The 144,179-nt window shown below is 39.6% G+C and overlaps 1 protein-coding gene across 1 annotated transcript; it reads left to right on the top strand.

Annotated features, from left to right (window-relative positions):
• Nucleotides 1-7,116: 7,116 nt before the first annotated feature.
• Nucleotides 7,117-110,278, top strand: LOC139741734 (short transient receptor potential channel 4-like). The gene is made up of 10 exons (XM_071652318.1): nt 7,117-7,342; nt 98,651-98,775; nt 99,489-99,980; nt 101,190-101,538; nt 102,342-102,478; nt 103,519-104,237; nt 104,884-105,082; nt 106,328-106,504; nt 107,295-107,339; nt 109,622-110,278. Exons 1-10 carry the CDS (start codon nt 7,159-7,161, stop codon nt 110,276-110,278), a joined length of 3,084 nt encoding a protein of 1,027 aa, XP_071508419.1. The 5' UTR covers nt 7,117-7,158.
• The last annotated feature ends 33,901 nt before the right edge of the window (nt 110,279-144,179 follow it).

Consider the following 144,179-nt stretch of genomic DNA (forward strand, 5'->3'; position numbering starts at 1 on the left):
GTGAGATTTATTTTTCATTTATTTACAAATCATTGTTATTGTGAAAGTACATCCGACATGAGTAATAAATCATGGGATACACGAGTTTGATATTCTGTCACAAGGATGATTTGATATTTCAATCACCCATACTCGTATTTGTTCAAATAAAAATTAATATTTGCGTCATGAAACATCATTTTGTCTCGAGTCCTAGCTACTCCTATAATTCCCATGGCCTTGCTGGTGCCATTATATCTAATTATTTATGTAATGAAGAGAGCACTTGCGCCTGATGAAAATATCTGACGTGAAAGCAGTTAGCTATGTGATATCCTATTATCTTACCTGGCGAAAAAAAAAAATATGTGCTTATTATTGTTTAGAGTTAACTTGGGCTTAATTTCACGGAGCTACTGCATACCACCCGATAGCAGTTTTCACACAAACAAGCAAATACAAACACACTCTTTATTTCTCTCTCTCTCTCTCTCTCTCTCTCTCTCTCTCTCTCGCACACACACACACACACACACACACACACACACACACAAAAGTCACACACACACACTCACTCTCTCACGCATAAAAACACAAAACATATCAAATTTGCATTCGTTACATTTTACTGACCCAATGCGCTACTGCGCATGCACCGGGGGATCACACCACACGCGTTTAGGGATTCTCCTGGGTAAGATCACACGGTCCAATCAAAATCACTCGCGTCAAGAGCAAAACCAACAGGGATCCACTCTGGGGTACGAAATTTCACCCCTGGAGCAACACCTCTCTCCGTCTCCTTTCAGTGGAGATCAAATTATAGGATTGCATCTTTTATACCACACATCTTCTCACGTTCATATGCCATTCATCAGAAGTAGACGATACCTCGACCTCCTCACCATGTGGTTGTACGTGGAAGGTGATTGATAACAAAAAAGGATATCCAGAATTCACCTCGTCCTTGCGTCATGATGCGTGGTGCAACAATAAAATACCACTTTGATGATTCCTGTCACTTATACGCCCTGGAAATTCTTCCAGAATCAAAGAAAATGGCGAGGTTTTGGCAAACAATTTCGTGTCTTTTCGCGAACAGAGTTGATCTTATTCGAAGTTACAGCTTTTTCCCATCATGCCCTTGTCGAATTTGGCTTCCCGCCATGACTTCAGAGAACATTCTGAGAATGTTTGCTTACTGAAACATTCGAAGGTTTAAGAGTTTATTGTTGTAATGACTAGGTCTATTGTAATTCAAACGTACGACATCTTTGTCAATAATTGATGTGTAAGTAACATAATAGGGGCTTACCAGCAAATATATAAATATATACATATATATATACATATATATATATATATGTATATATCTGTATACAAAATATATGTCTGTCTATATTATTATGTACATACACAACATATGCACGCTCATACTTTGTTCCGTATTCTACAGGCTATATTCAGAAATGTCTTGTATTCATATCAAAACTTTGCAACAATGGCGAAATTAAAAATAATTCCAAATTAAGATGCGCGATATGATGCAAGTTCTGGACCGTATAGGAATGGTTCAAATGAAATTGCACGTAGACCAACATGTGTACAAAAGTGAACGTCCAACGGAGAACATTATCAAGTCTGTTAGTCAAAATGGCGGTGTTCGTGGTATACAGGTAAGATCGAAATGACAACACCAGGGCAGTTTGTCATTTTGATTAATTCAGACGCATGCGCAGAAACACCTATAGGTGGCAGGATCAAATGAATCCACCCACGCAGAGGGGAACGATCAAAGCGGTAAAGATGAGGGTAATGTAAAGGGCAAAGTGGTAGCTGGGTGGACCCTGTAAGGGGTGTTTCGGCGTGTTCTGCTTCGGCATGACGAAAAATAAGGCGAAGCTGTCCATTTCTATTCCATTTTTTCTGTTATTCTTGAAAATAATCAATGTGATCATGTAGGATATCTTTAAGTCTTAAATGAATAGTATTATCTTATCTAATAATTCCCATTGTCTGTCTAGAAATTGACGGAATCTATTGGTTAGCTATGTATATAATAATTCATGTATATGAACATGAGATATAATATGAAAAACATTAATATGACACGTCATTCCGTTTGAAATTTTGAATATGCCTTTGACTCTGATGCAAAATATGATCCGGAAGAGCTTATCTTTTCCATTTGAAAGCTTCCGACAAACAAAATTGATGACGGGTCGTTAATAAAAGGTGACGGCCTTGCGTTGGGCTGTATACACTGTTCTACATTTTGCTTACCACGATTAGGGTGCAATTTGTAATTTTTGAAAGGAACATTTCCGCTAGACCATAACGTTTTTATTATTTATGATTAAAACGTATTTCTGGAACCGATTCTGCCCGTGCGCAAATTGGTGCAGCAAACAACAGAACAGGTTCATTACCAGCGATTATACACTTAGATTCAAATATCATATCCTGTATTGTGACGCATTCAGCCGGCTTACCGAGAATGTTAATGCAGTACGTATGTTCGTCACATTCATACTTAATTCGTCGACAACGGTTCCAATAACGACTCCATTTGAACGCGCATGCCCACACTGATGCCCATATCGTACGCGCACGCCTGTGTTTGTTTGTCAGATTGAGTGGTTCGTTATTACTGGCTGACATTAACTTATAAAGCAAGACGGTCTTGGGGAAGAAGAAAAAAAGAAGGTGACGACTATTTTATAGGCAAGGTTCTCCTCAGGTTTCATTTCGCTGCGCGGTGAGAAATCCCTATTACGTTGCCCATGATTGATGTATTGTCAAAATTGAGGGATGGCGAAACGGACACAACACGGACAACGCGCTCTCAAGAGCGGGTTAAATCTGTTTCATGTTTCATTCAATGAGGCTGTTCTACTTTTCAGGTAGAGTCTAGCGCGAATATCCCAGTAATCTGTTCTTCTTATTCTTTTTTTTTCTCCGACCAGGTATTCTCGAGGTTTTGGGGGTCATGATCTTTCGACAGAATGGAAGATTATTATCTTCCAGTAGATTTGCCTCACTGTTTCATAATATATTCCATGCGAGAATGATCACAGGACAGACCATACTTACCCCTGCTTCCAAAATATAACACACGAGCTCAATTTCTTCCTCTGCCTGTCTCTCTACGTCTGTAACCTCAACTGTTCTTGTGGTCACAGTTGAGGTGGTGACACAGACGGTATTTCTTCTGCACTTACGAGCTCCATCACAGTCTTCAAGAAATACACAATTTTGTTCGGTGACCCCAATGATTTTTTCCCTATAAAATGCAGCCTTGTTTTACTTCTTCTTTTGCCTTTCGTTTTTATTTTATTCTCCTGCTACTCCCTGATGTCAGTTTTCCTCAAAGACATATAACATAATGGAATGTAAGAATGTAGGGAAAAAGCCACGTGATTTTGGTGTTTGATTTGAAAACATTCATTAGTAAAACAATTTGATTCCGCCCATCCTAGTCTTAATTCATTTTCAGTTCAATCGTCATTGTGCATATATATTTACCATCAAGATATCTGGGTACAGATACATATGCCCTAACCCTATATTTACTTACATGTATATTTTTTTTTCGCGTCTATTGACACAATCGACTGCGTGATATGCTGACGTACAGTCATGGTATAGGAAACTATTCCTTTTCACAATCTCTCACACTCGTCATATATTGAATGTCAATACATTGTATATGAAATGTCCACTTGACCAGCGTAAAAAAAAAAGATTTCCCCGTGACAGATACAAATCTCACTTTTTTTACTCGTACTTGTGATTCTAAACGTTTTGAAATCGTTACGGAGAATAGATAAATTTCTACTCGAGGGCAATTCGACACTTTTACTGTGAAACATTATACATTCTCTTTACCAGTCCATGATTGCCTAGAGCTGTCTATCTATCTATCTATCTATCTATCTATCTATCTATCTATCTATCGATCTTCCTATCTATCCATCTATCTATCCATAAGTCTATCTATCTAGCTATCTTCCTATCTATCTATAAGTCTATCTATCCAACTATCAATCTATATCTATCTATCTAACTATCTATCTATCTATCTATCTATCTATCTATCTATCTATCTAACTATCTATCTATGTTTACCTACATCCATGTGCATGTATTTGTTTCTTTATCGTTGTATTCATCTATTCCTACATTTTTCATTTCATCTTGTTGATGGCCTATTAATTTGTCTACTAAATGTAACAATTCGTTAATATTCAACAATGAATTGTCTAGTGTCAATATATTCGCGGTCACCAGTCCGTTCTTACAATGAGTGTCCGATCATTATTCTGGAAATTAGGTAACAAGGAGCTGTGTCGCATGGACGTTAGAAATGACTGGTATACAACATCTATAGATAAGCCGATACTATCTGATCTATCTGATATACGTATAGGTCTGAAATGGATTTTCGGTACGATCCCATCTTTATGTTTTTATCACCTCTATATCTTGCCCACAGTTGTATGCATCTGGGAGTCCTGCCTTTTTTCGGCATGCTTACAATGTCCCAGCATGGCTTTCGAGACAATTTTTCTTCTTTTATTTGAGAGAGGGTGGGCAAATTTGTTTCGAAATTAAGGTTTTGCTTATTTGTTTTTGTTTGTTTGTTTATTTGTTTGTTTGTTTTCATAAGATAGTATTACAACGTGCTGCTGATTCTCAGGCTAGAAACGCCCATGTTGTTTCCTATAATTATAAACTATATAGTTTTACTCTTTATGATTTTCTTGCGTGCATATGTGTGTGTGTTTGTGTGTGTGTGTGTGTGTGTGTGTGTGTGCGCGCGTATGTTCGTGTGTGTTTTAGTGTGTAATATACACTTATATTTGCTTCTTTGTATGTGACTGTGTGTATGTGAGAGAAAGAATGAATGAGAGGACACGGTAATGCCAACTATTTAAAGCACATCAACGGGGAAACACGATGTTGAGACGAAAATGAAGACGAGGTCAGAGCTCCCAGTCCTACCAGCTCTCGCCCCTAAATGGAAGGCATCAAGCAATAATTTGTTCCTCCGAGTATAGTGTCCATCGGAGAAGTTAGTTATTGCGCAAATGACATTATAGAGCATTTAACTTACACCCTTTTCGACGTTATAGCTATATCCGCGAGAGCAGGAGAAACAAAAACAAAAGAGGGATAAGAGCGCGCCAGAAAACCTACTCGTCCCCAATGAAAGCCAGCCAAGGTCCCTGCGCGCTATTGATTACTCGGCTCTCGTGGATTCGTTTCATTAGCGCGGAGAAGATTCTCATTATATACATTATACATCAGGGCTGTGCATTATTCATAATAATTATCTCTGCATTTATTGTGTGAGTGCATTGGTAGATTGACGTATCATTTGATATGCATCGTAAATAGTTAATTGATATTTATATGTTCAAATACATATGGCGTTTATTAATATGGTACATCATTATCTATCTATATAAGTGAATAACTTTTCTGACAATGGTAAATTTTGAAAGGCTTGTATGAGGTGTAAAACGCTTTTATTGCTGGTGTTTTTATGCACACTTAGGTATGATTTTTTAATTTTTTTTTTTTTGTGTGTGCTACCGATAATTTGGTGGAGAAGAATGCCCTAAGATTTTTCACCTGAAGTCATGTAGGTTGGTCCATAGATTATCACAGATCTCTAAACCAAGATTACATTCATCCGAAAATTCATGCTGACAAGGGGCTGACTGTAAATCCGGAAAATTAATCCGAAAGTTTGTTTCTGCGGTGGATATCACGAGTTTTGTTAAATCGCGTATAGAGTTAGTTTAGTATCAGGTTTCTTTTTAATTCTGCGCTCCAATCTTGCATTCAATCCTGATACAGAAACCATTACTTTGATTCAAACACCTTGTCTTACGCTTTACAGATGACCGATTTCATCTCTGAAAGATGAAATCTTTCAAACTGTGCTTCAGCAATGCTGTAGTCCTTTAAAAGACTTTCCGATGTTTCTTTCGATCGTGTTTTAATCATGCGCGTCGTAGATAGGCCAGTTCCACTGCAAAGGGCTTTTGTTATTGACGAAAATAATACAGACTCATTTTGAAGATATGGGGACAAGGGGAGGGAAGGGCGAACGACTCCGAGCGGATTGTTATATTGGGACAGTATATTGCACAATATAGGATAGAGTATCTCTGGCAGTGACGAGTAATGTTCCAAAGTTGACAGACGCTCATTTACCCCGTCGTTTTTCGTCTTCCACAGAGCGTACATAATTCCATCGGCGGGGGATAGAATTGCAAGACACAAACACTTCCACATCATGCAAATTAGAAGCTTACGGGGGAATCTTTCGTCGCATCATCGCATACATGTACCAAGCAACCTGGCGCATGCGCCCGGCCCCGCTTTATTACCTTACCCGAGTCTCCGCGGTATTTCGCTGAGAGAAAAGAGAGCGCACATCTCCTATGTGTGGCGTGTGCACGCACTGCATGCGGTTTAACATCTGGGCCGTACATAGCTCCCAGATTTGGTTTTCCCCCTATTTCATTGCGCCAAAGCGCATTACCATTTTTGCCCTTTCCTCCCATTTCACTCACTACGGAGACACATGGCAGCAACAGCGGCACTTGTTTAGACATTAAAGAAAACAAAAATACCAAAGAAAAACCACCTGCAACAGCTTTCGACAATCCCCCAGGATTAATACACACAGATATTTGCTCCGCAAGTATGGACCAGTTTTATTGGAAATTAACATCTGCATACCCTATGGATTTTAAATGGCTCTACGGTCACCGCCGAACTAATTTGGAACTATAACGGAACGCTCATTTCTTTGTGTTTTTTTTTTTTTTTTTTCCTTGGGCCATGTGTGTGTGCTTTTCTTCTCGCCTGAGAATCTTCGCGAAGTGCTGATTTGTTTCTTTGTCAACAGCGGATTGTAGTGGGTACTTTTATTTTGTTTTAGTTCTTTTTATGTTTTTGCCCTTACCCTTGGTGCGTTTGTCGTCTGACCCATTGAGCAGATGTGTTTGTCATCTTCTGAGAAAGTTTTCAGAAACTGAGCAGCAGTAAGACTCATTCGGCTGCGACCATCTCCAATGATTTTCACTCACACTCTCCCGCCCTTTCTGTTTTTTCCCGCCTTCCTGATCGTCTGCGACCGACTGGCAGGTTTCCGTAGCCGGGATGGAGCTAGACATCGGGCCGGGGCGGTTCGACTCCATGGAGAAACTCTTTCTCGCCGCCGCCGAGAAGGGAGACAAGAAGGCCATTTTGTACGCGTTGGATAACGCCCCGGATTTAAATATTAACGCCACGGATAAGGACGGAAGAGGGGCGCTGGTCATCGCGATTCAGAACGGAAACTCGGGTAAGTTATCGTGCAACATTTATTAGCCCGTCTACTTTATCTAAAATCTCTCCAAAGCATGGAAAACCCCAGAAATACACTTAATCAAACATGCTTGACATAATGTGATTAATGTCTTCCTCCCACTGGTTCTAAGTTTCTTTAAAAAAGAAAATCACGTAGCGTCTCTGTCACTTGTATAAAAACATCCAGCAATACACTCTTCCCTCAGTCGATCCAGAAACAGATAAATCATTGAAGTGATTAAAGTGTAGGATGAGGCAATATTGTTTCTCCTCTTAAGGGGGTTGAAGAAGTGACTTGAATTTTAAATTAGACTGGAAGATCTTTTTTTTTCATTCTTTTTCCTTTGCGAAGCTAGATAACGTATGCATTGACGCACTGAAAAGAAGCGAGAATGCTGCGTGATGTAATGTTTCCTTGAAGCTACAATTGATGTAAAACGTGAACATAAAAGACAAGCTGCTCCCTAGTAACTTTAAGGGCAGCTTATTTCTCTTATCCCTGTAACAATAATTGAGAAGTGTCAGAAGGGTGAATAGAGGGACAGATGAAAACCATGCACACAGAAGAAAACCAGAAGGAGGATTGCTTTGACACATCTATCACTCTATTAACGAATATGAATGATATGTAGAAGAGGTGATTTGGGGTGAGAGAGCAGATGGGAGACTCGTAGAGAGATGACAAGAGGCAGAGAAAGAGAGAGAGAGAGAGAGAGAGAGAGAGAGAGGGGGGGGGGGCTGAGAGGGAGTACCACTGTGACCCGTTCATTACGTCTACAATCCTGTGTTACGTAATCTAAATCTACGGTAATTAAAGGCAGTCATCGCTAGGCAATTACTAGTTGGTTAAGGTTGAGGGCGTGTGCGCGTCGTCATATAAAACTATTAATTGTTATGTGCCCAACCAATGTGTCGAAAACTGCCAAGGAAATGAGCGCAAAATGGTTTGACGCCATGTCAGAGCCAGGCACACCAGGGAAGCGCTTCTTCCAAACGGAAAAAGTGCCAAGTCAAAAAGAGATGCGTGACAGTCACTGGCAGGTTGGAATCCATCAAGACTCCGTGCGCTCGCAGCACACCACACTACATGTCATCCAGCGAGATAATCAATCGAGCTCGAACGTCATATTTAGCCAATTTCTGGAAGATTAGAAAGCGACGCTTAGGGCAAAGAGAGGCTCTCAGAGCCCCCCTCCATCAGAACACCCCCCCCCCCCCTCTCCATCACCATCACCACCACTTGACGGTCGTACTACAACCATACACCTTCCTATCTTTGGATATGTGGACATTCTCGTCCGGTGCCCTGTCAAACTGATAAAGATAAAAGGGAGTAGAGATATTAAGGGATATCACCGATGTGAGATTAAAGAGAGAGAGAGAGAGAGAGATTAACTAGATATTGATAATAATACTAATAAAAACAACAAAAACAACAACACAAATGCCTGGAGCAAGAAAAAGACCATGTCCGTTTAGTAAACCGTGCAGCCGCGCAAAATGTCATCCAAACAAACCGTTTTGGCGCACATTGATTTTTTTTTCCCCGCGTGGCGATCTCCTGAAGTACTACTACATACGTTCATGTATACTTGCGTCCGCATGCTATATACTTAGTTGAATAGAGAGGGAGGGGCTGAAAGAGAAAGAGAGAGAGAGAGAGAGAGAGAGATAGGGAGAGATATGAAGAGGAAGAGATGGAGAAGAAGCAGATAGTGACCGGGTCTTATGACGTGAATTTGACAGCATAAATAGGCTTCGATGAGTTTTTGGCGCTCTTATAATCTCATGACCCAGCCTGATTAAGAGTCATATGCGAAGGGGGTCATAAGATGCTCCCAGAACAGGTGTTTAAGCCATGATGAGCGCTTGCTTACAGAGCATGGAGACCAAATTGCCTTGTATATATTTATGTTAGCCTTATAACCTGCAGGAGCATATACCGCATTCCATAGTAATTGTACATTGCTATTCCAACAATCTGTAACGAGAGAGAGAGAGAGAGAGGGGGGGGGGGGGGGGACAGAGAGATAGATGAGAGAGAATTTGTCCAAACAGCCATGATTTAAGACCTTAACACGACGAGGGCACTGACCCCTTGTCATGTAAGAAGGTCGATGAGTGCATGCAAGGTTTGCCATTGTTCTTTTCAATCACAGAACATCTTTAATTTTACGCGATTGCCACACACAGACACTAACACACGCACACGCACACTCAGGCACAAATCATATTCATATTTAATCACATCTGTATGTTTCTTTATGATCATAATAAACATAATGAAAATAAGTCAGCTTGTGTTTATGTGTATGTATGTATCTAATCTCGTTTGTGTGTGTATCACTGTCATTATTGATATTGATTTCACTGTTATTCATCATTATCATTATTGACATTATACAGACAACATGTGTCCACGCATCTATTTTCATTTTGGCCTGTTTCTTCACACAATTATTTTTCTGCGAATTTCTTCTTTTTTTTATAGCTAAAAGAATAATCCCCACCCATTTCGTAGATTGCATGAATTCCACTTGATTTGACACAGTCATTATAGACATGCAACATATTTATTCCTTTAACTAATAGTACACAGCAACATGAATATGTAGTACAGTGCACCCTCACAAACGAGATTAGATACATACATACACACACACACAAACAGAAGCTGACTTTTCCAAATGAACTCAATACATTTATCTCCTTCTCTCTTTGATGAACTTATTTATCACAGATTTGTACGTCTCTGTTTACTCCCTAGTGATGAATTGGAAGTCCGAGTAACAACGAAACCATTAAAACAAAACAAACAAACAAAAAAGGACTCGTTTAAAGGAGCATTAGGTATTTCTGCCTCGGAAACAAAGCGTGATGTATGGATCGCTTTCATTCAGACAGTCGTACACTGCTGGAGCAAGATGGATTTCCCTTTTAAGGAAGATCCGTGCCGTTCGCTTGCTAATGAATTCTGGTTATGCCCCTGTGTGCACCACCAATTACGTAATGAAAGGCATTGTCATATGCACCCCAATCTTCCCTGCATCACTCTGATCTGGGGTCCATTATGGTCTTCCGATCATTCATCGTTTGGTTATCGCATGAACAATGATATCTTTTCTTTTTTGTTTGAAAAGACAGCAGACCTGTTAGTAGCAATATCGGCAGCTTCATGAACCAATGCCGACAGCACAGTATATACTGCAAGAGATGGAGACTATTAGAGCATCTAATCAGAATTTATACCCGCCGACTGACCCCGTTGACTTAAAACCCTAATCCCCTGTGACATCACGAGGAGTTACGTGATTATTCAGTGAAAATACAAGAAACGCAAATATGTCAAAAGTATACCCAGAAGGGAATTTGATAGATGCTCACTTACAAGATATCTAAATAATTATAGTCGATAGCGATTAAAACAAGTACGATTCGAAGTGTGCTTATAACATTTGCCCTCTGACTTGTAAGTATCACTTTGAAATAATTTCAGTTAATTTGACAATACGCTGTTCATACGAAACAATTGAATGTTTCTTTTTAAAGACGTTTGAGATAATTGGAAGTGTATAAAGAGAATGATACGGAGAGATATGAACAGAGACGTATAGAAACAGGAAGAAATATAGGTAGATAGGTAGAAAGAGAGATATATACTAATAAACACGTAGATAGATAGAAAGAGGAAAAGAGGGTTGTGAGGTGCATCTGGTCTATCATATATTCAGCACACCTGACACCAAATTATTGATATAATTCAACTTGACATTCACTTTTTTTTTTGGTCTAAATCAACATCTATGCAGAATGAGTTTTGCAAACGAGGAAAAAATGGGACCCCCCTACAATTGCTGACACTATGACACCAAATTATTATAAGGTTACAGTGCCGATCATCTTTAAAAGAGAGAAAAAATGCAAGAAAAACATAGAAAAACAAATCACTCACAAGAAAAAACAAAATCAGCTTAAAATACGAATGAGCAATGGCCATAATTATCGTAAAGTCTGGCATCCATTTTTCAATTGTTTGAAAGAAAAATGTACATGAATAGAAAAAGGTTCAATTTAGCCAACCATGACAAAGAAAGAAAGAAAGAAAGAAAGAAAGAAAGAAAGAAAGAAAGAAAAAGAGAGAGTCGCACAGAGAATTGGATGGAATCCAATCATTCATTTTTATAATGTCCTGCATAGCAACAGTTTTGCTTCTATAATGTCTTCTAGACTGAGTTGTCTTCTCCAATTCCTTAAATTCTTATTGGCCTATCGGTGCTTTATCAAAACCGTGCACTGCAGGAAGATTCATATCCGCATTGTAACAATTCATTCAACCCACATTCTATACTGATTTCTTTATGAAAATAGTCGTAATTCATCCTAAATCATGGTTCTCAACTCAGAGTGAGGATGAAATAGTTTGTTGGCTCTGGGGGGTAAATTGCTCTTTTCTTCAATTTGCGCCATTCCCCATTTGGATTTGGGAAGTCTTTGGAAGTCTTTAAGAACGTGTCTGGTGTTGTCAATGGGGGAGTCAATTTCATCACGACCTGGTTGTGATTTTGTCGTGTTTTTCCTCTAAACTCTTATCAACGTCATGGCGCCTTTTACCACCCTCGTCTGATAGAAGCTGATCAGACGCATTTTGCGCGCCTTTTTGTGACATGTGCGACGATGTGTATATACTTGTGTGTGTGTTTGTGTGTGTGACAGCATTCGCACGACATGTTGAATTAAAACATTGGTATGAATGGTGTACACGGGATGCGGGAACATCGAATTGGCTTTGCCACCAGTTCAGTAGCGGTGCACCTCATCCATAAGCAGCAACAACAACAGCAACAACAACAACAACAACAACAACAACAACAACAACTATTCTATTGGAAGAAGAGTTTAGGAGTACAGCCATGAAAAATAAAAAATAGACTATAATTGTGTCGTGCTCCTTATTTGACAGCAATTGTGCATGTCCTTCAGTTGTTCAGATTTTAATTCTTTCTAGCTGACGATGATATTACGATGTAGACTACCGCATTGTGGACATGTAATCATAAAAATAAAAAAATGTCTTGGCAGCTTTGTTCTAACGTTTTTCCTAATTCACGTCTTTCAACAAACTGAGTTGAAAAGGCCAAGAGGGTGTGGTCATATTCGTAGCGTCATGTTTCTTGTTTGTTCGTTTTTTGTTTTTGTTTTTGTTTTGGGGATTGGAGAGAAACAGAATATGAGTCGCGTTTACATCTTTGATAAGTTTTTGCCACTTCAGCAACAACAATTATCATCGTTAACAAGAGCAACAGCAGCAGCAGAAACAACAACAACAGCAACAACAGCAACAATACTAGAAATTATACTTTGATTTATATATTTCTTCACGCCGTCCTGTAACTCGGATGGTGGAGCCTTTGTTGCCTTTTTAGGAGGGGAAAGGGGAAAAAAGACACAGCTAGGACCCAATTTAGAGATAACGAATCAAATAAGTGCTTTCCGCATGGCTCTATGCGAGCATAACTTGTGATCATATACCGCGCTCAGCGGCGTCGCTAAGGTAAATGGCACGGGGGTAGCGAGTTGATTGGTCGGAATCCTTGCAGAAATGACGCTGCAAATTCGGCGTAGAGTAACAACAAATTGAGGGAATTGTTCGGAGCGATTTGAGCCAAAGTGAACACCAATTGGTGTTTAGTGTGCTGCCTGGGTTGCGCGCATCCTCTTTCAATTTTACACGGTGTAAACGCATGACCTTTACATTAACCAAAAGCACTTCCTTGTATGAGAGTAACGGGGTTGATGGGCGTTTAATGATATGTGCATTTCCTTTCTTGATTGTTTACGCTGGCCGCCGCAGGGCACGGCAGGTATAAAGCAGGTATACTGTAGAAAACGAAGAGACAAACATACAAGAACAGTGTGCTCTGATATGTAGAATTTTGTTTTAAATCGAAGATTGAGACAGTGATTGCCCATTTTCTGTGTTGTGTTTTTGTTTTATTCGTACAGTTACAATGAACTAAACTGGAAATGAGTAAGTGCTATCTACATGTATTCGAGTTGTTTTGTCTTTTCATTAAATAGAACAAATTAACTCGTATAACACATATAATAGGATGAGCTTGTCTAAGCTGGAGATATACCAACAATTTTGTCAAATGCACAAATATCTAGAGTCTCGTATCCGAAAGAACAACAATTTTTAAGTAGAAGATATTTCTCTTGTTTCGCAGTTAACTAGGTGAAAATTGTCAAATGAAGTTAAGATTTAGATATAAATATTTTGAATAACCAACAAAAAGTCAGAACTTAGAGACTTCAGATATGTATTGCGAAAAAAGTTCTTCTGCTACGAAAATCATAAATGATATCTGTAACCGGGGTGCCACATGGCGACTTTAGAATGACTTTTGATGCCCGAAAGACATTGTAATCTGGAAGGTCTAATTTTATGGAAGCCGTCCCTTTAAAAGTGCTACAATTAAGATCTCTCCAATGAACGGATAGCCAAATGATGATGAAAAGATATGCTATAAACCTCAAAATAGACAGAGATGAAAATTGAACTCGGCTGAGCATCTGTTAAATAGCAACAAAGAGAAAATAAAAAAAATTAAATGTAGACCTGATGATGGAAGAGAAATATATGCAAACAAACAAACAAACAAACAAACAAACAAACAGGATATCGATAATGGCTTTAAAAAACCAACAAAAGCAACAAAAAAAAAGAAGAAGAAAAAGCAGAGAAAGTGACGAAGATCTTAACGATTGCAAAAAGGGGAGGAGAACGAGGAGGACACCATTTAGTGTCGCTTATATCTCGGCCTCTCCAGCTCTCCATGTCCGTAAATCTGAGGACAGCCCACAACCCGCTGGGCTGATGACCACTTTGCCTCCTGGCTACATCGTGGTGGGTGCGTCATACGCGCAATCACTCACGATTAATTGATTGTAAAGATGCCTTGAATAGCTCGGCCCGATTCGACAAGAGCTTCTGATGCTGCTCCTTGGCAGCACCGAGCTAGGAATATAGCTACTTTCATACAGGGTTGCGCATCAAGAGATGGGAGCTATCTAACTTAGATGTGAATACAACCTTCCAAAAACATGACACCTTGTCATCGGACAAAAACGGCCTGATATCCTCTCTTAAAAAATTGTTTAATTTTCACTGTACAATGCTAACCATACACACACACTCACTCACTCACACACACACACGCACACACACGCACACACACACTCACACACACACACACACACACACACACACACACACACACACACACTAACTTGACCAACAGACAATTTATTCATTTAAAGAATACTGTGATTCCTCTTGTAACAGAGAAGTTTGTTTTTGAATAACTATATAGTCTTAAAATGAAGAAAACTTGAGAAGTAAGGGGGTGATGATCTGTTTTTGCTTTTGAAAAATGTAAAGCATTAAAAATATTACTCTGAGGCGAAATTCTACTTTTTCTGCTGCAGTGCTACGAACAATCGCAGTATGGTGCTGCGATCTGAATCCTCCTGTCTATTTTGAGGTGCATTCAGGAGCCCACCAATCATACAAAAAAACACTCGGATGACTGTTTCTTTCATCATGTTAGACACGAAGCACATTCAAATAAAAAAAAGAGGAAGAACAGAGAACAAATCTCAATAATGAAAGTTGACCTGGATAACGTCTCGTTCTCACAAATTTCCAGGGTTGAGATATTTTGAGCAGGGTTTAAAACTCGTTCAAGACGGAAGACGGAACACTAGAGTGATTACAGTTGTGTGTTTGGGTTAAAAATATTCTGAAATCAAATCCCAAACCGTTGAGTGTGAGTGTATCTTAGTATAATTTTTTTTTTCGCTTGACACAAATGTTTTACTGTATGGGTACCAATGCTGTGGTAAATGTTACTGCAATTTAGGCCAACTTGTACAAGGGCAGTGGTAACACCTAAGAGGCCACTCTAAGAAAGACCATCAAATTCTACATGTGTTTTCAGAGTTCATGATTGCATATAGTTCTGAGAACAATATCTCGATGCTAAAGTAGCATAATGTAAGAACAACTATATAGCAGTAACTACACATTACACGGCAGCTTGTATTACACTGCTGCGTGTTTGCGTGTTTTTCTTTTTCTGGCGCAAGAATGGTGGTGGGATGACACAAAAACAGTCAGTATTATCTCTTTATCTGTGAATATTAAGCTCGGTTAATTGAATCTGGTCTGATTTATGGATTTGTGAGTCCAGGTAGCATGTTGGTCTTCCCGGCTGCTTGTTCAGACCTTCTCACTCTCTCCTCACTATCGTTATTCCAATAAAATTTCATAAGCATCCAAACACACTCGAAAAAGGGAGTGCAGGTTTCGCCAATATCTACCCGCTCAAGGGATACATATACAACCCGCACCCCGGCTAAGCCGAAAGTCAGTCCTCACCCAACACTCCTGTCTGCGACGATTAGAAAAGCAAAGAGGGATGGTCGCGTTTCTCTATCTTGACATTTTCGAAACGAGAATATGATGCAGTCCAGCAACGACCATGCGTGTGGGAAGTCCGTGGACGAATCTATTTTCATCGTCCAGAAAAGAGAAGGGAGGGCGAGCGAAAAAAAGAAGAAGAAGGAGATAAGGGAAAAGAAAAGCGAAGATAGAGGGAACGACTCAACGTGGCATTTGGCTCGTCTTTCGTTGCTATCCTATTATAAGATTGGCTTGATCCGCGCCGAAGAATTCGTATCATATCAAACGACTTTGGAAATGCCCAGGCCCAACGTGATCTGGATTGAGACGCGGGGTGCGATAATTTTTGCCATCCCAAGACAAATCGAGGCGATATACGGAGATCATTCTGCATACACATATTAATACATAGATTATAGACATAAGCACACACACACGCACACACACACACACACACACACACACACACACACACACAATGTATATGTGTATTTTATATATTTATGTGTATGTTATATTCATACATACAAATGTTCAATCATAATATATTAGAGAGACAGAAGAGAGGAGAAAAAATAACGTAAAAGTAACGTGCTGAATTGTGCTGAATTAGAAGTTTAAAGAAACATCTAGATGTAATTGTAAAAATCATGTATTGCGCTAACAATTCCTTTGTTCACTGAGCTGTAAGAGGAAAAAGATAAGAATATGCAACTGGTTATAGTCAGCTATTCTACATGAGTGTTTTGTACTAACACAGATGCAATACCTTACGTAGGACTAGGGTGATAAATTTGTGCAATTTCGGTAACAAATCATCGTATCAAAATGTAATTTGAAAAAATAAAAACACCACATGTATTCAACTCTTTCATTGCATTCATCCCTTTGAGTAGTTTTCAATATTTTCTATGAACTGGACCATTATGAATTTTTCACTGATGATTGTCACGCGCGTTTGCGCTTGAGCAACTGCCTGACAGCGCCCTTCGCCAAATCGTGCGTATACTTAATATGGCCGCCCTAAAAATAATTAGAAGTCATCATCTGAACATGGGCAACATTGCCTGCTTTTTAACGAATTGTGGGGATTGAAACGTTTTCCGTGCCGAACGAATGTGACACGTGTTATGGCTATGACGCTTGGTCATTAAATGTTAATCAAAAATCTGGACAGCAAAGGCTACAGCCACATCAGGTTTGTTATCACTATCTCTTTTTCTTTTGTTTTTGTTTTTTTGTATGTTTTCCTTTACCGGCTATCATGAAAGGGCTTTCCTAATGTGGATTTCGGCTCCACACGGATTGGTATTATCAGGGGAGTGGCATTTTCCACTAATCGGCTCATTTTGATCGCGTTCGTTTTCAAAACAACCAGGAGTATATCATTTTTGTCGCTGTTCTCACAACTGTGGCACATAGGATATACAGTTCATCATATGGGCAAGAGAACAGACGGAATTAGAGAGACAAAGAAAAGCAGAGAGAGAGAGAGATAGAAAGAGAGATAGAGAGGGGGAGGGGATGTGATAAAATTTTTGTGTGTGGGAGTAAGAGAGAGAGACTGCGTATGTTTGTATATGTCTCTATAATGATAAGAATGCATATGTTTATTGGAGAATATATCTGTTCATACGTATGCATTTTTTGAAAGGATTTCACTTGTGTGTATGAGAGTGTATAATAGACGGTGTGTGTATCGTGTGATGAGAAGGAGAGAAAGAGAGAGAGAGAGAGAGAGAGAGAGAGGTTAACAATACTTTACTGAATGGATTATCCGTTCCTCTCAATAATGTGTGTCAATGATCTGGAAAAATCGTACAGGCGTTCATTGAATCAAATGAAAGGGGCTATGTGAGTATTCCCTCATAGCTGCTATTATGATTGTTTATTGATGAATCAATTCATGAAAAACCCATCTTGGCAGTCAGAACTCACATTAAATATGCAGACTTGCCTTTTTCCCCCTCACAAATAAATGTATCACCATACTCAAGTAGATCGATTCATCAAGCATCCAAATACCGCGTTATTTCGCCGAATCTTGTGTACCGTAATAACGTCAAACGGCAGCAATCAGGTACAGCCACAAAGATTTATTGCACTGAGGGGAAAAAAAAGGACAATTACGGCCCAGTTTGGACCAATAAGAAAGTATTTAACCTCTTCAATTTTTGATATCATACTGGGATTGGCCTTTTGCGAATGGGAACCGACTTGCCTCGATCTACGTTACACAAAAGTGTGCTGTGTCTGTCGTTGCTGTATGTGTATCTAAACTGAACATTCTTCTTACCAATCGGGATATCACAGTATGGAGATAGAAACGCAGAGTCAAAAAGATAACGAAAAGCACAATCATACTTGTATGTATATATGTATATAAAAATACATATATATATATGTATAAAAACATATATATTTGGAAACATACGTAAGCTTTTTATAATCTACTGCCATTCAAAATCATTGCCTGCAAGCATAGACACACACATAAACACACTAACTTATATACATATATACATATATACATATATGTATACATATATATATATATATATACATATATATATATATATACATAAAATTACACACACACACACATATATATATACACATATAATATATATTTACACACATATCATAGATACATGCATGTTCTGTATATAATACATATATTCTAGATATAAAAAGCCAAAATCATTGACAATTGCCTTCAATGTAGCATTATTGTAGCTTCGATGATCTTGCTTACCTCATTTAGCAGGATCATTGGATTTTTTTCTCTTTCTGACTGCGTTCGTGACTGTATACGTGAAGCCTGTTTCTGGTAGTCTGGTACATCAATCAAGATTATCAAATTACAGGTGATATCGCTAAAACGCCGCTTCATTGATCGAATAATTATGTGCAGAACGGCAGAACAAGAAGAACAGAAATGGATAGCGTGTAGCAACAGCACAAACACAAAGGAAAAGCACCGTAACAGATGCCACAGTGTGAAATAAGAATCATGAAAAGTTTTGTTATGTCTGAGCACTATAAATTATAGATAATTTTCTTGTCCTCAATATCAAAGATCCAATTCCCCATGTGGACATTTACTACGCATTCAGAAGTAAAATACGCTTCCCAGCTTTATTGGATAATTCCTTTGCTACACTTCAGTTTACCTTATTTTTTGGTGCATTGGCAAATGCAAATGCACCCAAACATAAAACATACCAGGCTTTTAGCAACTTTCTTTTGATACTCCCAGTCTTTTGTCTTCATCCGCAGCACTAGGTTATTTAATGGTAACGATATATCAAACATGTAGCATTCTTTTTCAAACATGGCGAGATTCATACAGTCTGGCTTAAGCAATATTCATGTGGTCTATTAGTTCATCTTTTTATATCGATTTTTGTTCCGGCATAATTTAGTTGGTCAGGATAAACATATATCTGTATAACATAATTCCACGCCTATGAATTTGGGAAACTATAGTTTTACAAGCGTTATAGCTTATATGCAGGCCCCATCATATTTCTTTAATTTCCTTGTGGCACCTTCATATCATCATAGCGTTTATGACCATATACATTAATTTTGTGTTCAGTATCTTTTTTTCTTCAATCAAAAGACGTGGTTGTATATATTTTGTATTCTTACTTGTTGTATTACTGTCAGTCATTTTGAAGTTCCATCGAGAAAGTGGAAATATGAAATGAATTTGAACTGAACTGAATAATAGCAGGCATGCTAGCGACATGTATGACAGAGGAGAATTTATATGCATGTATGTACGTATGGACGTGTATGTGTTTGTGTATGTGTGTGTGTGTTGTGTGTGCGTGCGTGCGTGTGTGTGTGTGTTTGTGTGCGTATGTGTGTGTGTAAAGAATATGAAAGTGAAAGGCACCCAAAGAAAGAGAGTGAGAGAGCCGAAAGTATAGCTATTCCCTAGAGACTTAATAGCGAGCTCGAATCGCTATTAGCACTAGGCGTATGAATGGAAACAGAAAAAAATAATAAATTGGAATTATATCCCCCCTTTTTCCTTTTTTTTTTTACTATTATGGTGAGAGCTATTCTTATGTTCGCCGATGAAGGGGCCTAATGAAAAGTCAATGTCAGAATGTGCACACAAATTAGCCTTTATTGTTTACCCGCGCTCCGCGGCGCGATTTGTATTGATGCAATAAATCGAGATCTAAGTTAAAAACCCTAGACAGCCACAGAAGGCACATGACATTATCATTATAATTTCTTCCCTCTCTCTTATACCTTCTCTCTCTCCAACCTCTCCCCCCCTCATCACCCATCTCTCTTTTACCATCTCTGTTGCGTTTAGATTTCCTCGAGGATGACGTCTTTTCTTCCTAAAGAAAGATACAAAGAGAACATATAGGGAAGACCCGATTCAACAGACTCCCTTTGCCCTAAAATGGCGTATGGCAGTGACGCCAAACGTTTCTCTCAACTCCTTTAACGTGTCTTTACTCCACATAACCTGGACTCCGATTAGCATTTATTAAAGGTAACCGAAGCCCATCTATGGAATTTGGATTGATTGAAAGCAGTAATATTAGTAGAGCGCATCATTCAAAGTTCAAGGAAAATCAGGCAATCGATTCCATACTATGTATGAATTCTGTTAAGCTTCGGTGCTGCCGTTGCTGGGTAAGAATACTACTACAGTTTGTGACGTCATTTGGACAGCAATATAAAGACAATATAAGGGTGATTCCACAAAATGTTATTTTCATGAAATTTGCATATCCCGTCGACTTGTTTCTAACATTATGTTAAAGGTGATATAATTCCCTCTGATCTTTGAAAGAGGTTAGTCAGGTGCTTTTTACATTATACTTTTAAAAATGTTTCATACTTTTTTTTAACATTCTTCATCGAAACTTTAAAAATCTATAAAATTTGAATCGATTGCCCGATTTTCCTCAAACTGTCATTGATGTATTAAGTAATATTATAGCACTCACGCAATATACATTTATATTTGGACTTTGGTTTCCTTTAGGTGAAAATTGTTTATTGAATACAAGACATCTTTTTTTTTTTGAGGAGATGAAGTAGTTTACTTTGAGTAATGGCCACTTTGGTGTTTATTTTAGTCTTTTGTTCTTTGCGGTATGGTAAAATATTCCGTTCGAGACCAGTCGCTAAAATTGAAGTTCAAAGACGATTGGTGTTTACCCGCCGAGGAAGTGTTCACGGCGTTTGATTTCCAGTGGTCCGATATGATTACTGAGTTTGACGTCAACGACTTGCATTCTATGGACCTGATAACTATTTTGTGAGACATGTTCTGAACTCTTTTCTTAATGAACTTCTGTTTTTATCCCTCATTGTCTCTAAACCTCCATAGAGAAAATAAAAAAAGGTGAATTTCAATCTTTGTAAGAAGACTGTAGCAATGCTTTGAAAATGCCACAAAATCCCTCATTTTGAACCATACAGGAGTCCTTTTCTACTTCTTTTTTTCTAAAATGAAATGCATTCAGCATCTGTTACGAGGTTTTGCAAAAAAAAAAGCGGAATGGTATATATTTATATTGTATGGCTGACTCCGTATTTTCAGGGAGGTGTTTTCGTCTCACTTCCCTAGTATTTTTAACCATGTACAAACATAATTATTTAGTATGTATTTTTAAATACATGCGTGCAAACATATATGGGGGGGGGAGGGGGTCCTACATGTTGTTACGTTCAAGTTGTCATTTTTTCCTTCAACCTAGAAAATAGAACATCATTTGCCAACTTAACGATCGGTCTTGCTTTGAGCTCTAAGCGGCCGTTGGTAGTCGGGTATTAATACCATGCCTAATAATGGTGAAATATCAATTTATGCAGAGACGTTAACATTGCCACGAGCTCATAGGATGCTTGTACACGGGTACTGCAACACCAAGTGGCATTTGAAGATGATAATATGCGAACGTGATGAAAGTGGTAAAGTAGCGGTGGTGTTGGCGGTGGTGGAGAAGGGGGGGGGGGTAGGAGCTAGCCAGGACGATTAATAAAGAGAGCAATTGATTGACGCGTCCCTAGCTCGTTGGTGATGGCGTTAATGATCCTAGTTGAACGTATTGACGGAAGCGCTCAATAAGTTCAAAATCAACAGCACCCCCTTGTTTAGTACACATAGAGTGCTATACTGCAGGCACGTATAGAAAATACTTCAAGGTTCACTCAAACTATGCTTAATTATGATTACCTGTCACACACACACATACACACACACACGCACACAGATAGACAGACACACACACGCACAAACAAGCAAACAAAAATATATTACTGGATCGTCTAATTCAAAGATTATGTCATCGAAAGAGATCCCCTTTAATATCGACGTTATCTTATAGATGTTGGTTCCAAAGTCGTTACCACCACGAAAGAGATCGGTGATTATGGAGGCAGCCACGAACGATACCAACAAGACGAATTTTGGTCGTAAAGTTGGCAACATTTACCAGAGAAGGGAAACTGCTGACCGTCTCTCCTCCGCCGATCTCCGGCTTGGCGGCAGCCACATGACACTAATCGGAAGAACTTTTCTTACTCCACTCGGGAATCGGTAAAATAGACAATGATTGGTCAAAGATTTGGCCTGCTTTTTTTTTAAAGTTAATCAAGTAAAAAGACTCAATTTCGTTATATTGGCACGCATGACTCACCAAAAAAGTTCATTCTATCAACTCACTGAATTATTTTTTTTTTGTGGCTTTAAGCAGTTATCTGATTCGTGCTAGATGCTTTTGGTGTTGTAATGCACGTAGTCAAAGATCCAAGAATTCAAACACTAAAAGAAAAAAAAAAGATCCAAAGAACTTGGAGGAGAAGCAATCCTCGCATCCAAGTTGACATGGGTCCAAATAAAAGAATGATAATGTTTGCTACTGCGACGTTGTAGTTGATCTACATGACAGTGAGAGATAGATAGATAGATAGATAGATAGATAGATAGATAGATAGATAGATAGATAGAGAGCGAGAGCGAGAGAGAGAGAGAGAGTGAGAGAGAGAGAAAGGGAGTGAGAAATGAATGGAAAAGGAGGGAAAAACACAAACCTAGGGGAATTGAGAATATTGCCAAGCGTAACGAAGAAATAGATACACTGTATGTGTGTGGGTGTGTGTGTGTGTGTGTGTGTGTGTGTGTGTGTGCGTGTGCGTATGTGTGTGTGTGTTTGTGTGTGTGTGTGTGTTGCATGTGTGCCTGTGTAGAGAGAGAGAGAGAGAGGAGTTTGCAAGTGAGGTTTGAGGGAAAAAAAAGGAGGGAAGGAAGCATTTAGGAAGGCTAGAATGTACAAATATTGACACCGGCTTCCTCCTCGCGTTACAATATTACAGCTTCCCAGTCACAAAGTGGGCTCATTCGGGCTCCAAGTGGTACTGGTGGTGTGTACTCTAGCCCGATCGCATATCTGCCAGGGCTATTGCTGTCACCAAGCTGACATTTTTTAGCCACCAAGAGTGCGGCTCGAGAAGGGCAAGCAGCGGGTAAGAAAGAAAGAGAAAAAAACCCCACTTGACAAAACAGTCTATATCATTATGCTTACTAGCGCAGCCATGTAGACGATGAAATGAATAACAATAAAATGGTAAAAGGTATCGATACAGTTCTCAGTGGACGAAATTCTAGTGCAGCATACTTATTTAGAGTGTGTGCTAGATACATTCTCAACATATTTTGTCGATACATTTATCAGCTTACTTTTTTCTTCTTCTTTTTTTTTGCGCGTTGAAGTCAAGAAAAGATAAAGCAACAGCAAGTGTTGCTTGACATGTAATTTCCTCTTTTGCGAAAATACTTTCCATATACTTAACTGCTATTTCGGTTTTGTTCAAGGTCGCCGAAAAAAATAACCTTTCAACCAACTATGACCAAGGTTGTGGGTTTAAAGTGCGTTAAATGTATGTGCACTCATTCACTTCACTTCGTCAACGATAACGCGAGAACCTACTCAGTCGTTGTAGATACTGCATACCATTGATATTTCAAGGAATTTGTGTACCATAAGATTTTTTTTTCTCGTAGAACTGCGGTATCAAAACAAAACTGAACCCAAGACAAGCAAAGCCGGTAAACGGATGAAGTGTGGAGAAATGTATGCACTGACCGCGCGAATATCATAACAAGGCCGATAGCGTGTGTTACCATTGCGAAAAGCAATATACTGCATTTTCAAGTTCACGCGAGCACAATATACGCATTTCCAAGTTCACACACACACACACAACCACTTTATACATATTTTGTATATTCATATATAATACGTATACAATGTTTCTCTGTCTCTCTATGTCTTTCTAAGTCTTTTTATATCCATCTCTGTCTATCTATCTGTCTGTTTGTCTGCCTGTCTGCCAGTCTCTTTTTTTCCCTCTCTCTCTCTCTTCTGGTATCCACGCCCTGTCTGATACCATTAGAAGTTCTTATCCCCATGTTCCTTCGCACACATGATTTCTCCCAGACAAGTTCACAATATCTGGTTCACGCTTGATGCGATCCGCAGGGCCACGCACACTTATAGATCCCGTGCGATTAGATTGGCGCTGGGACTTGCTTTCAAGGTCTCGTGTCGCGCGCGTGAACTTGAAAATGCTGAAACGATCCCGTCGATCGTGGAAATGACTGTATAGAAGCTGCACTCCCGCTTAGCTAGACCAGGCACCCCCCTCCCCTTCTCCGATACGTTTTTTTCTTTTTATAGATATATTAAACCAACTTGAAAGGGGTATGAATAATATAAGCTTAGGCTGTGCAATGATTTATACTATCTTTTTTTTTAGGGGAGGGGACGGCACTTTTTGTGTGTTTTTTGGCGTTATTATGGTGTGTGTATTTAGTATAAATACGTTCAGGAATTAAGTATTTTTGTTATTGGATATTCAGTGGTGAAACGAGAGATTTGAAATTCTGGTAAATAAGTACAGCAGAGTTTATTTTGATTCGGCATTTTTGTAAAAAAAAAAGTACAACATATTTCGGATTCATAGTACGAAATAATGTCGTAAAGTGAGTGTGTGTGTATGTATGCGTGCGTGTGGGTGTGTGTGTGTGCGTGTGTGTGTGTGTATGTGAGTGTTGTATGAACTGATATCTTTGTTGAGCACTGAGGTGCCGCGTGAGTACTGTGTGTGTGTTAGAACGTGTGTGTGTGTGTGTTGCATGCTTCTGTATAAAAGAGGCGAAGGACCAGGAGATCCGTGCTGGAATTTGCCTCGCATAATCGTAGCCCGTGGCGCCGGTCATGGTTCTGTCATCAAACTTCTCTTTCTTTCTTTTTTTCATTCTCTCTATCCCTTTCTCCCCAACCGCCCTCTCTATCTCTCTTTCTCCTGTTATTTTTCCATCTATCTCTCTTACCTTACCAAAGATTATTTTCAAAATCTGTCCACCTTTGCTCCCAAATGAAATGTTATCCTTTGTAAGCAATTACACACGTCTTGATACTGTGACAGAAAGGTATGGTCTCATCTTTTCCCCCAACAAAGAGGATACCATCATGTTCCTTTCAAAGAGCTTTTGGCTGTCCATTGTATCTTGTTATTTAGAGTCGAAGGGTGCTTCCTGATGTTTTTTTTTTTGTTGTTTTTTGTTTTTGTTTCTAGTGAAGGTTTTCAATAGACTGTTAAATGATTGGATCGATCCCGCATATCCCGCATGCGGGATGAATATACTTCTCACAAAAGTAATATTACTTTCATTGATATTAAGTCTGATAATAATCAAATGGTAACGGATGCATGAACTAGCAATTATTCTTACTTACAGTATCTACCTATGTCGCATACTTACGCATTACAAAATTTGTATGTACGCATATATAAACGTAAGTACACATACAAACACACATATTAATGTTTACATATGTATTCATATAATTATATACATGTATATACATATGTTATAACATACTCAGGACGAATATTAGTATTTGTGTATTTATATCACACGAAGAGATAATGCCATAGATTACCATTGGACTTTAAAGGGAATAGGATTTCAAACTGTTGTCGCCACCCTTTCCTATACCGTCAGTAAAAATGTGCAACGTAATTCATTCAGGTCGACGCACTCAAGCCGCTTGGGGTGAATGAAAAATGAATGTCGATTACCAGTATTAGTGTTCTCACGGTTCTCCTGAGTCATGTTACACATGCTCCCTCTTCGGGATCAAACGATCAGTTGAAGACGTCCAGGAAGAAAAAAACCCCGATAGCAACAACAGAAAACAAGGAAAAGGAGGCGAAAAAATCGCCCAGCTCTGTGACGTCTCAATTTAACAAGTGGCTATCAGCTCTCCCGATTTGGGCACGTTTCGAAATGCTAAAATTGGCTAGGGTGAAGAAGAGGAAGAAAAAGATAGAGAGGGAGAGGGAGAGAGATAGAGGGAGAGAGGGAAGGAATGAACACCAGCTTCTCGAAACATTGTGGAAAGTTTAGCGACCTTTCGCTAACGAGCCTCTGAATTTCTGACGACTTTCGTGAAAATTGCATTTAAATTGGAATGTCAGTGCAGTTTGGATCCAACCCTATTTTCGCCGGGTTGAATGGGGCACTTGAGTTTGCAATTACACGGATAAGCTTGGCAAGTTATTGGAAAGCGAGGTACTAGAATGTGACCACTTCACGACTTGCGTCTCTCAATGCTGGAAGAGGGGAAGTGCTCACTACACAGACCTTATAGCCTTCTTGCAGGACGCTCAATAATTTTTCACTGCCAACTCTAGCGCCAAAATGCTCTACAATATCAGAATCTTTTGTGACATAGCTTTAAGCTGCATAACAATTGACTGTCAAAACGATGATAAAAAACCTCCACAACGTATCAACGAGATACAGTACGTGAGGGAAATGGGTATGGATTAAGTTGTGAAAACACAGTTTTCCCAGCGCGACTTGAGATGAGGCTAAGAGTGGTCTTGTGTAGGCGCTGTAGCGGAAGGTGGCAGAAATGAGCGGCTAGGTAGCCCGAAGGCAACATTTAATTGAATGTGAGAAGGCGAATTTAGCCGGCAGATGCAGCCGCCCCGGTATGACGTACGCCTGACCGCGTATTCACATGGGCAGATTCACAGGCCAAGCATACCGCTATGGATACAGAGTGGGGAAAGAGCCTTCACCGCCAGCCGCGTTTGTGCAACCAAGACTGTGCTTTTTTTGTAAGGTGGTGGTAAGAATGAAAAGGGGATAGAAAAAAAAAACAGAACGAGGGAAGGAGCGCGGAAGAAAGATGGCGTGCTGAGCTGCAGAGAACGTTGGATAGACACACGTGAAGAGAGACGGAGAGACAAACAGACAAACAGACAGATAGAGAAGAGAGAGAGATAAGGAAGGGGGAAGCAATGCTTTACTTTCTTACTTCTGTTTTAAGCAGATTAGTACTCAATGTTTACTCAGAAAAAAAAAGAAAAACAAACCTCCATCTTTTACATTTAAAGATACGAACGTCTCATTAAGCGACGTTGGCATATCTTTGCGAAAAAAGAAATGATGAAATCTAATTAGAAGAAAAAATATTCGAACATGGATACTTACTCACTTCTTTATGATATTTCTTATTCGAATTCCGTTAGATGTCACCATCGTTTCCTTAAGGAAAAGAATACAAACAATGATTTCGCACAAATTCATACAAAAGACAAACAATTCAATTCAATTCAATTCATTTATTTTCATTCTTCTTTTTCCAACAAAACGTAACATAAGATAAATTAGGAATTGCATCATAAACACAACATTTGCCTTTGCAATAGATAAATGATTCCGATGAACATAAGAGCGCATACTGACAAAAAATAATACAAAGTCATGCTTCAGTTGAAGCATGACAAACAAACAGAAAGACTGTACAATCAAGCACACACACACACACAAAGCACATACAAATTCCACCACCTCAGAAACAAACATAAACACACTTAGTGCACAAATACCTTAAAACAATGACAATGTTGTACAGTTTATGTCGCATATACACATTATTCTGTGCGTTGTTTTGGTTTTTTTTTTTGGCTCCAAACATTTGTGTTTTAATTTTCCTCAAGTTACATGTAGGTGTTTATTTGATGTTTACACTTAATGGACCTATTTGCACAATATGAATGGTTATCATGTTACTTGACCTGGTTTGAGTAGATATACGAAGTCAAAGAAGGCCGCCACAGACGAAAAGAGGTAACTTTATTGGCAACTTGTTTATCCATACAAAGAATAACACTGAATCACAAAATCACAATAAATGACTACTGATATGATACAAAGATATCATCTGAATGTGCAGCATAAAGGGATAGGATGTCTTTTGTCATGTTATCGCTTGTAATATAGACCAACCATATATCAGTTATGGAAATATAATGGTCGGGGTTTCTGCTCCGCGCCCGCCTTGTCTGCGCAGCTAGCGCCAGTGTTCTTCCACGGTCAACGGCGGGGCATCTTCCCGCCGCTTTTTTCTTGAATAACGCTCTTGTCTAATCCTAACCACCACCCCCTCCCCTTGATCGATTAGATCCCATTGATCAATCCCGGCTATGATATTGCATTCCGCTCCTATAAAAAAGAGAGACAAACTGTACGACAAACCATACAAGTTTATGGACAAGGAAAAAAATGGACAGGGAAAAAATGTATGTCGCGAACCTTCATTCATAGCTGCTTAAAGAGAAAGGTATCTGAGTTAAAAGCGTTGAATGGAGTTTGACAATTGTGGACATTATATCGGGTCACAGTTTATCTATAATTGTGAGCGTGAAAACATAAATCCGTTGACTTTGCTCACAGTCATTCATGTGCCTTTGGACTGGATCGATACTCAATTTGTCGAAAGTGTGAATACTTGTTGTAATTGTCTTTAAAGGATAATGCTGGTGTTCCTGAATATATACAAATCAACTTTTCACGTGAAAGGAGCATCCAGTGTTACTGATGCGACTGGTGTCGCCAGTTCTACTTCTCCTCTTCCTACTACTACTATACTACTACTACTACCACTACTACTACTACTACTACTAGTACTACTACTACTACTACTACTACTACTACTACTACTACTACTACTACTTTTACTACTACTATTACTACTACAACAACTACTGCTACTACTACACCACTAACTACTACTTCTTCTTCTACTACTACTACTACTACTACTACTACTACTACTACTACTACTACTTCTACTACTACTATTACTACTACAACTACCACTACTACTACTACTTCTACTACTACTACTACTACTACTACTACTACTTGTACTACTACTTCTACTACTACTATTACTACAACAACAACAACAGCAACAACAACTACTACTATTACTATTACTACTACTACTACTACTTCTACTAGTACTACTACTTCTACTACTACTACTACTACTACTACTACTTCTACTACTACTACTACCACTACTACTACTACTACTTCTACTACTACTACTACTTCTACTACTACTTCTACTACTACTACTACTACTCATTCTACTCAATCTACTGCTGCTGCAGCTGCTATATTGCTGCTGTCACTACTACTACTACTACTACTACTATTGCTACTACTCTTACTCATATTACTAGTTCGTACATCCATTTTGTGGCAATCATAAATAAACATGATAAAAACCTTCCCACTACTATGGCCGTCCTACACAATTTCTACTAAATATTTCCTCATTGGCTTATCATTGCTACTATTACTCCCACATCCAGTACGTATGTTACATCTTTTACCACCATTAGCAATGGTACTTTCATTATTATTACTATGTATTACTTATACAGCTACCTATGCCACTCTTAGCACGAGTACTACCATGGTGTTGAACCATGATACTTTTCCAATGTTTAATGCTGCAATGTCGGAATGTGAGTTTATGTGGGCATGGAGTATGTGTACCTTTCTTATTACCTGTCGACCTACTTGCGTCTTTCTCTATTTGCACTCTATCTGACTACTTATTTATCCTTCTTTTTCCTCCTCTTCTTCTTCCCGAGTGTTCTATTTGATACACACCGTGGCAAAGAAAGCGTGTGTGCGTGTGTGCGTGTGTGTGTGTGTGTGTGTGTGTGTGTATGTGTGCGTGTGTCTGTATACTGATTCAGACGTCCCTTTTCTTTCTTTCGTAGTTATCTATTTCTCCAACCTGAAGGACACACGGTGCGTAGGTTTATTTACATTTCATTTTGCGGACTATTGTTGCTCATTCACTACAATTTGCCAAAAATGTGATATGTCTAATTGGCTACGTCATGATTCCATAATATTGCGTCTACCCCATGTTTTGTTTTGTTTTGCTTTTTAATTTTAACGGAATATGCCGTGAAAATGAATGTTTTACACTACGTATGTAAAAGCACTGATATCTTTTCTTCCCATTTACCCCCCCCCCCCACACACACACATACAAAAAACACATACTCAAGAACTGTCTCATTTTCCCACAAATTGTTCGAGAAAAAAAAAAAGCATCCGAAAACAAAAATATGAGCAAAGCAAAAGAGGATCTGCGAATCTCGTTGAGGCAAATTTTGGCAGGATACTTAGCTGCGATTAGGCGTGTTACATGTTTCATCACTGCGCCGCATTTCCGACACTTAATTGAGCGTGCCCGCTCTTGGTGCCAAACCACACCAGGGCGTGTGGGTAGCCTTAATGTGGCGTCGCGTTCTAGCACGAAGAGAGAGAGGGGAAGGGGAAAAAATACCTAGCTGCGAAATACACCAAATCTGTGTAAATCGTTTGGGCGCAGATTGTAGCGCGAGGGGGATTTAAGGTAATATAAACTGATCACGGGTTTCTGTGGCAACGGATGGAAGTGAACGGAGATGGGGAAAAAGGGGGGGATAGAGTATTTCATGAATTACGGCAGCTGCGCTAAAAATATAGGCAATAATTGAACAGCACCAGCACTTTGTGACGAAAAGCAAAAAGTAGGTGAAGGACGGTGCTGTTTATTGTGTGTGTATGCGTGTGCGTGTGTGTGTGTGTGTTTGTGTGTGTGTGTGTGTGTGCGCGGGCGCGATAAGGTCCACACTTTTGACGAAGAAGTTGTAATTCTAGCAGGCAAAATGTAATTGAAAACATGCTCACAAAAATTGTTGTTGGACCCATCCCCTTTCGAAAGAACCGTACTGTATATCCTAGAGTTTAATCTAGGGGTCGGTCCAGTCTCATTTCATGTGCTGCGACATTGCAAGGAGCCGCAGTCTTCACAGACGATGATGTGGGCATTGAAATCGTGTGTCAGCAGTCGGTGGGAAAGAGGCGGGCGAGCTCAGAAATGATTGAATTTGGGGATACACAATTGCATCTCTTCTGGAATCTACTCCCGTGCATTCCATGTTGTTATGAATATGAATGTGACGCTGTGTGTTTGTGTGTGTGTGTGTGTGTGTGTGTGTGTGTGTGTGTGTGTATGTGTGTGCGTGTGTGTGTGCGTGTGTGTGTGTGCGTGTGTGTGTGTATGTGTGTACAAAGTCTAAATGCTTTAGAGCTTGAAGACCACAATCAAATGGCTTCCTTGACAATGTTGTGTTTATGTGACACAAGACGCTCTGGGCGTCTGCTACCAGTAATTACTTAAAGGGACAGTACAGTATTGGTGGAGATGAGAATTGGGTTTTAACTTTTTGTGAGATACCAAGAAAACACTTATGATATAGTACAGAGCATACCATTTTAAGAGGAATTCAAAGTTTATTTGATGAAAATCAGGTTTGGAATGACTGAAACATCCAAAAACAAAGTAAAACAAAGCAATTGCAATGAAGTGTGGGTCCCACACTTTATTAGAATTGCTCTTTTTTGGATATCTCAGCCATTTCAAAACCAGTTTTCATCAAATAATCGTTGAATTCCTCATAGAATTACATGCTCTTTCATATTTCATAAGAGGTTTCTCATTATTTCACCAAAAAATGTTAGAAACCTGAAATTAGGTCTCAATCAAAACTGTACGATCCCTTTAACATTTTTAGGACATACTTATATTGGTGTTTGGTTTGTGCCTGCGAGTAAAAAGTAAGATTCATGTTTCCCCAAAGGAGGGTATGCAATGTGCAGGACCTTTTTTGTTCTCGATTATTAACAAATGAGGTATTTCATTCTCTCATCTCTTATCTCTTCCTCCCCCCCCCCATTCTGTCCATTCTTCTCTCTCTCTCTCTCTTTCTCTTTCTATCTGTCAGTCCATGTCTAATTGAGCCTGCGTGTGTTTTATAGCATTTTAATAATAATAATATCATAATAATTATGAACTTTTATCATTGTACATGGATTTTAATCAGATGAAAGGTCAAGCTGCACGATTACTTCTCTTTCGCTATGAATAAAGCTGCTTGTTAGAGAGGATTTTATGTATTCCGCCATCCCCTCATTTTTTTTTCATACTTGGTGATAACAGACTACGATTTTAACGTGAAAATGATCCTGACGGCATAACGAGAATAATTGCGGATTATTTACAAATAGAAGCAAAGAAAGAGTGTGAGAGAGAGAGAGAGAGAGAGGGGGGGGGGGGGATAAAGGGACTTTAATAGAAGAGCCGGTCGAAATGCATTTCTTACGGTCATGTAATTTCAAAGGCCAAAAAATGCAGCCCTTCGCCGTCCTACTTTTATCCGGCTGGCATTGACGAGTATAGGGTTGTTGTTTTATTTCTTCTTCTTTTTCAGGGACTATTTTATGTTCCGCTCTCCCAGTCATTCTCACTCACCATTAAAGGTACAGGGTGCTCTGATTACTGTCTCGCACAACATGTTGACGCTCAAACACCCGTTAATACACCAAGGACGGACGGGTTTCCAGTATAACTTTTAATGTTCTTTTTTTTTCATTTTCAGAGGCAGCTTGATTGACTTAATTTCTTGGTTGGTGCAACAACAACAAAATCACGAAGATGAAAATGCATCACAGCGATCAATGCTGGCGTTTTACATAGTAATGGTCCTTAATTGCTGTTTCGTGGAGTGGTGGATCTAGCGCTTCAGATATAAAGTTTTACTTATCACTGATGCATCATCCATTTCGGAAACAATCAATTATAGATGGTAATTTGTTGTGGTATCATGGGACTAGAAAGCGCTTTCGTTAATTGCTGGTTTTCCCCCACTGTGGCATAGCATCATTGGGAATAACCAAACCACTAGTTTCGAGTTTCCATACTTACGAATTAAATGGAGGAAGATCGAGACTTGCATGTAACATAGAGACAGTTACCAGCTAGTGAAATCGACCCCAGTTCCCTGAGATAACGCTGTAATGAATACAATCGTGTCTTGTTTTTCATTTAATATGTGACCTGCTGTATTTGTTTCGTTATTCTTGTCCGATATACTTTCTTTTGTTTACATTTTAAATTATATCTGATATTAATGATGAAAAATCAAAAGCTATCAATGATGATCGTTTTCTTTTAGGTTTATCATTGCCGAATATATTGTGACTCATATTCGACATCATCTGACAAAGTATTTGTGGGTCGGGAACACAATTTTTTTTTTTATTTGAAGTTTGCATCGCGACTGTTTCATGCTGTTCTCGATATGATTTCTTACGATTAACAGAGCAATTCACGAATACTATCTTAAGAAATCACTTAGGATAAAAATCCCACACGAAGTTTTTCGTTGATTTATACATGTCCATTGTTGTCTTCAGTCATTGTCAGTTGGAAAGTTGTAAAAAAAAAATGGTAGGGTGGCAAAGGAGATTGGCCATTAAAGAAGGATCATTTCTAACTTGTTTTCGGGTGAGAGGGTAGTGAAAGTGGCTGAAATCTGTAACCCAGTACCACTCTCCGCGGCACTTTCACCCCTCGTTTTCATCCGACAATCTCTATCTTTTTTCTTCTTTTTTTGTCAAACACGATGATGATGATGATTTGGTGGCAAATTGGCGGTGAATAATTGCGATGGCCGACTAGTTTTGATGGACAATGCGGATGGTAAGGTAGCAGGGGAAAGATGAAGGGAAGGCGATACGATATGGCGTTATTCCTCCTCAGGGAGTACGGATCTGGAACACGTTGATGTTTATCTTTGAGATGGAGCGGTGGTTGCTGAAGATGATGCGGAGCGGCGAGACAAGTGACCGGTGATTGCGAAAGGTTACGCGTGTCGTGGCAGGGCCGACGGGACTGCGTTGAATTTTAAACCACAGCTCTTCCGAGATCATGGCATTCCCATAGATTTTACACACGCCCTTCAGGTTCAAATAGGTCATTTGTCAAAGTTTAGTACCTTTCTATTTTTTTTTTTTTCGGGGGATGGTTGGGACGCGTCTTACGTTCGTGTCAGGTTGAATTTGTGTGTATGTAGATAAGTGCATTTGAAAACGGGAGTCGTTTTTCTTTTAACTATTCTAGCATTATGTACACCTCCTTTAATCAAGCAAAGCCTAATTTCAGATCATTTAAAATTTTGCTATGATAGTTTGTCTTAAGAGTTGTTCTGGGTGATTAGTATGAATATAACAGAAAACATAATACATACGATAACGTATACAAATATGACCTTCTTCCTTTTTTACGTTAACAAAATACGGATTAAGTGTTAGTGCGCCTGAATGCATTGAGTAGTACGTTTTCTGTGCTGTACTTTGAGGTACTGTTAAATAATGTTTCCAGTAAAGGAAAAAATCTGACCTGCATGGTCCCTTTACGCTATGATGAGAGTAACTCATAATCTAAATGTACATTAGCCATAAAAATTAAGGACTAAAAATAAACCTAAATCCATTTTAAGAAAAGTTCGACATCTTTTAAAACAACCAGTCACAATTGTTCAATACAGTTTCATTGTTGATGTTTCTGTGGATACATAACACTTCGTTTACAAGGGTACGCATACCTTGTGTGTGTGTGTGTGTGTGTGTGTGCAGTGTATTTTCCCCTTTGGTTAAAGTTGGCTGCTGGGTCAATACATCTATCCTTACTGAAAGTTGCTGTAGACAACATCTGTCGGTTCACGGAGTGTTGGCTTCCCTCCATATCATTATACGTTCTTCTATAAACGGAACTGTCATGGCCGTTTTATCTCGATTATGTCACATTTGGGTTTCGAATGCATCTATATCCGCGCGTTGAACACCCGTATGGGACAAACATGTGTTTTCAGAGCACACTCGCGACCGCCGGCGAGGTGTGTGGTATGTGCATCCTGATCGCACGCACACTTGGGTCATACGCAGGCAAGAGTCCCTTTAAGATGTGTATTGATGCGTCGATGCGTTATGTATAGTTTTATGTCTATTGAACTGAAGCATATAATATCAAAAATATTATGTAGCTATCTATGTCTGTACATGTTATATATTATGTGTATATATATACATATATATATATATATATATATATATATAGAGAGAGAGAGAGAGAGAGAGAGAGAGAGAAAGAGAGAGGTTAGACATGTATCACATATACACAAAGGGATTACAAACCCATACTCTTTATAGATATAAAGTAATTATATTTGTATATATTACATAGTTTCACGTGTATTTAATAGGTGGTTACGTGCTCATCTTGAAATCATACAATACTATGTAAAGTTTACTTAGTACTTCTAGGTAAGTCCTAAGATATAGTGTCTGTCAGGTTGTGTAACATGTGCACGCGGAGCTCAAACAGCAGTTATTATCATTGTGTCGAGCGGTGCTTGCTTGAAAAGATATTTTACTATCTTCGGTAGATGTGTAAGGACCAGGTGCATGTTAACAGGCGCCAAGAATGGCGCCACTAGAATTCATCGCGCTCTGTGTGATATACGTGCCCTGAGCCATATCACAGAAATGTGTCACTATGTCTACGTATGTATGTATGTATGTATGTATGTATATATGTGTGTGTATATATGTATTGTAATGTCTGTATTGAAAGTGTGCATGTGTGTATGTGTATATGCATGTACGCATGAACGTGCGTGTATTTGTGTGTTTGAGCGCATTTTTGTATGTGTGTGTGTTTGTCCATCCGACTAAAGCATAGGACCTACATCCGATTAAAGCATACTCATGTTTGTGCGTGTGTTTGTGTATGAATGCATTTCTACGTATGTGTCTGGTTATGTAAGCTATTTATTTATTGTCGAGTGGACTCAATCGCACAGCCCCTCTCATCAAAGACTAAAGCTTCCTCAGTTAAAGAGTCTGTTTGTTTTGCTGTGTATCATAATTATAACTACGTATGCACATACACACACCACTAACATAATATAGCTCTGTCGTGTATGTGTGTGTGTGTGTGTGAGAGAGAGAGAGAGAGAGAGAGAAAGATAGAGAGAGAAAGTATTTGACGCTTTGCCGCCACTGTCACATGTTGTTTGTTTTTACCTATAATATATATTTTTTTCTCTCAACGCACCAACAAATTAATGAAACCATATCCGTGGAGAAAAAGAAAAAGATCAAAAAAAAAAATGCTCAAAAACGTTTAATTGACCTACCACCATTCATCTCAGTAAAAGTGCAAAAACAAAACCATTTCAAGCTCTACTTAATCCACAGATAAGGGGAATTTCATCGTGTACGCAACGAGGATTTGTACAAATGATTTGATGATACTGGCTCATACAACGAGGCGTAAAGATACTATGAGAAAATAGGTCAATCTTGATTCCTCGAGAGAACAATATGGCAGTTTTTGACTGACGATGGTTTGCTAAATAGTTCTCGATGTATCATGCTTTCTAATCAGCAAATGTAAATGCTGCATGTTCTATAAATATCAGGAATGTAATTAGTTTTGTTGGTTGTATTCCTGCTGGCATTGTTACATTCATCCCTGCTACTAAAAATCGCTCTAGACAATCTATAGCCGGACATTACAGCGGCTCCTACCTACACAACAGCGCAATAGGTATCTTACTTTGGCGTAATTGCAATTTTCGTAATTACGCTCAAATATTCGATTCTAAGCGGACTGTGGTATCAGGAACGGATTAAACTTGGGCTTCGTACGCCGGGCCGCATCTCGGCCATTGTAATACGAGCCACTACATCCATTGCTGGGGACATTTTATCATTATTATCATATTTAAAGCCGCGGTAGAAAGCGGTGGCCTATTGGTTATACTTCGCGCTTCAGTGAATGAATTAAGTGCTCGATATTACATTGGAATCATTACGCCTTATTTCCTCCGGTTCCCGCCGAGGAATCGGGAGTTAAAAGAGAATGCTCGGAAGTGCTCACATTACATATTACAAACTCATGATCGTGCAGGTTTCGAAGGCGTCTTCTTATCAACGAACAGTAACTGGAACCATTGTTGGTAATGGCAGTGAATTACCGTCCCCGGACGGTTTATTTTCCTTGGTGCATTAACCCCACCACACATTGCCAGGACATCGACAAGACGCGAGAGAAACGATGAAACCCAAATTGTCCACCCTTGAAACAGAATGACATAAATATATTCTGCTGATCGCATAGAAATGTGATCTAGATTTTTTTTTCATACCAGCAGGACAACGTTCACGTTTTAGTTGAAATACACTTGGTCTGATGAATGCACTGTTAGTGACGTTGTAAAAAGTTCGTTACTTGCGGTCCACCCAATACTGTGTTAAAATACCATCGAAATATTTCATGTACTCGAATGCATAGACATGACCCAATTCCTGTTGTATGCAAAAATAGAATGCAGTGTTGTTGTTGTTTTTTCTTTTACAAGATATATATCTAACACTGTGACTGTTCGCCATAATTTAGACATGTCTGCCTTTCGCTCGTATTCCAGAAAGGAGTTTATGTTTATATCCTGTTCAGGCTACACTCGTTAACCGATATCTTTGGAGCGGGTCGTAATTCAATTCAGATCAAGGTCTCCAATACAGCCGCAGACTTAAAATCATTTCAGTAGATGTGTAGGTCTTCTCAAATCTCCAATATATGATAGTACCTAGTTTGCAACCACACGGTTTTGAGTTCAGAACACCTTGGGAGTACACGGTTTTCTATGAAAAGAGGGGGGAGGGGGCAAAGGGCCGGTTGATAAACTGCTGTCAAGAAATATCGAAGCCGTATCCACCCCATCCCCAGACTCAGTCCTTCTCTCTCTTCCCCTCCATGTACCCTTGACAAAGCTTTGACAGAGACGGGGGAATAAGCAAAATTGAGATGTAGACGAGATCGCTGGAATGCAGGGGGACCTCATTTTGGAGACTGCGTTCTGCGCGTCACCGCTGACTGGCGCCCGTATTGATTCAGAACGAATCGCTCTTAAACGATCTCTTTAGTTTTCAGCTCACTGCATGCTAGTCTCGCCTCCAGTCTCAACGAAATGCGTTCTCAATCAAAAAAAAAAGAAAGAAAACAAACAAACAAAACAAACATTCAAACAATGAATATCCGCAATCCATTAATCTAAACTAGGAATTAAAAGTAGCGATTTAATCTTTAACGTGTAGAGTCGGGTGTTGTTTGAAAATATCTATTTCAAATAGAAAGGAATCAATGTCAAACTAAAGGATGTAGGCCTACTGCCTTAACACTGCCAAGACGTCTGCTTGTCCATTAAGAATTGGTACTGTTCTACATTACTCCCTATTCCCGCGAACAATAATGAACACCCTCTTTATTGCTTTGAGGATATCTCTCGTAAAAAAAGAAGAAGAAAAGGAATATAAAATAGTGCATTCTTCATCATGCAGAAAAAAAAAAACGTTGTGCACGTGATGTGGCGAGAGAAGGGTGCATTTCCCCTGTACCAAAAACGTTATTATGTGGATGTGAGGGGGGATAAAGGTATGGTTGGGTCAATACTAGAGCACCTCCCATCAGTGTTCCGATGCTGACACGGGGGAGAAGGGAAAGCGTTTGAGATTAGGCTAGATCCCGTCATCCAGATCGAACGTAATAAAAACTTGCTTGATGTAGACATTCATCATTCTTGACAGGAAGACCCCCCCCCCCCCCTTCAGCCAAGGGGGGAAAAAGAGAAAAGATTGTGATTGCGAGAAAGAGAACGATGAATGCGTGGTCGAAGATGCATGAGGAACCAGGATTTGTTGAAGAAATAAACGTATGTGTGTGAGTGCGTGTTTGTGTGTGTGCGCACGTGTGTGCGCGTACACACTTGTGCTTTTTTATGTGTGACCGACTTCACGAAGCCTAATGGTTGGACTCACTACAATATGTGTTATCTATTTAGATGATATTTAAGTGTAGATATACGAGCAGAGGGTAGCAAAATAGAGAACAAAACTGAGCGCCTTCAGAATGAACGCACAAAAAAAAACTTCTGCATACCTGTGCACGCACACATACTCACGTAAGCGCGCATACATACATTCATCATACCTACTTATACTAGATTGCAGTTTACATATCGCCGACTGCTTTGCTCCTGCCTGTGCGTGAGTGCGCGGGATGGATGGGATGCACAATATCCAGTTTACACAAATTCTCGTGTCAGATTTCATCAAAAACGAGAGATGCTAGAGAATGTTTGATAATTGCGGCCATCTGTACGAGCTGCCATCAGAAATCACTATCACCGTGTGATTTCGGGGATGCAGCCCCCCTATACACGCGTCTCAATCAATACCCGCCATGCTTTTGAGCAGCGGTGGAAGGAACAAAGGGGTTGTTGCATTGGCTGTTCTCTCTTTTTTTTTGCGTATCAAATATTTGGAATCCCAGACACCAATGTATTCCGTCATAGCATTACAATGGCAAATAACAATAGCTTACCCCCCCCCCCCACACCATTCTCCTTCCTTGTAGGAATATAGCTTGACAAATGCACGTATCAAATATTAAATCATCGTTGAGTAGGAAAATGATATCCAAGCGTAGAAAATCTCGTTGATAGAGTTTTGGACAATTTTTCTTTAATAATATTGAGAAAGAGAAGAACGAAACCACACAGTAAGGGAAGGGGACATTGAATGAGCAAGTGCGAGAAAGAGATGGGCGGGGGGGGGGAGGGGGAGATGGCTTTGAAAGGAAAGAAGAAGGAAGAGAAAGTACACACATGAGCGTGGTTATTGTTTTAGTTTGAACTTGGAATAAAAACAAGAAAAAGAATGGACAAAATAGAACAATAAGCAAATGAGAAGGGAGAGTGTAATTTTTTCTGTCTATACCATAATCACACTTACACGCATACATGTATGTAATATAGATAAATGAAAATATAATATACTATTTGTCTATATATTCCATAAACACAATACCTATCATATAAGTATTACATATATTACATAACGTATAAATCTAATTACAATATATATATATATATATATATATATATATATATATATATATACATATATATATATATACATATATATATATACACACACACACACACACACACACATATATATATATATATATATATATATATATATTCATTTATTATGTACATATGTCATAGATATAAAGATAGATGAATAAATAAATAGCTGGATATAATCATATGAAATATTATATACATATACATGTGTGTATCATGATAGATGGAGAGGGTAAAGAAAGAAAACTCATAAAACGAGAGCACATGCCACGAATATCAGCAATCAGATACATATTCAGGAAGTGACAGAGATATGGCTGACTTGAAGTTGGAAGGAAGAGGGGATAAACGGGGAGAGATTGAGAGTGAGAGAGAGTATTATTACAAGGAGCTCATCGTAATGCCATCCAACGTCAAGTATTTTCCGGACGGAAATCAGCACCACTGATTACAGGGGGTTTCGGCCTCAGATCCCAATAGCCCGTGACATGCACATCTGTTCCTTGTGAACCTGCAGCGAGTATGTGTGTGTGTGTTCGTGTGTGTGCCCGCAAGGTTCTGGACAGTGCTATAATGTTGCTTCGGCGTGCGTGAGTGCGTGAGTGCGTGTGTGTGTGTGTGTGTGTGTGGAGGGTACTCCCACAAGTACCTATAGCTAGTTTGTGTGCGTGTGTCTGTGTATTATGATATGTGTACGTACGTGCAGAAATGTATGTTTGCATTTTTGTGTATGTGTGTACCAGGATATGTGTGTAATATGTATGTAGTTCATGCCCCCTATTTGATCCAAAGGTCGTGGCCCCTTCATGCATACTTACATTTTATTCAGATTAACTTGTGTTGTTAAATTAAAAAAAAAAACCAGTCATTTAAAAAAAGAGTGGATAGAAATGCATGATATTGCACGGAAAGGACCTTTGGGCTCTCACTTTGTTAACTACTTGTTTAATTCAGAATCAATATGTTTTAGATATCTATGATTTAAATCATTTATACCCAATGTGAACAGCAATTGCCATCAGCATCGCGTTTAAACAACAGTCGCTATGATATTGAAAAAAATACACAGTTTGGAAAAAAAAATGTTTAGAAAACTCAATGTGATTGTGACACATCTGAATAAGAGTAACGGGCAGCATGTTGTAATATGATTATTACCAGCAGTGTTTACATCTTTAGCGTTTTGGTATCATTAGTTACGGTAAAAGTAGAGTCGCCGCTATAGTATCGATAACATTATTAGAAGTTTATGATGCGTTACTGTCAAAATCAAATCACAAGATTGAATTACATCGCGGTATGAATTATGCACGTCGGCATTAAATGGAGTGGCAGCTGCAAAACACGTTCACTTACATGTTGCTATAACCAAAGAACGAAAGAAAGAACAAAAATGGTGAAAACCGGGTCTGCGTTCGTAATGGTACTACCCGTTTAATCTCAGGACGGGTTATTGTGGACTACTGCGCATGTCTTTCATAATTGCTCAGCCGCGCGTGCTGGACCGTGGGTACAATGATGGATCATACTTTGGGATAGCCGCACGTCACACGTGAAAGCAGATAACGTCAAGATTGTTGCGATAGTGAGACAGAAGATAGAGACACAACACCATATGGTTCCGGACTGTTAAGAAGACAGGCGGCAAGGGGTGACAAGCAGACTTCGTGTAACACGATCCATTATTCACACGCCGTTTGCAACCAGGTTTATGCCCATTAATCTGCCGTGTGCGCGCGATTGGTCCCCTCCCCCCGAAAAAAAAGGGTGAATGTATGGGATGTGCTTGGGTTGTTCATGTTGGGCTTATCTCATTAGTGTTGTAAAATATTGCGAAAGTCTGTGTGCTTGACACCACCAAAATATCTCTCCGGTTACCATCAAAATGGGGAAATTGACTTGATTTGTGCCGAAAAATTTTAATACTCGTCGTCGACATTCCCTATAGGGGCGAGATGTACCCTGTTCCAAACATGTTCCACGATTAATGATGTACATACTGGTGTAAACGTTGTATAGCAAAAAAAATACTTTGAAAGAAAAACAAAGTAGATTCCGTAGAGAATTACCTTACAAGAAAAAAAAAATCACACACACTTTAAAGCGATGATAGTTTCAAAGGTAAGCAAGAATTCTCCATAGCACGTGATTAGGCATCATGCTCATTTGAGTTGTTATTGTGGTTACAGTACTTATGCATTTGGGCTGGTAACTCCCCGAAATACTATCTTTCCTTTAACCCGCAACACAAGTACAATGTCGTCTTTGGAAATTTGGTTTTATACGGGTGTCCCTTCTCCCGTCCAACCAAGCCCATTTTAAAGTTAAAAAAAAAATACAGTGGTAGTAAAGAGGGGTATACTTTTAGAAGGTGTGTAGGCTCTACTCTGAACAGTGCGACACAAAGGAGGAATAGTTATAATGAGCGTAGCTCGATAAGGAGAGAAAAAATAAACGTATAGAATGACACAATGTACTTGGTCATCAATTTAATTTTCACTAATTTGCATGAAAAAGTTTATGTTTTCCATCAAGAGAAGGGAACTGAGCAAAGCAACAACAACAACAACAACAACAACAACAACAACAACAACAACAACAACAACAACTACAAAACACTACAGTGATAATCGACTTCTGAACTCTTAGCTTGCCACAGTCACAATTTTGCACCATCAATACACGCATATTCAATTATTATAGAGCAACAATTTGTTTGGCGTGTTTAAAGAGTTGACCCATTCCGTACGGGAACCTGGTGACCTGCCTATTAAGTCTATGGGCATTTCAGAATTCAGTATGGAACGGGTTAATAAATCCCACTCGTAGAGGGCGGAAGAATGAACCAGATTCGTGGGAAATAGGTGGAAAGAGCACACCTTCAAGGAACGCCGTTGATCCCAGTGGTCTCCTGTGGTCTGAGACTGATATTCCCCCCTTGTTCCTGCTTGATGATCCATTCAGTTACTCGAGAGGGAAGGAAAATTCCTCGCTTTGGACGAGAATAGGTCCTTGCTTTAAAAAATGGAGAAAGTAGCTATTGGATTGAAAGAGACACCAAACAATAGATTGCGCGCTATTTCATAGGCTCAATGTTCTTTTGAGCCTCACCAATCTCCGTGGCACCATCACCCGAGTGAATGGATAAAATGTGATGTAAGCTCGTGTTGATAAGCCTTCCTTGGGTGCAAGGAACTTTAACATTTGTCTTTGTGTGTGGTGGTTGTGTTATACTGCTAGTCGGTACGCGGCGATCTTGGGTAAGTTCCGCAACATGCGGTGTCTGCCGATATCTAGCGAGGACGCTTGTATTGATCTGTTAATTAACGAGCAAAAAAGTTTTATCATTAGTCACCACCGTTTAAGAGACAGATACATCATACTGCTCTTGATTGTAAGATTATTTTGTTGAAATAATCTGAGGTATTGTGATTACTCTACATTCAATGACTGATACATCAGGTTACCGTTTACAACACATATATGCTGAAGGAAGAGAAAACTTGTATGCATACGTAATTAAACAGGATTTATCATAATTTCTAATATCAGAAGTATGGGCCTCATCAGTGAGTTAAGATAAGATTTTTCATATCAGCATCTAATCATTACACTGGTAAACATCAAGCGAGATGATAATGTTCTACTACCGTTAGAAAGAGGCTGTATATACTTGATATAGCTGGGCATCTTGTCAACATCGAGCGTTATTTGGTAACGTGCTCGAGCAGCGAGCCTGCAGGAGCCGTTGTATTACACGGGCTACTTCGAAATTCATAACCGTTACAGAGTCATAGTACAACGAACGAGGACGCTGATAGACTCTGACACGACATCGTTGACGAAGTGATACACGTCCGCCGAGCACTCGGTTAGTGATTACAACCGACCATCGTCGGGCATTGAGCCCCCCCCCCCCCCTCCCCCCCCCCCTCCTGCAATCGCCCGTCGTCGAGTTCAAATTGGATGTCTCCATGCATTCTTATGTCCCTTCTCTCTTTTTTTTTCCACACTGGTACTGAAACGACAGCGGTAATTCACGCTGTCATTTAAAGCTGAATTTGTGAAAGATCCTCGGATGAATGTCAATCGCCGAGTTCCAATTGTCGGGCCATGGCCACAGTTTGCACTTGGTCAGGCGTGGTAGATCGCAGTTTGGGGACTCCTAAAAAATGTTTGTATCTATAACCATCTCCCCCATGTGATAGCATTTTCCTCTCTCTCGTATTCTGTTTTGATTTTTCTTCCTTTTGATTTTCTTTTCTTACAGTTATCTCACTTGTCATCTAACTCCCTCAGTATTACAGTATCATATACTTCTTATATTAATGTGAATAAAGTAGATATTATCCTTTGATATGCGTGTGTGTACAAGGTATGATATTTTCCCTTCCACTTAAGTTGATCTCTGTCAACCTTTTCATCTCATCGTTTCATTCTGTCAAAATTAAGAGCATAGTTTAGTCTTTGCTTCAGACGTCAGGAGTGTTCATATTGTGTTATCCCATGAGGCATCAGATTATACAGAAGGTAACGGGTTAAGGTTAATGCACTTTTCTTTACAGCGCCTGATGGATATCTTATATATCAATGTTGACTTTTAGATGGGTACCGTTTATCAAGTCCTATCCGTCAAATTGCCTTGCTCTGAGGTTGTAGTCATCCTGTTCCAACTCTACCTACAGTCATTTCTAGTTGGTAGTTGCTAAAAAATCAGGTGATGAAAAGAAATGATCTCGCCTATACATGTAGTTCATCGATATGCTTCAGTGTTTCTGGCGCCCTTCAGTTTTGTGCAAATGAGGCAGGGAAAGGAAATAACACATTTCCAACTTTTTATCCCCTACAAAGGTAATGTTTGTCATCTTGTGTCTTGACAGGATTTAGGTTTATCAGAGATTGGAAGAGAGAGAAGGAGTGTATTTCTAGTTATTTGTGCTGTAGGTTTTTTTTCTTCTCGACCTGCAAAAGACTTTACTCATAATTATAATATCACACAGGAGTATAATAACGTATGATATATTATGATTATCTATTGTATGATACATGTATGCATGTGTAAGTTGAATAACATGATATACTATACAATAAATGCTGCTATTTTCTTCTTTGTCACATTAACATAATTAGTTGAAGTTGTTATTATCTCATTTACTCAGAAAATTGGTAACGACATATAAATGACATATGAATGTCACTCTCATTCTGCCTTTCTCAGAAGGAAAAAAAAAAGTGACAACATTAAAAAAAAAGTTCGCCCTCTGTTGCCCTGGCGGGAGAGTAACATTATTCCAGAGAAAATTGCCACCGTTCGTGCCGCGATTGATTTATTGATTCAGACACGAAACCGACTCATACAAGTCAGACCATACAGACACACGAAATGAGAGTCAATGTGAGTAATATGAAAAGAATGAGAATGGAGAGAAAAAAAAAAAAACCTATACACAAAAGATTGTGCAAACTGTGCTGCACGAAGCGCAGAATATCAAATCTTAATTTCATTTTCCCCGGGGGACATGTTGGTTTATCGAGGTTATTTGCCGAAGTGGAAGGTCACGCAAAAATGGCGATCTCTTTTCAGTCGAGTATAGAGAATGTGCAGTGCTGCAGTTCCCTTTTAGAAATGCCAATATCATATTTTGTTGTTGTTATTGTTGTTTATCATTCCTGCGAGGTTTCTAATTCAGGGGAAGAAAAAATGTAGGTTAATGTGCCTTCTTACTCCAGGTTGCTTTGCTCGTGCATGGATCCATTATCCATTCTTTGGCGGTAGTTACCTCATACTGGAATACAAATGTGCAATACAATACTGGACCTTGCATGCCTTAACTATGCGTACGTGGACGTTGTGTGTATGTTTTGTATTGGAGGGGGGAAAATGGGTTATGGATATGAATGACAGACTCATGATTCAATGCGACGAGCCGGAAGAAAAACGCGAGGCATATGAGAACGAGAATACAGTATACAGCTTTAATACCACACAACGTTTACTCTTCATACTCTGAGCCCCCCCCCCTTTTTTTTTCTTTCGGGGGGGGGGGGGGACGGGAGAATTAAATTACCTTTACCTTTTTACCTTTACCTTTAAAGTTTTACTTTCACGTATTAGAACAAGATGCACTAGGTAAGCATGACTATAGTTGCTGACGAGTTTTTGCCGTGGAAATATATCTTTACAAGTTGAAACTATTAGCAAAATGGAGTAAAATCGGTTGCTTGTGTGTGGTGGTGGTGGGAGGGGGGGGGGGGTGGAGGTGAGCCGATGGGGGTCAGAGTTTAATGGATGAATAAATTATGCTAAAGGCATATTCAGTATCACATAATATAGAGTATAATATTCAGCCACGAAGTCTCGAACCCATCGATGGATGTGATTGTATTCAAATAGAAAGGGACACGTGACAATTTGCATTCATTGACGGGAAGAGTAGACGATACTTCATTTTTAATAAGACGTCACCTCGTAACATCACCAAATAACTCTTTTCGCATGTAAATGAATAGTGTAACTTTGTGGGGGCTTTTTCCAACAAAGAGTATCTCGCACAGGTTAATCTGAAATTGCACTGTGTTTGTCTTCGTCTTTCCTTGGTGTATCTCTGCTCTTCTGTTTTCAGGGGAGTACATTTCCTTCTTTTTTTCTTCATTTTCCTCTTTACGAGGTATTGCTAAGATACCAGTCGAGTCTCCATGGGCACGCATCCAGACAATTCGTTCAATAAATATGTGTCCGCAAACAGGAGATTTCCCCCAATACCTTCCCCTCCCCTCCTCCTCCAACCAATCTGGCCCGGGGTTCTCCCAGGGAGAGGCGGTGAACATGCGCACCAGATTAAATCAAACAGCAGGGAGATATTACCTGGGTGTAACCGCCAATTCCTTCCTCTTTAAAGTAGGGCCATTTGGCCTCAAGGTGAGTCAAAGCGAAAGAAAGAAAACGAAATTCTAACATGACCTCGCTATCCCCATTACACTGATATAATTGTGTTTTGTAGCCCTATACCTGATATTCGTATTAATCGTTGAATAGCAGATATCATCAACATCAACAACAGCAGCAGCAGCAGCAATAACAACAACAACAACATCATCATCATCATCATAATCATCATGAACAACAATAATAATAATAATAACAATGATAAAAATAACAACAACAACAACAAACCAATACGAAAACAAGAGGAGACCAAAGAAAATCTAAACAGTATAGTTGTGATTCATTGGCTTGTTTCTCCTGCGTGACTTGACCAGGCTAACCATTACAATACACTACTTATTCACGTACCTTATTTTGACATAGGTTGTAAGTGTTGATGATTAGTGGATTACGGTGAATTCATTATAACACTCATCGAAAAATCAAACAAAACAGAACGAGTAAAGCAGAGTTAAATGACATTGGGCTTTTGTAGGTGACACACTTTTATCTCATGCTTTCAGTCGGGTATTGTCGTTCTCAATTCTAGGGTTAAGTTCAGCGCATCAGTCATGCACGAGCCGGTGTAGCAAGTCGAACAATGACCCCTGCAACCATGGAAACAGTGGTTTAATTCATTAGCACATGTATACATCGTCGTGTCATCACAACTTACCCATTATTTTCTGAAGCTCTATGTCTTTTTATTTTTAGTTTTCTTCTTCTTCTTCTTGTCTCTATCTCTCTCTCTGTTTTTCCCAAGTAGGCAGGCCAAATGTTGAAAAAATCGAGAAAGAAACAAAAAAGAATATAAACGAAGAAATTTTAAAGCCCAATGACATTCAAGTCAGTACCACGGCCTTTAGACAACGAAGACGAGACCGAAAGCTTTGAGAGGTTTTGTGCCTGGTTCATGGACCAGAGCACGTGTGTAGCATCTTTTGTGAAAAAAAAAAGTCTTGTCGATGTTCGTATTTGGCTCACATTTATTACATTTACATGGTACTCTATCTGAAGGATAAATCCAACTCGGGTGTGCCGATCATGCAATCATGTCGAATGAGCTGCGAGAGGCTTCAGATAAATCACAATATTGTCTTATTCCCTCGTACATTCTGATTCTTTTCCCCCCAGTGTATACGTTCGAAAACCCCTCTGTTGAGACTGTGTCGAATTGCGATTTGTACGCAATGTTGATTATATACAACGCGTTGTCACGCTTATGTGTCAGCTGTTGTACAGCGGTCATGTTGTGGTACAGTGGTATGTATGCATTTGTATACCATCCATAGGCTGTAGCATTTTCATAAAATCCACATAGCTCCTGTTAGTTTGAAAGTTTGAATAGTGGATTTGATTAGTCTACTCCAACAGTTTTGTGGCTTACGGCGATTGATGTGATTGCTCCATGATATCTCACAATCAAAAGAAATATGTTGCTTTCATTCTTACCAAGCAACGCCTGATCACGGATAGGTACCAATAGATCAAAGTTATGCTGAGAAAAACAAACAAACACAAAATCACTTCATAAAAGTTGTGCCTATGCGGTTTCCTTTCAAGTTAAAACGTATCACATTCATAGAGTCATAGCATCTGCCTTGGGGGAAAAAGGTGTTTTCATTTGTTTATAATGATTTTGTTGTTGTTTTTGTCGTGTGTGTGTGTATGTGTGTGTTGATATAGGTCTCGGAATGACTCAGGGTGCGGCCACAATGTAAGATCAGTATTATAGTTATATTGGGGCAGATGTGTCTATTCATCAAATGGCATGATTGTGGTTGAAAAATGTGTTGGGGACATCCAATTCATCTCAAATGTTCGCTATCTTCAGGCGACGTTCAACCAACACGTCCGTGTTAATTTATGAGTGAACAGAGAAAACCGCAGCGAACGCGTTACGAATGGGGTTGCTTGCTCAATGAATTCGACACACACACACACGCACGCACACACACTTGTACATACCACTGTATTGGAAATGAAGTCGGGAAATGAAAGGATCCAAAAAAAAAAATGTTCGCTCTTCTGCCCACATTACTTGAAAGCGTGTACAAACCACGCACATCGTATAAGCATGCTTGTTTATGATTGATTTTTGTCATTTGATTGACATAGAAATAGAAATAAAAATATTGGAATTTGCATGATAGAGTCTGCAGGATGAAAAAAGAACCCAACTATAAACATGATACATAATAATCATAATGTAAAAAGTATAATGTGTCTAAAGTGTCTGAAGATGTGAATTCGGTCTTATTGTGTTTGAGGTAATAGACAATGACATAAGGCATGCAAACATGGGGCGACGGGTCGATTATTAAAAGAACTCTCTGATACTGGGAAGAATGTAAAGTCACTAGACAGACGTAGAAGGACGAATATTGGCAATGTGGTCTTGGAGCCCTGCTGATAATGTGCTGACGAAAGAAGAAGAAGAAGAAAAAAAAGAAAAGAAATGGTACTGGACGGGAAAAATAGAACAAGGAATTCAATATGTTCACGTCTTAGCATTATAATGTAAATATAGACAGACCGCGCGTTTGGTGACCTCGAGAATCAAGCTTTCTATCCTGGGTCTGAGTTGTGTCACACATAGTACAAGCTAATCAGCCCCAGCTCAGCTCTCTTGCCTATCTATGCGCCGCACGTTTGCGTTACTGCGAATTAATACCTTAAATGAACGGGACATTAAAGCTAATTACATCGGAGAAGAGGCTCGGGTCTTTATGACGCTGATTCGCGGCGAAAGGGCACGGCAAATTTTCGGCGGCTCCGCCGGCGCGCTGTTTGGCGTATATGGGCATGCGTTATGGCGCTTTCGCGCTAGATTACTATGATTACACAACGTATTCCGACATCTAAGCGGTGGTGTATCCATTTTTCTACTTTTTTCCCCCGCTCACTGTAAGTTCAGGCGTCGCAGTGCTGCGCCTTGCCTATCCTAGGCACGCTCGCCCTTGTAGTTTGCTTAATTACAGCTCCCTCCACGTAATTTCCCCCTAACCCGTGCTGTCATTGCATATGTGTATTGCGGCCAAGATGAATATTGCATCGGTCCCTTAACGAAGTCCACTATGGGAAGATACCCATCGGTATGGTTGTTGTTGTTGTTGTTATTGTTGTTGTTTTCACTTTAAACTTCCCCCTTTTCGGGCAATTCAAGCCCTGCATAGGAATGAAAAATCCACCTGAAATAATACTTCAGCATTTTAAAAAAGAAACTGGCAGTTTATTCCTACCAAATCTTCAACAAATATACCAAAAAATGCGAATTAGAGATGCAGAGGACAAAAAATTATAGAAATGTCTTACATTCTATGTAGTAATTGTGATACATTTCTTATCTACACAAACAGGTTGGAATATTAAAGGGATTGTACAGTTATGGTTGAGACCTAATTTCAGGTTTCTAACATTTTTGGGTGAGATAATGAGAAACCTCTTATAAAATGTGAAAGAGCATGTAATTCTATGAGGAATTCAACGTTTATTTGATGAAAATTGGTTTTGAAATATCTGAGATATCAAAAAAGAGCGATTCTAATAAAGTGCGGGACCCACACTTTATTACGATTGCTTTGTTTTACTCTTTTTTTTTTGATGTTTCAGTCATTCCAAACCCGATCTTCGTCAAATAAACTTTGAATTCCTCTTAAAATGGTATGTTCTGTACTATATCATAAGTGTTTTCTTGGTATCTCGCAAAAAGTTAAAAACCCAATTCTCATCTCCACCAAAACTGTACTATCCCTTTAACCATCTCTGTGCCAGTAAGTCAAATGTGCACAAATTTCATACACATGCCTACGGACAGCAAATTGATGTTGCACCCTGAAGGTTACGGGACACACACGTTATATTCACACATATTTAAGTTTGAACACAGATGTTTCTGGAGTCCGTAGTAGGACACTGGAAGCTTGATTGCGTCCTACTTCTAATTCATGTTCTTATATTTCATTTGCTTTGTTGTGTTCTTGTTCCGTGGCGAGCATGGGGTTATCCATAATGATATAGAATGATAGATGATATTCTGCATTTTTCTTCGTCCTGCTTAGTGATCGTGAATAACAAAAAATGGATCATCTCCATTTCTTCATGCATCACAAGATATGTCCTTGCTCACAGAGCGCTTGCAGATCAATTTGATCGTTGAGGGGAAATGAAGCCAGTTTTTGAGATTTCAACAGAAGCAGCAACAACAACAAAAGTAGACAAATGTCCGACATCGGCGGCCAACAGAACAATCACGTGACAATGACGTCAGCCGGTCGTGTCAGCATGAATCACTGTCCGTGCCAGATGTTGGCGTCTTCTCTTGGCGAGAAGTATTTTCGGAAGATCAATAAGGATATTGAAACTGCGATTGCTCCCTGCGTCCGCAGGATTCTAGCCATTGGACACGGCAGGCCCACGGGCCCGGGCTGAAAAAGACCAAGGGATGTCCATGGGAGTGGGGGCGGTGCGCGAGCAGTGTGCGTAACGAAGAGTTGTTTGCTCGACGTAATCCCGCTACCTCCACAGCGCGGACTACAACAAACAAAGTAACTCCAATAATCATTGTAGGACGTAGGAGGAGGAAGAAGGAAAGAGAGGGGGGGGGGGGGGTCTCAACAGTCTGGAAATATTGGTCCGTTCTCTTACAATACGGATGACTTGTTTAAGCGTGTAAAGATGCAGCATCATCTTAGTGAAGATGTGTTCGTATCTGCTCTAGATCGTCTGCGCCAACAATTGAGAACTTTATTGAACTTACTGTCATTACTGTCACAATATAGTCATTGTCTTTTGTCTTCTTAGTAATCGATTCAGTCCAATTCATTGACTGTTACTGTAGTCTTCTCAGTAATCGATTAAATCAGATTGATCGCATCTGCTTGAACACTGAAATATAACGGCTATCCTCAGCCTGAATCATAAGGATGCGTCTAACCAGGATTCGTTGAAATTACAGTGATTAGCAATGATAAATAATGATTTCAAGTCCACTACCACTACATGTATAACTAAATTATCAAATTTGTATCACTAGTACGCATAGTGCATAGCCATCGACCACAGAAAACGAGAACAGCAACATGAGCAAAGACAAGCTATTAGACAACGATCAAGTTGCTATTACGTCTTTATCTGACGGACCGTCGATTAAGAAAACTAAGCCAACAAAAAGTACATCAACTATAGTAACAATTAGATACAGCGTTAAAGATCGGATGCGGCGGAGAGTCCAATAATGTTGCAGTCTGTGCATACAGTCTTCCGGCTAATGGAACCCCTATACAGAGCATTGCACGGGTCGTTTCTGATAGGTGCACTTTTAATTGAGCGACAATCGGAACCCATTAGGGCGCATTATCTCTTCGAAGCGGATCCAGCCGTCAGGGGACCGGGCCTTCACCCGTCATACATCTGCCATAAACACAGGTTCAAATTCCGCCTCTTTTTCCCCCGTTTTTTTCCTCAGGTAGTTTTTCGTTGACTCGTAAAGCTCAAACTTGAGCTAAAATAGGGAGAGGAAATTTCAGCTCCGATGCGGGTGGGGGGGGGGGGGGGGGGAGGGGTTGCAGTCTTTTCAATACGCAGGTGGCACCCATTCAATCCTAGAAACTTCTTCACAACTCCTGGTCATCTGCCATTTTATCGGCTCTGTGTGTATACGCAATTGCAATAATCACGAAGCTGTCTCGTGCATTACACAGTGCTTTACGTAATGAATAATGTTTGTATTATTGAACCTAGAATGTGTGTGTTTGTTTGTTCGTTAGTGTGTGTTTGTTTTAATATTTGAATTGAAGAAAAGACTAGCCATACTTCATACAGGTTCTCAGTCATTTGATGGATGAAAGATGGAGTAATTATATTAGGTGCGCGTTTTGTTTCATCGTTTGCAAAGAGATAGCAATAGGTGCCTTCATGACTTTGAGCTCAGTGTTAATTCATCAATTTCTTTTTACATCCTTCATTCACGTTGTGTACATGATGTAGCCATGACTGTCATCTGATGGTAACATATCGTATGTATTCTTACGTACTATGATCAAACGCACCAGGCAAACGTATCAGGATTGTACGGATCATTTCCAAGACTCTAGAATGAAAACATATAAAGGGGCAAAGCTGTGACAGAAATGTCGCCTTCTCCGGCTTCATTCTCAGATCCTCCCTTATTTCGCTGCCAATCTTGGCAACTTTCATCCTGGAATGTCACATTTCTTTGCTCAGGGGGTGTGCTTCTTGAGATCAATTTCTCCCTATCCGTTTCTTTTTTATCAGCTGTCACTTTTCTCAGATTCAAAGGCTCAATTAGATTTCGACGTCCATCTATCTATCTATCTATCTATCTATCTATCTATCTATCTAATTGTCTATCTATCTATCTATCTATCTATCTATCTGTCTAATTGTCTATCTATCTATCTATCTATCTATCTATCTATCTATCCGTCTATCTATTTCTATCTATCTATCTATCTATCTATCTATCTATCTATCTATCTATCTATCTATCTATCTACCTATCTATCTATCTATCTCTATCCATCTATCTATCTATCTATCTATCTATCTATCTATCTATCTCTATCCATCTATCTATCTTTCTATTCATCTATCTATCTATTTATTTATTTATTTATTTATCTATCTATCTATCCAGCTATCTATCTATCTATCTATCTATCTATCTATCTATCTATCTATCTATCTATCTATCTATCTATTATTTTGTCTGTCTATCTATATCCATATAACAAACACGAACTCCTCTGTCCGAGATGCCTGGGTTAGTTTTGCTCAGAATTGTACATGATTGAAAGCAAATACAAACAACTATTTCATAGATTTAGGATTAAGGATCCTATGAACTCGGGATTTTCGTCCATTTTCAGTGTTTAATATACATGTCATAGAGATCCATACAGATTTTTTTTCTTTCCTCGGAAATACGAATAAACAAGTAAGTTGTTGTGTGAATAAACATTATAAAATGTCATTGACTACAAAAAGAGGAAACAAGGAGGGAGAAAAAAAGGGGAGTCGGTTGTAGCAAAGCAACTCCGCATGGTATTCAGACGTCACGTATCATCTTTAGACGATAAATGAGACGAGAATCGGGAATGATTGTAATGTAAAGGGCTAGTACCTTAATGAGTGGATCTCGAGGGACAAGATTCGTTTTTTACCAAGAAAGATGGAAGGAAGATAGGGAAGGAGGGTGACGAAGGGGGGGGGGGGGGGTGTGAGGGAGATACCGTCGTGTTCGTTGGGGCTCCCCTGGTAGACACGTCATTAGCAGGCTTGATCCCGCTGGTACCTAATCGCTGCTATTGAACCCCCTGTTCCGCCACGGATCACTTTCCCAGCAAGAGAGAAATGAGCTCTGAAGAGCCCGCCATTGATTAGACAGATGCTGGCCTCCAGGTCCTCCTTGAGACCTCTTAACACCCTCGCTGCCGTCGGCAACTCCTGACTGCATGGGGTGTGAGAAGTCAAGAGCATTTCATAGAGCAGTGGTCTTGAGAAGGTTAAAGACTCTATAGTTATAACCGTATACTCGGGAGTAGGACTGAGTCTCGCTATTTTTTTGTTTCTAACGGAAAGATGAAGAAGGTTTCCAGAACAACAACAACAACAACAACAAAAAAAAAGAAAATAGGGAAGACTATGAATGCTAAATACTATCAAGCTGCCTGTATTTATGCATTAAAAAATATAGGGCAATTTAAACAAGCTGTAACATCGTACTTACACGCACCTGGGGACTGAAAAAAAATTATGACTGAATAGAATGAATAGATAAATGAATGACAATATTTGAATGTCTAAAACAAATTTGGCAATTCGGACAGGAGATATATGCAGTTCAGATTTAGCAGATTTGATGATTGAAGAAACACTGAAAGTTTTGAATTCCACCAAATCACCTTGCTTTTGCAGTTTTTCATAATATTAAGAGAAATATACATTAATTTACATGCATAACAAATTTACCAGTAGTGTATTCTGCGCGTGTTTGTGGTCATCAAAATGTGACTCATTTCAGCTACGAGGGAAAACGAACACACACACACACACACACACAGACACACACCACCCATATATATATACATAACAGACATATATAATACAATATACAATATAATGTAGTACCGTTCTTGTGTGCATAAAGAAATATATATATATAAATATATATGTATATATATATATATATATATATATATATATATATATATATATATATATATATATATATATACATATACAATACGCAATATAATGTATTACCGTTCTTGGGTGCATAAAGAAGTATGGGGAATACTTATTAGCTCGGCCACTGACAGGCGCAGTAAAACATCAAGTTTCCTTGTCGCTTTTAACGTTGCTTACCCACCGAGCCAGTCACTTAGGGCATATACACTGACTGGGGGAATAAAAAAAATGCAGCGCGATGTATATACGGATGCACTCTGCGCGTCGGCACAGCACAAAGGAACCCCCTGCATATATCAAATGCGAAGGAAATGGACAGGGAGGCTAAAACATAAAGTTATCTCAGCGAACCCTTGATGTATTTAGGGAAGCCACACGCTTTTTTACGTAGACGTCCGTCTTGGCATTGCCTATCTCTGGCTTCGTCGATGCAACAGTCTAACGGCTGTTGACATCTCATATTGGTTCCGTTGAACTTTACCTCGTATTACGGCTCAATTAAGTGGCCAGAAAACACCCCCAGTTGGGCAACACAGTAATTAATACCTAACGTGACGTGGATAAGAAGTTGTTTCCGCGCATTTCGTTTAGAAAAAGATAAAACATATTTTATTACTCCTTTCAGTCCATATGGTTTGGCTGTTATTTCATGCTCTTCTTTTTTTTTTCTACAAGAGATAATAATATGTTAGCAGTCCTCGATACATTATGGATTTTATAGTGGGGCAACTTATATTCATGCTAATGCTTTTCCTGCGATCCATCTTATTTTTTTTCTTTTCTTTTTTTTCGAGAGAGAATGGAACATGGTATAGGTAGAAGGCGCTTACACGCCGACCCAAACTGTGTTTTGTTGGTCCTCCAGCGGTTGCTGATAGCGACGTACGCTGCCACAATGGCGGCACCGCCGTGAGCGTGATAACACTACGGTAACATATCACCCGCCTTGTTCAATCGATCGTCCGTTCATGTCTGGCAAATTAATAATCTGCTCCTTGTTAAGGAATGCGCAGTGAAGAAGAAGAAGAAGCAGGAAAAAACAGCAACCGGGACATAACAAATGCCAGACTTATCTTTGGGCTATAGTACGTCAAATGCATCATCCTGTTCTTCCGTTCAGTGTGATTATCGCGAAAGAAAAGGCAGGACGCAACTGTGAAATGTACTTTCTCTTGCAGTTGATTAAAAATGCAAGGCCCACGCAATCCGACATCCATGTGTTAGACGTTTTGCATTTAACTTTTACAACCCCCCTCTCATTTCCCACAGCCATTCGAGGCCCACGACTACTGTATCATAGCCACCACTTACTGCGACTTTTTATAGCACTGCTTATGCACTTGTTTTTCTCTGGAGCCACACGTTTTCAGGCTGGCTTCATCCGAGGGGAATTTTTGCCCCCTGGTGTCATTATCATAAAGTGTGTGTGTGTGTTTGTAAGTGTGTGCGTTTGTGTGTGTGTATGTGTGTTTGTATTATGTGTATGTGTGTGTTTTCTGCGTGTGTTTATAGAATGTGCACTTGTATTTCAATAAAAAAGACAAGGATACCTATACAAACCTGCTTACATAAACTTGTTGGGGAAAAAATTAAAATGCACACCTCACGAAAACAAATGCTTGAACAAAGCAGCTGTGTCGACAGCAATGTTCCGTAATATGTTCCACGTATACCCTTTTTACTTGCATGGTACAATAGATATTTCCACAACAGTCTAAAAACGTAAAGGAACAACCTCAACTTCAAAAGATTAAATAGTCAATTTGGTTCATTTTTTTTTTACTTAGCAGAAACATTTCCAAAATTTCCATTCTGAAGCTCCAATGTTCGGCATTCTTCTCAATTTACATGTATTCCAGAGTCATTTAGAGGGTCAAAGGGTCATACAGTGCATTGAAGTTTGGCTGATACTGAAGAGAAAATAGGTAAGGGACAAAGAACAAAAAAGTGAATGTGAATATATGCAAAAAAGAGAGTGTAAATATACCTAATATGAACTATACACTGTATTCTAAATGATTACTATTATCACGAATATAAGATATTACTTTCCTATTGCATCCATTGTCATAATAACACTTAACGAAACTTTTCCGTCGAAGCTCGTTTAATCTAGCACGGCGTAGCTGACAAAACTTGACCTGTCAATTATCGTTTCACCATCGCTGCCAGCATTCCTTGCATAGGATGCTCAAGAAAGAAAGATAGAAAAATGGCATGTTCCTGTCATTGCTAGTTCGTCATTCTTTTCAAGCCCAACATTATGGAGGAGCATAACGTTATGAAATGTAAGGATGAAATCCTATATTTAGCATACAAAAAATGCTGCCGTGTTTGATGTGAATATCATTTAAAAAAGACATATATCACCAAACGTGTTCATCACGAATGTATCAAAGCAGACGACGAATTATTATGACACTTCGTTTTCTGTTTTCTGTTCGAAATTACTTCGATTGTTGATAAATGAATAACGACTAGGTAATAAAGAGAAGTGCATATACTGTATACTCGTGAGATTTCCAGTCAAGGCTAGAATTTATCACGGCATGAATTATTTGTTTGCCGGAGATATTTTTGCCCGATTCAATTATTGATATGGTTATGACTCTATAATCTAGACGAAGATATAGTCAGTACTGACATTAAAAAAAAATCTGATCTGAAAACACAGTACATGTGTCCAACACGAGATGCTATAAAAAGGCAACCCAAACTTGGGCCAGGCTTTTATAATTACCACACGTTCCAACAGGAACAAACACTAAAGCAAGGCCATTTTTATAGACTGTAGATTTGAGCTGGTATAAAAAAAATAGTGCACACAGCAAATGTAAACGTATATATATAAAACACATGCATGTGCATGTGTACATACGACCGTCATGAATAATCACGTTTTTAATCTGTAAACCTAATACGAACGTATCTTAAGTGGTTGTGAAGATAAACAAAGATGGATGAGATTGAGAACAATACCGAAGAGAGAGCGTTATCACAAGAAGATATGAGAGTGTGCTTATCTGGTGATGTGTTTGCTCACTGACAGGAGTATTCTCAGCGTCATAGAAAATAGGGCACGCCCTAAATATTCAGGAGTCAATCCTATACACTTAACCCTGCTTACCAGGGTTCGGGGTCTCAATCCGGCACCTGTGTATCTTTTCTTCCCCCTTTTCTCCCCTTTCTACCTCAGTGGTAGCCCTTTGTGTACCGGAGCTCTCTCCATGGAGGTGCAGACGTGTACCCCTCTCCGCGGAGTGATGGAAGATCGGGGGCGCATGATGACGTCACTGTTATCGGGTACAACCGATTACTCGTGTAATAAGTATTTGACTTGATCTTGCTCATACGCACCCTACTCAAACAACGGCTAGGCGATGTTTGACTAAAAGGCATTAAAGGTTGTATTCATCCGTCCTCTTGCAAGAAGAAAGTCATAACAGGGTTTGACAGGTGGTCATACAGCAGATAGGTAGACAGTTTGGATCAGCGTATATGCAGGTGCATGAGAACATCAGTCACCAATGCTTATTGTATGTTATGACTATGAATATAATTATGTGTCTTTATACTGATTCTCTCTAAGCTGCTGTGAACAGCTTTATGCCGTAATGGCTTCAACGGGTTTTTTTTTCATATAAAAATGAATCAAGTCATGCATCACTGGAAATCTTAAATCATTGAATATTTGATAGTAAAGTCCCAATATCTTTTCCAGCAACTTTGTGGGAGCCGGGCGCCTTTGAATGTTTCTGCAGATAAATGGCGCCATATAAATGCTATTTCATCATCATCAATCTGAAAATATTGACGTTATGAGTGTTTACATAGATTTCGTGGTGACTTGTCATACACAGACACAAGCAATCAAACATATATAATCATGTTTCAAATCAATTCAAATTTATTTCATTTTTCAACAAAGGCATAGATATCACTTTCTCTCATACATGGAACAAGGTAAACGAAATGATCTGACCTATTAAAAGACTGTACAACAACAGTAAAACCTCATAGCAATGATACATTATAATGAATCCTATGGATAGTGATCAAAGTGAAGTAGACAATAATTGATTATGCAATGTGCGAAAAAGTGATTATTATATAATATATTATCATGCTCTACGCTATATTTGAATATTATGATATATTTCATATTTGTCTATGTATAGTATATATGTTTATAAAGATACATGTGATGTATTACTCACTCTTATTCTCCTATTGAATATACGTACGGAGTCATGCAACCCACATCCGGATGGTATGCATGGATACACTGTACGTGTCAGGGATACAAATTCAGATGGTACCATAAATCGAGAACCTTTTCTGCTTGTTCTCTGTCTCTCTCCGTCGAGGACCGATGTTTTAAGAATTCCTCGTGTAACGTATTCCAAGAGGATATGCGCGTTAGTAAGAAACAAGATTAACAAAAAACAAGAAACAAAAAACGTAGAAAACATTGTGGAAGTGGAGGCAAAGAAGCATATGTTATTGTGTATATGTAATTGTGTTTGTGTTTGTGTGTGTGTTTGTGTGTGTAAGAGAGTGAGTGAGTGAGTGAATTAGATAGCCGGGTGTGTGCGCGTGGGTATGTGTTTGTGTATTTGTTCGTCTGTTCATGTCTGTCTGCGTGTGTGCAAAGAGAATTAAGGTTACGCGGGAGCAGGAGTATATGGATATGGAATAACCTTGACCTAGACCGCGTGTGGTGGTTACAGTATCAGTCGCAGGGTGGGGAAAGAGTGCATTAAACAAGCCTAGAATAATTTTCCATACCTGCGGTAGACTCGCGATAGATGGCTCCGAGCTATTTTTGTTTTGGGTCGTAGCTTTTTTTTCCCTCTCTCAAACCGAAGAAGAAGTGCTTCTTCTTAATTCTTTCTCTCTAAGCAAAGGGAAGATCATTGCTTGACGATAAAGTGGCCTCTTCAAGGACTTAGAGATACGGTGATCCTCCCCCACACACGCCTAACATCCAACTGGACCCCATGGAAGACCAGCTATTGCAGCTGAATATGGGACATCCAGCCATCTTCTCAGATGGAAATGAAAGAAAGAAAGAAACAAACAAACGCAGTTTGTTTTTTTCTCAGTTGTTGTTTACATTTACACTTTCCGATCTTGTAGGAATAGTAACGAAGTAGCGATTAATGAACATTATGACGATTGTATTTCACCCCATTACCTCAGATATAGAATCATAAATATTCTTCCATCACTTAGGCCGTTAAACCTGCTATTAAAACTGAAACTTCAGACCCGATACTGACATGACTGACAAATGTATATGTGAAGCTCTATAGGCGGTCGAATTTGAGCATGGTGTGAGGTGACAACTCTCCTACGCACACGTCACAATCCGCCAGTCATTCGCTTATTATATCAAGGTGATGACAACGCTTACGCCTCCCGTTCCTTTAAGATGTATTAGGATATTTGGCTATAAAGGTACTGAAAAGGCTAGGAAATCTATGTTCCTACACATACACCAATCTATTCAGTATGTTTCAAAGAGTAATTACATAGATGCACAGTTATCTATACTCTTTCATGATGCGCTGATTGGTTGTGTTGTGTCCGGTTTTTTATGTGGATTAACTCATACAAAATACCAACACATTCTCTCTCTCACACCCACACAATCACCATCCCGAACACAACCACCACCATCACTACACAAGCGATGAGCTGACACGCAGTGTGTCGACCAGTTAGATCTTGAACAGTTAATGAAATACAAATTACACGCTCGGTGATAATTTTTCATCTTGTTACACCCGAAGACACATAAACTAGATGAAATGAACGCGAAATAAAACAAAAAAGAATCTAGACCATAAATTATTTGATTGTCTAACATTCAAGGAAAGTTTCTAGTTAACATCTTTTTGAAAGATAAATTTGTTGCGCCACCGTCATTCTGATAGTTAAGAAAACACAGCAAATAACAATATACTCCGTGTTTCAGAACTACTATTGCCAAGGAAGTTTTTTAGGGCGCGTTTGAAATGTTGAAATGACAGACTAAATATCCAGCGAGCATTGTTCTTCATCTAGAAAAAAAAAGAAGAAACAATCGTAATTTCAACGATAATACAATTCGAGTCTGGTAAAAATGCCTAAAATAATCTGCAGACGAAAGCTCAGTCTGACAAACATTTGATGTCTCGAGCCAAGCGTTTTTCTAAATCACCTCATCATTTTCTCAACCCGTGGCCAACAACCCGCGCTGTTTTAACAGGAAAACAGACACAATTTCCCTACTTCAGAAAGTCCACGGGACGATTGTCACGCCGAATTTGTGCTACTGGGAGTAATCAAAAGCCTGAACCGACGTCGAGATATGGGAAGAAGGTTAGCCGTGGGTTGCAGAAGCCTTTTTGAAAGTGTTCTCGGCATAACCAACTGTGGAAAAAGTCACAGGTCACAAAACCTTGGACGCCAATTTTGGTCCACCATATCATTCCTTCTCTTCCTGTCGGAATATATACCACTGTGTGGCGATATAGAGCGAGGTTTATTCTATTCGAGTGGCCGATCGGACGGCATATATTCTTGAGTGATTCCGTAAAACAAAACTCGCCTCCGGCGGCCAGACCCTTTGCCGGAGTGGGAAGTTCGTGCAAATCAAATATTCGCAATCCCGTATATTGCGCCCCGCAACTATTTTATGTCTGCAAAGTATGCGCGGCTGGGCGGGTATAACGAAGACGGGTGTCGTGCGCTTGTGTGAATGCTCACAATAGCGAAAACCATCTGGTGTATTGATAGTGGTGAGATTCTCAACACTTTTTTTTTTACCTCACTTATCTGCCTCTCTTTCTCTTTCTCTTTCCCTCTATCTCTCTTTCCGCTGCATCATTATGTACACCTATCGCTCTTTTCAGTGGCTATGTTTAGGATGAGGCATATTATATATGCTACACGACACCACCTTGTGCTTTCCTTTCACGCAGCTATAGGACGGATTTGTTTTTCAAAAGGTATTGGATTCGGAGTCATTTCTGAGAGAGGTTCGTAACTTGCTTTGGTCATCACGTGATACGCCCTGTTTGTATCAGGTGATCATGTAATAAGGAGCAAATCACATCGATGCCTTTCGCCAGCTCCCTCACCGACGTGTCGAGTTTTTGATTATCATTCTATCTCTATCATGAGCTGATCCATCTTTATGAGACATTCTTACTGGCAAACGGGGGGATGGAGGGCGTACTTCAGCTCATATATAAATGGAACCAACGCTTAGTCAATGGTCATAGTAACGCGATAAGAGTAGTCAGTGCGTAAAACCACTTCCTCTCTCCGCGGACGTCGTGTGCCCCCCTCCCCCCCCCCCCGCGCCTGCACCCGATTTTGTTTCATGCTTTCATCTGGTAGGCATTAAACCATTCCTTACTAGAACAGGCTGTCCTACGTGTTTTTAGCAGTGGAAATAATCATAACTCGGACTTAGTGGGTTACTTTTTAACATACGTTTTTGTTTTGTTCCTTTTCTTTCTTTCTTTCTTTCTTTGATCAGGGCATTTTTGTAAAGTCTTTTCTGGCATGATGAACCTAAATAATGTCCGTGTGTAGCGATTCGAATCTGAGTTGTGTAATTTGCTATCTCATCTAAATTTTCCCCCGAATAGTGAAAGAAATTGACAGAAATGCAATGCTAGTAATCATAATGTCCGCATAATTGTTGGATCCTTTTCAATCAGAATTCGAAGAAATCATGCATAGTGCATACTTCGAACTCTGCGAACCACCGAGTGTATGATTTTTTACGGAGAAATGAGTTTAACATGAGGTCTCTGAACATCCTGAGTGTGTGTCAACATAATCTGTACATTTAAGCACATTGTACCCGTAACTAAAAAAAGATATACTAATGATAATAATGAGAGCGCTCTTAATTCTTTCGTTTTGCTGGTTGATTTCCCCGCTCGATTAGTCCTTAATTTATTATTCACAGATGGCCTGCATCTCACCTAGATAATCTGTAATCGAAATGTCGCCTCATCAATTATAAATATGTTCAGTATATTCATATGATTTGTTGTTTCTCTCTCTCATCTCTCTTTGGCCGCAACCGGTCAGTCCCCTTAAGGCTATTTGCATAATTATCATTGCTCCACCATTAATGGGGCAATGAACCGGACAATCTACCTGTTTCTCGTTAAAGCCCCCCCCCCCCATCCCCCTTCCCACCTCCACACCCTCCCCACACATCCCGTCCCTGCTTCCCACTTAACGCCTTTGGTGAGCGCCACCTTGAATAATATCGTAGTTAATACATCCACGAGTTACCCGTTTACCGATGCCCTTTGTGTGGGGTCGGCAATCGGCGATCGGGAGCAGGAGGGGGATTGATGGCTGTTAGACCGCCGTCAGTGTGAAGGAATATCATGCGGTGTTAAAGGGATGGTACAGTTTTGGTTGAGATGGGGATTCAGGTTTTGATTTTTTTTTGGTGAGATAATTAGAAACCACTTATATCAAATATTAAAGAGCCTGATATTCTAAGAGGACTTCAAAGTTATTTGATGACAATCGGTTTTGAAATGGCTGAGATACCCAAAGATAAAGACGTTTAATAAAAGGTGGGACCCACCTTTTATTAAGACTATTTTGCTTTACTTTGTTTTTTGGTTATCTCAGCAATGTAATGATGTTATCTTATTTCTTGTGCATTGCCTGAGAGAATGTATGAAACCATAAAGGATACGAAGAGAATGTACGTATTGCAAACACATACCTAAACACAGGCATATACATCTTCGTAAACGATATTCACACACACAAAATATAATCATTGTGTGAATTACAGATGAACCAATTAATGTGTGGCTACGTTGCTAGGTAGGTGGGTACAGCAAAGGTTTCATAGAAGCAGAGAGAGAGAGAGAGAGAGAGAGAGAGAGAGGGGGGGGGAGGGGGTAGTCCAGAGGGGGAGGAAAACGTACAGTCTAGAAAAAGGTCATCGTATAATCCGAATGTGTGTCGTGGTCTCGTTTTGATACCCTCCTGGTACGAAGTCGCAATTTCGTGAATCATTGAGAAGCACGAAGATCCTACTTACCGCCCCAATATATTTCTTCCCCACCAACCGGCGAATTTACTCCTCCCCATCCCAACCCCCCTACCCCCCCCCCCATCCCACCGGCAACCCCCCTCCTCCGCGATTATTGTATACACTGCTCTCAAAACCAATCTACTCAATTCAGAATTAGTACTTCTGTCGTGACGGCTCATGAATGCCGGCACTTCCCCCGCCTCCCGTAGGCGAGAAATGTTTCTATTACGCCGAGGCGATTTCTTGAAATATTGATGGAGTTGAAATTCGATATGGACGAAAAAGAACAGGAGGGGAAAAAGAAATAAAGCTTCCTTCCTTCCTTCCAAACACAGCATAACTGCTGATAACTTAATCAATTATAGTCCAGCCACGTTGATTGATTATTTTCTTCATTGGGGCGAAATTAAATTCCCCTCCGGCAACGCGCATGTTCCGGTCCAACACGAACATCTCCACGCAACGCGAAAAGGTAACACGCAGTTTTCCTCGGGAGATAATGGTATATAGTTAGCATGACAGACCGAGATGATCGAGTCATGAGTGTACGATAAGTGTTTCTTTGCTGAAAATTCGGCCAAGGTTAGGAATTCTGTCCTCTTTCTGTCCCATATTTACCTTATTGAGCATCTTGTTGGTTTCACGTCCTCTCCACCCCTTTATGCAAGATCAGGGATTCGATTTATACTAACTTGCTCAGTTTGTGAAGGAAAGTGGAAGTAACTCAACTCATTTCTTTTCGTGTCACTGCGACACGCACCATTCAGTTATTGGAGAAGTATCCACACGGCAATCACTTGGATCTGAAATATGATGATATAATGTGACAGGGCCTCGTTCTATTCACAAAGCGCCCTCATCGTCAAGCAAGTAATTTGTCCCTTCTACTTCTTCCATCCCTCTATTTCTTCTTAATCCTCTCTTCTTCCTTACTAATAAATCATCAGACATCATTTAATATCATTTTTTGTTTTGTTTTTTCTTGCAATGCTATACCCCAATACAGTACCGGTACAGTTACTTGTCGATTTTCATTATTTTCAGTCTCGCCCTGTCTTTTTTTCTTTCTTTCTTCTTCTTCTTCTTCTTCTTTTTCTTCTGCTTTTTCTTCTTTTCACTTTTTTCTCTTTCTCTCTTTCTCCAATAGCCCACATCAATTTTTAGATAGTTTTTATTATGATTAGAAGAAGAAGGGTTGAGAAAAACAGAGGCCAGTTATGGTTGGTGTCCAAGTGGCTACCTCCAAACAAAATCTTTAATCATTCTGACTCATTCATCTCCCGGTGATGTATTTTAACAAGTTTTAAGCAATCACGGTTCCCTTTCCAAGAGATGAGTTTAAGTTACTTTACCTTTAGGAGAGTTGTGACGATATAAGGGTAAAAATGAAGGAAGGAAGGGTTAAAAGGTGACATCGTGTGTCGAAAAAAAAAATCCTTGATGAGGAAACGGAAAAACCCTGAGTCGTCAACTATCATCTTTATACTCCCCGAAATCTGGCTTCGTGAGGCAAAGTCACACCCTCGTACACTTCAGCAAATATGTTGCTAGCCGAACACCTCAACCCTCAATCAGCGAGGTATTTTGATAGTGGCGGTAGCCCGTAACGCTTTAATCAAATGTCGCACAGCGGTCTTCCCCGGTCTCCCTCTGCGGTCTTTGGTACTTCTGGCGCGTATATGCAGCTCTGCCAACAGTGTATGGCGTGACCCGCGCACCTCGTGTGTGGATGTGGACCCACCAGCTGATCCCACTGGTGGTAAAGAGCGGATCACTGGTCTCTGGTTTCTGGTGGCATTTTATTCCCTCCTTGGTGGTTTCCCCCTGGGCTACTGGTCCTAGATGCTTGACGGAGAAGACCCGCCCACCCCTTTCTCCCCCCACTCCACCGCAAGCCGATATCTTTCTTTCCTTCTCTCCTCTCCTCCCGCCTTTCCTCACAGATGAAATGTCATTCAATGATCCTCGTGGTCCTGAGAGAAATTATGGCGCCAAATGTTAGATGTCACGTGACTGCTCTTCCCATGCTCGATTCCTCGTCTGACCTCATTCAAACATGTTCACTATAATCTATCCTTGGCCTAATCGTTGTTTGACTTCGCACATAAGTCAATATCCTTTCTCTCTCTTTTATTTTTCTTTTATTCCTTCCTTCCTTCCTTCTTCCTTCCCTTCATTCGTTCTTTCCTTCTGTCTCTCACTGTGTGTATTTCACTTTAGATCGTCCTCCTTTCAAGAAAACAAAACAAACAAAACGTTAATTTCTTCTTCACTTACTGGTCGATTTTCTCCGAAGAATCCGTCGCATTTCCTGTTTTCTCTGAAACTATTCTTTATGTCGATTAGATAGTTGGTACAAGATAGAATCTATCCTGCTTTTGTTTTATTTGATTCAAAATTCAATAAAAGCGTAGAACACAACAGGACTTTCAACGCACTTGCTTGATACACACACAACCACGGAGCTACGACCTCTTCTTCTTCTTCTTCTTTTCCTGTAAAACGCAAAGCCATTTATTTTTTCAAATCTTTTCGACCAAAGTTTGTCTTTGACCTAAGGTTTTTCTTTCCTGTAAGTAAATGGAGCATGGTATCTCCACTTCTGACTAATGATAGTAACAGAAATAAAAATGTTAATCTACTCTCACATAAATATGAATACATACATAACAATATACTATACATACATACGTGCACACACATAACATACATAATACTATAACATACGTACTCACATACCTACCTACCTACATACCCGTACATACATACATACATACATACATACATACATACATACATACAAATACTTATAAATGCATGCACTACTGAATCCTCGAAAACTACACCGTTTTATCGGCTTGAATTTCTGTCCATTTCGTGGACTCGTGCTATAAATTATGTTTTTTTATGCATTGTTATTCATGTTATCATTGTTTGGACTGAGGCCAGAGCAAATGTGTGCCGAACTCAAAGACAATTAATCGCATTGTTATAGATTAAAGGGAGCGTTCCTCAAGAGAGTTAATTCTTGTTTAAAGCCGTTTGAATAAAATGAAATTATTGTGTCATCCAGGAATGACACGGCTACCTCTGGTTTAATCTATCCAACTACTTTAGCAACAATACCTGCGTGATAATCCCTTTCCCTTTTCCCCTTCCCTTTAGTTCATATATCTCTCTCTCCCTCTCTTTTTCTTTCTCTCTCTTTCTCTTCCTCACTCTCTCTACGTCTGAACGGCGTGCATGGCAATAGCAGCTTTGAAATCATCACCAAACATTCATTATTAAAGTTCGCATCAATAAAACATCATCCAATCGGCCACGCTCGATTATTCTATCTCACACGTAGTACCGAGCCAGGGATCGGGCTCGTCAGTCAGTCAGCCAGTCAATGCGGCCGGCCGGCAGGCAGGCATAACAGGCAGGTAGCCGACCAAACCAGCCAGCCAACCGACCAGTCAGCCAGCCAGTCATCTTGTGCAAATATTTGGTCGTCCTAACAATGGCTCAAATATATATATGCCTCTCTCGACATTGCCGTTATAAGCTTCTCTTTTTTTTTCTCTCTCTCTCTCGCATCTCCTTCCCGTCCACTCGATCATGTTGACATAGAGCCTATTGCCACAAAAATGGTCGATACAATACCACCAGGGCTGGACAAAAAAGAGGAGAAAAAGAAAGATAGATGGATAGATAGATAGAGAGAATGAGAAAGATGACAAAATTGAAAGAAGGGAACATAACACCCAGAAAAGTTGTAATGGATCCGACAACGATCGCCTTTCTACCAACACTAATACCCTCCCTCCTTCGTTTACTACTTTACGTTTCCGTCATTACTGTTTTAACCCTTTCCCTACAAATATCCTCATAGACTATGTACATGACCGACCAAGCACCCATAGCTATATGTACAGAGTTAATTTCAGTAGCTATGACATCGTTGACAATGGAGACCAGGCACTGCACAGTTGGAAAATAATATCGATAATGATAACAACTTCATTATTAGTATTACTAACTATGAGGATATTGAGGGAAAAAAATGAAGAAGTTGAATAGTGTATCATAAGTATCATAAATGAATAAAACAACCTGAATTAAACACTGATCAGCATGTCCGACCCTTATACGTTGCTGGTTGATCACGTATAAGTCGAAAAATGCAAGGGTGTTTGCCAATCGTTCTGGTAGATACCATCCCTTCTTGAAGGTGATCTTACGTAGATGTGAACGTGGTCCCTGACTCATTGCTAGTAAGTCGGAAGGAGCTTCTTTGTAGTTGATGGAAGATCATGTTTGTGAGCGTTATTTGTTTTATGATCAATAATATCGTAGGGCAAGATGGTAAAGTAGCAGATGTATCGCATTAAACACGACTCGCCGTTAGTTGGGCGAATCTGTCAGAGTGTGTAAAGTAATATGTCGTAGAAAGGGTTACTCTCATAGAAAGTATATAAGGAAGGCCTTTTTCCCATTGCATTGCCGAGTTGTGTCACAGTGTGTGTCTCTTTTCCAGGCATGCATCGGGCAAGAATCAAGACAATAAAGTGTGATGTGGAACTGACTGATAAGTGTACACAGCAAGTGCTGTCAAAACCCATAAAGATTTCACCATAGAATAATAATCGATAATGCCCATGCACGTTCACTCATTCACGCGATATCACTTTGCAGAAGAGGACTCAAATTCGAATACGTGTATCATATTTTACAGTAATCACGTGCAACTCTTTACACCACCGCGTCTAAATCGAGTGGTGTATGTCGACTTGTTTTGACATACACTTGACAACGCGTGCGCTGGAAGCTCAGTGAGTGTCCTGTAACTCGACCCCACCCCCATTCACTTGGCTCGCCCCTCTTACCTCGCCCCATCTCGGCAGAGCTTGATATCATGTCGAATGAGGCCGCGTTATCTATCTGGACAGGCAATTTCGCGAGCGTAGTGTGACCATAATTGAAACCCAGTGACTGCTCTGGCACAACCTGCTCTCTGATATCGTGCCGCGCGCGCGTCGACTTTTCATCAAAACTCGGATACACATCGATCACGAGGGAAACCGGAAATGAGATCCTCCGCGGAACGGAAGTGATCCTTCGTGCACCGGAACGACTGAAGCGCGCGTCCCGGCAGCATGACTAAAAACGAACGATTTTCTCCTCTTCTTCGCTGACTTCTTCGCGCTTTCCTCATCCTCCACACTGCCTGCTGCAGGCTTCCAGTCCGATTCGGAGCTGTCAGTTTGAACACGCTCGCTGTGTGTTCCCTGGTTGCCTATATCATTTCTGTGTTTGTGTTCGACCATCGCTTTTTATTGAATCGCGCTCCCCGGGAATATCCTCCATTCGTTTGTTTTCGCCGTGGCATGAGTGTATCTTGCGAGATCCTCTTTTTTCCCTCTCGTGGGCGGAGGGAAATGCGACATGGCATATCGGTGTCAGCAATCAATATATCCCTCTATAAGCTGATCTTTGAAGTTTGCAATGGTTCAGTTATGACTAACGAGTAGAAGGGGATAGAATGGCTAATTATAAAAAGATAAAACATACTCCTATAGGGATATGAGGAATCACAACAAATAAAGAGCTTTTAAATCCCCCAAAATTAAAGTTGTTGAGACCACATTAGGAAAAAAAAAAAGATAATTGTACAGCAAGGAGTGATTGGTTGAATTGGCTGAACAGCAGGTGGCATTTATTTTTTTTGTGTTATAGTGCCCGGATGTCGTTTTCGGCATTGGATATTATACTTTCTAAAATGATATGTAATTAATGCCATAAATACACTGCATTCGTCTTAAACAAAACTATAATGATAAATGCTTTGTCATACACCATTTTCAATTTTATGCATTCCAGATGTCACATTTAACCTTAAGAAATTCTTCTAGAAAAAGAAATGACTCGGGGTGGTATTGTTTAGCACAATAAACTTGTTCTGTGCCTTCGAAACCATTCATCATACGTGTGATTGATACTCACTAATCTATTTCCTGGCTCATCAGTAATCCCATCCTACAAAACACAAACCAATATATTTTATTCCATTTTTAAAATGTTACACAATGTATGAGGACTAAAGGCAGGTCTAACACAGCGGAACTTAAACAATTCAGACCAAACTCCGCAAAATGGTCACAGCGTCTTTGAACTAAAAACCATTAGTATTCCAATCGATATGGTGATAATTGCAGTTTTGATCTCGTATCAGGACAGTTACCCTCCGGGGACACGTCTACCCCCTACTAGATCCCGATTGGTGATAGAGTAAAGATTAAGATTAGGGTTGGGTTTACGATTAGAATTTGGGCTAGGGTTACGGTGAGGCTCAGAATTAGGATTAGGGTTTGGGTTAGGGGAAGGGTCTGGGTAATTGTCCAGGGGGTAATCGATTGCGCTGGAATCGTTAATTTCCCTGTCTCCCGAATTTCTGTTACCTACAACCGTCTCTGCACGTCTAATACGTGTTTGTCTGTGTGTGTCTGTCTGTAATTGTTTGCTTGTTTGCAAAATGGCCACATTCTAGAGTAGACAAGAGTTCGAAGATGAAAGAAGATGACCCTGACTCTGATATTGTAATTCTCCGGGTAAGGATGTATTTCCCCTTGGCTATAGAGTGTCACTAAATAACTTGAAAGGTGTTCCGCGTGTGAATGAGGAATGATCGATAATATACCAAACGACAGCGAGTCGCAAAGTGGGAGAGCGAGAGGGAGAGACAGGGAGACATTGAGAGAGAAAGAAGGAAGAAATAACCATGCCATTTGTCATTCCAACCCAGACGTGATTTTTGCAATACCAGTTTTCGCGGGGCGAATTCCGTTCATGCGAGCGAAGCCGACGGATTCATTAGAGCACAAAGTCAGTGGCACGGCATGTTTTCGTCTCAAATTGGGCCGAGTGATTATAATCACATGTCATCCTCTTTCTCCTTCCTACCCCTCCCCTCTCCCTCTTCTCGACCCCACCCTTGTAGACCCCACCCCAATCTCCACTCTACACCCCCATCTCCCTCCCGTGCGGCGTTGATCCCCATTGGCCCAAATGTAAACCCGATGCTGCGAATCTTTTTGAAGAGTTGTTGTTGTTTTTCGGTGAGCGGTCAGTAGCTAAACGTTAATAGCACCGGTGTGCCGCAGTGGCGCTGCGCTACAGGTAAAAATCCCTTGGTCATAACACGGTCATGCCTGCCCGTCCCGTGCTTGCACGTCCCTCTCTCCCTTGGCCCTAAGTGTGCTCTCATCCTTTGACTCAAGTGGGTAAAAAGTGACACACTTTCGGGCGGAGGAGGATGAGGAGGGGGGGGGGGGGGTAAATTTCAATGTCGACACTCAGCTATGTGCATTGAAGTGGCTATCTCACGTACATGGCGATTTAGAGGGTCGTTCTCCTTCTGACGAGAGCGCTCATCTCCACCAAAATGCCTACGCAAGAAACATAAGATCCGACATTCACCTGTATAATTGCCTACGTACTCGATAGTACACACGATTTTGAGGGTTGGAAGGGTCATATGGTGAAAGTTCAGAGTCTATTATTTGTAAAACAGTTTAGAAAATAGAAATATCTACATGTGAGTTAATTTGATTTGATAATGCGTAGTGCTACTTCACACAACTCGTCAAATTCCCTATATTGCGGCATGGAAACGGCGTCTTAGAAGTGATCACTTTCTTACCTGATTGATGAGATGACAAAAAAAAAAAACCTTTTCTTGTTTTGTTTCATCTTTTCATCCGACAATAATACGGCTGAACAGCCCATATTCATCTGCTGATCTTCTATGGGGTCCAGTTGGATTTGAGGCGAGACCACTTAACCGGGTTATACACCCTCTGCTCATTGCAATGAATGAATGAAGCAGAATCTTTTACGTAAATGAGTTTCGACTCTCTCATACATGGGCCCTCCATTTTATATCCTATCCGAGGGACAAAGTATCATTTTTCCCCCTCTTACTAGAAAGAACAATATAATTATACCAAGGAGGTATCCTCCTTGATTACACACAGCATCGGGAATTAAATCCGGGTCTTTTGGATCTGGAGGCAGACGCGCTCCCGACTGAGCCAAATCACCGCCGTTTTCCGAAGTCCCCTCTCTGAAGTCCTAATCTGAAGTCCTTATATGATTATGTTTGTGTAACAAAGGTTTCACACATGCCGGGAAAAACTCGGTTATTTTCAAATACATGTACACAGAAGTTTTCATGGTCGCCGCGAATTTGTAAGTGCGCGCCCTTGTGTTTATGTGTGTGTGTGAGCGTGTGGGGGGGGGGAGGGATGGGAGTGGTATGCTTACGTGTTCTTTGTGTTGTATGCGTGAATATGTGCTTAGGGAGGGGGAAGGGGGCTGCGACCCTCCCGCCTGTCCCCCATCGTTTTACCTGTAGCAAATCCATACCACGTTTTATTGAAGGTGCAAATATTAGTGCTTCACTTTCCTCCGCATTTGATTTCTCGATTCATTAACCCCGTCTAGCCCAGAGACACAAAACGTGTAGCGGAGTTGCGTCACGTGCTTTATTGCTAATGACGTCATTATCGCGTGACATCATTTGCCTCTCCCTTTTTCTAATCCTGAAGAGGTACATTTTTTTTAATGATTTATGACTCTACAAATCCTACTTTTGTTATCACACTGTTAACACGACGAACTTTCCCTTGATTCGTCTCCCTCTCTCCCTGGCCTCTTTCCTTCCCTGACTGACGTCACGTGTTCTGACTCGTTTTGGGTGGTTTCCTTTTCGACCTTGAATATTCATGGCTGTATCCAAAAATACGACACAACAGAGTCCAATGAAAGCGACCGTTAATGATAATTATCCACATCGACCTGAGGATCGATTCACAGTGTGGTTTGTATGAAGGAACAGATGATGAAGTTTTAGCTTTAAAACCAACCATCGTAACGCATTTTTTCGAAACTACCTACAGAGAAAATGTATGATATCCACTGACCCTCGTTATTATGCATTTTCATCAACTTCAGATATTTGAGATAGCTGCTGAAAGAACAAAGAGCATGGTTAGAATATGTTTGACAATTGTAATGAAGTCTTTGAACATTGTTTTTGCTATGTAATGAGTGCAGTAAAATTGAAAAGATTTCATATTTCCATACTTGATGATGACTTTACAAAGCATGAAAAATGATGTATATTTGGTTTTTTTTTATTCACTCTACGGTCTCTACAAAATTACTATTGAGGTTGAGGCTGATGGTGATGATATGCATTATAGACATATCAAAATAATGAATGGATGAATGAATGAATGAATGGATGAATGAATGAATGAATGAATGGATGAATGAATGAATGAATGGATGAATGAATGAATGGATGAATGAATGAATGAATGGATGAATGAATGAATGGATGAATGAATGAATGGATGAAGGAATGAATGAATGAATGAATGGATGAATGAATGAATGGATGAATGAATGAATGGATGAAGGAATGAATAAATGAATGAATGAATGAATGGATGGATAAATGAATGAATGAAGGAATGAAGGAAGGAAGGAAGGAAAGAATGGATGAAGGAAGAGGGGAAGAAAGGGTGGGAGGAATAACCCAAATACATACACCTAGAATCACTCCAATTTCTAAGCTTAAATTTCCGCAATAGATCAGGTTAAAGTGGTAACGGTCTAGAACCCGAAAATGGATGCTAGAATAAGAGGGGGGGGGGGGGGGGAGGAGTACAATACTAATACGTATGTATAAATATTTCTGTTACTACCATGGGCAACCCGTTTGATGTCAACGGTATTCCATGTGGTAATACTGAGATGGTTCACATTCTATATCTTTCCGTAAAAACACTCACATTGTTGGCTGTAGATCACTCAAAATAAATGTGTGCCTTGAAATGTCTATGGTATCAGACATTTTGGGCGTCTCCTACAGTGATTCATTGGTCGCCGTAGCAGTGAATGGTTATTCGTAGGCACGTGCTTCCGAGATTTACGTGACTAGAAAAATACAAATCTATTCCTCTACCATTTCATGCATACACTTTTTTTCCGTATTCTGCGGATGGAGTTAGAGTGACAGTTAACGGGAAAATGTCGTATTGGATTACTTATTCCAATTGAATTTAATGGTAAGGTATAGCTGGTTACAAGCAGATACTTGGTTTGGATTTAACAATGCATGCGTATTGTGACGGTGAGATTATACTCAAGTGGGTACATACAGCCCACTTCCTGGCTGACTTCGTTTAAAAAGCGTGTTATTCTGAATCAGGAAGACTAAAGCTCAAACACACGTTTGGTGTTAGGTATGCGGTATTGTCGAGGGTAGTGGTGGCGTTTAATTACACGCTTGATACCACTGTCATCGACGGTAGAGGACGCTCTTTTACTTCAGATTGCAGAAAACCACCTATCATATTTTTTCTCATACGTTAGTCATCATTCTAGTTTGCACAGGTGACAACAGGACAGATCAAAAAAAAAATGTTAGAGGGATATGTTTTCATTTACGATACAACTGTTTGTGGAACATTCTTAAACAAACAAACAAACAAACAAACAAAATCATAACGGGAGAATTATGGCAAAGAATACATTGAATATTAACCCATTTTGCCCATTTTATAAACTACACCCAGACTGATGATATTTCAAGTTGATTTACTTTTTCTTTTGTAAGGGTATACTCGTTGGCTACAATGATATACCTGCTTCACTGATCACGTGCTTCTTTTATTAACAGTGAGTAGCTGTGTGAGTTTTTCCTATATATATCATGCCCTACGTTCTGAGTGAATTATTGCTCGTGAAATTCTAAATGCCACCATATAATGACGTCCCACTGCATCGAGAATTTCAACGGGCAACCGAGTCGCAACATTATTGGATGTGATATATGCGATTACTTTCTATCCTGCATAATTCGAAAGGGACTCGAGCGATGCATATGATGATAGAGAGATAGACGGAAAGAGAGATAGATAGATAGATAGATAGATAGATAAGAAAGGGGATAGGGAGGGAGAGAGATACGTCGTATTGCATTTTAGACGGCAAGGCAGATATCATTATTCATTTCTTACGTCTAAATTCATGTTCGAGTCATAATATGTATTTCCAGCAACACGATCAAAAGAAACCCTGTAAATGATGATTGTAATACACAGTGTACAAGAACGTGTGCATGATGATACATAAGACTTCTCGGCAGACAAATATCACTTTCTATTTTCAAAGGCAAATTGAAGTTAAAACTTTGTGGTACATAAAAAAAAACCCCGTAAAACAAAAATTGCGACATGGTAATGATTAAAAACAAAATTTCGACAGTCGTTGAGAACATAGAGTGTAGAATTTGTTGCCAAAGGACCCTTCTCACTCTGCAACATGAACATAAACCAGGTACAGTAGTCCTGCAATCATACACATCCACTGTGGAAAAAAAATGTAGAAACGAAAATAACCGTCTCTTGTTTCGGCGCAAAGACACATCGAAATTGTCTTACAATTACCACTGAGGACTATACAACATCATGCGATAGGCATTTTCATTCCAAAAACGTTTTTGTTTTTTCTACAAAGTGCAGGTAATGGACATAGTAGCAAGAAACGTAATGTTATTGTTGTTGTTGTTGTTTTAAAGGAATGATATTAATCACGGTTCAGGTTCATTGTCCGCAGTGCGATATCCCATTTTATCGGGGTCATGACCTTTAGTATTTTTTTTTACCCCCTGTATAATCTCCCGGCCAATACAATTCAAAAGCGTCGTGCCGCATATATGGATATCTCTTTCTTATCGCGGATATCTCGGAGAAAAGTCATGCCCTTACATACCGCTGCGAGCAAGGATTCTTCTTTCCTGATAGCCAATTCTTTCGCAAGACAAAACAGTCCACTGAAGTGCATCCTCCTCTTTTTCTCTCTCTGATCTCTCCCTCTCCCTCTCTCTCTCTCTCTCTCTCTCCTTCTCCTTCTCCTTCTCTCATTTTGATATGGTGAGCGTGTAGCCATTTCCGCAGACTTCTCTTGGAAATGCAATCAGACAAATTATTCCCAGTCGCGTGGATGCCCATAACTATTTCGAAATAGTGAATAAGAACAAAACAAAATAAACGCGCACACAATTACTGCGGGAATCTTCTTGCACTGAAATGCCGCCATCTCCATCCCGAAAACCTGCTAGTATCTTTGAAGACTTTGTGATGTAACACCTGGAGTGTCATCTTCGTTTTTCGTGTCTTTTTCCCCCTTCCGTCACTGCCCCAAATGCAGCACTGAAAATCACGTGGAAGTCCGGTATTTTTGCAACGACTGAAGGCCAAAGCACGCACGCACACTCAAACACACACACAAATTATAATGTGCAAATAATAAGACCTATCCCAGATAATAATCTTTACAGAGAAGACTAATAATAGATAATTGTTCTAGCGAGGTGGTGCGATGCCCGCTTTTCCAGTGCTCAGAGGACTCTTTAGTGCTACCTACTACAGCAGACTGGAGTCAGTTTCCCCGCCTTTTTGTACTGTTGTATCTATCAGAGATCCGTTACAGAGGTGCCTATACGTGACCGTGCATCACAAACCAACAATTTTGTTTACATGAGGAATCAAAGTAGGTGAATTGAGTCAACCTTGTCAATCTTTAGTTTTATATATTTCTGAAAGAACAATTCTTCTTCTCCCTAATTCTTAGGTGTGGGATCATTAAATGACTGGGAAAATTGTGAATTTTGCAGTAGTAGTAGTAGTAGTAGTGATTTATATCATGACCAAGATAACTGACGTAAGCACTTGACAGTACTCGAACGCAGGACCTGCCAAGTGTCTTATTCACTATACCACAGGGCCCCGCTCCTCGTATATTCTGCCCCTGAAAAGTAAACAAGCAATCAACAACAACAGCACTTCCTAAACATGCTAAACCTGCTCGTTCCCTTTCCCTCCTGAAAAGAAAATGACTCCTTAGATTATGACATAATGCAATCAATATGATTTTGTTTTCATGAGAAGCTAGTCTCCGTTATTGAACTTTTCTTGGAAGAGGATGCGTGAACACAATAAAAGATATGAATGTAATTGTCATATCCGAACATGCCACAGGGAAGAATGTCAAAGTTGCATAGCACGTAAAACAAAAACGGATAACTAAGCTTGTAACATAGCATGCAGAAAATAATTGCTTTTCAACTGTTTCTCATTTTGTCAGCCCCGAGTGGGGATGTGGTGGGGAGGCACTAAGGGGCAGAAAGGGGTGGGGGCGGGGGGTGAGGAGTGGGGGAGAGAGTGCATCGCCTTTTTTCACACAGGACAAACGCGGCGCTAAGTGCTTTGTCTCCGAAGTATCACATGCGCGTGCGCACCACATGCGTTCTATTTTGAGTCGTGCGTGTAACCTTGGAGAACATAATTTTGCCCCTTAGTAATATCATGCAGCTATACTAGCCCCATGGTAATATCATGAAATTTGCCCTCTTACGGTAATTTACCTTGTAACTCTGCATCATGGTCACAAGGAGGGGGTAGAAAGGCTAGACCGTATGGCGTGCCATGGAATTTTAGGCTTCAAGGCGCCATGGGGCAGATATGAAAATCATATTTCGTGGAAACTTTGAAATGAGAAGGAGAGAAAGTGATAGAGAAAGATAGATAGATAGATAGATAGATAGGAAGATAGATAGATAGATAGGAAGATAGATAGATGGATAGATAGATATTAAGATAGATAGATAGAACGATAGAAAGACAGATACTGTAGGTAGATAGATAGATAGATAGAAAGATAGATAGGTAGATAGATAGATAGGTAGATAGATAGATAGATAGATAGATAGGTAGGTAGACAGATAAATAGATAGATAGATAGATAGATAGAAAAGAAAGATAGATAGATAGATAGATAGATAGATAGATAGACAGATAAATAGATAGATAGATAGATAGATAGACAGATAAATAGATAGATAGATAGATAGATAGATAGATAGATAGATAGATAGAAAGGGGGAGGGGTGAATATTAGCGAAAGTTCTAGTACCTAAAAGACCGTGGAGTGGATGCATGCCTTCACATTCCTCAGTGTACTATGCGTTGCAAAATACGGTTACAATTAAGCATTAATAAAACAAAGCAATCCCGGTTTCCATATATAACAGCGATACGATACTTTCCACCATTGCAATGAAAATTCTATTTTTTCCCCATTTTTGCAGCAGACTGTTTACATTACAAGGAAGATAGTCTTGCCCTTCTTTAGCTTAAGTAAACTCGCCACTCAAACTCTCAACACTTACGCACTATGGACCACCGCGCACTTTATTTATCCCACTCTGTCAGTGGTGACTTAATTATCCATACATTTTCCGTACTGAGTAATGTGTATTTCTGAGTCATGCTTGCAATAATGGTCTCTGCTTGTCTATTGCACAATTAGCTACTGAATTTGTCACTTGAACTGCAGGTAGCGAAATCTTTAACATCTGAAAACGTAAAAGACGTAAGCTCGTCTTCATTTTGTATTATCATGAAACAATGCTGTACATTTGTAAGTCAATTTACCTGTTTCTAAATATTTCCACTGTTGGAATCCAAAATTATACTCATCAAATTTGTTCATTTGACTTTGCATTATATCCCTGTATTAAAAAAAGAACGCAGAAGTTAAATCAAATCAAATCATTTGCTCCAACAGCGTTGGTTGCAGTGAGAGTGTTGGCAATCTGCAATAGAGCATTTTTATCCTTTAGATAAATGTGCATAAACCTTAGTTAAACAGTAAGTATTGAATTAACTCTTCAAGTTTCTTTTCACTGATAAGATCAGGTCTTGATAGACTTCGTTGCCCTTATAATGCTTACCCTCACACACTCACATGAAGCTACTTAGACCCTTTTATCTCTATCAATACTTCGTCCTCGTTTGTCTGAGCACGGATTAGTCGTTTGACCTCAGAGGGCCATCGCGACGCCTTCCGAAGCAAGTGTGCCCGATGACTTGCCACGCAACCTTCACTCGCTCGCAACGGTGTACAAATTCGAGACACACGCAGTGCAAACCACAGAACTCTATACACATGTAAAGAGTTTTGTGGTGCAAACATGTAACCTCGTTTTATTCAGACTTTTGAAGACTGAGGGCGGTATTTTCTAAGTTGTGTTGGTAAGCCATTAACTTTGATTATTTTGCCAATTTAGGTGTGCCTTCACTGTGCGTAATTTTTATCCCAGAAGGCGGGCTTTAAAACGGTGTCCCGCAGACGAAGCTTATCTTGGGCGGGACTATTCGGCTCTATTCTGCTCTGTCGCAGCTAAACGCGTTAATGCGTTGAATGTCATGGTCACACGTGAAGTCAACCAGCATTTACTTAATTTCAGAGGCAAAATAGGGGCTTAGGACAGTCACGTACGGGTGCTAAACACTCCCTGACATTGCCTTGTACGATGAACCTCACCAGCTCAGCCTCTAACTCGTTTGTCATGGTGAGATCATTACTGTGACCTTCGAATGTTTATCTGATTTGAACTGCCATCTAATACACATTAGCATTGACTTTCCATGACTCGCATGGCTACAGTACAAACACTATATCATGAGAAATGACTATATATAACGAAGCATTTCAACTACGAACCTTTCCTATAAATAGATTTTAATAAAAATGTTATTGGTGAGCTGTACCAACTTTTGAAGCGGAAGGAATAATGAGGTATATGAATCAAAATGAGTATAAAGTATAAGCCTAAAGCAAAACCTGCGCTTAAAAAGCGATTTTAATATTATTCCTCATACGAAACGCTTTTGGGTATTAAAGTAGGCTTCACATTATGTAGAGTTAATTGGCGCACATGCACATTAAAAGGGATGAGTCCCGAAATGTACGTGCAGTGAACACCAAGTAATTGCAGATGACTGACTGTGACCAACGTGCACCTATCACATCAGAGCACATTGGTAACGTGGATGGGACTCTGCACTCTACATCCTGGGTTCGATCGCCAGATCGTGTCCGACGTGTTCACCTTTGAACAAGGTGTTTGTAGATCCGCTCATGATTGGCCGATGATAAAGGCAGGCCGTTCCAGGGCAGCAGTGACGACGTCGAAGAGATCACCATAGCAACTATAATCATTATGCTTATAGTCATATTATATTCTACAGATTTTTGTTGGCGTAAATATGTGTAAATGTTATGAACAAGTTTGTGATCTTGTGTGTCTGCATGTTTTATGAAATGTTTTGTCTCATATAGTATGTGTTTTTAAGAAGCGAATAAAGAATAAAAGGAATACTAATCATTATTACTATCACGATTATTGATGCTATCAATTACCTGTGATGGCAATATTTTTGTTGTCACAAGTGTTTGTTCCCATGGGCGTTATTATCAGCATTATCGTGATAACTTGTATTATTATTCTTACGATGAGTACGGGACACATGGAGCGAGAAAGGGAAAAAAGTAAACTTAATCTGACACGCCTGAGCACTGCTTCGGGTGTTCAATCCGAAAAGCAGTTCAAAGGGATGGTATAGTATTGGTTGAGGTTAGGATTCAGCTTTTGACTTTTTGAGAGATACTTAGAAACCACTTTATGAAATATTGAAGAGAATACTATTCTAAGATGAATTCAAAGTGTATTTTATGAAAATCGGTTTTGAAATTGCTGTGATATCCAAAAATAAAGTAAAACCATGGGATCCTTCGTAGTGAAAGGCGGGTATTACTTTTTATTAGGATCGCTCTGTTTTGGATATCTCAGTCATTTCAAAACAAATTTTCATTACATGAATTTTGAATTCATCTTAGAATTCTATCATGCTCTTTCATATTTCATAGGAGGTTTCCTTTAATATCTCAACAAATTGTCATCAACAAAACGTTGGAAACCTGAAACCCCACCTCGACCAAAACTGTATACCGTTCCTTTAAAGGGCTAAATGAATGAAAATGACTAAATGACTGAAAATCGATTGTGGAGAAACAGGCGGGAGAGTGTGACTAAAAAGAAGCTAAACAGTGATGAGATGTAATAACATCGTTTTATATTGGCGAATGAGATAAAAAGAATTCGATATGTTTGAGAGAGAGAGAGAGAGAGATGAACAGATAGACGGAAGATGGGAGAGAGAGAGAATGAGATGAAAAGGGAAGATAATGTAGCTTCAATGGGGAAAAAAGAAACACTTTCGGGAACACATTGAATTAAACTTTCTGTCAAAAAAAAAAAATAAATCGTGGTCTCTTGTGAAGAAAAAAAAATACTTTTCGTATCTCTCTTTATGGCATCGTTGAAGCAAACATATCTACGCCCACATCCAAATTCCTGTCTTTACGGATATTTATATCTTTATGACAAAAATTTATCGAATTACCGATGTCTATCCATGAAAGTTCTGACGACGATAATGTTTATGCTGCAATGAAATTACACCATGTCCACTTTGATTGATCCAAGTATAGAGTAAAACAAACAAAACATAAGCATAAGAGTTCTGTCTCCCAAATTTGTTGGACCTGCGAATTTGATACCCCCGTCCATTCCATTTGGTTTCTCGACAATCTGCCTGTAATTTTTTTCCCAGGGAAAGTTATCATATGTTAAAAGTTTTATCATGACTCTCATATATTTTTGATACAAAGTCTCGCCGTAATTTGTGCGGGAAAGTGGGACTTTACCTTTTAGGTTCAACACTGATGGAAGATTAAACTACAGGGAGCCGAGAAAGGCTTTAGTAACCACTAGGGATCAAAAGAGACCCCAGGAGACCACCAAGGGTAAAACAGAATGATGAAAAGTGATGAGCATTCACAAACTTGCGTGCCTTATGATGCTTGTTACGACATCGGGGGCTCCCTTGCCCCCACCCCCACCATGGTTGCATAGAAAGTTTCAATTGTCTAAAGAAAATAGATAAACAAACAAACAAAGAAACAAACAATCATGGAAGTAATGACTTTCGTACTTGGTTGAAACCATCGAAAACCATACAGAGCAATGTTTGTCTTTTGATTTTATTTTCAATGACACATCGCAACTTTCTATGCCACTTGCTGGATACTATAACGTATTATGGCGCTACAATATTATGTTGTAGCTCCATTGTCGCCTGCCTGACAGAAGGACCCTAGCATGAAATGTCGACCCCCAAATCGCATTTTGGTTTGTGACATAATTTAACAGAGCTTTGGAAGCTCTTTCATTTTATGATGTAATCATATTTCTGTGTGTGATTCTTCGAGCGCGCATGCCTTAGCGCCCTTCTGCCAGGCAGCCGACACCATGATCTGGGCCCCATTTCATAAAAGATAATAGGATATGTAGCAACTCTCGCTGGAATGGCAACTTCCCATAGCAACAACCAATCAGGAAGCTGGATTCTTGTCGTTACCATGGCAACTGCCATCCCAACAAGAGTTGCTATCATAACAACTTTTTTATGAAATGGGGCTTTGATGTACTATTGTATGTTACCTGTATTACAAATGATGAGTTCAATTATCTATTCATGCATTCATGAAAACCCCTCAAAATAAGTTCTGCAATTAAAGTTTGATATGTCATATTTCTCTTATACTGGCATTATCTTCAGTAGATATGACATTATTAGAAATCCTCATTAATCATCTTTAGAATGACACCTCACTTACGATGATTGGGTGTTCCTTTAATGTGCAAAACAGTTGAGTATGGGGAAAGATCAAAAGTGAAAAGTCGCAACAAAAGTATTCTGCAATTGACAATGTATAAGATGAAAAACATGCCTCTTGAATAAGCAATGCTGAGATATGAGCAACTGAAAAAAAACACACCCTATTTCCTGAGCATTAGATAATTTCTGGTCAACCTTTATGTTTGATTTTCATCTGCAGATACTTCTGCAGTTTTTGATTCATGGATGAAGCCTGAAATCTAATGATAATCTCACAACGCATTCCTTTCAAACATATGATGCCTTCCCTGAAAAAGACAAAATAAATGGAGATTATATTGTTTTGCATAACACGTTTGCTCCATTTTGCAACATTTCATTTTTGACCTTTCTTCATACTCTGTCGTACTATGCAATCAGGAATACATAATGTAAATAAGTGGGTTTCATTGTAAAGAAAAACAATCAGGCTTTCTTATGATGTCACATTTGAATGAAATAATGTACTTATAAGTGAAATATGAACGAGCAAACTGGAATTGCAGGACTTTTTGAGGGGTTGCTTTATTAATCTATGATGACGATGAGAACCATGGTGATGTTGATGGTGATGACGACGACAACGACGACGACGACGATGGTGATGATGATGATGATGATGATGATAAGGAGGAGGAGGAGGAGAAGGAGGAGGAAAAAGAGATTGGTTATCATTATGGTTGTGGTAACGGCGGTACTGGTGATGGCAACTACCAGTGTAATGTTGCGGCATTATTGTCGACACAAACCATCCTCATTATTTGTTGTTGACACCAGAATACAATGTTTATACTGTTGGTTGTAATTCTACTACTGGTACGGCAATTACCTCTACTCATACTTATATATTATCACAACAACAATGTAAAAACTACTGTAGTACTTACTTACTCCTACTTACTACGACCACTACTAGTACATGTACTATTAGTACATTACTAATGTCACTACTACTAATGCTACTACTGCTGCTGCTGCTACTACAACTACTACTGCTACTTCTACTACTGCTACTTCTACTACTACTACTACTACTACTACTACTACTACTACTACTACTACTACTACAATTGTTACTACTGCTACTACTAGCCTGCTATTACTATTACTATTACTTCTACTACTACTACTACTACTACTACTACAATACTACTACTACTACTACTACTACTACTACTACTACTACTACTACTACTACTACTACTACTACTAGAATTGCTACCACTGCTACTACTAATACTGCTGCTACTACTACTACAACTACTACTACTACTACTACTACTACTACGACTATTCCCACCACACAACTAATAATACTACTACGGTCGGATCATACAAGTCATAAAAGCAGACATTTTGCCGAATCATGCTGCAAATTCATTCAGTTATGACGTGTAAAAGCTAAACAGGGATTATTAGGTTGGTCTTATCAGAATCTTCTTCTAACACAATTGTGCATATCTTTTTTTTACAGTGAGAACGATGATATGCTACTATGACAAACTCGAACCATTGTCCTGTTGCTGTGAGCAATGACAACCAAGACGACGACGACGACGACGATGATGATGATGATGATGATAATGATAACGAAGACGGTGTCGACTTAAAATCATGCAGATGTGTGTTAATACAATTTATTGATTGAAAAGACTTAAAGGTATTTTTATTGGGTAACATCCATAGCAGCTTGCAGGCTGAGTTTGTTTGTTCATTTCCATTTGAGAAGATGGCTGGATAGCCCATATTCAGCTATAATAAGCTGGTCTTCCATGGGGTCCAGTTGGCTGTGAGGTTGGACCACTTCACCGGGTTACACACCCTGCTCTTTGCGATGAATAAATGAAGCGGGATCTTTTACGTGCATGAGTTGTGACTCTCTCACACACGGGACCTCCATTTTATGTCCTATCCGAGGGACAGAGTGTTTTGCCTCTTGCTAGAGGGGATGGTATGCTTACACACAACATCGCTCAGTCCGGACTCGGGTTCGAACCCGGGTCCTTACGATCGGGAGGCAGACGCGCTACCGACTGAGCCAACACACCAACTTGCAGACATTTTACATGAATCAGTATGAAAACATCAAAATATGTAAAACAAATAAGATGCATAGAGTATAAAAGATTGAAAAAAAAGTTAGAAATGTATGTTTGATTATGTTTTTGCGTTGAGACACAGAAGCACAATTTAAAGGAAATGTCTTTAATACTTGAGTTTAGGCGTAACTGTGATTCCATGTGTATGAGAGTCTCTGTAAAAATGTCTGTAATAGTGTCTCTTCACTTCGGGGTACCGCCAATACGCAAATGTCCCCGGCCTGCCCTGTTTCAGATGCATTGTGGGATGGCTCAGTGTCAAAGTCGGATCCGGTCCGAATAGCGTATGTGACCGGGATGAGTCGGGGGAAGAAGCACCACACGCAGTAGAGCTTACCAACCAACCGACCCGCCCAGGTCACGTCTTTCTTCAAGGGGTGTTTTCAAAGCTTTCTTCGCTTTGATATCATCGTGTGACCGACACATTGCAGCGACGCAGTGACTAACCGCGCATCAGTCAAATTAAAAACCCGTACCTTTAAACCTGTAAAAACCTTTTTTTTAACGCGTCAAGTTCAAAATAAGGAAGAGAATAGAAATAGACGAAATGTAGGCCTACGCATTGTAAGGATTAGGGAGCTTTGGATTTTCGCGACGCGGACGTTCAGAAGAAAAAAAAACTGTTCTGAGCATGCGTAAACTCGCTTTTCAAAATCGATCTATCACTAGCTCGCGTCGTCTGAGTTTTCACCGGGCTATTTTTTCACGTCCACTAAATTCACGACGCACAGAGCTACTAGATGCACCGATCATAATATGGGGGCGCCATTTTCATAGGTTGCATCCTCTCGTAATCTAAAGCTACTTTTCAAGACGACTCAGGGAGAGAGGTTGGAGAACGTCCAACGTAATCGTCGTCTCAAACGTCCGCGTCGCAAATCTAAAGCTCCCTATTGCATCGAATGTAGACGAAGAAGCGAGATAGACAACCGGAAGTGACAATGCTACCAAGCTATCCCACAGTGCATCAGTGACAGGGCTGTACAATGGTGCTTTGCGTCTTGGCGGTACGAGGCCCGAATTAAAGCTGAGTGAGATATACAGGGGAAAAGGAACCATTGCATGGTGTAAGTCGATATGAATGAAATGACATGAAAAAGAACACTTTTTGAATTGGAAAGTTCCACAGGCCTTTCATGTGTCCCCCTTTTTTCCAAACAGTGAGTCTGCTCGAGACCACATACACAATACCTGCAGCTGTCGTGTCATATTGATAGCAGAACCTTCCTGTTGGTTTATGCATTAACATGCCAGTTAACCCGTTGAGGACGGTTTGATTTTGCTACAACACGCATTTCCCATAGACACCTGCCCGAGTATACTCGGGACTCGTCCTCAACGGGAAGCCTCATGCTTTCGGATGATATCTACGCAAGCACACATCACACACATAATATATGTCTGCTTTGTAACTTCATATAAAAAGGAGATAAACCCGGAAGTGCCCCCCCCCCCACTTTTGAAAACGCTCCGCCGGCCCTGATGAGCACAAGTCAATCTATTAAAGACTTGTGAATTTGCATTATTTGCGGCCAGCAAGTGATGTCATTAGTTTGTTTATATCTGTTAAACTTGCACACCTTTTCTTGTTGTCACTTCAAATTGGTTGAATCGTCAATCATATTGTTTGAGATTCATCAATCAAGAGCCAACTTGAATCAGTGTGACTTGAACATGGTGTAATTTTGTTGTTGTTGTTGTTATTGTTGTTGTTGGGAAAGCCTAACACCGTTAAAAGGCTTATTCAAAATATTATGCTGATAAGATCAACAGGCAACCTACAAATCTTTGTATCTTCGAATGTATAATAATACTGTGATCTACAGCGAGAGCGTTTATGATCGTTAAAATATTTTGACATTGGCTAGATATTGAACATTACACTTTTGATTACATGATATTACCGTCTCAAAGTGATTCATTTCCTCAAAAAGGTCATAGGAATATCAGAATGCCAGTTTCAATCAAGTTTCTTGCAATCGATTCGTTGTATTGAGTGGTCCATTTTGATTTTTTTTTTGAATATTTGGTTTTGTTTTATAATTATTAACATCCACCCCTTGCCGAAGAAACAAATCTTCCAGGTTTCCTACAGAGCTGCTTCGAAGAAAGACGAGCGATAGCTTGATTTTTATTGAATATTATATTTCACTTCTCAATTTGAATGAATTTGATGTTGATAAATCTCATTTTCGAGTTCAGTCTGCCGCGAGCCCACAGTGCTATGAATCCGCAGAGCCGCATAGAAGTATACAGCACAGCCGCAAGTCTGGCTAAGTGATGAGGAGGTACCCTGGGTGTATTATGACGTCACGAACGAGATTGTCATTTCTCGCTAGCATTCCTTAGCTGAAAGGGAAGTGTCGCAAAGCAGACATTCCTTTTATTATGACGTCACGATATCAGATCTGCTCTATAGAGAGGTCTGTAATGTAATTAGTGTATCCCCAGTGACGGCGGCATTACAGTATGAATTCATTATCGTGCACATAGTCGCGGGAATGTGTTTGTTTTTGTTTTAGGTTTGCTTCTTGTTTGCCTTCAATGCACAGATTAAATAGCGATGATGCAGCAGCTGTAGGCGAGGCCCCCTCTATTGCTATTGATAGTCAGTTTTGCATAAAACTCATCCGGAGACAAAGTCATTTATATAGCATCATTTTTTAGACAAGGTTCAAAATCTAGTTATTCCTTCTGTAGCATCTCGATTTGGAATGTCAGTCGCTCGGGTTTCGTTCACCTCGGCAGCGAAGTGAGGGCTGAATTAACTCGACCCAGATGGAGTCAAGTTATGTAAAGTAATGTTTCCCATTACCATGAATGATTATGATGTACGTTTATGAGCACCTGACCAGATTCTTAATATATGAAGAAAAAACAACAACAACAAATAGAGAGAGGTGGAGGGGGGGGGGTGATCCTATTCATTGAGCAGAGCTTGTCTCAAGTGATAGACTTTGAATCCGATTTTAGTCCCCACTCCAGAGCAAAATTCGCCACTTCCAAAGACACATTTTCATTCCATCTCTTGAGGTACATACTCATTATCTCCCCAAATATTAGACAATAATGAAAATAAATAATGTATACAAACAATAGAAACAGATAACAAAATAAAACAAATAATTTGAAACAAATAATAGAAGGCGGTATTAAATCGATTAAAGCTATATGCTACGTCATTTTAACCCATTTCATACCGATAGTCTGAAAGTCCCATTATAGACTCTGGAAAAGACCCATCAAGTGCTCGTTGAAAACGGGTTAAATGGAAAACCTGGCATCGCATTCACTCGAATATAGGCCAATATCTTAATCAAAACAACGTAAAACAAAACAAACAAAAAGTCTATACCATCACTGGTGGTAACAAATGACCTGCATGACTTGTATATGGTGTAAGTGGTTTTGATTTTGATTTTTCTTTTTGGCTTGCTTAACATCCCAAACACTGTCATTAAACCAAATACTGGCAGAGTTAAAAAAATATGGAAAACTATTATACTGTCACAATTGTGTTGGCGTACATGATTTCTATGCACTACAATAAATAAACAAACGAACACCAACGAACCGTCCAAGAACAAGCAAACATGACAGCGCTGCCAGTGGTTCAAACATAGAGCCCCGTATTGATCATATGGGTTGATGAATACTACATGCATCTCTCCTGCAAATCAAACATATGATATCTAATCCAACTGCACTTTTTTGATTATTTGTGTCTCAAGATCACAATCTCAAAATACCATTATTTTACAACGTGTACAAAAGGTTCGCCAGCGGCAATAACCGAGTTAAGTTAAAGGGATAGTATGGTTTGGGTTGAGATGGGGATTCAGGTTTTAACTTTTTAAGAGATCATTACAAACCTCAGTATGATAAAGCATACAATTCTAAAAGGAATTCAAAATTTATTTGACAAAAATTGGTTTTAAAATGGCTTGAATATCCCGAAACAAAGAGGTCCTAATAAAAGGTTGGTCCCACCTTTTATTAGGACCACTTTGTTTTACTTTGGTTTTTTTTTATGATATCTCAGGCATTGCAACCGATTTTCGTTAAATAAAGTTTGGATTCCTCTTGAATTGTATGCTTTTTCATATATTTTGATATAAGTGTTTTCTAATCATCTCTAGTTAAAAAAAAATAAGATCCGAGTCCTGGTCTCAATCAAAATTATACTATTCCTTTAAGGGCGTCATGACCTTCGGAACAAAGCATCGGGATTGAATTCCAACTGGGTAGATAGAGCGTTCCGTTCCATACCCCTTCCCCCATCCCCATCCCCATCCCAAACTCGAAAGCCTCCTCCTCCTCCTCCTCCTCCTCCTCCTCCTACTCCTTCTCCTCCTCCTTTCTTCTTCCGCGCCAATTCGCAGACGTGGAAGGCATACAGAGAGCCGTTGTACAAGCGAAGATGATATTACGGGCTTAAATTACGCTCCGTGTATTCCCGTGTTGCAAACTCGCCCGGACGATGTGTCTACTTGCGTGGAGTGATATTTCCGTGACCTTCTGATGCACTTTTTTTTTTTTGCCGTCGCGGGAGCATGCGCAGTTACGTCCAGCATTTCGAGGTCCTTTTGAAGAAACGTTTTTATTGTAATGCAACCCCTTTTAAGATGGAGGACATCTCTGCCCACTTTGCTGCGATGCGACCACATTTTCAAGTTGTTGACCCATGGCAATTCGTCATAGTACTGCTGAAAAGGGAGAGTTATCCAGCAACCTCAGTCATCTTTATAGCCCTCTCATGAATTACAAAATGTTATTTTATATAGAAATAATTTGATTCCAGATTTCGCTCAAAACCCAACACACTTATGTAGGCAAAGGCTTAGATCTCTCCCGTGAATTCCAATATAGTTTTCTTCCGAAGGAGAAGCAGAACAACGTAAAAAGAAAACACAAAAAAAAATCACAAAAAACAGAAAACAAACAACCCTCTACAATAATCCCTAAGTACTGCCCTAAAATGAAAAGAAACCCAAATGATGATAATCATCTTTTAAATTTTCAGTCATCAAAATCCAATTTCTTTGAGTGATCATCAAGGAATGACTTGCCTACGAACTTTCATGAAATCATTTTCATTCTCATTCATGCCATTTCGATATGTTTTCTACCATTGGTTTATACTCGAACCCCTCATCATACAATTGATATAGTACGCACTTACCCTGCGCCCATCGTGAACACGTAATGTTCATGGGCGGACTCAAATGGGCGGATATAAATCTTATATCGAAGCTATTGAAGGCTAATGCAATCTAAATGCAGCTGATAGTCATTTATTGCGTCCTCGTTGTGGACATGATGATAAAATTGATGTCCAATATGTTATCCTTTTTTTTTTTCTTGGTATCATAGACAATGCGAATTTGTCGAATGACAATTCTGAAATAATGCTACGGAGTCGCTTAGATGGAGTCATTCGTCCTTCCGTATTAAGCGCTGTAATTGCGCCTTGACTGTTCCCACGATGTTGGTTTGTGAATCATTCGTCGTGATTAAACACTCTTAAAAATCACTCGGGCAGAACATAAGCGTTATCACTGACCAACATAAGAAAAACAAAAATACTTTAGAAAAAAAAAAAATCTGCGTCTAATGTGAGGGTAATTACGCGAACATCAGTCGCCGTCCAGGCGGTGCCACTCGTGCACACAGTTTCCACATGACGAGAGAGAGAGAGAGAGAGAGAGGGGGGGGGGGGGGGGGTAGATCAGAGAAGAGAGAGAGAGAGAAATAGAGGGAGATGAGAGAGAAAGAGAAATATATACCATCTCTGCCGGTAGGCCTACCTGGTCTTCGCGCGAAGAGAACGCTTGCACGCACCCAAGGTGTGCGGATATGCCAGAACAGGTGTGACACCCCAGGGCGGGGACTGTTTCTCCAAGCGCGCCAACCCGTGAAGGAAAAAAACAAAAACAAAATTGGTCACACCTCCCACGCGGGGGTAAGACTTTGAACGATTCAAAATGCATTTATAATTGCCCCTGCTGCTCAAATTGAGGTATGCCGCGTACCACCGCGGTGTCATTAGGTTGCTTGTTGCTGCCAAGTGCATGTACTATTTACCACAACGGATATCTTTTCCGACACACGAAGCGGTATGGTATGGCAACGTAGATCTTAAGCAAATTTAAGAACTGCGTGTTTGGAGGCGTTTCATCGCTTTTGTAACGTGGAGTCGTTGGGATGCGAATTAAAATCTATAGAGCGTTGTTCAGAGTGAAGCGTGAACGATATAGTGACGATGATACAATAATCCAATAATAGTGGTGATACTGCCAGTGGAAATAATGATGACATTTATAATGAAAATAATAATGATGATATCAATGATATTGATAATGATTGATAAAAATCTGATGATGGAATATGATAATTATGTTTCTTGGTATACGTATATCGGATTGTACGTTCGATTTAGCAGTGATAGGTCCATGCCGCCGTTGACGACGACTTGAATACACTTTACACTGACCTGACTTTTGCACTGTTTTCTGTTTTTCCTTTGGTGTGCAATTCCATCATGGTATGCACCTAAGTTCTCTAGTGAAACGATGAGGGAATAATTTTCCGTTACGTGGCAATGGATATTTAGTTATGATACTAATGACACCAAGTCGGTCTTAAATGTACTGTCTATACCATTGGGAGCACTGATTTAAAACAAAAATGCTCGAGTTATCACATTTGATGCGCATGTAGAGTTTAGTTGTATCACAAAACATCACACCATGCAATAACTTCGCAACAAAGCCTGAAATATAAGGAGATATCACTATTTTTCTCGATAAACCATAACAGTAGACGGTTTATTCTAGAAACAATTTGATAATAACTATTGTTCGCATTAAAAAAATATTTAACAATATTCAATATTGATTATGCTGATTAACATTTTGACGTTAGTTGTGTTTATCCCTAATTTACATTATAGAACTATTTTAAAGCACTAAAGCTGGGTTTTTGTTTCATCTGCAAATGGTAAATAGTGCATTTAATGCACAATGCAAAATGATTTAAAATGGAAAGGTTTCGTGAGAATAACCCCATGCTGAATAAGAAAAAAAGGGAAATCTTAAGTTGCACATGTTCTACTTTTGAATGAAAGAATATCATTAACAACGATACATTATGGACACATGGAGCTGACACATATTTATACAATATATGTGTTTATACGAAGCTAACATGATATGTATACCACGTATACGACCATCCTGGATGTCACATTTTTTCTCTCTTCTAGCCAAGTACATGTTGATTTCAAGGTGCAATATCAGTCCGAATTGAAGTTGTCTTTGAAGGAGTTGATGGAAATCAAACAAACAGGATGACAGAGGCTTTCTTTACAAATCTGATTTAGAAAACAAGAAATTTGAGGAAAACTCAAGTTTCACATGTTTTCACTGAGAGAGAATGATGGTCGCAGCTAATATGCAAATTAGATGAAATGATGACGTCATCACGTTAAAACAAGCACAAGCAAACAAAAAAACAACAACAACAAAGGAAAAAACCATTAAGAACGCGCTGATGATTATGAGTTTCTCTCACTTCCCAAGAAAGAGAAAGGAAAGAAAAAAGATATGACAAAGAATGCAATCCTGGCCTGCAAGTGAAAGGGAAAATGAGTGAAATACCGAGGCAGGTTTCGTGTATTTGTCTTTTTGATTGACGCTCTCGAGAAAACACAGGAAGATTCCACCATCCGAAATCAGTGATCAGTGATTCCTGGCAGGCTTTCTCTAACCAGTCTTAGTGACGCGGTGGGACCTTAATGAAGGACAGTCGGCGGTGTTCTACTGTACTAATCTAAACGTTGATTTCTTCATTTTATCATATCTGAATGTCTGCCTGTCCTTTTCGTTTCCTTCTTTTCCTCTCTCTCTCTCTCTCTTTTCTCTCTCTTTCATTCTATCTGTATAACTATTTACATATATTTGTACGTATATAATCATGTAAACACATATTATTCATAAAAACATTAACATAATAAATAATGTATGTATCTAGTTATATATACACATTATTGAACCTACCGATATCTTCGATATATCGACTTCAATCCAAGTAAAGTGACGGTGCGGTTTTTTTTTTTTGTTTATGCTTAACTCATCACATATAGAAAAAGACCAAGTCTATATCGATTCCATGTCAACATCCGTATTAGCATCAACATGTAAAGTCGATGTTGCTGATAGAGTGATGCGATATCTGAATTTCAGTCCGTAACGCAGCTATTTGTGAGTATGTAGACCTACGCGGTAGCACACTGCACGAGGGCGCTGTTATAAAAACAAAAATGTCTTTTCCGCACCGAAAGGGGGAAAAAAAGAAAGAAATTTGTTAAAGCGCTGTGGTGTAGTGGACTGGCATCCTATCTTTATAACAGTGGCACCAGGGATCGAGTCCTGCACAGCGCCTACATCTTTGGACGAGACGTTTTACCCATAATGTTTACTTGGACTCCAGTGTATAAAGCGGTAATGCATACCTATATCCATGGAGCTACAAGCTCTGTATGCAATATCCAGGGAATACACCGCTTCTGTAATTTATTACAACTATTTTATAAAAGTTTCGTTACTGACAACGTAGTAACGAGGTATTCAATTCACCTGTTCCCTTCCTAAGTTCCATGGACAGGAATTCTCTTTCTTGATGCTAGGTAGAGCAAGCCTCCTGCAAGCTTTGTGATTGTTAAGGGCGACCTTTGTGAAAACAAAGTATGCGTAGACTCTGAATACGGTCTATTTTGAGGTAATATAAATGTTACGGAAGCCGAGGAAGTACAGGATTAAGTTAAGATATTACCCTGGTCAAATAATTATGACCAAAAAAAAAAATGATGTGGAAACTTCAATAATGAGAAATTCTCATCATTTATTTTGATTGTCTCTTCGTAACTGATCGTCTTGCTCTGGCAGTGATCTATTTGCAATAATTTTCATCACCATGACAACAGAGTGATATCGCGTAATGTAATAGGAGCAACAACAGTTCACAGAGTTGTCGAAATCAGACAGCCAGACGATGGAATTTGTCATATCAATTTCATGCAACTGCAATAAGCCCCTAGTTTTCTCTGTACTATGTCATATGTGTAGGCCTACTCAACATTCTTGATAACCAACTGGTATACATGCGCCTTAGCTATATATAGAAACATGTATTACTTACTGACACCAAAATCCCTGATATTCGTTTCTCTTCTTGTTTAATATCTGGCGCCATTTTAATAATGTTATTATGCTCGTCGAATTCATGAGCGTGTTATTCCCACAGTAGGAAGCTCCGAATGTGACGCAACAATGATTACCTCTTTCGGCACGATCATCGTCAAAACACAGGATACCAATCCTCCACCCAATACCTGCAAATATGCCCAAGCGTGTGTAAGCGTGTGTGCGTAAGTGTATCATTGTTTGTGTCAAGGTGCGTTCGTGTGCGCGTGCGGATAATTGGTCACGCTATGAATAAAAATTGTAGTGATTTGTTTTAAAGCCTATGCTGCTGTATAAACAATGAAACACATTACTTGGGGAGAACAGAGGTGTAACGCGCGGATGATAATGCATAGTAGTAAATGTGTTGATGAGGCATTAAAGGACGCTTAACAAAGACAACGTCCGTTTTAGATCACTTTGAGTGGCTTCATCTTGATGTAATTTTTTTTTTTTTAATAGCAAAATGGTATCTTCTCAAGGGTGCTCACAGGTTTTCAAATTAGAAATGGAGAGAAAACTCTATTACTGCGGACATAGAAAGTATATTTCATACATACATTGGAAGTCATTTTCGATGTGGCTGGACATGTGCTCGACGATCGAGAAAAGGAGGGGCAATTCTGCACCCATCTGTGGGTAGTACTCCTCAACCACCAGGGCAAAAAATGGACGAAATTAAAGGAGGCGCTCGTTGAGTCGAAATCTGGTTGCAGTGTGCAACCTGTCAGAACAGACAATGTTCCTTTGACAACACAAAATTGCTGTGTTTCCGTTAACTGCACAAACACTTTCTCATTAACATTGAAGCTTTATATGCCGGTTTGATCGGATTACAGGTATGGCAATGGTTACAGTTCGTTATTCCGAAAGTTCGTTGTTACAAAGGTTCGTTAATCCGAAAATGAAAAATGAGGTTCGTGATTACGAAGGTTCGTTAATCCGAATATGGAGTAAGGTTCGTTAATATGAAAATGACATAGGGTCCGTTATTCCGAATGTTCGTTAATCCGAAAATAAAAAAAGGGGAAAAAGTTCGTAAGTACGCACTTTCTTTTCATTTTCGCATGAACGAACCTTCGGAATACCAAATAATACCCATAGCAATGCGAAGTGAGAGATGTAGGTCGGGTCAAGAGATTGTCGACATGGCGGGCATGTTGTATGAGTTTGTTCAAGGTGAGGGGGGCGGAAAAAGGAATGGGGGCAGTAACCATCTCTTCGTCTCCATCTCTCAGGCATATAAAATACCAGACTGCATAAAAACTTGGGTAAGCTATACCAAGTATCGAAATGCGTAATGGTTAATGTTCTTGGAGTGCAATCACTTACTCATGTAACCAGCTATCGTCCAAGACAAACATTCGGACTGTTACCCTTTTTTTGAGCGAGTGTGGAGAGCTTTGCGGTGTAATTTTGGTCATTCGTTTTGTCATCTCCACTACACACAAGTGACGAGGAGGTTACAAAAAACAAGAATCCCCAATATGCAGTTGTTATCGCATGCCGAACATTCTAACGCTTTGGTCTAAGTGCCATAATCGTTGGTTAATGACTGATTATAAACAGCCTGCCGTTTACATGAGTGATCGATAATAATTATGTCTGTCACCGTGAACGTTGCTTGGTATGCAGACAAGGTGGTTTTACACACACATGTTCATAATGGAGTGAGGTGAGCGAGAGGTCAATGTATTATTAAAGAACATCGCAGCGTGCAATACACGGTAAATAATGTTCCTACGTGTTTACGAAAGTGCAACTTGCCCCCCCCCCCGTTAACTGCGTGTGGCGAGGCGCCAAGAATAAGATAGTTACGTACCGCAAGAATGTTAATGCTTTTATAATTAGTCTTGTTTTGACTTTCAAGCGATAGAGGGTAGTTTGGGGCAGCGTCGTGTACGGACAAACTAATAAATCCCTGATATGTTCACGTATTTTATGCCATCATCATATAAGCGACAGGGGAAAGAAAAATGATAATAAAATGTCCACCACGTACGAAATCGCGGGGCCATTCTGTCTGGCGGAAAGCAATGACCTTCGTGCCATTAGCAGCCGTCCACTCAATCTGTAATTGCAACCTTGGACTAAAACTCCTGGCATACGCACTAATGACACTATTTTACACTTCGCTTTTAAATCTTGCCGTTTCCTGTGGTTAATTACTGTAATGAAGTCGCCGAGCACAATAATTTGTCTTTATTTATGTTTCATCAACCATGGTGAAACTTTAGCTAGTTAGGCCGGACGATGACCAAATCGTTCGTTTTGTTTTGTTTTGTTTTGTTTTGTTTTGTTTTGTGTTGTTTTTGTTTTTGTTTTGTTTTTTTCGGGGGGGGGGGGGTGATGGGGTGTAGTGGTATCTTACTGACCTGTTTTTTCAACTGTTTTGTTTGTGTTTGTGTTTTGTTTTGTTTTTTTTTGGGGGGGGGGGGGTGGGAGGGGGGTGATGGGGTGTTGTGGTATCTTACTGACCTGGTTTTTTATCAGCTGTTTTCTGTTTTTGTGTGTTTATGCTATATGTTTTCTTGTCTGGTGGCCTACGAATTGTTTGCATCCTAATTTTCTTGTCAAATTAACAATCAAAACAGAATGAGTTTAAACATCTTCCTTTCGTTTTCTCCCTGTTCTTTCTATTCATTTATGGCTATTCACATCTAGAAGCGTAACATCTTTACCAAGTTAAATTGCTGATCGTATTTCAGTAATGATATGTCAACGAAATATAAGGTCAGGTACCTGTACACTTTGGAGATCAGATAGCGTGTTTTCTGAGAAAGTATTGAAACTATTTAAAGGTGATCGCGTGAGGGCGCCGTACAGGCCGTTTCAATGACACCTTCATAGATGTTGTGACTGAATACTTTGTCCTATACCTGGATGGAAACCTTTCATTCACCACAGTGGCCTTGCGCTCAAAGATCTGGATCAATTATGTGTGGATAATGGCTTAGGAAGATCTATTGTAATCATGTTGACACGGTTGACCTTGCAGTGCGGTCGCATAACACTGAAATTCACTCTTTGGTCAAGCCCTATTACGGGCAATCACAGATTTGGAAAAATTAATGAGCAATTTATGTCGCTCCTGATTAGTTCACTTTTAGGTGTTCATTTCTCACCCGTGATATTGGACTCTGATTATGACAATATCACCTGAGAACGCTTTTCATCGATTGGTTGTGTAATTGACTTCCGATTTTCTTTAATGAGAGGCCTACATTGATTCAACCGGGGAAAAAATGAAATCTGGAACACATAATGAATCAAGGATAGATTTGCGAGATGTAGAAAAGAAATAGATAAAAAGAGATGGGGAGGGTGGGGAGGGGGAAGCTGCAAACCCCTGGGTATCTAGTTTTGCTAGCCTTGTTACAAAGGTCTTCAAAGAAAAAAAAAGTATTAATATGAAATAAAAGTGCCTTGCTCTAAGTTCTCTGTCCTCGATGATAATGATATTATGCATTTTCTGGAACTTGTTCTTCTGTTCATAATTCTACAATCCGTTCTGACAGCCCTAACACCTTCTGACACCTGCTGTCTCTAACTCGTATCAGAAAAATCCCTCAGGAACCTTTGGGGAAAGCCCATCAATTGTTAAATTTGGGCTGTTTCATACTTCATAAAATGAATTGTAATGTTTGCATGATACATGGAACTTTCCGTATGATTAATGAATAACAAAAGTAATGCATATTGTACTATGGAAGAACCCACATTTCATTTTGGCAATGCGTGCAACTTTAGATCAAGTCTATCCAGTGAACACTTCCAGTATACACTTAACAATCTAATAATGGAACGTTCACGTATATAATAATATTTCAATGATAAGGTCTTCTGTCAACGGAAGACTCATTCAGCCTTCATACGATCAAGAACGTTATCCAATGAACATCATAATTTCAGTTGACGACATTGGCGATGATAGTTATTGAAAAAAAAAAGTGGTTTATAAAAGCTATTTGGATTAATCATTAATTCAGTTCACTTTATTTCCCTTTCTTTATACATTCTGATACATTGCTTACAAGAATAATCCCAATTTGCGACAATAGATACCGCTGCAAATTCCTACACAAGCACGAGAAAGAAAAAACTTGTAAAATATCAAATGGCAAACACGCAAAGTGATTAATGATTGAACTAGCTTTATTCACTTTATTTCCCATTCCCTAATACATTCTAATACATTGCTTATTAATTAGAATGATCCTAATTTACAGTAATAGATTCACCTGTAACTTCCTACACGAGCACGAGAAAGAAAAAAAAAGCTTGTAAAATTTCAAAAAGCAAACATGCAAATCACTTAACTTTGCTCATTTGATAACGACATTTTTGCCCCCCCCCCCCTTAGATATCATCGTTGTCTTACTGGATCATGGCATCCAACTAGGAGACGCCCTCTTGCGAGCGGTAGATGAACAGTTCGTGTACGCCGTCCAGTTGATATGTGAGCACATCAAACAGAAGAATATACCGGTAAGTAAAACTTAGTTATATTTGTCTGCTGTTGCAAAGTGCAGTCGATGTATTTGAAGAATTGCTAAGTTCTGGACCTCTTGAGGGGAACAGTGTGTGCTTCCCGTAGAGTAAACAAGCCTTATGTGATTGCACACCTCAGAAACTGGCGGAGATCGGAGGGGGGGGGGGGGGGGGGGTAAGTGAGAGGCGGTGAAATGAAACCGTTGCGTTGCAGGAAATGTAACAGTCAATTATTAATATCAGTGTAAACGTATTTTAGCATGTATAAGAAGCGCGTTTTAGTCGGTAATACTGTCATTGTTGATGGTAATAATGGTTATCATAAGAATGACAGTGTATACAACTGTTCATGGTTACTTGTAATCATCAATTTTGCGATTAATAACAAATACATGCTTTATTCATGTATTTATTCTTTTCTTTTTGCACGACAGATGCAAATTGATAGTTTTTGTTTGCAAGCAGGAAATACATTCGATTAATGGTAAAAATATGATAATTAAAAATCAATCTGAAATGCTTTTATATACTCTGAACACAAATATTTTTGTAGGCCTGCTCTTGGAAAATGTTTGCTGAAAGTGTGATATAAACTCTTTACAAATGCATATCTGACACGATTAACTGCACAGAAGTCTTGTCACTTGACTAAAACCATTTACAATGTACTGTTATTTCTTCTTTTCTTTCCGTAATATCACGTCTTGTAGGAAAACTTGAATTGTCGAGCACTAAACGGCGACTTCCATCCCGACATCACGCCTATCGTGCTTGCTGCGCATCACAACAACTACGACATCATTAAGATCCTCCTGGAATACGGCGCAAGGATCGAGGACCCCGAGTACTACGCCTTCTCGACGGAGACCAACACGCTGCAACATTCGCTGGGCATGCTCAACATCTACCGGGCACTAGCCAGCCAAGCCTTCATCTCCCTCACCAGCATCGATCCGATCAACACGGCGTTCGAGCGCTGCGTGCGACTGCGCAAACTCTGCCAGATCAACCCGGAGTTCTCCGAAGAGTTCTCGGGGCTGGCGAACCAGTGCGAACAGTTCGCCGCAGACATTCTCGGCCATATTCGGAACCAGTCGGAACAGACGTGCGTGCTGTACCACGACCCGTGCTTCTATGGTATCGGTGACAGCGGGATCGGACCGTACAAAGTCAAGATCGCAATACACCACGAACAAAGAAAGGTGACATCCCAATGAGAGACAGACAGAACCTGATGGAAAGAACAAAGTGTCCCACAGTGTGAAACACAGTGTGAACACATTGTGAACACAGTGTGAAATCTCTTCGCATTGTAAATTTCGATAATTTTACCATTGTGAACACATTGTGAATCATCAATCCACAGTATGAAACAGAATATTACTATGTGAACTATCTGTGAAAGACCACGCCGCAGTGGGAAATTATCTTCACACTGGTAGATTCGAACGCTTTCACATCGTCGACTATGTGAACACATTGTGGACACACTGTGAAACACTTTGTTCTTTCCAACAAGGGGGGGGGGGGGGCGGGGAGGGGCGATAGTGGGGGAGACAGACAGATAGACAGACAACGGACAAGGGAAAGAGACGTGTTTTCTTTGTTCAAACCATCACTAGCCCTCAGCGTGCCACATGATATTACTAGTCCTGCTCGTATGCTTGTGTGTAAGAGTTGTTCACATTCAACTTATTGGCACAAAAAAAAAAGGGGGGGGGGAAGACAAAACAAAAGTCTCATTATCTTTGGAAAGTTTTCTCGAAAGTACTCAGATACACTGTTAATTGATAGGGAAACCTGATTTTGTATAGGTTGCATTTACGACAACAAGGATTAGATCTGGATGCTGAAAACATTTAGAAATAACGATCTGATGTGATTTGAATACGGAATTGAATCCACCGCCAGGATTAGAAGAAATTGATGGTGGAAGAAAAAAAAAATGTTGCAGCGCCTCATTCGTTTTGACAGGTGATAGGATCAAATTATTCTTGATGCAGCTTTCTCATTGGACAAGCTGTTTCAAGTTACTGTATGCCTCTCTTGAAACAGGTGTATATTTATGAGGGCACTTGGCAATGCTGGACCCCGTTTTATCAAAAGATATAATCGATTATAAATTTCCTTACCGCTCAGGCTGCCATAGACTTACCATAGAAATCAACTATATAATCAATTTTATCTCTTCGTAAAACAGGGCCCTGGGCTATTAAACAACAATGACATTTCCTGATATAGGAGACCTATGTATTCATGTGAAAAAAATATTAATGTCAGTCACTGTAACGTATATTCATTGTCGTTATCATCGTTAATATTGGTGATAAACATGATTACGATCATTAATGGAAATCATTCATATTGAAAGAGAGCTGATTATAATATATTAACTGTCTGTCTTCGCGCAGTTCGTGGCCCACCCACATTGTCAGCAACGCCTTACTCATCTCTGGTACGAGGGCTTGCCCAACTGGTACATGACGAACTGGCTCTCGTCGACATTGTCTACCATTCTCGTCGCGTGCTGCTTCCCAATTCTCTGCCTTCTCTACATCCTCTACCCGTGGGGGAGCCTCGGCCGGCTCATGCGGGTACCGCACATCCAGTTCGTCTGCCACATCAGCTCCATGCTCATCTTCCTACTCCTCCTCGGTATGCAGTCCTCCTTCACGCCTGAGTACACCGTCAATGCCGACACCGACCAGCGCAGCAATCCGCCACGGAATACGGAATGGCTTATAGTGCTCTGGGTCGTAGGTAAGCCATCATCATAAATTTCATCAATTTTCCTTTCCTTTCGCTATCAGTGATTGTACCCTGTTTGAAAGAACACAGTGTCCCACAGTGTCAGAAACACAGTGTGAAATCTCTTCACACTGATAAATTCGAGCGTTTGAACAGTATGAACACAATGTGAGTCATCAGTTCACAGTGTGAAACAAAAATCATTACTATGTGAACATTCTGTGAAAACCACACCACAGTGTGAAATCATCTTCACACTGTTAAATTCGAGCGTTTTCACATATAGTCGACTATGTGAACACACTGTGAACACACTGCGGGACACTGTGTTCTTTCCAGTAGGGTGATTCTGCGCGTCTATGCCACTAGATGTCGTAGGGAGGGATGTTGAACGAATTGAAGTGAGGCTGATTTTGCGCTGCGCTGGACTTGTGCCATCTTTAAAACAAATATGAGAGTACCGGGCTTATAGCTGGACGGAAAAGTTAAGCGCGGATTATATTATGATGTCTTTTAAAAATTTCATGTAAAATCATAGTATATACGCAATATATTACATTATAGTGTGTGATATTTTGTATGTGATTATGTATAATTGCATTGATTCATTTAATTGAAATTTGTTTTTCCGGCGTCCTTGAAACACCAGTTTCTTTGGCAAATTGTGCGAGATGGGGAAGGAGGGGGGGGGGGGGGGGGGCAAAGAAGAAGGGAAGTTGTTTTTGTTCGTTTGTTTATTTGTTTGTTTGTTTGTTTGATTTGATAGCAGATTGTGTTCAAGTTAACAATGGTCTGCTATTTCTGTCACTTGGCAGGTCTTACTTGGGTGGAGGTGAAGGAACTCTGGTATTATGGGTCAAGATATCTCAAGGATCGCTGGAACGTCCTGGACTTTCTCACCCTCTCCTTATACTGGGCCGCCATCGCTCTAAGAATAGTCATCTTTGTTGAAGTGAGTAAACCCCATAGGACCGGAATTCACGAAAAAAAAAATATATATATATACAGTCGGACTTCTATAATCCGGCCATGTTGTTACCCGGCACCCATCTGGACTAAGAGATTTGGTTGGATATAACGATAAGATAGAAACAATGTTTTTGTATATGATATAAGTGCAAGTAGGCGATTGCAGAGTACGATTGCAGAGTAATTTAATTCATAATGAAATTATAGGACTTTTCGTTTTGGTGAGGTCGATTTGGCGGCCATTTTGAATATCATAAAACCCTCAAGGATGCAAAAGTTGTTTCCTCCAGATTCAGATTCAGCATACACGAAATAGGGTAAAACTATCTTAAAATATTAGGCAGACTGTAAAACAATGTGCAGCACTCAGACTAAAATTCAACCTTGGATTCGATTTCAGCCTTCAGTGTGAATTTGAGACAATATGAAGTTGCTGTCTTTACTTTCTCGTGTTTCGCTTTAATATCAACATACAATACGCATTTCATTTGGTTCCATTATGGTCTCAGTATACAACACGTTCTTCTCCACCCTCTTTGTTTGAATTCGTATACGTTGAAATGATCTTGGCCATAAAACACGCAAATAAGCCCGCCGCACACTACACGATTTTGCCCCGATTCACCGGTCTTAAGACCTTAAGACTAGAAGTGTAACGTCACAGTCTTGCCATTTTCTAGTCGTACGACTGGGTCTTAGCGTCAGTCGTAGAGATTTGACATGTTGAATTTCTACGACCGGTCGTAGGCTTTCAGCCATTCACAATGCAGTAACATGCAAGCGCACGCAGTGCGCACTGCGCACGCTGTACAGTCCTAAGGCTAAGCCTACTCATAAGGTTCGGTCGTATAGTTTGCGGTGTCCGGTCGTACGACTGGTCTTAAGACCCAGCTTGGCTTAAGACTTTAAGACCAGTCTGATCGTGTAGTGTGCGGTGGCCTTAATTATTTAGGAACTGAAGTATCTTTCAGTCTTTGAGCGAAAATAGAACTGATATAAACCTCTTTTTTCTCTTTGCTACAGCATGGTCAAATAGGTTCAAACATTACCGAGACAGCTACGACAATGTATCCGACGACTGACATGTTAATGGCGACAACGGACGACATGGAGTACACGACGTCGGGCCAGACACCGATCACGGTGACGGACCCTGCCAAGACTATAACATTGTCTGATTTGGACCAGGTCAAGGTGGAGATCGAGAAGCTATCGGACCACCTGATCGACATTGACGAGGAACAGACTGAGATCGCTGACGCGCTCCAGGAAGAGCTGCGGAAAGTCAGAGAGCGACTAGACAACATGACCGAGAAGATTAACAACCTCGAAGCGGCCAGCAGCGGTACTCAGTCCGTGGGCGGCGGCGGGAGTCGACGGCGGGGCGGCTCAGGGTTGATCGCTGGTGGCGGCACGCAGTCGGGTATTGAGAAATACGGTCGCGTTATCTGGGATGCCTATGACCCAATGCTAATTTCCGAGGGCCTATTCGCCATCGCGAAGGTCCTCAGTTTTCTTCGGCCTATCTGCTACACTGTCATGAACCGACACGTGGGGCCCATGCAGATTTCGCTCGGCAACATGATGTTCGATATCTGTAAATTTCTTTTGATATTCTGTTTCGTGTGGATCGCCTTTTCCCTTGGTATGAACCAACTCTATGGCTACTACTCTTACATTACTCGTACCATCTGCGATGTCAACAATCCGATGGAAGAACACTGTAAGCAGCCTTTTGAGACGTAAGTCAAAGAAAAAGATGAATTTCGCCCTCTCCTCACGACTTAATTTAACAATAAAAATTGCACGAAGGGGAAATACCGAAACGATATTATTTTTATACCAATTAGCGTTAAAAATTCTCATTGATATTATAAAAAGGAAATGGTTTAGAACATTGAGACATTAATCGTTCCATATCATTTTGCTTCGGGAAACACTTGTCGACAATGATGGTGTAATCATGAAATATACAATCTATGATTCCAAGCACCCCTTTCACCCCTTTTTAAAATAAGAAGTGCGGATTACTCTGGTCCCGTTCCGACATTAAAACCAGCAATGTGAATAGACCCGCATGTTCCCTGTTGTAAAGTCTAATAGATAATTATGTTAATTATATCCGTGTCATTTGGTCATGGAGGTAGCAGCATGACCAGAGTAATCCGCGCTTTTTCGATGTTGCAATTATTTGCTTAATTTCTTCATCGTGACCAATCATAAGAATCCTACGAGGGTTTTTCTTTTAACATTCTATGATTTCCCTGATTTCTCTTATAAATGTACAGCAATCTTTAAAAACTCTGTTTCTTGTTCTCTCCCTCTTTCAATGTACCCCCCTCCCCCTCCATGTTTTCTCTCGTTTGGTCCTTGTATCCATGGACACAGGGTACAGTACACACTCAGCACTCTTTTCTGGGCTCTCTTTGGCCTACCTGAGATGAACATAGTGGACATTCGGGGCGTTGATCACTGGTTTACGGAGACAGTTGGCTTGCTGCTGTATGCCGCCTACCATGTCATCGCCATCGTTGTGCTACTAAATGTACTGATTGCCATGATGAGCAACACGTATACGAGAATAGAGGTATGCACCGACGCCAGTCCCGTTTCCCGCGTCTTACACGCGTTCGGCTTCCAGTTTACCCAATTCGTTCTTAAATCTTCATCGCGGTCAAGAAATTTATTAACCTATAACTTTAATAATAAAACCTGAATAATCGGTGCTTATTACGTCTATGTATAAACTACTGAGCAATTTGTCAATCACTTCCAATAACGTCATGAAAGTGAGTATTTTAAAGTTCTAAAATAATAATAATGATAATAATAATAATAATAATAATAATAATAATATTAATATTAATGAAAATAATAATAATAATAATAACAATAATACAATAATAATAATGATAATGACAATAATAGTAAAAATAATATGAATAATGATAACAAGGTCTTCTTTATCCAGGCTAGCCTCTTCAGTGTTGCCACTGCTGTACCAGAGATCACTGCCATTATTATTAGCCAGGGCTCGACACTAACGGTGGCCCGGTGGCCCGGGGCCACCAAAAATGAAAGTTGGGCCACCAAATTTCAAAAAAAGGGTAAATTTGGTGGCCCGCCTCGGGCCACCAAATTTTTTTGAAAAGTATGTCAATAAATTTGTAACTTTTTGCGCCAGAAATTAGCAGTTAAATTTGTTCAAAGGATGGATGAAAAGGACTGAATGAATGCCTGAGAGTGAGTGTTGCAAGTTTGTTGAAGTTTATTCATGAGTAGATATGTCCAACTTCTAATTCTTACTATCATAGATCTTAAATATTTGACTCATCAAAAAAAAAAAAGGACTTTTAATGTTTTTTATTGTTTTTTTTTTCGGGACACCAAATTTTTCTCTCGGGCCACCAAAAATTTGAAATTTAGGATTTTGGTGGCCCCATCGGGCCACCAAACAGAGAAGTTAGTGTCGAGCCATGTACTAGCCCAGCCATGCTAGCGTTGCAAGGCAATGTGCCCATTCATACACCTGGGTGGTGGGTAAAAACATCTTGTCCAAGGACGTAAGCACTGGGCGGGATTCGAACTCGGGTCCTCCGATTGGGAATGGGGGAGTCTTAACCATAAAGTAATCCGTCTCTCATCTTTAGCGTATGCACAATTGTTTATTGATAAATCTATTGTCAGAACATTGAAGTGAATATTCCAGTCCTTTCAAGACATGTAATCCCTTTGATACTGGTCTTTACTTGTAATTATGTAATACTGTATAATTATGGTAAATTGCTATACTATAATGCGCAACTTTTCACCCTTGTTATAACCTTTGCAGGAAGATGCAGACATCCAATGGAAATTCTCGAGATCGAAACTCTGGATGAGCTACTTTGAAGGGCGTGGTTCCTTACCCACGCCCTTCAATATCATCCCCACCCCAAAGTCGGTTCTTTACTTGTTCAGGTGGCTTCGGGGCCAACTTGGGGGTGAAAAGCACAGACAAAAAATGAAGGTAACTACGGCACAGCCGTTCGCAAAACCATATTCCTTTTGCATGCTACTCCAACTTACTGTATTGTGACTAAACTCTATAAACTGTATAGAGAGTAATATAATTATCCTGACAATGAATGCATTGATTAACAAAGGCCAGTACAGATGTATAAAACAACAACACAGTTTCTCTCTTTTTCATGAACATTCTCCGAAGCTATGCTATTCGTCCAGCGACAGCTCAATCCTCTTTCAGTAATGACGTTAATGATGATGACGATTATGATGATGATGGCACAATTTCTATTTACCATGAAGAAAACTTTCATTTCTCTCTTTAATTACAACACAAAAGGAAATGTGTGGAGTGTTACCATAAGATTATATCAATCTTTAATGCTGACAGGCAGCTGCACATGAGAGTGCATTACCGACCGACCTGCAAACACAAACATTTTTTTCTAACATGGACGGGGAGGGGGGGGGGGGGGAGGGGGGTTAATAGCTATGAATGCACCTTGGTCGCAGTCATATGCAAAACATCGACCAGCCAATTAGTTTTCTGTGTAAAGGGAGGACCAAACTCTTCAACATGCTGAGTCCTAGATAGGTGAATTTAGATATCTAATACGCAGCACACCCCGTTTCCGTATAAAGCAAAAGGTATTAAACTATTTAAAACCCGGGTTGTGCCCCACACTCTGTACTGAATACGGTGATACAGCATTAAAGCAATTATCTTCTTTTCTCTAGCTTTCTTTTCTATACACTAATCATGTTTATATTCCTTTTCACGTGTCATTTTGCAGGAGAGGAATAAGCAATATATGGAAGAAAAGGAGCAACAATACCGGGTAAGTCCTATTTCAGAATGCAGCTTGGCAGTGTGGAGTAACACAGTACATCCGGGCCATTTAACGTGCATGGGTCACACATTGACCGCGCCTGGTGAGACCAGTGAAGGAAAATTGACACAATGAATAAGGTTAACCTAACAACTTAATCGGTGATGTAGGAGAATAAGAGCAATTCCACCGAAGATTATAAACTCCACGAGGGTATACCCCTAAGCTAAGTCGGTCTGGGGACAACTTCTGATGATAAATGACAAAAACGGGCTAGACAGATTCTGATGAACTAAACGTGTCGGTATATTATAATATATTATATTATATGCCCGGTACTTGCGAGATATTCTGGTTGATTTTTTTTTCATAGTAACCAATAGGCAACGGCGTTTGAGCGCTTTCATGAAAAGACAAAAAATGAACAAAACCACTTAAATGCAGCTTGTCATTGGTGACATAGGATTACTAAAATTAAAATGTGTATCCGGTGAGGTGAATGTTTTCATTGCTCGACAGGGAACAACTTTGTGTGTTACCAGTATCATTTCACAGAGTTACTACAAGTTCCTGACTACAACGGCGTTTAGCAGGGATCGAGACGAGAAATGAGGGTTGGCGTGAGGATGTCACGCAAAAAGTAAAGGGAAACAAAACAACAACAACAACAACAACAACAAACAAACAAACAAATCATGTCTTTCTCTACATTGTTGTGTACATGTACTTTCTTTACGTATGATGTGAATTAGCGTATTGAGAGATGATACATAATGTATTAAAAAATTGTACATGCAATCATCTTCCCGACCAATATGCTACGAAGTTTTGCTTGTTTGCTTGATTTTAACGAAGGACTGTATAGTACGAATACCTGCTTGATGCCATCCATGTTTCTATAACTGTCAGTTTTCCAACATCATTAAATCTTTGTTATCGTGCAAAGTGCTGTTATTAAGACGAAGATTACTATAATTATTATGGTGTTAAAGATTTCATGCTTGATAGTCACAAATTGACGTCGTGATCCCTCACATTGACACATCTTTCTGAGTAAAATGCTCAAGTCAGTGAGCCATTGCAATCATTCATCGTCGGGTTTCCGTCGTGCGTCGTACCTCGACTGTCGTCCGCCGTCCGTCTTACGCCCGTCGTCCACAGTGCATAACCCCATGTTGGATTTTCACCAAGGGTGATAAGAATGTCAGTTGGTTACGATGGACACCATGCCCCAAACTAAGGAATCTTTCCCCGCCCCACCCCCAAAAAAGATCTTTTCTAGAATTAGAAGTGACATAGAATTGAATTGAATTGAATTGAATTGATTGTTTTATTGTCCACAATGCGAATGTGGAAATGCGCCTTCCACCAGCGTTACATACAAGAGATACAAACAGATAGCAATTGTTCAAAGAAAAACATATGCGTCACAGATTACAATTTAGTTAGTGCTGTGAGTAAATCCACTGATGACTGCAAATTGCGGTTTTCAGCTTCTTCTTGCAAACACCGCGATAGGTTTTTACCAAACCTGACAAGTAGCATCCCTAGGGTGCTGTGTTCGTAATTTGAACAAAATTGGTCACCATGCCCCCATCCCCCGGAATGGAACCCATTTGAATTGAGGAATCTTAAAAAAGAAACAAATCTTGCTAATACAACCAGCATTGATAGAGCTTAGTTAGTGCTATGAGTAAGTACATTGATGACTGCCTTTTCAATTATGTTCACGATGAATATGGATATAGCAGTGGTGTTCACTATACCACACTTGTAATTTCTATTATAATTACCGCTATAATTGGTTGGTAGCAGTATAGCTCATCTAATTAGATGAAGTTGTAGCTTATTGAAATTGTTAAGTTTACACATGGGATGTGCCTTGAAAAATCGCCATTTTCACTGATGTGGACGTTTAATGTCTACGTTTCAAAATATATATCATGCTGAAAGTGTCGTGTACGATAAATGTGACGTTGTCGTTTCGACGAGTGGGGGCGGGGTTCCAGGATCATTCCACAAGCTCGACAACCACGAGTTATACGGTCCACTAGGTAGACATGGAAAAAAGTCCATGATTCATACACCCACGAGTCATACAGCCTACGAGCTAGACACGATGTAAAATAGGCCCACTAGCTCGACATTTATCAATATGCGATGTAATGTCGAGCTCGTGGGCCTTGTTTGCTTAGATAGTGTATTGCTTGTAGACCGTACAGCTCGACCGCCTTGCTGGCATTTTGACCTTTCACCCCTACACTTTTTTTTTCTTCCTCCTCATCTGGCAGGAAATTATGGGTAAGCTCGTGAAGCGCTACATCTTCGACGCGAAGAGAGACGAGGATGAGAACAACCAGGAGCAGTGGGTGAACAGGCTCAAACAGGACATCTCCGGTTTCAAGTACGAGATGTTCGAGGCGCTCACGGGCATGGACAAGAAAATGAACGAGATGGAGCAGAAGATCCAAGATGGCGGCGATAAGACTCCCGGTACACAGGTGTTCCACAAGATGGAGGATGTGGTGAAAAGGCCGCTGAACCGGCCGGACAGCATGCAGTCCGTGAAATCGGGCTGCTCGGACATCATGCAGGCCGCCTCGCGCGACCTGCTCGACTCGAAGGACTCCAACACGGACTCGTCGCCCGTGTTCGACGACGGGATGCTGATCGATCCGTCGAACGAGAACCGCAACACGCGCGGGCAGCCCAAGTCCACCTCCATGCCCGCCAACATCGCGGCCTATCTCTACCCGCCCGAGTGGGAGAAAAATGAACCCATTCTATTTATTGACGAAGACCCGGATGTGCCTATCCTTGGTGGACCGCCGCGAAAGGAGAGCAAGAAGCGGCGATTCAGCGCTAACCACATGATGAACCATATAGGCTCACGGCACCTCAAGCGGAAGCGGTCGAGTATTAAGGACAGGAACACAACGAGGGTTTGACAGTACCCCCTCGTGTCCGAGGAGTGGGGGTTACGGACGAGATAATGACGACACGTTTCCCTTCCTCCCCCGATGTGTTGTTCTTATTTTTTTCTTTTGTTCATACAGCAAATAATGACTAATCATCGTGACAGTAATCATTCTACATGCACGTTCATGAACACTTGGTGCTTTTCAAAATGTGGGAAAGGTTGTTTTTGGATGTGTTGTGATGGTATCTTTTTTTGCTTTCGTAGATTGTTTTTTTTTTTTGACATGTAAATAATTCTTCCGCTTGGCGACTGGCCTTTGGTTTATTCATCGTCAACACTAGTGACCCGAAAGTACCCTGTTCTCCCAGCTATGTATTGTATTTGCCTGTTAGCTGACTTAAGTACGATATGGCACGCAGGAGGAGGATTTGTTTCTTTTTCTACTTGTGTTGTCTGATGCCATGGTATCCAAAATGTATTTCGTGGTGATCAGATATGAAGAATTGCCATAGCAACGTGTATTCCGACTTCATTACGATGCAATATTTTGTACTATCTGCACAAATTATCTTCGCTAGTGATAATGGGAATTGCACGTTAGCTTAATAAAAAATCAGTAGTTTTCTTTTCTTTTGTCTCCTGTGTTTCGTCAGTAGGCCTACAATAATTCCCATACGTTGACTATGATTAACGAATGTGTGGGACTCGAACGCGGCCTGTGAGAGACGCGAGAGAGCCCATTACACTTGATATGCAAGGCGGCATTATTAGAGATGAATGTTGAAATATGACAATCATATGTCTGTGGCTACCAAAAGACAGTTTGTTTCATCCAAACTTTAATATAATTATGCTTTCTTTCTTTTTTTTCAGCTCGTACTGACGGAGTTTTTGTTCTTGTTGTTGTCTGAGTTGGCTAATCTGAGACCGTGATTGATCAAAATAATGGCCTTGTGAATAATCGAGTCAAATGACCTTGTCTTCGATGAGAGACGGGCTTGATTTTACAGCAGATCTGCAAGAACATCCAGGATATATGTACGCCAGAATGCAGGGAAAATCAATTTTACATACATGTACTTCCAAATAAAAAGAAAGAAAGAGATAAAAAGGAATGGAGTGGATGAAGGAATACAGGTTGAGATAAATCGACCTATTCCTCGACTTTAAAACGAGACATGTGATTCAACAAAAAATATTTGAAATACTAGGAGGATTTGACATGGTATCATCTATTCGCCATGTCATCCAGTTGTACGTTTGACGAAGGAATGCTACGAGCACGGTGAAAACCAGTCCCTGGTTTGAATTAAGATTTACATCAAGAAAACCTGATAAATCATGAAATGATATTTGTATATCAATTTGAATGATAAATGATTAATATATTAAAGTCACTGAACATCGATTTCCGGGAATAAAGCTTGTTAAAATCTGTAGAGTTTAAGCTTTACCATGTTATGACAGTAACTTTTCTTTTTTTTTATCTACAAGAATCAGATTTCTTATCATCAGGCAAGCATTTTAATTTCTTGCACTTTTTATTGACTTTATCTTTTTTTGCGATCTTCTAAGGGTCACGTGTTGGCGGGTCATATTATTTGGTGAAATAAAGGTTTTTCGAATGTATGCAATATGGCAGGTTAGCTTCCATTAACAATTTAATCGTTACAGAGGATGCAATTTAAATGTGCTAATTAGACATGGATATGCTACCTCTTATAGTTCTATGATAAATCCCCCTTCCAAACGCACTTGTAGAACACTTCATTGGCACATTGGGTGATTTCAAGTTCGATGTTAGTGCTGGTGTTAAGGCTTTCTCAACACTAACACCAGCGCTTATTTCAAAAGTGAAATCAGTTGGTGTTAGCAGCTTGACCTCAAAATTTTGACGTACTTCCAATGTCTAGTGTCGGGTCCTGTGCTGAATGTCGTCTGCTAAGTAGAGCTTTACAATAATTCTTTGGGGCAATTCACGTGTTTTGGGGGTTGTTGTTGTTGTTGTTTTTTTTTGCAATAAAGTGGCTAGCATCAGTCCCAAGAGATTATCAAGTTTGTCGTTGTAACTTTGGTGTTGGTCTTAGCTTTGCTAATGCAATAGGCACCCGCACAAAACACACGGACATTCTAAAAAAAACCAACCAAACAAACTTAAATCTACCCCTGGTAGAAAAATTAAGGTGGATGTATTGTGGATATAGTAAGAAATTTGCGACACATATATTTTCTTTCATATTACTTGTCTACTACGAAATATTCATCACTTCACATTTCGTGTTTTACTTGAACCAATCTGCGCAATCATTTTTTTTTGTCGTGCAATTCTTGCGCAACTTCGTGGTGTTGTGAAGAAGGTTTTTACACCAATAATCGTTAATGTTGCGAGACATTTTTTATGATCGGTGTCGCTCACGTAATCTTGACGGTCAGTGTGGAAGTTCGATTTTAGGTATTTTTTTTTTAGATAACACCAGCGCAAGCACTATCACAGAATTTGAAATCACCCATTGTGAGAATATTAACGAATTGCTATCCAACCGTAAAGGATAATATGATGTTGTGTACGCGTGTATATGTATGTGCGTGCGGGTGCGTATGCACGTTGTTGCGTTTTTCTGTACTTGAGCGCGCGTGAGAGTGAGTGAATATGAAGCTAAAATATTAAGAAGAGTTTGAAAAAAAAGACACCATTATCAATTGTTTTGAAGTAAAGTCGTCATCAACGTAATATAAAAAAATACAATCTTTTCGATGATATACTGAATTCGTTACATAACGACATATTTTTGAAAATATCAAAATTATCACATATATTGTATTTATTTTCTTTGTTTTTCAGCACCTTAAATCTCAAATATATCAAAATGATAACAATGGATATATCAGTCTTTTTTTTTTTTCATTTGAATTCTTTAATGGTTTGGTCTTACATCATTTGAGAAAAATTGTAAAGAATGTGAACTTTGAACATACTGACGGTCTACACATGACAGGTGCAACTTTCGCTGAGTTACAAGACAGTTTCACAATTGCCATGAATAATTCTCATTCCCTATTCGCTCCAATTGAGACTGTGTTAAAAAGTAGGTTCGACCAATTTTTATCTACTTGTTGTTGGACCATCTATATCCACGAAAACTTACTTCGGAGGGTATCATATACATGTGTTGATTCAGGAACTGGTGACGACCGAACTGCTGCGTTTTTATGAAGTTCACGAATGGAGTACGATTAGCATCCTTCCAGGTAAATGAAAGTTTAAAATCATGTGGCAGTGATCAGGTAGGAAATTCACTGCAAACTGTAAACTTGTATCTTAACTATGGAAAAGAAATTCGAAGTCACTGACACATTAGCCGCTTTTTGTCTTTGATACAAACATATTAGATAGCGTTATAAGGAATGTGAGTAATTGTGTATAAGTGTATTTCCACGAGATACAGAAAGCATATCCATTAAAAAAAAATGTCGGTTTTAACTCGAAGTTTTATTTCATTACGTAATCCGTCATCGGATAGACCCAGGTAAAGACATTTTGATTAACAGTGTTAAAGTTTTTCTTATTATTTACTGTTTGCGTGGTTGATAATGTATCAATTTGTCAATTCCTGAACTTGTAGACCTGCCGCGTATATTATCTTGACAGCCTCGGCACAAATTTGTTTCTTTTTTTTTCTGTTTCTTGTCGGATCAAATGAGGATGTGCTTTAGTGAACGCTTTTTCTTCACATGCTATTTTCCAACGTTTGTCACAAATCTGAGCAATTGGCAATGTGAAGGAAAACACGATCGCTGTTGGAGTTAAAATCGAGACTAGATAGCCGGTTCTTCGCATATCAACCAACGGCTAGTAGCTACTCCTACCGTATAACAATGCAGATGACGCGTATATTTGTATAAGTGCATTTTTAAATCATCTCTATCGTTATATGGGAATGTCTTATTGAAGAGATACATATTGAAATTTGTATATGCATAGTCTTCTCGAAGGGGGAGACGTGTCATATTGAATGCGCATTTGCCACTTATATGTTTAAAATCAACTTGTGTATAATATATACATAATTATACAACAAAGCTATGAACATATGTTGAGATATATGCAAGTAATATTTTTGAGATTTTGACTTATTGTGTCTAAACAACGTTTATTGAATCAGTGTGCATGATGGCACTACCACGGTTGTTTTCATGAAAAGTAGGGTGATCGAAAATTTGCTTTTAAAGAAAACACCTAATGCGTATGATTTGATGCGAAAACATATCGCAAGCCTATCAAGCAGGAATCTGAACAATTTTAATAGTTTCTCCTATGTCGTATGCCTGCAGTCTGGATTTTGTGTATTGTGTTATGCGTGTTACTTTGATAGTACACCATTAATTTTAGTTCGGTTTTTATTTTTCCTGCAGTTACAAAGAGAGAAGCACTGTGTTGTATATATAATTACCTTTTCGACTATTACAGACCATTAGCTTAATTACATTGACACTAGGTAAGTAGACTTCTAAGTGAATAATTACAATTGTCATGTTAAATTCAGGGACGAAAATTTGTGAACTTCATTGAGGAGATTGATGAATGTAATTGTTGTTTGCCCAACGTTTGTGCGTTAATGGTTGTATTTTTGTTGTTATTAGTGTACAGGATGTGTGGGGAGCCGCCTACAGGGCTGTACATTGTATGAGACGCACTGACTTTAGGCCAACGCTGAGGGCATCATCTGTCTTTGAAGATTTGGTTTTATTCTGATGTTATACTTGTACAATAACTGACAAAGATATAAGTATTCCGCGTCCACTGTACAAGATGTCGGTCAAAATTCGAGGGATGTCACGATGATCCGCTCAAAACTGAAATTTGGAAATAAAGTGGTTTGGACGCCCCTACAACGGCACATGCAAATAATACCCCCTCTGACCTGATATGTCAGCCCCTTATAATAATTATTTCGAATTTCGATGTTTGGCTGGACTGTTTGATGTGAAAAGAGCTAAAGTGGGTGGTCGCCTTGTGTTTCCAAGGGACGCCCAACTGCCCACAAAGGACTGCGTGCGGCCTCACTGCCACATTTACAAGCGACGGGGGTTAACACGCGCGCGTTTCCGATTTCGGCGATAATGGCACCCGAATTTTGACCGATTTGAATTTGAAAAGAGCGACCTCTAGAGTATCGTGTTGCGTTTCAACGGGAGCATTCCATGGAAGAAGACAGTAGCAATTGATGTGAACCTTTGTAACGAAACATCTGTAGCCGAGTCATCCATTAAACTTGTTATGTTCCTAGGCATAGTATGACGTGTATTTTGCTAGTGACAAATCCTAATGATTTTATTTTTTTCTTCCTCTGTCACAAAAGCTTTGTTATACCGCATTGCTGAATAAGTACAAAGTGAATGTATAGCAATGCCGACATCACCCAAATGAAACTGCTGGTAATGTGTGTAAAAAGACTATTATTATCACTTATCCGTTCACCATTTATTATTTACAGTGATTTCTTCGTTTTCATCAAAGGCATAATCAGTACTCAAAGTGCATATTGGATGTGATGACGTCAGAAGTTTGAGACATGAACACACTATAAAACGGGGTTGCTTGTACGACAGAATTTACCACTAATCGCCGTTGGTACAGGGTTCTAAATACTCGTAGAGATTGTAAGCACATTTTACTGCGTGATCGTATTCATTTGTGTGTCTTCTTAGCCGAAATTATTCATGTAGACTACAACCTTGAACAGAAGAGTTATACAATTTATTATGTTGTGTGCATTATGAAGAGAATATATATATCTGCTTTAGACAAAAACAAAGAGTCAACTTTAAAGGGGAGATTAATCATTATGTTTCGCATTTTAAATATTCAAATAGTTGATTTTAACTGGTAAGGCGTACCACCGTTTAACTCCTACTGTGTTAAGGGTTTTAGACACTGTGTACAATGCTAAGGGCTTTTTTGTACCAGTCGGCTCTTAAAGTACACAAAAGGTAAAAAAAAAACCCATACACACTTATGTTTTCACAAGTGTATCAGAAGTGATACAGAATGACATAGAAAGACATGCGCTTTGATGACGATGAATCTCGTTTATCTTGGCCGGACATCCCTGCGTCACTCTACCTCGTCATTCAAACCCCGAGAGAAAAACGAAAGAAACCAAAAAAAAAAAAAAAAAAATTGCCTAAATATGTAACTGTCTCATTCTTCATGGCATTAGAGAACGACACGTGCAGATTTTTCTTTTTCTTTTCTATTTCGATTTTCACCGATGTGAAAGAACAGTATACCAAAGCAATAAATTTGTTTTAGATAGATGGATGCATATTCTATAATTTAAGCGAAAAGAAGCAATACTTGCAGAAAAAGTGTTTTCAACTTCAAGTCGACTTTTTCCCCCGTCTAACCGCCCTTTTGTGTTTCGTTAGACTGAATTAACGCTTTTTGAAATGGGTTTTGGATAATTATTTCTGACTATCAAGACGTGGCTTACAGATAAATAACAGGTTCATCTTTCAAGCATAACATTACGCGAACCCCGCAGCCGAAAGTACATGACCGGACTATCATACAAAACCTTTCTAATATCGCACTACTTGAAATAAAACGATTTCTTATTAGGGACAGTGTACGGAAAGGGGACGTTTATATTGCCATATACACTTGAAGTACCGTAAAGTTGTACTGGACTTCCCACTTGCTTCCATTACAGACCATTATTTTATGACGATATATCAAACAACTGTGGCATTGTGCTTTTTAGAACAGTTTCTTTCTTCCTATGATGATGTATATGCCTTCTGTATGCATTTTCAAAACCAAACAGCGGGTGATTAGTGTAGAGAACTTATAATTAGAGATCAATGCTAGCATGCAGGGATATTGTTTTTCATCTTTTGAATCTTGTCCGGAGAGGGGAACATATTCTCTGTTTTGTTTTGTTTTTTACATCAAAATAGTGCAAATTTGATTGTGATTAAACTGCCTGATAGAAATTGGGGAGTTTTTATCAATTGATTAGGACATTTGGATTGGAAATCGCCAGCCTCTTTCAATTATTCACTGTTGCGGATATGTCCGCTGGTATTCGTATGTGTTTAATTAAAAATATACATAGACTGTACTGATTTGAAAAAAAAAAAAGATGGTCTTCAAATCCATTATCATGGCTTGTGTATTTGATTTTATTTGCGGTGTTGGAAGAAAAAAAATCTGTATTTCAAGTACGAGTATCACAGCAATATATAACGAAAAGATGAGTCTCCACGGGTAGTTTCTATTAAAAGGGTTTCCGCTAAAGTGAACCACAAAACTCACCTCTGACCCATATTTAGTCACATTGTTTCAATCTAGCTGTTTGCCAACAGTTTAGAAATGGAATGGACATTATCATGACAGTATATATAGAGCAGATACACGTGGCTGAAATGATAAAAGAAAAGAAAAGAAAAGAAGCAGCACAACAGGGTTTACTTACATTGCCCACAGGAACGCAGTCAAGAGATGACGTTGTACTGGAGGATAGAAACCGGACCCTTATACACTGTACTTACTAACTATTCAATTCTACATTCAATTCAATTTAGTTCAATTCAGTTCAATTCAATTCAGTTCAATTCACTTCGATTCGATTCAATTCAATTCAAGGACGACAAGAGACAAGACTTGCCTGAAAACAGGACGACAAGAGACCAAAAACAACAACAAACAAACAGAAAACAACAACTGACATGACAACAAGACAACAGAACAGATCGGTACTATACAACGGAGACAGCGACCTGCAGAAGCATTTCGGAAGTAGTTGTTCAACGTAAAATGGTGGACGACAGGAAAATAGAAGAATTGCAGATATGACTTGAAGCAAGACAGAACTGATAGCTACTCGAGTATGTGCGCTGAAAGCGGCAATAAAGTAAGGGACAATGTACAATTTTGAAAGTGATAGACGGCCTACAGACTCATTTGATTTTTTTTGTTGGAATTATACAATTATAAAAGAGGAAAAAGAAATCAATTTGTTTTTTAAATGAATTCATTAACGGAGCCATTCGGATATCACTATTTAGAAAGTTCCAAAAACTACGGCCTTTAAAAAATTGTGTTCGGAGTTACTAAAACCCATTAAAACGCCAAGTGGGATATTTTTGAAAATATGATTAATTTTGGAGAGCAAAACATTTGTTATCATCATCATTTGTTTTTGCATTACTCCCTTCCCACCTCCCCCTTTCTTTATGCAGAAACACTTACCTGTTTAGAACGTGAGCCGCGAGAGCTAAGCTATGACTTAAAAAGGTCGATTCAAATCTAGGAAATCACAGATAGATAGATCCACTGCCCCCCCCCCCCGCCCCTCTCTTTGACCATCCCATCAAACAATTCTGATTAGGTCTATGGCATATATCAGGCCTAGCTTCAGCTGTGGCTTAAGGATAGGTGATTGCTTGGAAGGTGAAATGCAGTTTCAATGACCATTCACATGCGCATTTCACTCTTTCCTTCTTCTTTTTTTCCTGTTCGCTTGTTTGGCGCCTTTTCTCAAACTAATTGTCACCATCAGCCTTAAGGGCATATTTTCTTTATATTTTATTCCCAATATTATGTAATACAAGCCTTCCAAACTTACACTATTACATTATGAGAGGAGCCGAAAATTTCAAGCTCAAACGGTTTGTTATCATCTAAATTCGCATCTGGTCGTTCGATTTATGTCACGGTGGATCTGTAATTCCTTGAATGCACCGCGATACCTCAGGCTGATGTGCGGTCAGGTCAATGTCTTCAGAGGGAACGATTATTCTCCAATTTTTTTTTTTCATATCATAAAGGACTGACTTCCATGGTAGGACGTACTCGTGGGCATCGTTTTGATATTGACTGCTGCCTGACGAGGAACTGTTTCATAGGAGAGCATAAACTTATAACAACATTCGTACATTTCACTACATTGTGTGATACTTGTTATAGCGGGGAATGTTTGGAATAACTCCTCTGTTTTTTCCTTGTCCGTATCCCCGTGATTTCGAACAAGATAAAGGGAAGCACTATTGTGGTAAAAGTGCTTCAATTGTATTCCAACTAGAATTCTGATGAATATATATACCCTATACTGGCCACTTGGACTTGATACGACTCGTTTACTGTGTATCCATAACCGAATTCTTAGCGAGTTGGCTCGTTCGTTGTTTATCACAGATTAGATTGTTTAATAATCTGACGGACAAATATAGACATTTATAAACTTAACTGACGATATGATAATCATGAGTGACAGGTTGCTTTTTTCTCTGTTTTTTTTCCAAGGACTATAGTCTTGTTTTACGATTCAACCATATCTTCTCCTTCGCCTTTCCAGGACATATCTCTACGACTAGTATGTCAGTAGGTTTGAATGTAATCGTTGAGTACAGTATATTTGATTAACATGCTTCCGCCAGTTAACTTAGCATACAACATTGACAGTTATAATGTTTACTTCTAGGAATTGTACGATTTCAATACATTTTTGTCTGTATGATGTAATGCTTTAAGTCAGTTGACGGCAACGACGGAAAAAGAAAAAAAGAATGATGTTTTTATTTCATCAAAATACAATTTTCACGAAAAAAGAAAGAACTGTGATGTTTAATGTTTGTTCATTATTTCTTTATCGCATGAATATTTTGACGAGTGCCCGTGTGACTTTGTGCGAATCTATGTATGTGATGTGCGAAATTCCTTTCAGTGTTCATTCAGACGGGTAGAGTGGGCGCAGCTGATGTATACCTTGAATGCAGAAATTCTCAAACTCCAACAAATTTTGTGCAGGGTCCACTATCCCCCGTATAGGGAATATATGTTAAATTAGTGATGGAATCGAGTCAGTACCCTTTGGGGAGTTACCGTTATTCTATTTCTTTTTTCTTGAAGCACCGTTTTGCTTTGTTGGAGCAGAACATGATAAGGCTACGCGTGAATAGATGTCAATTAATTAAGGTAATCGCGGTAGGAAATTCGACGATCAAAGTGAGAATGTTATCTTCACCTCTTTTCTCTCTCCCCTAAACACACACACACACACACACACACACGCACACACACACACACACAGAGGACCAACACAATGAGAAACAGCATGGTAACACACACACTGTCCCCCAAACATGATTCAGAACAAGCCAGCACAATCATATTGCCCAAACACATATTTTGCATTATTTCATTGAATGCTGAAAAAACAAAACATCAACATTATTATTGTTATTATTATTACTATTATTTATAGTGCGCTTTTCCCACAAGGCCCAAAGCGCTTACAATCAATTCAAAACATATACAACAGTATGTAAAATGATGGATAAATGTTACAGCTACGAACTAGTTGCTACTGAAAAGATGTGTTTTCAAGGCTTTTTTGAACACACTGACTGATGGAGACTGTCTAACGGTAAGTGGTAAATTGTTCCAGTGCTTTGAAGCAGACACAGTAAATGTCCTATCACCGGCTAAGGTGCGAGTAACAGAGTATGTGAGACGAAGCGGATCACCAGATGACCTCAAATTTCTAGTAGTTGTATATAAAGTCAAACAGGCGTCTAAATATTTCGGAGCTTGATCGTTAAGGATTTTATAAACAAACAAACATGAAAACAAGTTCGTCATTTCACCGAGCCATGTTAGCTAGTATAGCGTTAAAGTGAGACTATGCAAAGCTGATGAGCATGTTGGAAGAAATTAACATGATTGGGAATCCGAAACCATTTAAGTACGACGAGTGACGTCACGGATCATTACCGTTCTCTTTCTCAGCCGGATGAATGATTCTATAATTCTCCTCCGCTTATGGATCATCTTTCGGTGTTATCTATCACTTGGCAAGGGATAATGGGAAACTGTGCTTAGCCCCTCCCCCTTTTTTTTTTACCAGTCGCCCATGAATGAGCAAACAAAACCAAGGACAGTTGGATCTGCTCCTAATTGAGCTGCAAATAATTTGGCAGTCATTTCCTGTCATACGTATCGCTGAGCTGAGCGTATTAAAAAGCATCTGGTGACCAGGCAATTATGGTAATAGTGCCGCAATGTGCTGGTAAAGTAACACCTCTTGTTAGTCTTTTTACCTTTAACGGGGGTGGAGGTGAGGATGCTAGTTTATCATGAATTCGGATAGCACGCCACTGTTTAAACAGTTCTGCACTGTAACCGCACAGAAAAGCTATAAGCGATCTGTTGTACAAGGGTATAGTATAGGCTAGTTTCGATCTGCAGAGGATATGAGAAAATCGATGTGTTTCTACTGCAAAGTTTGTAGGGGAAGGATAAGCCGTCATATTAAAGATACCAAAGCAGAGCCTCAATGATGATAATAACAATGATGATAATAATGAGGTCTTAGTTATCTAGGGTAGCCTCTTCGGTGTTGCCACTGCTCTACCAGAGCGCGCTGCCTGTCGTTGCAAGGTACCATTTATTCTATACACCTTGGTCGAGAGAGACATGGTGGGCAAAAACATCTTGTCCAAGGACGTAAGCACTGGGCGGGAATCGAACTCAGGTCCTCCAATTGGGAGTCGGGAGTCGTATCCACTATGCTGCAGCGCCCCCAGTACTTACCATTTAACTCTTCTCTTTGCTTGGAATTCCCCTTCTGTTGTAGTCTTAAGGCATCGAAACACTTTCCCCATCGCTACCTGGTGACAAGGAGCTCTTACTTTTGTTTTTAAGAAGAACATTCATTCGCTCCATGTTTGTTAAGACCAAGTGAAGACAGACAATCTATTACAAATCCATTGCAATGCATCATCAAGCTTGTTTGGCACAAGGGGGGAAAATAGCGAAACAGCGAACAGACAACTATAAGATGCATGGAGATGGACTGCTATGCGAGCTATGTCTAGAGGTTTAAGGTATCTGTGTCGGTTTTAAAGTTAAAGTCTGCCTCGAGCCTTGATGCGATGGGCATGCAAGGATTTTGATGGCGTCAAGCAACCGATCTTAATTATATCTCCCTCTTCTTACCCCCCCCCCACAATACACACATGCACCCCTCTCCCTTTCCCCCTTACATGCAATGCCGTGTCGTTCTCGAGTTGGAAAACAATTCCATCATAAGCAAGTATCGTGTTGTATTAAATCTTAGGCAGCTTCTTTCGGGTGCGTCTTTCACGTGAGCTGAATTATTTATATTTCCTTCATCTGCTTTTAGGTGTTTGCAATTTCCTTTGTGATATCCTGCCTCTGAGTCGGATCCTGTAGATAGTCTTACAAAACATATTCAAATTATTTGCATAACTATTTAAAAAATACTTCCAGACAACCCAAGGCTGGCCCTTTGGCTTGGCCGAAGTAGCAACGACTCATACATACATGCAAAGTGCAAGGGTAAGTATAATGGAACGCATCGTGTATGTACAACGCAACTTTTAAGAAGTCTTCAGAGGAGAAAAATACATACATATCCAAAGATTGGAACACACAAGTCAACTGTCTAATTAGCAATAGTATAAAGCTCTCATACTGGGCAAGGGCATAACTACGCGTTCTGGCTGCTATGATAAGGAGATTGTTTACAGACTGTATAAATTGCGGAATATAGCCAGAAAATCCCTCGTCTATTGATTTGTGTCGATTCCTCGATATAGATGGAACAATGCAGAATGGAAGAACACATCGCAGGTTCCAGGAATTGCTTTCCTGGCCTGATACCCATGCAATTCCAAATCATAACAAACGATAATTGAATTGAAATGACGTTCCATTTTCACGTCGACTTTAAAAAGAAGAGTAAAGAAGAAGGACGTTTTTGTTTTTGTTTGTTTTTTTTTTTCAAAATCGAGCATGAAATAAAAGAAACTTTGAAACTGAACATTACAGTTTCATATGCATTTTCATAACACAGAGAAATCGAACTCCAATGCCTGCAGTTTACTTTGAGTGATGATAGTAGCTTTGCTAATCATCCATTGGCCTTCCTGAATATTTTACTTTGTTACTTTAAAATATTAATCATTTATTCCCGAATTAGCTTAAAGGCCAGAATACAAAATTGAATAATACACGCAAACACACAATACGCACAAATGCACAGACACACACATAATTTACAGTTCAAGGCTCAGGTTTCTGAGGACTCCCGTTCGCGGACCGTGCATGAAAAAAAAAGATCATAAAAGAAATTTGATAAACGAAATGAAATAAATTGTTTTGCATTTAATGTCAAACGCGTACTGTAGTATTGCAAGCATTTTTTCTAATGCACGCAACACGCGTCACAACGAAAAACATGATTACGAAAGCGACACATGTACGTCAGCGCAAAAGGTAAGCTGAAGATTCGAAATTGGAAGAAAAGTGGTGGTGAAATATTTTGGGAAACAATCTATCAAGTGAAGGTTATCATAGTTATTACTATGATCATTGTCTCAGTCTTGGAAATTGTTATATAGAATATGGCTCTCAAGGTTTCTTGGTTAGTCAAGGCTGACGTTAACGATGTTTTTTTTTTCCTTGACGGTTTGGTGATCAATTTCAATTCAATTCAATTTAATTATATCACTAGTCTTGTTCCATCCAACAAAAGGGTAAAGCGTAATGCTAAGAACAAATTGCATACACACTTGTGTCAATACTTTGTGAGAAACACGTTTAGCAAGAGGCGAATCATAAAGATATATATTGCAACTGATTGGCAAATTGTCCTTCATAAGCACAGATTGTTCTGTGTTTTAGTGATAGTCTTGATAAGGAAATAAAGTGCATTCATACTCTTGTTGAACTCAAACCAACGATCTCCTGATCACTAGATAGGCGTCATATACACTAGACCCCCTTGCACCTACCGAGCTTCCGCTCGCTAGTGCTCGGTGAAGCGGGTGCTGATTATTTATTCAAATTAATGAATTCTTGCGTCGAGTTGTTTTTGTTTCTACTGATTGACAAATTTCCTTCCATCAAGGCTACTATTATATCTATTACTTTCATGCTATCTTATCTATTATTTACGTTTACTACTAAAACACTGGATAATTGGTGCTTCTTTACGTCGATGAAATGGCAATTTGTCAATCAACCGCAATAAGAACAACTCGACATTAGAATTCATTAATCTAAATAAAAATAAATAACATAATAGTGCATATCATGCACTTTGGAATTGAATGATAAGGGGGAAAGAATGAATACTTTACAAGGTCGACAGGAAATGAAATAGAATGGTAGAAAAGGGTGATCTACTGAAAGTCAGAGCTTGTAAATCATGGCTCATCAAACGTGGATCATAAATGTGGATCATTGCAAGTGGATCATTACGTCGTTGACGAAAATGTTGCCGGTCCGTTCCATTTAAAGTAATCTCATTGGGGTCAACAATAATGATCAGCATTTCACCTGTATATCTTGTAAAGCTTGTAGCGAAGTCTGTGGACGTTTAAGCTCACATAACGAGGTTCTGCAATTGAATGGAAAAGCTTATACTTTTGTTGCTTTCTGTAGTTGTTATTGGGCTTGCTTATTTGTTGTTTTTGTCGTTCGTGTTGTATGTGTTTGTTTATTTACTACCTATCATCTCGTTTGCCTAGGAAATCCGAAGATGTCATTTTGACTTCCTATATTTTTTTTTCAAACAACAACGGTTTACTACAACATTAAGTCCAGTAATCATCTCAGCACCATCATATTAAATGTCATAATTTTGTGAACAACCGGTTGTTGCTGGTGGTGGGAGCAGAATTTGCAATTCTTTCAAACAATCAAATAAAATGATAATCACGACAACTAATAAGAAACGGAGTGTAAAACAAAGTAAATATACTAAATCCACGAACCAACGTGACGGAGGAAACACAATGTTAGCGGCTACACTGGGAGCTCTCGACCGAGAAGCGGGTTCCTTTCCACCATGACAATGTTTCTTTGTGAACAGTGGCACATGCATACGCGGACGGTAAACGTTATCGATATTACCATTAAAAAGAGCACTTGTAAAAACTAAAGGGAACAATATATCAAATCAAGGTTAATGGCGTAACAGGTTAAAGGGACTGTACAGTACTCGTTGAGGTGGGGATTCATGTTTTGAACATTCCTAATTGAGATAATGAAAAAGCTCTTATGAAATATGAAAGAGCATGTTATTTTAAGAAGGATTCAACGTTTATTTGATGAAAATCGGTTTTGAAATGGCTGAGATATTCCAAAAAAGTGATAATGATAAAGGTGACAGGCCACGCCTTTTATGAGGATCTCTTTGTTTCATCTTGTTTTTTAATATCTCAGACATTCCAAAACCGATTATCATCAAATAAACTTTTGATACCCCTTAGAATTGCAGGCTCTTTGACATCCCATAGAGCGGTTTCTGAATTTCTCACAAAACGTTAAATGCTAAATCCTCACTTCGTCCAGAACTGTACACACCCTTTAAAGGGGAAGGCTAGTAACTGATCAGTGGGAATCTGTGGAAATGCTGGGAGATGATTGTTCCAATCCTTATGGGATTCATTCAAGAGTTCATTGTATATCTATTGTTATGTGAAAATGATTTGCTTCAGAACGGTCTCATATTCAAGTAATGTGCAGATTAATGCTCCGTCACTGACCAGGGACGCTAACCTGGAAGCATTAAACTGCACATTACTTGAATATGAGACCATTCTGAAGCAAATCATTTTCACACAACAATAGATATACAATGAACTCTTGAATGAATCCCATAAGGATTGGAACAATCATCTCCCAGCATTTCCACTGAATCCCACTGATCAGTTACTAGCCTTCCCCTTTAAGTCTGATTGTTATGGATTATAATATTGTAAATTATATAACTTGATAGCTTACGTGTACAAAGGCTAGGTAGTAATTTACTAGTAACTACAGTAGTTTCCGAAAAAAGAAACAACACACAAACGCAGATTCTAACCTGAGCAGAGGGTATAGAATGGTACATTTGCATATATGTACATGTACATACATAACGAGTTTGGAACATGATTGGTTTTTCCTCGCCCCCCCCCCCCCCCCCCACTCACAGGCATATATTGTACACATAATTCATTTATGCATATAAATTATGTATAAATAAATATACATATACATGCATACATAATCATATTAATGCATGTGCTTTTGTAGAAATACCACAAAACCTTCTATACATTACAATCGAACTGAGGTTTTATGATAATAAGGCCAATAGTTATCGTCAGCATTTTTTTTTTATTGGCTGATAAGTTTTATGGGGAATAACATCATCGTAATAACTAATAGATGAAGTTATATACAAAGGTTAATTGGTAATTCAATTATATACAATGTATATATATATATGTATATATATATATATATACACACACACACACATATATATATATATATATATATATATGTATATATATATATATATATATATATATGTATATATATATATATATATATATATATATATATATATTATATATATGTGACCCTGCACCACAAAACAAACAAAAAGTCGCCAGACATTAATTTTTAGTTAAGGGCAGATTCTGAAAGAGCAGACTCTAAGCTTTAAAATGATGTATAACATAATTCAAATGGACTCCCCTAACCTACCTAAATACTGGAAAGAAAGCACTCACTCCGGAAAAGTGTGAACTGAGAAAAGAGACTCTGAAGTGCACGGTCTATTTAAGCGCTTAATCTTCACCAAGCTGTGCTAGATGTGCCATGAATGGGACAAACCACTGGATGTAAACCACTGGAGCAACAACAATGAAGGGATTATCAAATTAAGCTGAAATTAAGTATGTTTTATTAGCACATTCTGCCCATGATTAATGCTAACTTTCAAAGCAATAGCGTCATCCTTTCAAAAGTAATTAGACTTGAAAGTGAAGAGTGTGTAGAGGATTTCAAGACATGAAAAGCGGCCTCTAAGTCACACCTTATCATTCTACTTTTCCCCCAAAAAGGGTTGTAGAAAAACTGCTAAAAACACACTTTTCCATTCATGTTGAGATACCAAACTAAAGCCCCCGTTCCACTATGCCGTTCTCGCTACGATTTGACAATTTTCTCAGGTCGGGAAGGATCGGGTAAAACCTGAGCCGATCTGGACACAGTACGATGTTAGAACGCTCTAAGTACGCTGCAGTTACGACTACCAAGTGCTTGCTACGCTCTTACTACGATGATCGGGAATTAGACATTACGATCTCTGCCGCTGCCGGTACGCTTTAGAACGATGTAGCTACGCTGTTAGTGCGATGTTGCCGATGTTATCCGATCAATGCACGATGTATCTACGCTCTGAACGATCTATACGATCTTATCACGCTGTTACCCCGTTCAGAGAGCTGAAAAGTGCCCGATGTGCCCCGATGTACCCCGATTCGACTGTGGGTCAGCAGTCAGTCAACTTATTAGCATGCAGAACCGAAGAAATATACTGTGGACCTCGAAGATTCATTCTTCTTTTTTTACTTTTGATTTTCAAAGTTGTTGTTGCTTCGTTATTCTCACTACTCTTTCTTCATCAGCGAGCCCGTGCTTCTGTGCCTCCAGTGCCCTGGTTATGACCCACCATTTCCCTCTCCTCTCCTCCCCCTCCTCCTCCCCCCCTTGTCCACCTCGGACTTACTACCTTCTTCACTACTATATCTTTCTATCCCCTCATCAATTTTTTCCTTACAAGAGAGCCGCCATGTGTTTGTTAATGTGCGTCCGTATGTGGCATGTATGTGTGTATTACTCTGTCTGTCTTTTTTTTTTTGCTACCGCTTAGGGAAATTTGTTGTTATTGCTTTTTGCAATTATATATTTTTCTCTATGAGGGGACTGCATTCTAATACTACAAGCTCTGCTTTTAGCAGTCCCCTCCATTTCCAGCAATATTTTGTATGCATTTACCACAGTGACGTAACTGTTATTTGTATCTCTGTTGATAATTTGCCTGTATCTCTTTTACAATGTTATTTTGTTCATCGCATTGTGGTACTGATTTCATGACGTCTGTGTATATGAGCGTTTCTTTGTATTTTTTATTATTTGTTTGTTGGAAGTGAAATAAATCAACTTGAACTTGAACTTGAAGAGCCTCCTCAACTCACGGTTCTTTTGCAGCAATGCGTTGTATAAACAAAGACGTGCTGATTTTTCAAAGGATTTTTCTTGATGTCCTTGCTTTTATAGTCCGTCTTCCTCCAGTTGTAGATGATTTCATATTCTTCAAAATTCTGCTATGTCCTCTTCCTCCTCTTTCAGCATCACGTGCAGTCTCTCTTTCTTCGCCTTTTGGGTAGCTGCTTCGCTGCTTTCTTCTCTTCTTTTTCTTCATCTCTTCTTCTTCTTCGAAAATTACAGCTAAAATTACTTCCCGTTCTTGTGCCGATGTTACTACGCTCAGAAAGACCTTGTTACGCTCATCCCGCTGCGTTTACGCCGTCATTACGCTCTCCCCGCTGCGTTTACGCTGTCACTACGCTCTCCCCGCTTGCCGTACGATCAAAAATATGTCAATTTTGATCGGGGAGATCGGGAAGAAATTTTGAACCGGTTCAAAATTTCTTCCCGATCTGAAAAACTGCCCGCTCCAACCCCGACCTCCACACGCTGCTGCTACGATGCTTCCGATCCCCGTACGCTTTTGCCGCTCTCTCCCGATCTGCTAGATCGGGACAGATCGGGGTCCAAATCGTGATAGTGGAACGGGGGCTTAAAGAGTAAGGTATAGAAGAAGGATAGCTCTTTCAGAAAATATGAAAAGCTCAATATTGACTTGGTTGAACCATTTCACCTTTTTTGAGTCCTCACTTAAAATCAAGGGGTGGGACTTTTTTTGTGGTGCAAGGTCACATATTATATGATATATATATATATATATATATATATATATATATATACATATATATATATACATACATACATATATACATATATATATATACATGCATACATACGAATATTAATATTTATATATGTATACATATATACACCATATTCATGTAAATATCTTTACATACTATTTTATACTACAATTATGAAAGGAAGTGCTGATTGATTGATTGATTGATTGACTGATTGATTGATTTCATTTTCGCAAAATGAAATCTGTACATAACTTCTTATCGAATAATACAAAGAAATTATCACAAAAGTACATGAAACTGCGGCTGGATAGCCCTACTCAGCTCCGCCCTCATGATGGAGCTGTTCTACCGAGGGTTCCAGAAGAAAACACACTCGGTATATCTGAACGAACATACAAACTTGTATAAACAAAAACTACACTACACTACATTAAGATAACATCCACTACTACAGTTCAGTTATATAAACACTATTAACATGATGGCAATAAACCAAGTCAATGAATTCAACGAATATATATACGTCTACGCTTCAAAGAAAAAAGGAGAAGAACAAGAAAAAAGTACATATAAACAAATACATTTAAGTTGAAAATTTGATACTATTATATAAACACGATCTTCTTTAACTAAAGGATTTGAGGCAGTATTGAGTTTTGGGTTTGGGGAGAACAAGAGTACCAACAGAACGAAGATATGGCGTATCGGAAAATCTAAACAGCTCTTTTAGATACGGTGGAGAAAAGTTATTCATGGCCTTATAGTGTTATATAATATAATATATTATACATTAACATAACAATATAATATATTATAGAATATAATAATATGAAACAATATAGATATAACAATATAATGTAATATAATATCAAGTAATGTCTTATAGGTATAACGTCACGTGCGCTAGGGTAGGTGGAGCACTCTCCTGGTCTCCTGATGCCTTGGCAGACGTTGAAATGGAGGGCATTACTCCTCTGGCCGTAATGAAAGGAGATTAACTCATTAGTGGTTACGGATCCCAGGCGATGTTTGAGAGACGGGTTTCAAAGAAAGAAACCCGGGGTAAACCGAGAACGTTCCTTCTTCTCCTTGCTCTTCTTCTTCTTCTTCATCCTCCCCCTTCATTTGTTTTTCTCTTGTTCGTGGTGCAGGGATATGAGTACGGCGATGACAGGCGAACAACATGTAATTTATGCAGCCTCATAATGTTTCGGGAAAAGTGGGAACTGTCTAGTACTTTCTACTAGCTGAACCATCTTAAGCCCCTGCTCAGCCGCCAGCGTGTATCGCTGAGGTGATACAATCTGTCAAATTTGTGTTGATGATACGGCGAGCTATAGGCACGTATAATCCACGTGTAGCTGCATATCCTGGACATTTTCGGAGCGATCTGCCAGGCTCATGTTAAATCCCCGAATTTGTTAGATTGCTGTATCATCATCACTCCTCCAAATCCCCCCAACATATGGTCGACGCGTATGTGAATTAATCCTTTTGATTATAAGCAGTAGCACAGGCTGCCAACACTGTCTTATGTCGTGTTTTATAAGACGCCAGTAGCATGTTCTCAAACACATAAAAAAGGATTAGCTTCGGAAAGGCCTGGGGGAGGAGTATGCTTCCTTCTCTTTTCGTATTTGTTTTTCCGTATTGCTCGAGGTATTCAGAGTTCAAAATTCAAATTCATTTTCATTTTCATCAAATAAACAGAGAAAATTATATACAATGTATATATAAGCAGAACGTATTGGAGATGATTGCATAAAGCATAAATTAACAAAATACGTGTGATAATGATTGAGTATAATGAAGAGAACATAATTGTATTTTTTAATATGTACATATGCACACTACAAATTCAATAAGGACGGGAAAGGAAATGGGAATTGGAATATTTTTACATCATACCCTTTCCTGAGGACAAAGGATATTAGTTGTTTGTTCTTCTACAGCAGCACGATTGTTCACCAAAAGTTTAGTCACGTGTTAGTGGGGCAACGTGGTTTAGACCCTAAACTTACAAACTGAGGTCGAGAGTTCGACTCCCTGCTAGTGCTTTTGCCTTGGACAAGACAGAGTTTTTACTCATTACGTTCCTCTCGACCCAGCTATAAGAAATGGTACTTGTCAATGCTGGGGTAATTAAAGTGGTAGGGCTGGAACAGCAATTAATACTCGCATTTAAGAGGCTAACGTAAGTAAACAAGACCAACTTCCTTAAGTGATTTCACCTAAAGATAGATCATTCGCATACACTGTTATTACTCACTATATACCTATATACATTATGTAAATATATATCATAATGGCCTACTTTGACAAAAGTGGCATTAGTTGCAAATGAAAAAGATGAATAATACGTCAGTTACAGTGACCTCGATGCAATAGTTTCCGTCGGTAAGACGAATGTGTGTTTCTGCTAAAGACCTAGGACGAAAATAGAGCATGATGTCGATCCAATTTACAGCATTTTACAATGATTTGATTGCTTAAATTCGTAAAAGGGTATTATCCTTCATAATCATTCAGGTCAATTGACGAAACGTTACGTTTATTTCTCCTTGGTGACTACATACTTTAATACCAGGCGACACAGATACTGATATTTATTACGATCTATTGGTTCAAAGTCATCAGGACTTATAGGTGCAGAATTGATGTTGATTTTTTTATTCATTTTATTTTATTCTTTCATCTTTTCTTTCATTCCCTTATTCTTTTAATACTTATCTGAGCAGAATAAGTAATAGGCAGGTAATACTGTTGATAGGATGTGGGTGGTTTTTTTTTATCATAAGTGTGATATGACATTTGAATGAAAACTGTAATCGATCAATCCTAGGCCGGTCGGTTCGACTATAAAAGCACTATTTTCGTGCGCGCTGCCATTAGCTCAATTGGTTCGAAATAAACTTGACGACCGTCCCTGACCTTTTTGAAGTAATTTTCTTTAGATGATGTTAAACAACCGCTATATCGCCTGCATCGTTACAACTATTGATTTCCAGTAATGGTATTGCAAATTTCTCAGCGGATTACCATCGCTAGTGTGGATCTTGCGTACATATTCCATAATTAATCTTTTGTTCACACAAAAAAGAACACATCTTGTTAATATTGGAAAGGTAGATTACCTCAAGAAGGGGAACAGTGGAACAAAATAGCGATAGTTTGGTGGATAGATAGATAGATAGATAGTCAGATAGATAGAGAGCAAAAAGAGAGACGAGTGTATTATATTACATTCATAATCAGTATGCATATATAAAGAGAGAAAGAGATAGAGAGAGAGAGGGAGAGAGAGAGAGAGAGAGAAAGAGAGACAGCAACCAACCCGAATTAAATGGAAATGGTCAGTTTATGGTCATGGAATAATTCATACCCAATGACAAAAGGCAGCTGGAAAACGTGACTTATTTATTTTTGAAAAATAAACACAAAGCGCAAAACTCCTTTAAATAACTGGGATGCCGTCCGAAGTGAAACCATACAACAGCGAGGAGAGGCGAAGTTCAGAGTCGTCCAGGTCTGATACTATTGTCAGAGGAAATAATCGTTAAAGGAGTAGCTATAGGCATCTGCAGCGGAATAATTTAACTTTCAAAATGACCAGTTTATGAAACATCGACATGATATAACCATGCATGGTATACGTGATATAAGACAATGTCACGTAAAAGCAAGAAGCAAGGCTTAAGTGAATAAGATAAAAACAAACGTAATCGAAGCCCCCTCCAAATTTCTCCTCAAACAACCACAACAACAACAACAACAACAACAACAACAAAAACAAGAACAGCAACAACAACGACGACAACAACAACAGCAACAATTAACAACAGCAACAACAACGACGACAAGAACAACAACAACAGCAGCAACAACGGCCACAACAACAATCTTTGATGAGAGGTGCTGATATCGAGCATTTTGATAGGATCCCATTATCATATCCTCACGTTGTGCTGACTGATTCTTCAATATAAATGTCAGATATTGAAATTTAATATTTAAACTGTTGTTGTTGATGATGATGATGGTGTTTTTGTTGTTGTTGCTGTTTTTGTTTTTGTTGTTGCAGTTGTTGCTGTTGTTGTTGTTGTTGTTGTTGTTGTTGTAAAAAATGGGGCCGATTTTTAAAACGCTTTGTCCCGGCCAGTACTGATATAAAAAACAAAAATAAAACAACATTATAATATAAACAGATTCGTGTTTAAACTGAAATGAAGCTTGCTTGCAGTGCAAGATTCTAACGTGTCAATTTAATTTTCCATCCATGGCATAATTCCTTGGTACATGTATTGTTTAACAGGGAATCAAAAAAGAGTACAGAAAGAGAGGCAAGAGAATGGGAAGAAAAAGGAGAGAGAAGAGGATAAACATGTTTCTACAGACATATTCTAAGCACAAAGTAACCAAAATTACAAAACCATTGAAATAAAGAGAACAAAATGAAAGCGACGACAAGGAAGCAGTCACAAGGGAAAAGAAAATGAATATAAAAGAGAAGAAGGTTTGAGAAGAGGGGAAGACGCGATGAATATATTTAAATCTCAAAATTGCATTCCACTTGTGCATTGTCCAAACCAAGAATGAGCATGTGGAGAAATATACAGTGTCCTTGTCCCACTTCTTCTCTACAATGAGAGAAAACGCCTTCCTCGTATAGCTCATCATACTGGCTCTGTATATAGCACGGATTGCCGGACGATTTTAACGCACGGCGTACGCGAAGAATTTGTCTCAACACTCTTTCCTTTTCTTCCGTGGCCTCGCTAGTCATAAACGTGTCAACCGCCAACGATGCGTAGACGCGTCTTAGAGCATAACAGTTGACTTCAATCTGATATTCCGGATTGCAGAGAATTCATTTTTCTTCTTTTTTTTTCTTATTTTTTCATATTTTCTTCTTTATTATCGAGAGAAAAGTCAATGTCACTAAATGACAGTTTGCTATCAAATTTGCTCTTATTGTCAGTGGAAAACAAAATCTGTTGGAGCCTTTACGAAAGACCAGCACTTCATCTTATTGACCTGTAAATAAGATGCATTTTGTAATCAAAAATGTGCAAAAGCAGGCTAAAAATAATTAAATCAGCAAATCAATAAGTAATAGCATGATAATTATTATGTTAATTATGTGTATATGTGAAAGGAGCGGAGTGTGATTTTACTCCCTTTATTCAATCTACGGCCTTCATTATGATCTAGACAACATACTTTGTAATGATAGCTTTTAAATGTCACGATTTCTTTCGCATAATACACTTCAAGCGTGAGACACCACGTACGTTCAGGTCGGGACCGATTTCTCACATTATTCCATAATTGCGTTTGACTACAATTATCACATGGCTTCAGATCATCAGTTACTGATTGTATTCTTTATGTCAAACATCCACTCGCTATGACTTGCCAATAAATTCAACATGAAAAACAGCACACAAACACAAAATACGTACGCAGCCGCATGACGTACACGCACGTGGCACACGACATGCTTTCAAGAAACTCACAGTACGAATTTGCACATTTCCCTCCTACATTTTAATACACTCACATATCAGCAAATACGCCTACGTTCATACATACACACACACACACACACACACACACACACACACACACACACACACACACACACGAAAACGCACAATGCATGCGTATAGATGTAAACATACACCACACTCGCACATACTCGCAAACGCACCCTCGCTGCTTTAGACATTGCGAGACTGTTATGAATCCATGTACACCAACCATCTCACGTTTATTCTTCGTCCAATCCGAATGTGGGAGGGTTTTTTCCCCGCATCATACTCCCGCTCTCTTGTCTCGTTTTATCCACTCTCCTCCAGTTCAGTCACAGTTGTTCCCTCCTATCTCCAGGATAATTGGTGTCATTAGTTGGACGTGAGCAATCCCTCAACTCAAACCATCCCGTCGACATGTCACGTTTGAGAAGCAACAGTCGGTGAATATTCCGGGAGAAAGGATTCATTTCTACGTCGAAAAACTTTCTGCGCCAAATTCTTTCTCATGCAGGATAAGTCGAAGACGGAAAAGGGAAAATATTTTATAAAACGTGTCTTTTCTATGCACAATTGATTGGAGTGTACTCTATGGAGTATCGTAAGTGATATCTACGTATGTTGATTCACAGGGTGAATTTAGCCTACTGCACCGTTTTGCCGTCGCGAGTATTTGGCACACTTTAAGGCAACATATCAAGCAAACATTGCTGCAGAGCAACCGGGACCGATACGGGTAAGCCCCGATCGACGACGGGGGAACCTCTGGTGCGCGGCTTGCATTCTGCACCTGGTTTCAATGTGATCACGGGGTCTGCCAAGTTCGTGCAGGGCGCCACTAATTCGTGTCTTGTTCACTCTGCGTGTCTCAGGAATTTACTACGAAGAGTTGGCTGTACATAGGCGAGCTGTTCGGCCATCAAACTCCATTGTATCAGGCCAGTGATTAAATTCAAGTTTATGACCGCGTGGCCCCCCTCTTGGTCGTGCATCCTTTGACGTGTTCGTCAACTATTCGATCCGACATCGCCCTCGAAAGGAGCTGTTGTGCCTCTGTAAATATTGTTCTTTTTTCTGTTCTTTCAACCAGTACGCTCCCTCCACGGGTACATGGAATTCCACATCCGGCATTCATATAGGCCTACATACCTGGTGCAATCGACTTTTAAGGTTGATTCAATACGTATATTATCTGGTATTGTTGGACTTTCAGTTTAGATACAAACAAAATGAATCGCGATATTGTTTCATTTCGTGCGAGTCTTTAACTGATTTCAAGGACTTCTTCGGAGGACAGTATTGGCTTCAGAAAGCGTTATTCTTTACATTGCGATGGTGAAGTATGGATCCAAATGCTGAAGAGGTATGGTACGTCTTCATAGGGTGAAAGGACATAGCAGACCAAACATACACTGTGTGGAATACGAAAGGATTTATACAGCGCGGATTCTGGCATATATCACCACGTTTGGATGATCACCGAACCCGATCCTGTCACCTTGGAAACGGACCATCCGTTTCGGGAATCTTAATCTCCATCCCCATCTCCATCACCACCACTACCACCACTACCACTACCACCGCCACCACCGCCACCACCATGTTTCGACTGGAGTCGTTGCGGAAACAGAAGGAAGGCGCCCACCAGCGGGCGATAGCGGGCCGCATGTCGCCCAAGAGGTCGTTCCCGAAACCGTCGCTGTCCGATACGCAGAAGTCGTCGATTTCGGAGGAACCGAGAGCAGAGGACTTGCACGGGATCCCCGAGTACATGACGTACGACGAGGTCTTTCAGGGGCTCGCCGGTGCGCTCTCCGAATCCGGGGTAAGACCATTGTGACCTCATCACCTTAAAATGTTTGAGTGATAGTTTGGATGGTGAATGGATGGAAAGGTTACTTGGTTCGGTGGAAGAAGTGTTCTTGAGATGGTGATGATGGCGAATCGACAGAATTTAATCGAGCCAAAAATGATTATCTCAGATAAACGAGATCAGATAGTAAACACCACACCACTCTGCTTATTATCAACTCAAATGTGTAGAAAGGTGTTTTTTGCGTGTTTGATTAGTGTAAAGTTAATTAACTGGCAAAATATAATTCATTTTCATTCGATTGACTGTACATGTATACATTCAATCATTCATATTTCTACCCATCGAATAGTCAATTTTATTATCTTTACTTCATGCATCAGAATTCCTATTTCAATTGCATATTTTTTTTTGTTACTATTCTACTATCTTCCAGAGCACTCCATACTGGTCTAGTCTTTATTCATAATGCTTTCACGTCATGTTCAAACAAACCTGGATTTCATATTTCTGAGAAGTTGACTTGAACGTTGAATATTCGTAAAACCCGGGCTCCATCAATCTAACATCCATCGTTCAAGGGGTCAAAAGTTTCCCCCTCCCTTTTTGCATGGAAGATGTATCTGCAGTAAAACGTGATGTCCATGCCAATTGTAATCAAACATATATAAGGTATGCTAAGTGGGGCAAACGACTGAATTCTGCAGTCGTAATAATATACATTACGGACGCAGACAATCTAGGAAGGGAGCAGGATGACAGAATGTAAGAGGTGATTTCTCAAATGGACATTTCTCCTGTAAATGACCTTCCCGTTTCCCAGAGTTAAAGAATAGGTCTTTATGTCCTTTCCAGGCATTGAGCCGTCTGCGACATTTTTCAAGAACACGAGAAGGTGATTTAATAGCGGCAACTACGTTACATAAAAAGACCCAAGTGCAGTGCACCATGGGATATGCCCCATAAAGATATACAAGTTCACGTTCTGACGTTATCAACAGCCAACGTACGACTTCCGAATGTCCAATAGCAAGTGCCTGCTTTAGAAATTAAACATTTTGTCACCAAAATAGAACAAAATAAATTAATGTTATACAGAAAACGGTGGATAAATTCGTTTGTACATCCATAGTATACAAAGAGCGAACATTCGTGTTAGAGTAGAACAGGAAAATTGTTGACGGCATTTCATGAAAAGTGGTATATTCCAACACAGTTAGTAGTCATCTTGCCTTTTGGCGCGGTGACCCCCGTTAATGCAGGGTGCGAGCCAAATCTATTCTAGCATCCATCTCAGGACAAGCATTGTTCATTTAATGCTTCCTCCAACAAATCCCTCGAGATGCATAGTCATCAAATAAAGAGGAATAAGAATGTCGTCGCATCTAAAAAGGGCCCCATAAAAAAAGGTCACAAATATGATTTGTCTACTGCGCATGTACGAGGGCATTAGGGCACGTTGGAGGAGTAGACAGCTCGGCTCTTAAGTGACACTTTGTTGCTTGCCGAGAGAGCTGCGGTGACTACCAGTAATGTGTGGAATCTAGAATTGTCCGAGCGGAAAACTCCTTCCCCAACAACACTGGTCGTCCATGATCCAAACCGTTGAAAGTCCGCGGCAGAAGTTGCGCGCTTTAATCTCAAGAGTTGAGTGGCATTCGGTCTGAGCTTAACGGTGTATGAACGTCGTCTGGCTCGTTCTCGAAATAATGCGATCGCAGAAGCGTTTGACGAAATGGCAGCTGCCCAGATAAAAAGTGATCCACACAAGGATTCGAGACAAGAGACATACTATCACGGAAAGGTTGTGCATGAACATATGCATCGTATGATATGCATGTATCACAGCACGTATTAGTGCAGCCTCGGACGTATGCTGTAGAGTGATGGACATCAAATTTGTTGAGATCAATGAAGATTTTGATTAATGTTTATAGACACTCTTAAATATTGTAAGTTCAATCTGTCTTCTTCTTCTTCTTCTGCTTTTTAACATAACTACTTAAAAATAACAACAAGGACAAAATTCAAAACAGTTTGAGCAATATCTTGGCTATCTTCATGACCATAGGGAGAGAAGGGCGGGGTTGGGGAGAATGAGTTAACAAAGAAAACAAAGCTAAAATGATTTCGTCTACCTTTCCCCTGATCTGGATCATTATATTGATAAAAAAAAACAACAACTGAATTGTCCTCTGTGAATGACAACTGGGTGCGCATTTGAGCAGACCTATGAATAAAAAGTATAATAGGCCTACTCTCTAAGAAAAATCGAGTGAAAATATTCACTCTTAAAAGAGTGAATACAAAAAAGAGTGAATTTAGAGTGAAATTGGAGTGAATTTTGAGTGAAAATGTTCGTTTTCACTCGTTTTGGAGTGACCTCAGGGATCACTCCAAAATCTTCGAGTGATCCTTGAGGTCACTCCAAAATGAGTGAAAAAGAACATTTTCACTCAAAATTCACTCCAATTTCACTCTAAATTCACTCTTTTTTGTATTCACTCTTTTAAGAGTGAATATTTTCACTCGATTTTTTTTTTAGAGAGTATATAGGCATGATAACTATATAAAAGTATCTATGCATATACACGTTATTACACAATATTCTTTTTTTATCTTCTGAAAGGAACCACTCAGGCAAAGGAGGTGATATGCCTTGTGAAGAGTTCTTATTTGCAGTACAAACGCCACCGCCATTCCCTATGGAAGCGTTTTCTCCCCATAAAAGGGCCAGAGGTAGATCTGTGTCATACACATGAAACGAGAAGGCAAAGAACAAGGCGGAGTGAGACAGATGAGATAGATGATGAGTGAGATAGGAGTGAGAAAGAGCGAGAGAGAGAAGAGAGAGAGAGAGAGAGAGTGCGGAAAGAAAGTATAGGTCTTTTTAACCTGGCAACTGTAGACATTAGGCACCTTCATTGTTGGCCTGTAACTGCGAAAATGGCGGAGCTCCGGCGTAAAAAAAAAAGAAAAAAAATCGGCCTGTAACGAACGCGCCGATGGCTATATTCATCACTTAAGATTTCAACAACTACTGTTTAATTGCGACCCCCACGTATATAGTGCATGAAGAGAGCGTGTCAATGTCCTTAACCCTTTCCATACCGACTATACCTTAGGCTACCGTTGATATTTTCATGCAGTACAGTTGTGATAGTCACGAGTTAAGCGTCGCTTCCTTAAACCTCCGCTTGTCAGCGAATGGATGTCGACCAGACCTGTATTTCTCTTAGTTACGCGCACACGAAATGTCAGCATACTGAAGGTATGCTCGGTATTTGCAGGTGTGTCAGTACTGGCACAACTGTGTGTTGTGTACGCGGAGCAGAATTCCTGTGAGTCATTGACCTTCCAAAAGGCGAGTCCCGGACACTTTTAAACTCAACACCGATTGCTTTTCCCCTATAATTTGTCTCGTTCTCCCTCTGTAAATGCCATTCAATTTGTAGAGAGGGGCTGCAATTCAATGTAACTCATTCGAAACAGGATCTCTTTATGATTATTTCACGTCATAGAATTATTCGATCATTTCCCCCAGATGGCGATCACAAATGACGGGAATCAGTTACACGAAAGAGCAGCTGAACCTCGTTACGGCTAATACAATGAATCCGATGTCTTGCTGCTTGTCAAGGCATGGGAAATAACTCGATTAAAACGATGCCATCTATAATTGTATTCGTCGTACGTCTCCGATTGAAACACAATTTGACAGGATCCATTCCAGCTAAGGCACGGACGGTTATTACCGTGAGCTGAGCAATGCTGCGACCAAATGAGAATGACATTTACGAGTATATCGATGTGAAAAGCGCCAGCCCAAATTACATGCAATGTATTTCGACTATAGAGCTGAAATTCGTGTTCATTTTTTTTTTTTTGCCCACATCAGAATGACGAAGGTCTTGAATTACTAATTGCCACTAATTCAAACAAAAGTGGGAGCACAAGAATCAAGCTATACACATTTTCCATGAAAACCAGCTGTTTAGATTGTCTTGTGACGTCATGCCTCTTCATAGAAGTCGCAGTTTGATAGATATTAGGCGACTCGGATAATATGTTTATGATATATTTAACGCGATAGTTCCATCTGACATATCATTCGCTAGGTGAGTCATAAGCAAAAAACAATGCAAAATTAAAAAAAGAAGAAAACGAAACCCGAATTGGAGTAGTACCGTTAGCAATCATTTGAAGAATAAAAACCAAGACAAACAGAATCAGTGACATCGAGAACATCTGGGGGCATTTCATGAAGCATTTTGTCCGACAAGTTGTCGGACAAATTGGGCTCTCAACCAATCAGATGCAATGATTTCAATAGCTTGTAACAGTTTGTCTGAAAAATATCCAACCAAAATGCTTCATGAAATGCCCCCCATGACAAAAGTGACGAGGTACACTAGAATAAAACTACACAAAACGAGAATCATGAATTGTCATCATGAAACTGAAATGAATTGACATTTCATGCAAACTGAACGTGGGCGTGGTTCACTTTTCTCTAGGACAACCTGCCCGTAGCAGAGCATCGCCGGCAAGAAGGGTGATGCCAGGGGGAGGGGGGGGGGGAATTCGGAGGATTCGTCTTTAAACAGTACACGATGCTTAATCCTCGGTCATATACGTATAAAGGAGGCCCGAGGGTTCCATGCTATACTCAGAGACGACTGAAGGGCGCTATACGTCATTATGTACACATTTCTACAGGTTTGGCAACGTGATGTAATGAAGGTTCCTCTCAACGTATCCGGGCAATTACCCCCAGTGGTCAATTACCCCCCCCCCCCCCCCCGGCTAAATACTGGTTTATGGTAAGGTTAGAGTAAAGATTAGCGTTAGGGTTAGGTTTAGGGTTAGGAGTTTGGGTTTGGGTTAGGGTTAGGATTAGGTTCAGGATTAGGATTAGGATTAGGGCCAGGGGAAGGATGCGGGGTAATTGCCCAGGGGGGTAATTGCCCTAGACCCCCTCTCAAGTGTGTCACGCACTTCTATCTACTCAAACAAAACAAACACAAAAAACAAGCAAAAACACACACACACATACACAATACACACACTCAGAGAGAGAGAGAGAGACACACACACACACAATATTCCTGTCAGAAGAGGGGGCTTAAAGGGTGGTTCTTAAATAAGAGGGGTACTGACCTTTAGAGAACTATGATACAGTTCATCGGGATAGGTCTGAATGAAAGCAATTCGACATCTGTCAATGTCTCAATTTGATACGAAATCCACACCGACGCACCAAACCCTGTGAGCTTTACATGCCGCGGAGACCCATGTCAAGAGAATCGTGCAGTCACGGATAGACCCATAGCGCCACAGTGTGTGGACTACTTTGCGTTTTAACCTTTTGTTTTTTTAACAGGAGAATCTGGCCTGGGTGACTATGCGATTTAAAAGACATCGGGGAGACCCTATCGGTGATTGCCTGCTGTGGTGTTTGTTTCTCTGCATGGCATGGGAATTATTGTCAAACCTCGGCACACCGTAAGACATACCAAGCGTGCAGAGAATTGTCAGCAAAACAATTTTCTGGAGGCTGAATGAATACCGACCTCTTGTATGCCCTGCCTTGGGCGATTGGTCGCAGGGTTGGGTTGAACGGGTTCTGCAGTACCACGCGGATGAAAGTGGAACACGCCCAGGAGGGAATTCTTAGTCATATTCCATCTTGACCAACTTCAACTAGATTCTACCTTTATACACGTGCGCAGTCGTAATGTTCATTGAATAAAGCTGTCCTTGAAAAACACAAATGCGCGCGCACACACAACGCATAATTTCAATACACGAAGTCATTATAATTACAATCATATATGGTAGCTATCTTTACTCATAATACGTTTATCGTAAATGATAAAGACAACTACATTTAAATGCATTATATAAACAGCCTAATGTGAAACGATTATGAGGAAGAGAAAATGATGGGCAGTTTTGAAATTGTTTATTCTTCTTTATATTGTTCGTCCTTTTATTGGTTAAAAAGCTTGCACGAGTTGAAAAATTGGGCCCGGGAATCGAATATAAACAGCCATATGTATACACTTGTGAAGACTCGTTCTCTGACCAATGCTCGCATTTCGTCATTTGAAAACAACAACAACGACGACGACGACGACGACGACGACAACGACAACAACAACAACAACAACAACAAAAACAACAACAACAACAATAACAGCAACAACAATAGTTGTTGATAGGCCTTAATAAACCAAGATGTGACGACTACATTTGATTCGCTCTTTTACACGATAAAGAATGATGATAAAATCATTCAATCATTCAGGATCCAACCACATGAGCCAATTCAACCTAAGAAAGAAAGAAGAAAGAAAGACACGTCATAACACGTCACACTTCGATACAAGCTCTGCAAGGAATCCGACAGCACGAATGGCAGGGGGAAATACACGGGAAACAGAGCGTGCTGAAGAATATTGCAAGTGCAAGACATAATAGATGCACATAGTGAAAAGCTGTGAAATGAAATAATCTATTAGAAAAACAGTCGCAAAGATCGTACGTGTGAAGCGACGGACGGGTGATCGTCGCTCACGATCGATGGTATCACACCGATATCCCAGCGAGTGTTTTTCGCCTTCCTCCCCGACTGGGAATCGACACATCGTCTTCACGGTTGACGTGAAATTTCAAGTCTTTCCTCTTTCTACCCCCCCCCCCCCCCCATACCTCAACTCCCTATCTCACACACACGCCAAACATCACCTTACTCTGATCATGGAGCTCTAACTAGCTCCATGCTTTGAGAGATCTTGCAATATGGCGGATGTTTCAGCCATTAGTAATCAAGGGTGCCTCCATAAGTATATTCTTCCTGATGTTATTGTTGTATGTCATATAATTATATCTCTGTCTGATGTAGACGGGTAGACTAGTGGTAAGAATGTTCTGGATCTGTGTAGTGCCTCACAACAACAACAACAACCAACAACAACAACAACAAACACACTCAAACGAACACCACCTTCACATACACATAATGATAGCAGCAACAGCATCAACAGTAGCAACAATTACACAAGCAATAACAACTATAAGGCAATAAAGACTTTTATTGGATGAAGAACATTGATATATGAAGCTTTGGTTTTTATAGAAATTATTACTATTTTTTTTTTTTTTTTGCTGGCGGTGAATATATTCTTCCTCGGATATGGGTTTCATGATGTCATCTTTCATTATGTGAGTGGCAATATTTCAAAGGAAAGCGATGTTCTAATAACATGTCTTCATGTTTGCCTCGCCGACTTAATACTCGGAGTTAGAAGACAAGAGTTCTAAAGTTCCAAGTCATCGTTTTGAGTCATCGACGTCAAAGTCATTTATTGTAGATTAAAGCAATTTTAATAATAATGGTATGACAAGGTATTTAATGCCGGTTATTACATCTATTTGAAACATTCTTTACCTTAAAACCAAGGTCCCTCATGTATGGCTTACAGGTATTTCTTGTTTGTTTGTTGGTTGGTTTTATTTGTTTATGTTCCAAGATATTCTACTAATAACTAGATTGGTAGAGGGTTTATTGCGTACATGTACAGAAGGGATGTTCTTCATGGCACTAACCGACATTTTTAAAGAGTAGCTGAGAGAGTTTGTACGCTAGAAGACACCTTTCAGGAATTGGTATCACATCTATAAACGCTCAGGAATGAAACAGAACATCGTTTCATCTGATGGATCGGAAAATTCCCTTTAAGTATAATATACTGCCT

Source organism: Diadema antillarum, unplaced genomic scaffold, assembly GCF_040938485.1.
Source record: "Diadema antillarum isolate AM-2024a unplaced genomic scaffold, OU_Dant_1.0 seq00000949_RagTag, whole genome shotgun sequence".
Classification (NCBI taxonomy): Eukaryota; Metazoa; Echinodermata; class Echinoidea; order Diadematoida; family Diadematidae; genus Diadema; species Diadema antillarum.

Excerpts from the sequence above, each read along its gene's own strand:
- LOC139741734 (XM_071652318.1), top strand. The coding sequence starts at position 7,159 with ATGGAGCTAGACATCGGGCCGGGGCGGTTCGACTCCATGGAGAAACTC. Across the intron at positions 98,776-99,488 it reads TCAAACAGAAGAATATACCG|GAAAACTTGAATTGTCGAGC; the intron begins GTAAGTAAAACT and ends CACGTCTTGTAG. Across the intron at positions 102,479-103,518 it reads GAATAGTCATCTTTGTTGAA|CATGGTCAAATAGGTTCAAA; the intron begins GTGAGTAAACCC and ends TCTTTGCTACAG.